The 144,179-nt window shown below is 37.6% G+C and overlaps 3 protein-coding genes across 5 annotated transcripts; 1 reads left to right on the top strand and 2 right to left on the bottom strand.

Moving 5' to 3' along the window:
• Positions 1-25,670: 25,670 nt before the first annotated feature.
• On the bottom strand, positions 25,671-52,749 carry Layn (layilin). Of its 3 annotated transcripts, none has more exons than XM_078046972.1 (8): positions 48,123-52,749; positions 47,501-47,524; positions 44,748-45,045; positions 38,999-39,156; positions 34,634-34,666; positions 34,001-34,084; positions 31,310-31,412; positions 25,671-29,658 (listed from the first exon to the last, which is right to left on the bottom strand). In XM_078046972.1, exons 1-8 carry the CDS (start codon positions 48,205-48,207, stop codon positions 29,295-29,297), a joined length of 1,149 nt encoding a protein of 382 aa, XP_077903098.1. In that variant the 5' UTR covers positions 48,208-52,749; the 3' UTR covers positions 25,671-29,294. The 3 variants fall into 3 exon arrangements, with proteins under 3 accessions (XP_077903098.1, XP_077903097.1, XP_077903099.1); XM_078046971.1 differs by having other exon boundaries at positions 47,501-47,527; positions 48,123-52,743; XM_078046973.1 differs by lacking the exon at positions 47,501-47,524 and having other exon boundaries at positions 48,123-52,744.
• Positions 52,750-53,046: 297 nt separating this feature from the next.
• Hoatz (HOATZ cilia and flagella associated protein) lies at positions 53,047-86,506 on the bottom strand. Its single transcript, XM_040285180.2, has 7 exons — positions 86,176-86,506; positions 82,065-82,502; positions 81,509-81,547; positions 80,996-81,066; positions 56,665-56,724; positions 56,016-56,068; positions 53,047-53,242 (listed from the first exon to the last, which is right to left on the bottom strand). Exons 2-7 carry the CDS (start codon positions 82,288-82,290, stop codon positions 53,185-53,187), a joined length of 507 nt encoding a protein of 168 aa, XP_040141114.2. The 5' UTR covers positions 82,291-82,502; positions 86,176-86,506; the 3' UTR covers positions 53,047-53,184.
• Positions 86,507-97,949: 11,443 nt separating this feature from the next.
• On the top strand, positions 97,950-102,333 carry Btg4 (BTG anti-proliferation factor 4). The gene is made up of 4 exons (XM_005334251.3): positions 97,950-98,149; positions 98,890-99,024; positions 99,594-99,792; positions 101,501-102,333. Exons 1-4 carry the CDS (start codon positions 97,977-97,979, stop codon positions 101,684-101,686), a joined length of 693 nt encoding a protein of 230 aa, XP_005334308.3. The 5' UTR covers positions 97,950-97,976; the 3' UTR covers positions 101,687-102,333.
• The last annotated feature ends 41,846 nt before the right edge of the window (positions 102,334-144,179 follow it).

Here is a 144,179-nt window from a genome sequence, read left to right as displayed (position 1 = left end):
TGACACACTTCTGTAATCCAAGCAAGTTGGGGGAGCTGAGCAGGAGGATCTCAAGTTCAAAGTCAGCCTGAGCAACTTAGCAAGACCCTGTCTTAAATTAAAAAAGGATGTGGCTCAACCGGTAGCACACTCACCTGGCACCACATACAAACAAAGATGTTGTGTCCGCTGAAAACTAAAAAATAAACATTAAAAAATTATCTCTCTCTCTCTCTCTCTCTCTCACTCTCTCTTAAAAAAAAAAGGGAGTGAGGATGTGGCTCAGTGGTAGAGTGTCTTAGGTTCAATGACTAGTATACTCCCCACACATATACTCAAAGGACAATAAATTTTGAATGAAGAAATGATTTATTTTTTAATTAATTTTTTATGTTGGTGTTAGAGATTGAAGCCATAACTTTGTGCATGTGATGCAAGCACTCTACCAACTGAGGTATATTCCTAGCCCCTATTTTTATAAACTAATAATGTTTAATTAAATTTTAAAAATTAAAATTTCAGATTTAAATTTAATTTAATTTAATTAAAGTGTAATTTAAAATGTCTATATTTATTTTTATTTTTATTTTTAATATTAACAAATGATTTGAATGTTTTAGAAGAGATGTGAAGTGATAATATATGAAGAATAATTTCACATTTTTATTTTAATTTTTGCATTTAGTTACAATTTTGAAATATAAAATTATATACAGTTTGAGTTCATTTGTATTTTAATTTTAATCTTTTATATTATTAAAACACAAGTTATGTAAAAGTCTTGAGTATAACATCTTAGTGATTTTGCTAAAATGAAAATAAGAAAGATAATAGATGCTCCTCAATATTGGATGAGTAGAAAAAGTGCAATTTTTTTTAAAAAAATGGTTAAACATGGAGCTGTAGTTGTAACTCAGTGATAGAGCACTTGCCTGGCATGTGTGAAGCACCAGGTTTGATCCTCAGCACCACATAAAAATAAATAAATAAAATGAAGGTATAAAAAATATAATAACATTAAAAAAAAAGAACTGCCAAAAAGAATTGCTTGGGGTTGGGGTTGTGGCTCAGTGGTAGAGTGCTTGCTTAGCACATGCAAGGCCCTGGGTTCAATCCTCAGCACCATATAAAAATAAATAAAGATATTGTGTCCAACTAAAAAATAAATATTAAAAAAAAGAACTGCTTGTCTTATAAGAAATGGTTAAACATTATATCTTCTGCTAAATCGATTTCCTCTTTAAACTTTTGTTTCCTTAAGAAAAATAGTAGGTTGTAAGACTTGAACAAATATTTGAGAGATATAGGACTTTGGAAAAATTTTGCATTTCTTAAAACTTTTGCTTTGGGTCACTTCTCCAGATCTGGGCTTTTACACATGAACATGCTTCTCTCTCTCTCTCTCTCTCTCTCTGTGAGTGTTGTGTGCAGTTTACATTCTTTGAGTATTTCAGTGGAAAAGTTTAAGAAGCACTGGAAAACATAATTACTCTTTAGGACAAGAAGAGTTCAGATGAGAGTTTCTGGGGAGGGGCTGGAAGAAGATTCCAAGTTAAGTCTTTTGTTTGAAAAAGAGTGAGGCATTATACCATGTTGCCTGCCTTTATTGATTGGTTTTTTGTGTGTTACTAAGGAGAGCCGATCATTTATTCTGTTTCTATGTGGGATGGTTAACTGAACTCTTTTTTCCATTGCTGAGGTGATCCAACCTTGGCGGAGCTATTCATTAATGTGTTATGTTGGTCATTAGCAAAAGTGAGGGAGAGAATGTAGATGGTACAACACAATGTAATAATACTTTGGAAAAACAATGAAATGGACGTTTCTACTGACAGTGAGTAAGTAGTGCTTCCTTTATATAACTCTGTACTCAGTTTTCAGTTCCTCCAAGGCACTGTGAAATTGGGAGTGCTTCATCTTCCTTTCTGTTCCTCTGTTCTATTTTCTTCTTCTGTTACTAAGGAGAAGAGTCAGGGTGGTGAGGCAGGAAAAAAGAAACAAGAATATTGGGAGTTAGGTGGCCTGATCCTGGTCCTACATAAAGCACTAAGCACCTATGGATTTCGAGCATGTTCACTGATCTTTTCCAGGCCTCCTTTTTCTCAGGTGTAAAAAGTCAAAGTTTTCATCACTTAATGACTTCTAAGTTTCCTTATAATTCTAATATTATGGATTAATTTTGAACATTTTCCTTTACTTTTGAAACTCCATGGTATGCGAACTTAATGAGATTGAAGAAGAGTTTAACCAGGTGCTTCCAGGACACTCGTTTGGGCCAATGAGTTTCAAGCTTCTCTAAATATAACAATTTTGCCTGTAGTCCTGCTTTTGAATAGGAAATATTGGTATCAAAGATGTGATTAAAAAATTGGGGGTTGGAGTTGTGGCTCAGTGCTAGAGTGCTTGCCTAGCATGTGTGAGGCCCTGGGTTCGAGTCTCAACACCACCAATAAATAAATAAATAATTAAATAAATAACAACTAACAATATTTTAAAAAAATTTTTTTTCCCTATCTTTGTTCCTTGTAAAGCCTGAGAAATAAAAACTAAACCAGTGACAACCAGCAATCCTAGTACCAAGAATGAGGTCATTATGTGCTAGCTTTCTTTAAAAGCAATCAAGGCATATGATGGATGCTGTAGTGTGCCACTAAATACCTGTCCCAGAATGAGGCCCCAGTCCCCTGGTTGCTGGCTATTGACTCTTATTTAAGTCACTCAGTGGGTATTGCCCTAATCCAAAGTTTCTCAGCTTCATTACTATGGACATTTTGGACTAGATAATTCTTTTTTTAAAAAATTATTATTAGTTGTTCAAAACATTACAAAGCTCTTGACATATCATATTTCATACATTTGATTCAAGTGAATTATGAACTCCCATTTTTACTCCGTATACAGATTGCAGAATCACATCTGTTACACATCCACGTTTTTAGAAAATTCTTTGTGGTTGGGGACTGTTCTGTGAATTAGAAGATGTTCATCAGAATCCCTGGCTTCCACCTACTAGATACCAGTATAACCCTACTTCTGGTTGTGACTGAGAAACCAGCCTCTACCTCAGAGCAAAGTCTGTCCAAGGAAGGGGCGTGACCCTTGTCCTTGGAAAAACCCACAGAGCACTCCTAAGCACATACCCACCCTGCTGAGTTGTTTGTCTACAAATAACAGGAAAGATCTGTGGTGCCAGGTGTCCCTGACTCAGTTAGGCTAGGTGAGGACCCATAGCAACCCCCTAGCAACTACCAATCAGCATGAGACAGGGAAAATACCTGGGATGCCAGATGACCCCCCAGTAGTTTATGGTGGTTGATAACATGTTGGGAAACCATATAGTTTAGCCCATACACCCCTCGTGGCCTAAACCAATCAGTTCAAAGGAATCTCCCTCTTGTACTAACCAATCAACCCTACCCAACTTGTTCCCACCAGTGAATGTGCTAATCAATGTTAAGAGTTGTTGTTTGATTTTCCCGCGGTGTAGAATAATTTGCTGTGTGATGTTGTGACGCATAGAGTATCCCCCCAAAACCTATAAAAAAACTCACTGAACAAAGGACCAGGACTCACTCCCTGGGACCGCTGCATTGGGAACGGTTGTGAGTCCAGGCCGGAGCTTGCAATAAAGACTCTTGTGTGCTTGCATTGGATTAGGCTCCTGGAGGTCTATTGGGGTCCCATGAATCTGGCATTACATGACAACCAAAAAATACCTGTAGATGTTGTAAAATATCTCTTTGGGGGAAAAATTTATGTGATTGAGAACCATTACCATAAAATGACCAAGGTCAAAGTTACACCCTCCCTTTCCCCAGGGGCAGCCTACATTCAATGACTGTTTAATGTGGGTTACAACATTCCAAGATGTCCTAGGCCACCTCTAGCTCTCTGTGGGATTGTTGATTGTGCTGTGGCTCAACTCCTTCCTCTACTGGGTTCTAGTTTTGTTTCTTCTACAGGTGTTGGCTCATGATGTAGTCCCCAATAAATTCTTGCATTTAAATATTCAATTCAGTTTGATTCCTGACAGAATTCAGTCTGAGACAGCACTTCTAAGGGAAATGACTGATTCCATGTTGGAGATAGGAAATTTGCCATATTAAGCCTGGAACATTTTATGATACCAGAAAGTAAGGAAGCTATCTCTGAGTACTGGGGCCATGTCAAAACAATTCAGGAGTCAGCTGGCACGGTAGCCCATGCATGTAGTCTCAGTGACTTAAGAGGCTGAGGCAGGAGGATCACATGTTCAAGGCCAGTAGCAGCAACTTAGTGAGGCCTTAAGCATCTTAGTGAGACCCCCCTATCTCAAAATAAAAAAAAGGAAATCAGTGGTAGAATCCCTCTGGGTTCAATCACCAGTACCAAAACCAAAAAATAAGCCAAACAACAACAACAAAATACTATTCAAGAGTCAATTTAGAAAAATTCTCAATGGCCAAATATGGTCAAAGATGAACAGCAAGAATGATAATTCAATGGATTGTTGCTTAAATTCATAACATGAAGAAAAAAAAAGTTGCTTAGAAGATACAAGAAACTACCTCTTAATTTTGAAAATTGATAAATAAAAGAATTAAGTATTTTTTCCTGTCTCTCTTTTATTTTTTTTAATTTTTATTTTTTTTTATTGTTGGTTGTTCAAAACATTACATAGTTCTTGATATATCATATTTCACATTTTGATTCAAGTGGGTTATGAACTCCCATTTTTTACCCCGTATACAGCTTGCAGAATCACATCAGTTACACTTCCATTGATTTACATATTGACATACTCTTGTCTGTTGTATTCTGCTGCCTTTCCTATCCTCTACTATCCCCCCTCCTCTCCCCTCCCCTCTTCTCTCTCTACCCCCTCTACTGTAATTCATTCCTCCCCCTTGTATTATTTTTTCCCTTTCCCCTCACTTCCTCTTGTATGTAATTTTGTATAACCCTGAGGGTCTCCTTCCATTTCCATGCAATTTCCCTTCTCTCTCCCTTTCCCTCCCACCTCTCATCCTTGTTTAATGTTGGTCTTCTTCTCGTGCTCTTCTTCCCTAGTCTGTTCTTAGTTTCTCTCTTTATATTAAAGAAGACATTTGGCATTTGTTTTTTAGGGCTTGGCTAGCTTCACTTAGCATAATCTGCTCTAATGCCATCAATTTCCCTCCAAATTCTATGATTTTGTCATTTTTTAATGCAGAGTAATACTCCATTGTGTATAAATGCCACATTTTTTTTTATCCATTCATCTATTGAAGGGCATCTAGGTTGGTTCCACAGTCTTGCTATTGTGAATTGTGCTGCTATGAATATCGATGTAGCAGTGTCCCTGTAGCATGCTCTTTTTAGGTCTTTAGGGAATAGACCGAGAAGGACAATAGCTGGGTCAAATGGTGGTTCCATTCCCAGCTTTCCAAGAAATCTCCATACTGCTTTCCAAATTGGCTGCACCAATTTGCAGTCCCACCAACAATGTATAAGTGTACCCTTTTCCCCACATCCTCGCCAGCACTTGTTGTTGTTTGACTTCATAATGGCTGCCAATCTTACTGGAGTGAGATGGTATCTTAGGGTGGTTTTGATTTGCATTTCTCTGACTGCTAGAGATGGTGAGCATTTTTCCATGTACTTGTTGATTGATTGTATATCCTCCTCTGAGAAGTGTCTGTTCAGGTCCTTGGCCCATTTGTTGATTGGGTTATTTGTTATCTTATTGTCTAATTTTTTGAGCTCTTTATATACTCTGGATATTAGGGCTCTATCTGGAGTGTGAGGAGTAAGGATTTGTTCCCATGATGTAGGCTCCCTATTTACCTCTCTTATTGTTTCTTTTGCTGCGAAAAACTTTTTAGTTTGAGTAAGTCCCATTTGTTGATTCTAGATGTTAACTCTTGTGCTATGAGTGTCCTATTGAGGAATTTGGAGCCCAACCCCACAGTATGTAGGTCGTAGCCAACTTTTTCTTCTATCAGATACCGTGTCTCTGATTTGATATCAAGCTCCTTGATCCATTTTGAGTTAACTTTTGTGCATGGCGAGAGAAAGGGATTCAGTTTCATTTTGTTGCATATGGATTTCCAGTTTTCCCAGCACCATTTATTGAAGATGCTATCCTTCCTCCATTGCATGTTTTTAGCCCCTTTATTGAATATAAGATAGTTGTAATTTTGTGGATGGGTTTCTATGTCCTCTATTCTGTACCATTGGTCCACTCACCTGTTTTGGTACCAGTACCATGCTGTTTTTGTTACTATTGCTCTGTAGTATAGTTTGAAATCTGGTATCGCTATACCGCCTGATTCACACTTCCTGTTTAGCATTGTTTTTGTTATTCTGGGTCTTTTATTCTTCCATTTGAATTTCATGATTGCTTTCTCTATTTCTACAAGAAATGCCGTTGGGATTTTGATTGGCATTGCATTAAACCTATAGAGAACTTTTGGTAATATCGCCATTTTGATGATGCTAGTTCTGCCTATCCATGAACAGGGTATATTTTTCCATCTTCTAAGATCTTCTTCAATTTCTCTCTTTAGGGTTCTGTAGTTTTCATTGTATAAGTCTTTCACGTCTTTTGTTAGGTTGATACCCAAGTATTTTATTATTTTTGAGGATATTGTGAACGGAGTGGTTGTCCTCATTTCCATTTCAGAGGATTTGTCGCTGATATACAGGAATGCCTTTGATTTATGCATGTTGATTTTATATCCTGCCACTTTGCTGAATTCATTTATTAGCTCTAATAGTTTCTTTGTAGACCCTTTTGGGTCTGCTAGGTATAGAATCATGTCATCTGCAAATAGTGATAATTTAAGTTCTTCTTTTCCTATTTTTATGCCTTTAATTTCTTTCGTTTGTCTAATTGCTCTTGCCAATGTTTCGAGAACTATGTTGAACAGAAGTGGTGAGAGAGGGCACCCCTGTCTTGTTCCGGATTTTAGAGGGAATGCCTTCAATTTTTCTCCATTCAGAATGATGCTAGCCTGAGGCTTAGCATAGATTGCTTTTACAATGTTGAGGTATGTTCCTGTTATCCCTAGTTTTTCAAGAGTTTTGAACATAAAGGGATGCTGTACTTTGTCGAATGCTTTTTCCGCATCTATCGAGATGATAATATGGTTCTTATTTTTAAGTCTATTGATGTGGTGAATAATATTTATTGATTTCCGTATATTGAACCAGCCTTGCATCTCAGGGATGAATCCTACTTGATCATGGTGCACAATTTTTTTGATATGTTTTTGTATCCAATTCGCCAGAATTTTATTGAGGATTTTTGCATCTAGGTTCATTAGAGATATTGGTCTGTAGTTTTCTTTCTTTGAAGTGTCTTTGTCTGGTTTCGGAATCAGAGTGATGTTGGCCTCGTAGAATGAATTTGGAAGTTCTCCCTCTTTTTCTATTTCCTGAAATAGCTTGAAAAGTATTGGTATTAGTTCCTCTTTAAAGGTTTTATAGAACTCTGCTGTATACCCATCCGGTCCTGGGCTTTTCTTAGATGGTAATCTTTTGATGGTTTCTTCTATTTCCTCAATTGATATTGGTCTGTTTAGGTTGTCTATATCCTCCTGACTCAATCTGGGCAGATTATATGACTGAAGAAATTTATCGATGCCTTCACTATCTTCTATTTTATTGGAGTATAAGGATTCAAAATAATTTCTGATTATCTTCTGTATTTCTGAAGTGTCTGTTGTGATATTGCCTTTTTCATCCCGTATGCTAGTAATTTGAGTTCTCTCTCTTCTTCTCTTCGCTAGCATGGCTAAGGGTCTGTCGATTTTATTTATTTTTTCAAAGAATCAACTTTTAGTTTTGTCAATTTTTTCAATTGTTTCTTTTGTTTCGATTTCATTAATTTCAGCTCTGATTTTAATTATTTCTTGCCTTCTACTTCTTTTGCTGTTGTTTTGCTCTTCTTTTTCTAGGATTTTGAGATGAAGTATGAGATCATTTATTTGTTGGTTTTTTCTTTTTTTAAGGAATGAACTCCAAGCAATGAATTTTCCTCTTAGAACTGCTTTCAATGTGTCCCATAGATTCTGATATGTTGTGTCTGTGTTTTCATTTAACTCTAAGAATTTTTTAATTTCCTCCTTGATGTCTTCTAAAACCCATTGATCATTCAGTAACCTATTGTTCATTCTCCAAGTGATCCATGATTTTTCCTTCCTTCTTTTATCGATGATTTTTAGTTTCATTCCATTATGATCAGATAAGATGCATGGTATTATCTCTACTCCTTTATATTGTCTAAGAGTTGCCCTGTGACATGATATATGATCTATTTTTGAGAAGGATCCATGTGCTGCTGAGAAAAAAGTGTAACTGCTTGATGTTGGGTGGTATATTCTATATATGTCAATTAAGTCTAGGTTGTTAATTGTGTTATTGAGTTCTATAGTTTCCTTATTCAACTTTTGTTTGGAAGATCTGTCCAGTGGTGAGAGAGGTGTGTTGAAGTCTCCCATGATTATTGTCTGGTGGTCTATTAGACTCTTGAACTTGAGAAGAGTTTGCTTGATGAACATAGCAGCACCGTTGTTTGGGGCATATATATTTATGATTGTTATGTCTTGTTGGTGTATGATTCTCTTGAGCAGTATGTAGTGTCCCTCTTTATCCCTTTTGATTAACTTTGGCTTGAAATCTATTTTATTTGATATGAGTATGGACACTCCTGCTTGTTTCCGCAGTCCATATGAGTGATATGATATTTCCCAACCTTTCACCTTCAGTCTATGTATATCTTTTCCTATCAAATGCGTCTCCTGTAGGCAGCATATTGTTGGGTCTTGTTTTGTGATCCATTCAACTAGCCTGTGTCTCTTAATTGGTGAGTTTAAGCCATTAACATTTAGGGTTATTATTGAGATATGGTTTGTTCTTCCAGCCATATTTGTTTATTAATGCTACTAAACCTGACTTGTTTTCCTCTTTGATTATTTTCCCCCCCTTTACTGTCCTACCTCCCACTGTTGGTTTTCATTGTTGTTTTCCATTTCCTCTTCCTGTAATGTTTTGCCAAGGATTTTTTGAAGAAATGGTTTTCTAGCTGCAAATTCTTTTAACTTTTGCTTATCGTGGAAGGTTTTAATTTCATCTTCCATCCTGAAGCTTAATTTTGCCGGATACATGATTCTTGGTTGGAACCCATTTTCTTTTAGTGTTTGAAATATGTTATTCCAGGATCTTCTAGCTTTCAGAGTCTGTGTTGAGAGATCACCAGTTATCCTGATTGGTTTACCCCTAAATGTAATCTGCTTCCTTTCTATTGTAGCTTTTAAAATTCTCTCCTTATTCTGTATGTTGGACATCTTCATTATAATGTGTCTAGGTTTGGATCTCTTATGATTTTGCACATTCAGCGTCCTGTAGGCTTCTAGGATTTGGGATTCTGACTCATTCTTCAAGTCCGGGAAGTTTTCTTGTATTATTTCACTGAATAGATTGTTTATTCCTTTGGTTTGGAGCTCTGTGCCTTCCTGTATCCCAATGACTCTTAAGTTTGGTCTTTTAATATTATCCCATAATTCTTGGATGTTCTGCTCATGGTTTCTTAGCAGACTTGCTGAGCTGTCTATGTTCTTTTCAAGTTGAAATACTTTGTCTTCATTGTCTGATGTTCTATCTTCTAAGTGATCTACTCTGCTGGTAGTATTCTCAATTGAGTTTTTAAGTTGGTTTATTGCTTCCTGCATTTCTAGGATTTCTATTTGTTTGTTTTTTATTACCTCTATCTCCCTGTGAAATTGATCTTTTACTTCCTGGATTTGTTTATGTAGTTCCTTGTCAATGTGATCTTTCATTGTCTGATTTTGCTGTCTCATGTCTTCCTTGAGACTCCAGATCATCTGAAGCATGTATATTCTGAACTCTTTATCTGACATTCCTTCTGTTGCAGCTATTACCTCTTCTAAAGTTGAGTTGACCTGCATTGCTTGTGGTCCTTTCTTTCCTTGTCTTTTCATACTGCTCTCGTTTCTTTCTGCTTGGTGAAACTCTTGTGTTTTTGAAATTTTCCCTCTATTTATTTATATTGCTCTTGTATAGTTGAAAAATCTCCCTTGCAGGGCAGGTAGTGGCTGTGATCCTCCTCCAATTGGGGTGATCTGTCTACCACGCTGGCGGGCCGCTAGGTCTGCTCTGCCAGTCGGTCGAAGGTCTGCCTACCCAGCAGGCGGGTGGGGCAGCTTTGTCACTCCACAGGTTGCTGGGCCTGACCTGCCCATGGGCCGCAGGTCCGCCTACCTTGCAGGTGCGGGGGGAGGGGGTGGCTCTGCCCCTCAGCAGGCTGCTGGGCCTGATCTGCCGGTGGTCACAGTCCCGCCTACCTTCTGCTGTTGGTCACAGTCCCGCCTACCTTGCAGGCACTGGGGGAGGGGGGTGGGCCTGCCCCTCAGCAGGCCGCTGGACCTGTCCTGCTGGTGTGTCTCAGGTCCCCCTACCCTGCAGGCCCGTGGGGCAGCTCTGTCACTCAGCAGGTTGCTGGGCCTGACCTTCCCGTGGGCCGCAGGTCCGCCTACCTTGCAGGTGCGGGGGGGGGGGGGGGGAGGGTGCGGCTCCGCCCCTCAGCAGGCTGCTGGGCCTGATCTGCCGGTGGTCACAGTCCCGCCTACCTTCTGCCTTCTCTTTTATATTACATCAAATAATCAAACAGTTGATGAGAGGCAAAAACTCAAGTTAATAAAGAAGAAATGATAGAAACAGAAAATCACCATTTTGTAGTCCCTGAAGAGTTAATAATCTTAAGCAATGATCATCAGTAGCTGATAACAACTAAAAAGGAAATAGCCAGATGACCATGTACCACCTGATGGACACTATCATGCTATAGAGATCTTGTGGGAAGTTTAGGGGGCAATTAAAAAAAAGTAGCCAAGAAAAAAAGTACATAGGGCAGAATCCAGAAGAGTTTCAAACGTGGATGTTGAGTTGGCCTCTCACTGCGGAGTTGTAGATATTATTACTTTTCTGGTATTTGATGTGTGACAATATGTATAGATTATTGACAAGCAAGGAAACTCACCTGAGCTTTCCTGTCCAGAGATTTTATTTGGCTGACTGCCCACATGACTTCTCAGTCTCCAGCCATATAGAAGTTGGGATTATGTGTGACACAAAGCTTCCACACTGTATCATGTTGTCGTACAATTCAGCTTGACCCATGGCCAGTAAACACACAACACCACTCCTGTTAAGCATGAGATAGATCCAAGAGTTTAGAGGTTATCTCTCAGAATGGAGATCAAAGACCAGACCTCTTTCTTGGTAAAAGAAATGTACAAAAAAATCTGAATCTTTATTCCTTTAGATCCTAACTGATGATTTACAGGAAACAGGGATAGAGAATCTATCCTAGGGTCTTTTTTTTTTTTTGGTATTGGGGATTGAACTTGACCACTGAGCCACATCCCCAGCCCTACTTTGTATTTTATTTAGAGACAGGGTCTCACTGAGTTGCTTAGTGCCTCGCTTTTGCTGAAGCTGGCTTTCAACTTGCAATCCTCCTGTCTCAGCCTCCAGAGCCGCTGGGATTACAGGTGTGTGCCACAGTGCCCAGCCTATCCTAGTGTCATTTAATGACACTACAGCAAGTATTGCTTATGGGTAACAGGTAACACCAGGCTGATCAACTTGATACTTTTAATAAAAAATAACTGCAAGGGAAAAATGAGATTTAAAAGAAAACTATAAATTAAGCTCCAAAAGACATATTGCTTAGTTGCAACATATCTTATTTGGATCCCAATGCAAATAAACCTGAAAATGTTCACAAGAGAATTGGGGAAATGTGAATGCTAGATATTTGATGATGTTAAGGAATTATTGTCAATTATATTATGGTGATGTTTAAAGAGCACAGTTAAAGAGCATAGTAAATAGTCTTTATCTTTTAGAGAGACCTGTCAAAATATTTACAAATGAAATGACATAATGTCTGGAATTTGCTTCAAAATAAACTGGGGGGTGGAGTTGTAGTGGATAGAGTTTTGGATGAAATAAAACTGACCATATGTTGCAAGAAAGCAAAAAATATTAGGTTGCATATTAATTCATGTATTCAGGGTTGCAACTTCAAAAAATGTAAAATAGACAGCTTGTGGGGTACATGTGAACTTCAGTGGACCTTGTTTTCCTGCTAAAGTTTTTCTGTATCATTCTCAGTTACCTCCCAGTTTTCTCTAGGCCTTTGAAAGAGCAGATGTTGGCTACTTTGGTTGAAAGTTGGAACTAATATGCTTAGTAGTTGAGGATATACAGGTGTTGCACAGAGATAAATGTGTGTAGGTGAGGTAATAGAAGTTTTTTGTCTTTATTTTTCATGAGATATGTTAGAGTTTTACTAAGATGTTAAATTTAATGTGGATAAATATTACCCTGTAATATTCTGATAAAATTAATGTTTTGAAATTTAAATAAAAGAATCACATTTGCCATTTGAGCACATATCTAAATATATGTATATAATGGAATATTAAATTTATTAAGCAAAGGGAGTTTATTAGTGTTGAAGAGGAGAAAGGTAAAGATTTCAGAAAGACATTAAGCTTTGCAGACAACCTACTCTTTTTTTTTTTTTTTTTTAACAGTCTAACATTTATTTTCAAAAGAGATTTCATTTTTTAAATAGTACAAAAATAAACTGTCGTTTGTCTCAAGACATGTTTTACATAAGTTAATTTAAATATACATTTGTCTAAGGCACTGAAACATTCACACACAACCCTAATTTTCAGGTATAGTCAGCAGGTTGATGTTTGTAACAGTCAAGTTGGTTTGTCCCTCTCCCCCAAAAAACCCACCGAAAAAATCCCAGAAGTTAGCAGTTTATAAGCTTTTCGAAGATGACTATCTTCAAAATGTTTTAGGCATAAAAAAATCCCAAAGAAAAATTTTCCTGAGTTATTCCTTTAATAACATTTCTTTCCTAAGAGACACATTTTTTTTCAGTTATTTACACAAATATTGATGCTGTCTGTAATTGGTGCTTGATTTCAAAATACTAAAACCAATGTTCTTTGCACAGAACATTTTCAATAAATAATTGTTGAATGATTGAATGCAGCCACAGGTCCTTCAAAATATATAAGACCCATCTCTATGGCATATCCCAGTCAATGAGGCAATGTGCATATGAAAATTTCCAAAAGTCGAAATTCTAATCTTCTAAATATCTTAATCTCAGAATTAGGTTCCTGAAAATTTATTCACAATTCTACTTAATCCAAATCATTTACATATTTCAGAGAGGTAATCACAAAATACAACCTACTCTTAATAAGAAATAAAAGTTATTCTGTGCCTAGCTTGCAGAGATTACAGATGTTACTAAAATATACTTTTTTTGAAGTCTGATAACATTTATTTTGTGAATTTTTTTGGTCATACACTGCTGTAGTTTGGATTTCTTTTCTTATTTTTTCTTCTTATTTTTTTTTTTACTTTACTGAGGCTGTGCACATGCTAGGCAGGCACTCTACCTCTGAGCTGTGGCCCCAGATCTTGCAATCCTCTTGCCTCAGCCTCCTGAGTAGTTGGGATTACAGACGTGCATGACCACACCTGATTTTATAATTTGAATCTTGAATGTCTGCCAAAGGTTTGTGTGTTAAAGGCTTGGTTCCTAACTCATGACATTGTTAGGTGGTAGAGGAACCTTTAGGAGGTAGGGCCTAATGAAAGGAAGTTAGATCATTGGCAGTGTGCTCTTGACAGGGATATAGGGACCCTGGCCCCTTCCTGTTCTCTTCACTCTCCAGATGCTGCAATGTGAATAGCGTCCTCTGCTATGCAGTCCCACCATAACAAACAGCTCAACACAGACCCAAAAGGAACAGGGTCAATAGATCATGAACTGGGGCCTTCAAAACTGAGCCAAAATAGACTTTTCCTCCTAATAAGTTGATTTCCACATGTATTTTGTCACAGTAATGCAAAACAAATAATTTTTAAACAGAAGTCTACTTCTGAAAAGGATACAGTTCCTAATTGTTATTTGCTAGTGTATATTTTCACCATAAACAGGATTGTAATAATTTCTTATAGCTAGTCACTTATGACTTATGTTCCCATCTTGAGTCCTCTGACAGATTTTTATAATGGCTTTTCCAAATTCAGGACCCAAGTTCTTTTATATATATATTTGTATTTGTTTTTATTTTTTTAATTTTTATTTGTTTTTATTTTTATTTGGTGCCAGGGATCGAACCTAGTGCCTCATGCATGCTAGGCAAGTGTTCTACCACTGAGCACAGCCTTGGCCCAGGACCCAGGTACTTAATAATAAAACTACTAAGAAGGATGATGGAAATCATTTGGTGCACTTGTATTCTCTGTATTGTGAGAACTGTTTGTCATTGCCCTTATTGTTTGTATTATTTTACAAATTCTCTTATGCATTGTCTTACTTTTATTCTCATAGATACAATTAGTTATTATAGTAAATTAACCCAGCCATTAAGTCTTATCATCAACAGGCAGTTTCTTCTTTTTCTTTACAATTGCTTAAACAATTAGGCAAATAGTTCAGGGATGCAGTCAGGAATGCCAGCTTTACTTATGATCAGCAACAATGCCACTTCCTGATAGAGCAGGCACATTGACAGACTTAGAAGGAATCTTAGAAGGAAGACAAGTCCAAGTTACTGAGGAAAAGCTTAGTAGAGGAAAACTGGATGCCTCATTTCCCTGTCTTGGAAGAGAAAGCTAGTTGATAACAGCTGTTCAAATGCATCTATGACACCAATGTGACCAAAGCATGATTAGGGACTATATGAAGCTTCTAGACAGAAGTTAAGCTGCCAAGCCCTGGTATTACATGGCTTTAATTTGTTAAACCATGCATTTAGGAAATCTTCCAAGTATTAATCAACACATCTTGTGTAAATGAGATTGGCCAAATAGAAAAAAAACTACCAAGTTAATGATATGAATCAGAAATTTCTGAACAAACCTGTGTTGGGTTAAATCCAAACTTAATGGGCAGGAACTGGCCAGAAGAAGGGACTAAGAAAGCAGGAATGATTCCTATCTCTGAATGATTTAGCACACTGTGTACTACAGTGACCCACACAAAACAAAATTTAAAAATTTAAAAAAAGCCCTGAAAACTCCACAAATACATGGCAGTCTTAAAACACTAAAAAAAGTAGAAATATCCTGCCTAATACTAGTCTCTAAGTAAAGACCCACACCCTTCTTTTAAGCTGCTTATAGCCTAAGAAAATTTTACTCTTAATTTTTATTTTGATGTCTATAGATATGTGATCCTCTTCACAAATATGACAATCATATGAGGAACAAAGTGGCTGTACTCTTGGTAACTTCTCATGTTTTTCTCTAAATACCTGTTGTGTTCTCATTTGTAGAACTCAGTTGTTCTGATGTGTTGTCTGCCTTGCAAAACAGCAAAAGTCAAAATTCTTCCCTTAATACTTTTGTGCCTGAGTTCTCCTTTCATACTTGATAATTGTCAAAGCTGGGAGAAAGGTATGTCAAGACCATTTACTCGTCTCTAATTTTGTGTATGTCTTTAAGTTTTCCATAGTAGAAATGAAAATAATATGTAGGGGCTACAAAAAAGTATCAAAGAGATGCTGCCGGTGCTTTCCTACACAGGAGTTAGTCTATTTTTAACTAGTTTCCAGACTTAAAGACTACTTTGAAGCTGTCTTCTGTTTTAAAGCACATGCAGCTAGTAGAAATAATGAACTCCAAAGATGGTTCTGCCTAGGATCAAGGAAAGTTATCTCTTGCTGTTGTGAAGCTGGTGTTTTCTGATCTCCCTAGTGAGGTCAGAATCCTCATTGTTGAATGGCAATGAATGGAGCTAGAATTTTCATATTATTTGCTGCATTTAGTATACATGTCAAAAAATAAATTTGAAAGCTATGGTAACTGAAAAATATTTGTTTAAATCAGTGTCTGGGAAACATATTGGCATTTGGCTTCAGGACCAACATCTTCAGCACTGATGTTGACAGATCCAGTTCATAATAACATCTTATGGCACTTATGGTTTTCAAAGTTCCATAAGTACTTATTCTGTACACCTCTTAGCACACTTTCATATTTTTGTTTCCTGAGAGGTTCCTTGGATTTATTTGACTTTGATGTGATTGTTTATTATCTATTCCTTGAAAAGAAGAAAGGACACACATTACCTTTTGTCATTTATATGCTTAGCAAATTTTTTTCTTCTTGTATGTGCAAGGCATTGTTTTAGGCATACTGGAAAAATATAAAAATGAATCAGTCATATAATGTGATCTCAATTTCAACCCAATAAGGGAGACAAGTTGTGGGCCAGGCATTGAGCTAAGAGCTGGGAATGCAGAAGAAGGTATACTTTTGCTGGGCACAGTGGTGCATGCCTGTAATCCCAGAGATTGGAGGCTGAGGCAGGAGGATCAGAAATTTGAGATCAGCCTCAGCAATTTAGCCAGCCCCTGTCTCAAAAATAAAAAAAAAAGGGAATGGAAGTATAGCTCAGTGGCAGAGTGCTTCTGCATTCAATTCCCAGTACAAAATGCAAAGCAAAACAAACAAAACAAACAAACAAAAAGGTATACTTTAAGGAGAAGGAACAGCAGATACACACAGAGGTCCTGGAATGGAAAAAAAAACTCGTGTCCCTTTTTTTTTGTGGAGGGGTACCAAGGATTGAACTCAGGGGTACTCAACCCATGAGACACATCCCCAGCCCTATTTATTTTATTTTATTTAGAGACAGGGTCTCAATGAGCTGCTTAGACCTTGCTTTTGCTGAGGCTGGCTTTGAACTTGTGATCCTCCTGCCTCAGCCTTTCGAGCTGCCAGGATTACAGGCTTGCACCACCACGCCTGCCCCCACCACAACCACTCCTTTTTTTTTTTTTTTTTTCCAGATCTAGAAATCTTCCAGGCTCTCAGAGTAGACTGGAGCCTGGAGATCACCAGGGGTTTTATGTGAAACAGAATAGCAATTTGTTGATCTGTAATGAAGTATTGTTCCAAAGATTAGAGAATGTGTTGACTGTATTTCTTTCCCCATTGTTAGACCCATGTGAGAAGCTTATGATTGTTTATAAGGTTGCTTTGTAATCCTGGCATCAGAATTGAGGGTTAGTAGCATGATTCAGAGGTTCCCAGTCTGTGATTGCTAATGTGTGCATCTCTGCAATGTGGAGCAATGGGAATAGGTTGACTAATTTGAAGGCTTTGTCCCTTAAGTAGGATTGGAAGTGCACATTGATCATTATATTTTTTTTTCTGTGATTCCCTCTTTTCTCTCCCGTGTGTGGGCCATCTGGTTCTGATTGCTACTTTTAATTTTTTATGTGTCCAATCAATTGCCAAGTCTTATTAATTCTGCTTCCTTAATGTCTCTTGAATCTATTATATATTTTCAGTTGTAGATAGACACAATACCTTTATTTTATTTTTATGTGGTGCTCAGGATTGAACCCGGTGCCTCACACATACTAGGCACGCGCTCAACCACTGAGCCACAACCCCAGCCCCATATATCTAATTTTTAAAATTTCCATTATCCCCATAATTGCTTGTCAATTCATATTACTACTGAAATAACCTCCTAAGTGGTTATATTATCCCTGTTTTTTCCTCTTTCAATCTACAACTTGGGCATAATAAGCTTTCTTTTTATTTATTTTTTAGTGCCTTTTAATAATACAGAATAATGGGTTTCATTGTGGCATATTTATACATGCATATAACACACTCTGATCATACCCATCTCCCTATTACCCTCTCTCACTTTCCTCCCCGCAACTGGCTCCTCTTCCTATTCTCTAATAGTCTCCTTTCTACTTTCATGTCATCTTCTTCTTTTCCTCCTGAATTCCACATATGGGGGAAATACATGATACTTATCTGAGTCTGGCCTATTCACTTAACATTATGATCTCCAGTTTCAGTATGATGAGCTCTTTCTTTCTTTTCTTTTACTGATAAGAGGATAGAACCCAGAGGTGCTCTACTACTGAACTACATCCCCAATTTTTTTGTTTTTTAAATTTGAGACAGAGTCTTGCTAATTGCCCAGGATGACTTGCAACTTGCTATCTTCCTGCCTCAGTCTACGAAGTAGCTGAGATTATAGGTTTGCACCACTGTGCCTGCTTCAGCGTGATGATCTTTCTGAACTACAAATCTGAACATGTGATGTCTCCCTTAAAACCCTTCACGTCTCCCCATTGTCTTTAGGATTGTATGAGTTAGGATCATGACATGAAACAGAATTGTCTCATATATTTCAAAGGAAGAGACCTTAATGAAATTATTGTGTGCACATACATAGAGTTAAGGAAGCAGACTCTGAATGGGAAGGTACCTATAGCACCCTAGTATCAAGGGGACAAGGAGAACAAATAGAGTTACTGGATTACCACTGCTGGAGGAAGAGCCAACTCGTGGAGCCTTTGTTGCAGAGGATGCAAGTACTGCTGTTGTTATTAAGGGAGTGGGGAAAATATACCATGACCCTTACTTCCCTCCTGACCACAGATGACCTGCTGCAGCTTCCCATTACTACCCATATTCTACGGCAAGTCAAATAGAACAATGGAGTTAAGTGAAGAAGTCTGCAAGAGTACACAGGAAGGTAAAAAATGAATCTGAGTGGGGATTTGGTGAGATATGACAAAAGACAATCAGCAGAGGGTCAAAGTCCAAATTCCTTATTCAGGCTTATGAATCCATTCGTGATCTAACTCCTTCTTATCTCAGTCTTGTCTTTCCATCCCTACCCAGTATCCTGAGTTCAATCATTCTGACCTGTTTGAAATCCTCCATAGGTGCCATGTTCTCACCTCCTCTAGAATTCACTGCATTTTGGGCTCACCCATTGTCTTATTATATATTGCATTATCAAAATGTATTTCATTGACTCAATCTGGCATTTTATTAGACTTACATTTTATAGCTTTCACAAGGGTAGAAACTTGATCTCATTCACCATTTCCACATCTCTTGTATTAAGCACAGTACCTGTTATATAGCAGGTGCTTAATATGTATTTGTTGATTCACTGAATGAATATATTGATATCATTTGTTCTGAGCAACTACAGACCTATAGTCAGACTTCACTTGAAAGTCACTCTCAAATATCTTGGAGACACTTTTTCAGTCACAAGTCATTGTCCAGGTACAGATTGTTTTCCATAGTTAGATGCTCAAGTGGCACCTTTATTTCTAGGTCCCAGGCAGTACTCTGCTGCTGGTCCACACAACGCTTATGGGCAACAAGTACTGAGAACCAGGAGAATGACAGATGTAGTTAAGGGCTAAAGGACTTTAAGGAAGAAATGCTCTTAACTGAGTCTTGGCAGATGATTAGGACTTGTCACATAAAGATGTAGAGAAAGGACGTTCCAGATTGAGGAAAGAGGACAAACAAAGAAAAGCAATGGGAAAATATGTGCTGGGTTTGTGCAAAAGTCTTGATTAGAATTAGGGGAGTGGTAGTGAGTAAGGTCAGGGAGTTGGAAAGATCAGGAGGCCACTGGATGCTGGGATAAGAAGCTCAAACTGGATTCTGTGCAGTGTGCATCTAAATAACAAAAAGGGAGAGACTTTCTAAAGCAAAATGGTTTTATTTGGGAATGAGCAGGGAATTTGCAAATCTGGGGGATGTGTGCTATGCTGAATCATAGAGATATCTGGGGAAGTAAAGGAAAACATAGGTTTTTAAAGGTAGCTGAGGAAGGCTACATAAATTATTTTTGCAATAATTTGGTTATAAGGATCAATTACAATTACAAGGTGGGGTATCAGTTTACATTTCAACAGAGAGTTGTTGAGTGTACATTCTCACAGAAATGGGATTTTTTTTTGTTGTTTGCTTTTTTTTTTTTTGTGAAAGACTGCAGTAACCTTCGTGCAAGCTTGTAGTTTTCAGGGAGATCTTATAATAGTTTTTATAATAAACATGTGTGCTTGGGAGCTTTCCCTTTAAGGTCTTGTGATTCTATTTTATTAGGTTTCAACTTAAGTGATTCCAGTTTGATTCTGATGACTTTCCCATTGATTTGTTGATGATTTTAGATCAGAGGGAAAATCCTGGGAAATCTATCCATTTAGGAAAAGTATTGTAGCCTTACAACTGCCTATATTGAACCTATTACTAAAGTGATTGGCCTATAAATCCACAGTGTAGGCTGAGCTGACGTCTTGTATCATCCTCTTTCTTCCTCTTGGTTTCCCTGTTCATAACCTTGGCAACTCCTAACTGATGATATCTCTCCCTTTCCAGGAACAGAACCTTAGAACTCAGGAGATGATGAACATTTCATGAGCATATCCAACAGAGGAGACATTTACCATTATATTAGTAAAAAAGCAGAAAAATATGAAGTTATCTTGGGCAGGATGGAGAAGAAGGACAGATTGATAGGAAAAAAGAGCTGATCCCAAGATGCTAAGAGCATTTTTGTTGTTAAATGGCTCAATGATCTTGAACGAGCTATTTTGAGCAAGTTCCTTTCAAGAAATAAAGGAGGAGGAAAAAGTGATCTCTTGCAAAATGAAAGAGGCCAGTTTCTTTCATGAACAAAACAAAACAAAGAAAATCAGTCTTTCAAAAACATAAGCTGGCTAGTTGTTTTCTAGAGCACAGCAGCTTCCGAGAATGTAACTATTTATATTGGATCTTGGACTTTGTGAACGAAGTATTATTTCATAGAAGCTGATTTGATCTTTGCATTTTTATTTATATCTGATTATTTTGTAGATATTGAGATTTTTGTTAAATTTCCATGCTGAATATTTCTAGAAGCAAAATAAGTAAAATTGAAAGGGCAGTTGGGATAGTATAAAATTAATCCTGGCTGTGCTTGTCTGGAAATGTTTTTCATTTCATGTAACACATTGATGGCTAGATAAGTGCAAGGGACTGCTCTAAGAGTTGGGAGCCTGAGGGTGAATAGGTGAATTGGTTCCTGTCTTTGGATGGCCCATGGGACAGCCATGAATTCTAAGGTGAGTCAGACTATGAAGGATGCTATAATAAGGTGTATGTTGAGGGCTGTAGGAGAAAACAGGTTAGTATTTTATAGGAGCTTGGGAAACTTCTATGGGTAGGTGGGACTTTTGGAAGTCTCTTGGCCAGGTGAAGGGGAGGAGGTAGGATAGATAAGATTCTTCTTTCTATATGCAATAGCTACCTCTTTGCTGTATGTTGATGGTGACATGTAATATAAGGTGACATTTATTTCCAGGTGTCCCCTCCCAGCTGGATTGCGAGCAGCGTTAGGGCAGGGTGGTATTTATCATTTTGTCTACAGTTTTTGAGACTCAGAAGGCACTTAAGAAACATGTGTCAATGAGAAAATGGTATGTGCATAATATGGAGAAGTCTTATTTGTGGAATGATTTTTGGAATATGAAACAAAAACAAAAAAATTCTCTACTGGTTGGGTAATCTTGACCCTTCCATAAAAATAATATCCACTTTGCTGAGCAATATTATTATGAGGATTTAAAAAGGAGGTGTTTGCAAAAGTACTGATTCTCTGTGAATTAATATCCTGTCTAGCTCATCATACCCCAGTCCTTGACAGGGAGTTGATGTTTGATAAACTAGTTTTAGTGTTCTTTCCATGTCATATTATTATTATTATTTTGGTACCAGAAATTGAACCCAGGGGTGCTTAATCACTGATCCACATCCCCAGCCTGTTTTTTATTTTTTATTTTGAGACAGGGTCTCACTAAGTTGCTTAGGCCTTCACAAAGTTGCTGACGCTGGCTTTGGACTTGTGATCCTCCTGTCTCAGCCTCCCAAGCTGCTGGGATTTCAGGTGTGTGCCACTGCACCTGGCATATTATTATTTATGTTAGAAACTCACCAGAGTTTCTGAGCCTTTGTCCCTCACCCTCAACAGACCTTCCCTCCTCAATAGGAGGGAAGACCTACAATTCTTTTCTTCTTTCCTATTCTTTTTATTTTTAAAAATTTCTAATAGAAATATATGTAAAAGCAAGGAGAATAATACAGTGGACGTTCATGTCTCACTTATTTGAGGATATTATCAAGTTTGTTAATCTTCTTTCATTATCCTCTTACTGTTTTTTCTTGTTGGCATATTTTAAAAGAAATCTCTGAATCATGTTATTGTACATGTTGTTAGCCAATAAGACATATTTTTAACAAAACCACTCCACCTTTATCATCACCTCAATAGAAAAAAGACAAATCTTCTATTTTATACTCAGTCCATGTTCAACTTTTTCCAATTGTCTAGAGATATCTTTTTTTTGATAGGTTTGTTCAAATAAAGATCTAAACAAGGACGTGTGTTTATAATTCCTTTTAGTTAAAATTCCAATCCAGGAATTTTAGTTTAATTTTTGTCACACAGCATACATGTTCTTGACCCGGGTTCAATCACCACTACACACACACACACACACACACACACACACACACACACACATACTAACTCCCAGTCCAACCTGGGGATGGTGTCTATTGTGGAGGAAACTTGTGGCATTATCTTAAGGGGGCCGTTTGAGGCCATCCTGGCAGGTAATAGCCTGTCCTCTTTTTTCTATAGTATTCACAGAAGAGCCAATTCCAAATCTACCTAACTGTTGGCAGCACCTCAGCCTACCCAACAGGGTTCAATCTATTTTTGAGCCTACAGAAAGGAAGATTTGTGGTGAATGGCTGGCTGGGTATGTTCACTTGCTATATCACCCATTTCATCTCAATTTATTAACCTCTCTTATTTATTGCCTTGGGGATTAGGGCTAAGGTGTAATAGTAAGGAGGTGTGTGGGTTTAGGGAAAGTTCCTCAGCCTTAATCCTACATAGCTGATTTTTAATAAAACTAGTTAAAAATTCTAGATACTAACAAAGAAAAAGAAACACACCAATATCCATTTTCTCTGCTGCCTTCCTGTTCCCAGCTTCTGAATGTTCAAATAAAAGTGACTGAATTATATGCACTGAGATGAAAAGGAGGTTTTTCATAAGTTGTTATACCCAATTTTCCAACCAGCAAATAGAAATAGAGCCCTCTGATAATAGGAACTAAAGCCCTCTGATAATAGGAACTAACACACCTATATTAGTTCCTTACAACATGTGGCCGAGGGACTCAAATTCACATCTGGGCCTCCAAACCCTACCCCTGACCTCGTGATCATGTGGTCTCTCCATGAGCATCCCAAGGAGTGGAGACCTTATAGGGTTCATTGTTTGCAGGTATCCTGTGTTTCGTGGAAAAACCTGTTCCCTAAACTTTCCAGTCACAGTTCAAGTTTCACACTCAGTCCCTTCACAGAATGTCACAATTTGGGGGGAGAGACAGGAGATATAAATCCATGATAGTTTAAAAATGACCTTTAATTTGAAGTAAAAGCAATCTTGTCTTAGTACAGTTAGATTAAAAGTGTACAGAGCTAATAATACCAGCTAATATTTAATGAACATTTACCATGCATAGTATTAGTTTGTTAGAGAATTCATTTTGCCACAGAAAAGTAGTACAACTGGGTAGGTTAAACAAAAGAAATCTATTTCCTAACAATTCCGGAAGCTAGAGGTCCAAGATCGAGGTGTTGACAGGATTGGTTCCTTTTGAGGGCTGAGAGAGAGTCTCTTTCATATCTCTCCTGTTTTTGGTGGTTTGCTGGCAGTCTTTGGTATTCCTTGCCTTACAGAAGCATCACTTTGATTTCTGCCTTCATTCCCACATGGTGTTTTAATGACTTTATCTGCAATGACTTTGTTTCTATAAAGGACTTTCATACATAAATTTGGCGGATTTGCACGGTTCAACCCATAACATGTACCAAGTGCATGGCACATATTTTGTAATTTTTATTCTCATGGCCTTCCAGATAGGTACTATGACTTTCTTTAGAGATAAAGAAACTGAGGCTTAAATAATGAACTAGTTGGTTCAAGATTACACAGCCAGTAAGTGACAGAAGTAGACCTTAGGACCTAGATGCCCTGATTCCAGAATCCAGAATTTTAACTACTTCATTATAGTGTCTTATCTTTCCTTATGTCCTTCCTCCACTTCTCTTTTTGGTTGCAGGGAGTTACATGCCAAAATCTGAACGTTAAAATTAGGTAAAATTTCTATGGCATCCTGACATTGCCACCTGGTGGTGTAAGCAATTAAAGCAGCCTCCAGCTTCCTGGCAGAGTTGCATCACAGGAATTGATCACAGACCTTTCCCTCTAACACAACTACACTATCAAGCAGTTATAAAATCTACTTGATCTTGTTTTAAACCAAACCAGGGCCTATAAAATAGAACAACACAAACTTTAAGACCCTGATATAAAGTTTGCTGATTAAATGTGATCATAGAAATTTTGAAGTATTTCTTCAGTAGGGTAATAAAATGTAATAGATTCATATTTTTTTGAAACCTCAAACCTGACCTTATTCTATTTCAGAAAGCTTACTCTGATGAATCATTCTTGAAATTATTTCTGCTGTCCAAATTCTGGATTAAAAAATAAGATTACTTAACAATTCACTGTTCAAAGAAAGAAAGAAAGAAGGGGCTGTGCATTGTTGCTTCTTCATCTCTGGGTATGCGGTTTCCTAGGTCTTCATCTGGTACCTCTATCTCCACCATTATGTATGTCTTAGAACAAGTTCAGAAGTCATATGAGCATGACATGCTTTATAATACTTTGTGAAAAAGTCATATTGAAATAATTTAAGTTCTGGAAGACACTATGAAGTTTTTTTGTTTGTTTGCTTTCCTAGTCTAGCTCACACAATGGGAAAAATGGGAAATCTTGGAGGAAGGAATCTTGGAATTTGCTTTGGCAGGGGGATCATCGTAGTTCCTTGTAGACTGCCAGGACTTGGCAAAAGGAAGGTTTGAGAAATATGCCTGAGCCTGGAGATAGGGTGCTGGTTGATAGCTTTATTAATGATTCATGTTTGTTTTGCATCAGAGGCTCTCAGGTGCCCTCAGTCACAACATCATAACAAACTGGTGTGTTGAACTTAGATGCAAGGAGTATTGTAACCAATATATTACCAGTGATTATAGTACCAATGCTTGCAAATGCTCTTCCTTAAAGTATTTCTAAGAGGAAAAAGTTGCAATTATAGTACAATGAACACTCCCTCAAATCATCTGAGAGTACGTTGCCAACCTGATATCCCCTCATCCCTTAATACTCTAATGTGTGTTTCCTATAGACAAGGACATTCTCTTAGATAACTGCAATACAACCATCAAAATAAAAAATTCTTATGCTATATCACTACCATTTAATCCTCAGGCTCCATTCAAGTTTTGTCATGTGTTATTTCACAGAAAATGGATCTGGTTCAGAATCAGGTAGTGCCTTTTGTTGTCATCTGTCTTTACTCTCCTTTAATCACAGCAGTTTCCCAGTCTTTCTTTGACATTTATCATTTTGAGACTTAAAGTCCACAAGCCATTTATTTTGTAGAATGTCTGTTAATTTGTTTTTGTATGATGCTTCCTTGTCAATAGGTTGTGTACTTCAGCAGAAATACCACAGATGTGATGCTGTGTTCCTTTCACATTAGATGCTATGGTTTCAATTTGCCCCATTATTGATGATCTCCACATGGATCATTTGATTAAGGTGGTGTCTACCTGCTGTGTTGCTTTGGTAATTAATGAGCATTTTGTGGGGGAGACACTTTAAACTGTAAATATCTCATTCTTCATCAAAGTTTCGATTTGCTCATTTATTATTTTATATCAAGGTGGGCTCATGATTTTCATTTTATCTGATAGGTTATATCCTATCATTATAATTATTGATTTTGATGCTGAATTATCCCAGTTAACCAGAGTGGGCCACTATAAGCAGACTTCTGTGATCTACTGATATATTCCCCTCTTTCTTAAATACTTCCTTGTTTTCTGCCAGCAGAAAAGTTCCCAAACCATTTTTTTCCACATTTTTAAACATTTAAACAATTTTTGATTAACATATAACAGCTGTACATATTTATGGGATACAGTGGGATGTTTCAATGCATGTATAAAGTATGTACTGATAAAGTAAAGGGAAATTAATATTTTCCATCTTCTTACCATTACTTTGTGTTTGAAGACTTCCAGCTCCTCTGTTGCAGTTATTCATAAAATATACAATAGGTTATTGTGAACTTTAGGCCCCTCATTATTCTGTAGAACACCAGAACTTATTACTTCTATCTAATTGTAGCTACTACCCAAGGCAAATCTTGTATTTTTCCTGGTTCCATCCTGCAATCAGCCATTTTTTCAAGAAGTTCTGGTTTCTTTTAGTGGAGAATGTACATACATAGATACATATGTGTATCTATACTTGATATAGAAAGCGAAGAGTTGAAACCCATGTTTGTAATTTTATCTAACATCATGGGGTCTAATTCTAGTCTTCTCTCTATCCCCAAGATACAGATGTCTAACTTTCTCTCATGTTGGCTTTAGGTTGTAACTATTCAGGAACAGAAAAGAAGGGAAGGGAAAGAAAAGGGCAAATAGAAAGAGCTGAAAATAATTAAAAAAAAACAAATTATAGCAAATTCTCTTTCACTCGTGTCTGATATATTTCTTTTCCCCTCTAAAATATAAGCCCTATAAATTGGAGTCAATCCATATTACTTATTGCTATATGTCTAATACCTAGCATGTCTCCCCACAAAAGTAGACATGTTTAAATTTTTTCAAATAAATGAATGAGTGAATATAGTATAAGAGAAAAAAAGAGCCTCACAGCTACCACATTTGGCAATGCATATAACATATAACTAGATTCTACAAACCTCAGCCATAAATCCAGCTGTGGGCCACATTCTAGTACAAGGCACATGGTGGGTATTCAGGAAATACTTGTGGAGTAGACAGACCACAGGGGTTATCTCAAACATACAATTCATCTGACATGTTTGTCACAATGGAGGAAAAAGGTCAGGAACTGCTATTTTGTTTTACTTATTTATTTATTTTTGTGGTGTTGGGGATCAAGTTCAGGATCTTGTGCATGCTAGGCAAGCACTCTACCTCAGCCCTAGGGGAATTACCATTTTAAATGATAATACAGGCTTACTAAATTTTTAAATAATCCTGGCCTAATGAATAAGCTGTTGTTCAATTTGAACACAGCGAACACTTAAGAGTTAGAAGATGTTTATTACATAAGTGAAGTGCAATTATTAGAGGTAGAAATGGAGTTGGATAAATATAAACTTGTACATGTGAAGAAGAAAAAAGGAAGTGAATAATTAAAATATAGGCTAAGACTTACTGTGTGTAAACAGGTAGAAGAGATCTGTGAGTCCTGACAGAGATAACACACTAATGATAAAGGGAAGATGCTAAAGAGCAAAGGGCCTGCTCTGCTCATAACTTGATTGCCTTTATAGGTTGAGAATGGCTCTTCACGAAGCCCTAAATAACTCAGCAAGACCCTGTCTCTAAATAAAATACAAAAAGGGCTGGGGATGTGGCTCAGTGGTTGAACACCTCTGATTCAATCCCTAGTACCACTGGTATTAAAAACAAAAGGCTCTACATTTCAAGTTTTGTGACATAATTAAAATAAGTTGTTAACATAATTCAGTAGCTTCTAGTTCCTAGTGGCTATGCTTCCTCCTTCCTAGGTAGCAGGAGGCCTTTTCAAACTAAAATTGTTCATTTACCTCCTCCACCTAGGAGGCATGTAAAAAACAGGTCCTACAAATTTTTCATCTGAAATATTTAGACAATTTCACATCAGTCTGAAAGAATCATTGTGCATCTATCTATTCAACAAACATTGGTTGCATACTCTGAAAGGTGCTGTCATAGGTTGCAACAAGTAGAATGCAGAGGGGCAGGTAGAGTTGCTATCCTCATGGAGTTTGCAGCCTTGTAGCAGGGGATAGTGGGGACACAGTAGAGGATAAAGAGACAGGTTTTATAGTAACCTGTATGAGGCAAAGTGGGAATTTGGACATTTTAGAGCAATGAATTAGTCCTTCAGACGGCATGCTGCTCACTGCTTTTGCTTCAAATGTTGTAACTCCACAAAACACACTTTCAGAACAGACAGAAATAATATTTTTGTTATCCACCCTGTTCTCTGACTCACTAGGGCAGATAGTTGGACAGCGGTTACAATTCACTGCATTTGATACTGCTGATCCAGACTAGTTAATTGTCTAGTTTGGGGCTCCATATATGAGACATAATTGCTAGACTATTAAAAATAATTCCTAAGAGGGAAATGGTTAAAATGATAAGATTATTAAGTTGATAGAGAGAGGTTGCTGGTGATTTAAATAATGGCTTTCAGATTTTTGAAGTGTATATGACTTACTAAATTACATGACTGATATCAGGCCTTTGGTCTCAAATCCAGAAACTTTTCTCTGGATTTGAGACCAAAAGTATTTGAAGTAGTCATATAGTCATGTCCCCCCAACCACCAAAAAAAGTAGGATTTTTATCAATCTTAGTAATATGTTGATGCTATAGTAAAATGAATGTGCAAATAAAACAACGTGTATTATCAGGGCTGGGATCACAAATAAGTTTAGAAGCATAGACACAAATTTCATTTTTAGTTTTTAAAGTATTTCCAAGTTGAACATTTCTAAGTTTAGATGTCAGGAGAAAAAAAAAAAAAGGTCCCCTGAGGCCACATGCAGAGGAAGGGCTGTAGACACAGACTGACTAACATTCTGTTTCCTGCTTTTTATTTGATTTTATTTTTTGAGTAAAAAAAAAGATATGAAAATTGCTGATGGGCAGGCCAGCCTGGGGCTACTATACTTGGACTTTGAAAAGATGCTGTAGTCTGTCTCTTTGTGATTATGTGTGCTGCTATATAGAGCAAGAAAAACAGAACCTAGAGGTGGGCTCCCCATGTTCTACAGCTACAACCTCCATTTTTGTCAAAGTACTGTTTCTTTAACTGACAGTTGACTGACATTTATTGGGACACCACTATGTGCCAAGGTGCTTTTTAAAAAATATTTTTATTAGTTATTGATGGACCTTTATTATTTTACTTAATTGTTTATATGTGGTGCTGAGAATCAAACCCAGTGCCTCACACATGCTAGGCAAGCGCTCCACCTCTGAGCCACAATCCCAGCCCCCAAGGTGCTTTTTCATAAGGTCCAGCTGGGTGAGAAAGAGACTGGGACAAGGGATAAAGCCAGAACTTGGGAACCCAACAGGGGTTAGTGGGGATCACATGCTCACCCCCAGGACCTGATCTGAGCATTTTCATAGACATTCTGAGTACTTCCCTTTATAGAAAATAGGAGAATTTTCTTCTTATATATTTTCCATTCTTATCAGTTCAAGTTTTTTTTTCATGTGTCCTAGTAACCATATATTTCATTTTCTACCCATCTGCATTCCTTGCTCCTCCCCATTTGGTCAGGGGAGAACTCATAAATGTCATTGGTCACAAATCCACTTTCCACACTTGCCATAGTCACAAACCCGCTTTCTGAAGGGTTCACAGCTATGTTGTCATAGTCACAAGACATGTTGTCAGGAGTGGCTTCTCCTGAACACACCCGGAATGAAATGTTCTTCAGGTCTGGCCGGGGCTCAGCTAAATCGGCTTCACTTTGTTTTCTTATGACGTTGTAAACCTCTAGGTCTGGGCTGTGTTCTTGGTGAGGAGAGGGCCAGATGTTGTGTTTTCCTTTTATGCTAGGGTCTGCCTGTTCCCTTGTCCTGGGAGGGGGAGAAACAGGGTTGAGTATTTGAAACCAGACAATTGAGGTGCTCCCCTGAGAACATCTCTGAGCTTCCTGAAAGCAGGAGGAAGTATACCCTGGTGGTTCCTCAAAGTGTACTTCTTACTTACCAAAGCCTACAGGCCAGGGCTTTGGGGAGAGAGGAGGACAAACCAGGAAAGTGTTAAGTTCAAAGCAATTATGTATATGTCATTCACTGAGGCCAGAGAGTGGGACACAGGTTTCTATCCTGGGCACCCAGAGTCCTGGGAGGGTCCAGGGATAGAATTTGATGGGCAAAAAATGTCACTCTTTTCAAAACTCATCTATAAGTGAAACATAGCATGGCCTTCCATGATGAATATAGTTAATAAACCAGAGTAGAATTAAATATATCTTTGACTTGATCAACAACAGGAATCATAACTATTTTCATATCATATCACAGTTATCATAGTTGCTTCATCTCAACTTCAAAATTATAATAATTATACCCATCACTAAATAAAGAGCAATTAATAAAAAGCACATGAAAATGCTGTGTCATGTATTCATTTTTGGAAATATTTTTGCTAAACAATATAAAAGTCTAATTGTTTCCTTTGCAACCCAATGTAAATTTTATGCATTTAAAAATTTTGTTCTGGGAAAAGGACCACAGGCTTCACCAGACTGCTACAGGGGTCTATGGCACAAAGAAAGGTTAAAAACCCTTGGAGAGATAGACTCAAGCATGAGTTACTATTCCCAAATCCTGGCGAGGTGCTAAATAGATAAAGAAGGGAAATGAAGAATCAACTGCAGAGTAAGCAGTTGAAAAACATATTTGTAATTTTTGAACTGAATTCTACTTTTAGATAAAAACGATCAGAATAATGGCTGACATTTTTGAGTACTTATCAGATGCCCACTCTGCATGTATTCATTGCTTTGATGCTTGTAATAAGCCCTTAAGGAAGTTGAAAAGTTGTTCATCAGAATCTTACTAATTAGTTTCAAATTGGTCATCAAAGGGAGCCAAAACTTAAATTGAACCTTTTTCTATCGTAAATGGGAATACTAGCCTTCTATGAATCTGGGAAATGATCCTGGGAAATGAAAAGGTAACTGAGAACAATTCTGTGTGCCTAAAAATAGGGACACTGATCCTGCCTGCAAACAGAGGTTGTCTATACTATCTAGTGTTTTGAACCAATTTACTTATATGCAATCAATTTTTTAAAAGTCATTTAAAAGGAATTTGGCTCTTTCATTCTGAACGAAGTGGCTCAGTTTCAGAGGCTTACCAGAATGCTTGGGAACAGTCATTCTTCACATGGCCTACCAGTCATTCCTTACTCAACACACTTTTGGAACCAGGACCTATATTTGTGAGAGCACTTTTGCTGGGTAATATGTGGGTACACAGAAAGTGAATAACATAGTTTCACTTTTCAAATTGTTTAAAATCTTCCACATACTCCAAAATAAAGAATGTAATATCACTCTCTTAATCTCTGAATACTCTGAGCTGCCAGATAATTTACTCTCCAATCTACAGTGTCCATTCTCTTGGGGCTTCTGTGACTTTTAATGAAGTAAACAGGGCAATATCCAAATATTCACAATGACAGAGACACAAAGGTTTACATAAAGAAGGTTTTACTTGCCTCCTTCTGTAGATCCAAACCCAACATATGACTGTGGTGACCACAAGGAGGAGGAGAAGAGGAATGCTGGGGATTAGGATGTAGGCAAGATTCAAGGAAGCTTCTGAAAAGAAAAATAGCACACTATCAGCATTGGTGATTTTTTTTTTTTTTTTGGCATGTGTGTGTGCTTCAAACCTGACTTCAAAAGGTATCATCAAGGGGCTGGGGTTGTGGCTCAGTGGTAGAGTGCTTGCCTAGCATGTATGAGGCACCAGGTTCGATCCTCAGCACCACATAAAAATAAATAAAAGAAAGGTATTGTATCTATTTACAACTAAAAATATATTTAAAAAAAATTTTAAAAAGGCATAACCAAATACAGGGTATAACCAAATATAGGGTATTCCAGAGAGCACATTCCTAGGAGGTACATGTAGAATTACCCAGTTAGTAAAGCATCTTCTAGTTTCATTAAATATTTCCTTTTTTTTTGAGAGAGAGAGAGAGAGAGAGAGAGAGAGAGAGAGAATTTTTTTAATATTTATTTTTTAGTTTTCGGTGGGCACACATCTTTCTTTGTATGTGGTGATGAGGATTGAACCCGGGCCGCAAGCATACCAGGCGAGCGTACTACCGCTTGAGCCACATCCCCAGCCCCTCATTAAATATTTTCTACCTGTCCTTTTTACCCTAAGTAATAATCATGAAAATAATTTTAATTTTTTGAATCTTGCAAATACTAAAAGGGTACTTTTTATAATTCAAAGTGATTATTTTTTGGAGAAAAGATATTCTTTCTTCCCTTGTCCTTCGTAGCAAAGCAGAGACTATTGGTGCAGTATTGATGCCTTGGCCTCTGAGAGCAGCCATGGTAGTTCCCAGTGTAGGGGTTGGGGAGAGGAAACAAAGAAGAATCCAGTCAAAAGTCCTGGGGTCATTATTGCAAAACAGAAGTTCACAGAGCACACAAATTAGACTTAAATGCTTCCCAACATTTCTAACTAAGACCAACTGGCTTCAGTTGGGTTCATGAGCAGCAACTATGAAATTCTCTTAGAGGTCTTCTTTTCTGTACCTTTTAGTCCTTTAAGACTTAGAACCAACAATAAGGTTTTGTGAGGAAGCAAGAATTTTAGACTAACTTCCTTCCTGTTCCCACTGATCTAAGATTCCAGCCATCCAGTGGCTATTACTGTTTTTTTTTTCCCCCTGTGAAGCTGCAAACCTGACAACCATCAAAAACCAAAACCAAAATACTCCAAAATCCTCTTTAAGTATCACTATAATATCAAAGAGCAATAAAAATGCCATACACCTTTGCATAGCATTTTATTTTTTTTTCTATCACATATGACGTTTGTTGTATCATAAAAAAAATGCCCCTGGTTCCTGGGAGGGAGGGTCTAAATACTTGAATTTCCCAAGTAATAGAATTGACTTTGTTATTCATGAGCATCTTGGATGGTACTAGAGTTTATTGTAAGGACCTGTCCAAGACAGTGGTGGCAGGTATCTGTGGGGGGCTGGCCACACAAGAAAACTGGACAAGTGATTTTTGGGTGGGGGCTCTGAGCCTGATGACATCAGCCTGACCTCCTTTGGAGACTGAGTTACACCACATGACTGGTGATAAGATCTACCCCACCTAAGTAATCAATGAAACTCCTGTAAACACCCCCACACACACACCAAAGATCAGTGGAGCTTCCTGTATACATCAGTATGCCAGGAGAAGGATGATACATTCTGATTCCACTGGGAGAGAACATGGAAGGGCCCAATTAGAACTCCTTTAGACCTCACCCCCATGTTCTTTTCTTTGGCTGTATCCTAAGTAATAAAATGCCTAAGTATGTACAGTGTTTTCCTGAGTTCTGTGAGTTGTCTTAATGAATTTTTGAACTTGAGAGAGGGTTGTAGGCACCCCTGGAATTGTAGCCAATTGGTCAGAAGAGATGTGACCTGAGGATCCCTAAACTTGTGGGTAATGTTTGAAGTGAGGGCAGTTATGGACTGTGCCTTTAAGCTGTGGGGGGTGGGGGGAGTCTGTGCCAACTCAGATGGTTAGTGTCAGAACTGCAACATTCTATTTCATTTTATGGACACAGTAATGTTCCCAGGTAGCTAAGAAAAATATTATTACTTCTATTATGCAAATGATTACACTGAAGCACAGAGAACTTAAGTGTTTTTTTAAAGTTGCCCAGTAACAAAAACCCAGATTTCCTTCTTGAAACTCAGTGTGAGGGTGAGGTTGAAAGTCCATTAGCACTCCAATTTATCACTCCATTTTCTTTTACCTTTTATGATCTTTTTAAATGTTTTGGTCCATTTCCTCTATTTCAAAGATGGCTATTAATCACAGGTGTTATGTATTGTGGTGCAGGTCTTTCCGCTCTTCTGTCTCTGTATCCATTCTCTCAGTCCCAGCCCTATCCCACCTCTAGCCTAAGACCAAGGGGCTTTGTCTTCCTGCAGGTCTTTTACTTCCTGACTAGTCTGATCTCCTCAATTGTCTTATGATAGCTCTATTTGCATATTTCACTGATGAAACCTAACCTTAAATACAGTTTTGGCAAAGTCACAGATAACCGTCTAATTCCATTTTTAAGGAGCTGTGGGAAAGAACAAAATAGGGAATATAACCATATCGTAAAGCAATTAAGAGAGTCTCATTGTCTGTTCTCCCCAAGTGAACTCTGTACATACCTTTACTTTCTTTAAATGTTTCTTTGGCATCTTCTTTCTGCGTTTCCTCTGGAATTGTGGGTGTTGCTGGCTCTGTTCTTTCACCTGGAGAGAGACACATGGACTTGAGAACTTGGAAAAAGGAACTTTAATGCAGATATTCTCTGAGGTCCTACCATGTGTAAAGTGAGATGTTAAATAGCAGTAGCAACCTGGCCATCGACACTTATATACATAGGAAAGTAAAGATATGAGTTTTACTGTCGTTAGGTGAGGGTCAGGCAGTAAAACAAGTGACAGGCAGCTGGCTTAATAGCCACATGGAGGAGTGAGGTGCCGAGAGGAAGGGCCAGTGACTCTCTGCTAGGACCATTCTGTTTGGCTCATTTCTTTTCTCATTAAATTAAATAATTCCCTTCCTATTGTCAATAATAATAAATAATATCTCAAACTGAATTTGCTACTGTTGTTCTTCAGGTTTGAAAGAGACAATACCAAAGAGTGAGAATAATGGACTCATCATAGCTGGATGTGGTGCATCCAAATTGTCTGGGTTAACACCAGCATCTTCTGTTGAATAATCTGGTCTAAAGAACTGATTCTAACTCAATGAAGAGGGGCTGAGTTAACTCAAATCTCAAATGACAGCCTTACCTCCAGGTCTTGTAGAAGGAGCAGTTGGTTTCTCTGCAGAAATAAAAATGAAAATAATAACAAAACTTTCTTGCCATCTGAATAAAATCAGCTAGAGTATAGCAACCATTTCCAATAAACTTTATTGTAATCAGATTATTTTCTGTTATCAGATACCAGGACTAGGTTCATTAAATCAAAAGAATTGCTTCTGCATAAAGACTAGCCTTCCCCCAGCTTTACTTAGGTGTTTTTTCTTAAAAAAGAAAACTATTCAAAAACTTTAAATATGAGAATTTCTAAATATACACCAAAGTAGAAAGTCTGTATAATGAATCCCTGTGTGCTGTGATGTAGCTTTTGCTTCTATCAATGTATAGCTCATCTGATTTCAACAGAAAGCCCTACTTCCATACTTACACTCCTGAATTATTTTACAGCAATACAAGACATTTTAGCAACTCATATTGCAGATGTTTCAGAGAGCAACAAGCACTGATTTCCAAGCAATAAAAGTGGTCGAGGGACTGGCTAGCCCCAAATCAAAAACTGGTGATTGGCCTTGAATTATTTTAAATAGTTCCAAGAGCTTGGGGAAAGTGAGGTTGCACAGACAACCTATGTCAAATGTTTTGGCTTCTGACTGAACTGTTGTATTGACAATGAGTCACTTATGCTATTTAGATGCCCTGGAGTTCATAGTGACAGGGTTCTTAGGGGCAAAACTTTAGAATTCACATTCCTAAGGCTCAGATGGCAAGCTTATTCTGAAGTTTCATTCAGAAAGGACAGAAGTTTTTAATCATCTTCCTATAAGTATGTGTACATAGAGGTGAAGCAAATATATTTATTTTAAAACTCACTTATATAATGCCTACAAATGATAGAAACTATTCTAAATGTTTTATAAGAATAAGCTCAATCTCGATAATGACCTGACAAGGGAGTCAGGTTTTTGGTTTTTCTACATGAGGAAACCAAAAGTCAGGGAGATTAAATAACTTGCCCAAATTTCATAACCAATAAGTTGCTAAACTGGAATTTCAACCAATTCAAATAAAAATTAATAAATTCAAATAAAAGTTAAAATAGTAAGGAGATATAACTGCCATGCAACAGCAAATGAGAAATAATCCTGGCCCTCTAAGGAGCTTATATTTGACAAGATGGCCATAAAATATGGACATATAGGAGAATATTAATTCATGTTAATTTCATGATATTACATGGAAATACATAGTATATTCAGTGACATTTAATGATCTATTCGTATTGTTGTTCCTCCATAATTCAGTCTACTGTGCAAAATTGCAGTAAACATGGCACCTCGATGCCATGCATCTGCCATACTTCTGAGTAGTGCATCTGCTATACCTTGAATGGTTTCTCTCTAGTTTTCCCTGAATATCCCTGTGCCTTTACTGTATTCCTGGAATAATCAAATATTCAGGTCTGGCTTGCATGCCATATGGCCACATTCTCAACCCTAGTTTTAGAGATGATAACTGACCCAGTCTCTTGCTACTGGGGCATGATAGGACAGAATGTCATCTTTTGGGAACCACAGAAGTGATCTTCCCCTAGTTCATCAGTTGGCTAGACAACTATATTTCCAGACTTCTTGTAAGCATATAGTGAAAGGGACAAACCTGGAAACGGGAAGTGAAAGTACTGTGGTGCTCTGGTTCTCACAGGAGGATCACCTAACCTTGAGGGGTCCTGGAAAGCTTCTCCAAGGAAATTATTTTGAAATAATTTCAGATTTATGTAAATTTATAAGAATAGTACAAAGAATTCTCATATATCCTTCACCTTATTATTTTATTATATTTCATTTGCTTAATTATTATCTGTATCAATCATCTACCTATCTCTATATGCTTATATCTATATATATATACATAGATGCTGAATTTATAATATACATATATTTATATATATACACATATGTAACTTTTTTCCAAAAAGAAAGTTTCAGACATGGTATCCCTCTACTCTTTTTTTTAAGAGAATTTTTAATATTTATTTTTTAGTTTTCGGCGGACACAACATCTTTGTTGGTATGTGGTGCTGAGGATCGAACCCGGGCTGCACGCATGCCAGGCGAGCGCGCTACCGCTTGAGCCACATCCCCAGCCCCAAGTATCCCTCTACTCTTAACAACTTCAATTTATATTTAAAGGGGAGAGAGGCATTCTTTTATACTATATCACAATCCATTGATCAAAACCAAGAAATCAACATTGATATAATACTGTTATCTAATCATATGCACATTCTGCCAATTGTCCTAATATTATCATTTATAGAAAATTGTCATCATCACCGTCACCAACATCATCATTATCATCATGGTCTGTAACCCAATCCAGTATCATTTGTTTTACTTTGTTGTTATGACTTGTGTTACTTAGTTGTTTAGTAAGTTCTAAATAGTCTGAGCGTCTGGGTTCTTGCCCTGATGCTCAGACTATTTAGCCAGACACTGCTGCTTAACCTGAACATGAAAGGTGAAAACAAATTCAAAGGGAGAGGGAAAATGTGTTCTACACACAGGAAACAACAGTTAAGTCTCTTGGGGAACTAAACTAGCAGAAAGGCATTAGGATAGGATGGGGAGAGGTGTTAGGATGGTGAGAACTGAGACTGATCTTGTCCACCCTTTTTTCAGCATACTCAATAATATGAACTTATGCTGAGGATGGGAGGCCACATAAAGGCAATGTGTTAGTTCTTTGCCATGTGCCTATCTCCCACTATTGGATTCATTCTGATCTGGGCTGATCTCTATGGACTGTTTCACTGGGAATCCTTTGCTTTCTTATTAGACATGACCAGTGGGAGGCAAAGCAGGAGATCAGAAGGTAGGAGAGAGCGGTCACAGTATTTATTCTTCATGGTCCCTTGCTTATCAGCATAATTTTACAATAATTGTATTTTGTGGTTACCATTTCTGTTGAGTGGATTCTTTTTTTATGACCTCAAGCCTTTTCTGGATTCTGTTAAAAGATTCTCACCCTTTGCCCTTTTAGGCCTAGGGGTGGTAAGAGCTTCCCATTGTAGTTAGTCTCTGGGTACTTTACCATCTCCTGCTCTTTGCCTACCACTTCTGCAAATATCCTTTTTACTTTACTCTCCTAGTAAAATCTTTGTGTATGCCATATTTTTCTGGACAGAACTCAGTCTAATTAATATGAGCAATAGCAAAAGTAATGATGAATATGATTTTTTTAGAAAGGAACCAAGCTAAAAAATAAAAGAATATTAAAGCAAATTTCAAAATCTCACGTTTCAAAAAATGTTTAAAAAGTAAAAATGTTTAGCCATGGAGTTATTATAATAGAATTAATAGGAATAATGGAAAGCCAGTTTGTAAGAAGTGTTTTCCTTTCACTGATCTTTGAAGGTGACCTTGATAAGCCAGTCTAGTTCTTTAAAACCTCCCAGCCTGAGACAACTCAGTATGGTAGGGAGAATCTTGGTATGGTCACTGTATAAAAGAATTTGTCTAAGAGATGAAGAAGGAAAAATATCTTTTTGCAGCAAAAGTTACCCCTGGAGCAAGTCCAATTTAAAAAATTTTAAATGACAGGATTCTTAGTCCCAAACTAGATATAACTAACAAGTCACTCTACTCCTGTCAGGAAAGAATGCAGAACTGGGGCCAAGAATTTGGCTTCAGGGAGGTGAGAAACTTCAGGGATAGATCAAGAATCAGTTCAAGTTTAGATCTATGTCAGTTTTAATAAAGGAGTCTGGGAAACCTCAGCAGGGTGAGACTGGATTTATAGCCAATTTGAAACTCTTAAAGATCTAGAAGCAAAAGCAAGTTGAGTTTGCAAGACATATAGACAGTGGCTAGCCTGGGGAGTTTAAACTTGATCATCAGTGTGCCTGCTATTTTTTCCTGGTGCCAGTAAAATTGGTGTATTTTATCTTCTGCCTCCTCTGGTTATTACTGTGTTTCTTTAAATTATGAGAAAATAATATCACATAGCTGTTAGGAGACTTGTAGGAGCAATGGTCAGCTTATTCCAAGCTCCTACAGCCAACTGTGCATGTAGAATGAGTAAGAATTTTTGTTTGTCCAGAGAGAGAACTTTTTTCTTTCTGGATGTTCTCATAAATCTTGCTTTATCACACATGAAATATATTCTTTCTTCTTTTCATCCATTCTCTTAGCATCTGATAACCTTTCCTTTCCTAGAATTATTACTCAGTGAGGAAGTATCATTACATATCTCTTTACAAGAATTCCTGAAGTTTATCATTGCTGGCATTTGTGATAAGCATTCTTAGTGACCACATACCAAATTCTTGGTACAAGCAGCTGCTTATGAAATAAGAGAGGAGGTTGAGAATTCCACTTGGGAGAGCATTCATTACCATCAAAATATTTGCAAATAAAGTTGTTCTTCATGTTGCATCGGTCATCATTCCACTGGAACTTGTAGGGGCCCCCAATGCCAGCAGGTGCTGAAGGCTGATGGTACATGACTACACAGACTTCACTACCACAGGAAGGCTCATCCACATACCAGTTCCTGTAGGAAAAGAATAAACAATAGAGGCAAGTGGATAAACATACCCCAAGACTTCCAAGCCTTTGTTTTCCCATCAGGTTCCACTGGGACACTAACATGATACTTGGCTTCAGAACATAATACACAGAGAGGAGGGATTGAAACACTGCCAATAAACAGAGCCACATACTTTCTAATATGGACATCACAATCAATCATCTGACATTTGCCACAACCTCTTTGCATGGAGGAATCTATTACCATATGATGTCTGCAAAGGAATTATGAGAAAAGGCAGCTAGCAGGGCTGCTCATTTCTTTTTTGCTTTTTGTTTTGTTTCCCTTTTTTAAGAGATCATACGCATTGAGAAGAGGCATAATATGTCTCATCCAAAACTTGCTCTGTTTCCATCTTTTTTTGCTTTTCATTAGCCATCACTGTATGACCCTCCAAAATATAGAGGCTGTTAAGTAAGGTAAGGGGTAGAGACATGGGAAGAAGGACCATTTGGTCTTTTTCAGTTTTTACATTTCCATGTGATAAGGCTTGTAAGCTTTTCAGCCTCCACTACCAGATGTTTTCTCTTTGCCTTCCGAGACCCCTGAAGGGGTGCATTAGCAGTTATCCAATAAAACCTGGAATTAAATGGTGCTGCCACCCAGTTGGATATGTGGGTGCCAGGTTAAAGACCAAGATCCCATTGAGAGTCTAAATCTGAAGCACCCATCTCAGGTATTAACTCAGGGCTGAGCTTTGTAGTCTGCCTGATCACACCTGAGCTGCTTCCCTTCAGGGCTGGGTTCTTGTCCTAGTGCTCAGACTATTTAGCCAGACACTGCTGCTCTGCCTGGCTCTTGTCACAGTCCCTCCTGAGTAAAGAGACAGCTAAGAGAAGGAAGGAAGAAGGAAGGAAGGAAGGAAGGAAGAAAGGAAGGAAGGAAGGAAGGAAGGAAGGAAGGAAGGAAGGAAAGAAGGAAGGAAGGTCCTTTTGCTCTACTTGAATTTCCTGAACAATAGATAAGCTTGCAGTAAGCACTCCTTAGACATTATGCTGGACAGCTGGGGCCCCTGTCAGGAGCTAGGCTTTGCGCCTCTTTAGTTACCTCCATCCTCTTTTCCAAACCCTTTGATACTCCCTACTAGCCTTTACATTATTTCATTTCAGGGAGACATGGAACATTATACCTGAATGTAATTTTTGGATTTGAGTCAGTTTTCAAACTCATAACTAACTGATAGAGGGAAAGGCCAGGTTCCCAGGAAGAAGGACTCTGAAGTACCATGGCAGGCACATGTGATAATAATTTCCCCTGTTCTTTCCCCAAAGGAACCTCTGGCCATTTACTTAAGTAACCATACGCTGGGAGAGAGGAGTATATCCAAATATTACAAAGAACTGTTTGACACAAGGTATAAGTTGACACTGGTATTCAGACTTGAAGTGCTATTACCCATTTGGAGTGGGAACATATTGGGACCAGGTAGTAATAGAGGTCAGCTCACAGAAGGACCCAGCCCATAGTCATTGTCCCGGTCTCCTCATATATGAATTGAATAGACATATTGGTAGTTGGTATGGTTCCATGTTGGTTCCTTAGGCTATCATAGTGGAGCAGATGAAGTAGAAGCCTTTGAAACTGCACTCCTTCCCACCCCTCCCCCCTGAGTTACTAAATCAACAACCATATCTTTAATCCAGGGAAGATGGCAGAAAATGGTGCCCTCCTTAAAGACCTGGAGAATGCAGTGTGATGTGCCTCATCATATCCGTATTTAATTTACTAGTCTGACTCATGCAAAAATCAGGAAGATCTCTAAAACTGTAAGCCAAATAAACTTTTCCTCCTCTAAGTTGTTCTTGTCAGTATTTTGGTCATAGCAATGAAAAGCTGACTAGCACAATGATAGCACAAACTCAATCAAGGTGAAACCCTGATTTTAGCTGCTGTGCCATATGTGACATCTTTGCTAGAGCAGGCTGATATGCCGTTCAGTACTTCATATGCAGATCTGGTGAACACATTCTTTTCCATCTGGATCAGAAAGAATCTGGAATGGTTTGTGCTTATTGGCAATGGACAATAGTATACTTGTATGGTCTTGACTGAGGCTGCATTGATTTTTCCTACCCTCTGTTGTAATATGGTATGAAGAGGCCTGACTTCCTAGAAATCTTACAGAAAATCACACTGGTTCACTTTATTGCTGACATTATGCTAGTTGGATCAGATAAGTAAGAAGTAGGTACCACACTAGAGGTATTATTAAGACTCATGTTCTCCAGAGGGTTAGAGATAAACCCTGTGAATGAATATTCAGGAACTTGCCACTTCATTAAAATGTGTAGGGATCTAGTGATCTAGACAATGCCAGAGCATACTTTCAAATAAAAGAACAAACTATTAATAATTTTAGGAAGTAAATTTTATACTTAGCAGGCCTCTTTGGGTTCCAGAGGCAGCATATTTTACACCTAGGAGTACTGCTTTGTGGAGTACTGGAATTTGAGGTGTACTGAAATACCAGTGGTGGGAAACATATTCCCATATAGAATTCATGACAACCCTAATGACAGAATCACATTGCAGATTCCTTGGGTTATATAGCAAAGTCATATCATCTGTAGCCGAGAACTAGTCACCTTTTGAAAAGCAACTGCTACTTTTTTTTTTTTTTTACTAAGCAAGGACCACCAAACAAGAGACCATGCAGTCTGATCTGCCCATTATGAGCTAGGTATTATCAGACACATCTTATCACAACTCAGGTAGGTTAGAATCAATCCGTTTTAAGGTGGAAGAGGTATATCTATGACCAAAGGGGTGCTATATGAATAGTTAGAGCAGACTGCCATGATATCTACCACTGTTGTTCCAAAGCCTCTGCCTCAGCTCACACTTATGGTGCATGAGAAGTTCCTTATGGCTAGCTGATACAGGCAGCCTGAGCTTGGTTCATGAAGGTCAGTTAAGTATGAGTGAAGAAGCCAGAATGGACAGCAGCTGAACTGCAGCTCCACTTGGAGGTGGCCTTGAAAGTCAGTGTGCTAGGGGGACACTCTCTCATTGGACATTGCTTTAGTTCATGCACCTAGTTAACCTCTTTGTACGGAAATATAAGTTATGGAAGATTAGAATACATAAAGACTCAGGGGAAAAGCAAACAGCATGGTCAGCTGATAAGAATCTAAAGGGAAAAAGACTGGAAGACTGGGGACAAGGACTTCCTGAATAGAATGATCCATATCACTGGGCATAAAATATGATATTTTTCTATCACACGTGAAAGCATACCAGGGAGCATCTATCATATAAGAGGCACTGAACAGCCAAGGAGACAAATGACTCATTCAGGTAATGCCAGCCAGCTGGTTGTCAGTCACCCTAGTACTAGCACACTAGATATGCAAATATAGTAACAATGGAGGCAGAATGGAGGCTATGCACGGATTCTACAGATTGGATCCCACTAATCAAGACTGATCTGGCTACTACTACTGCCAAATGTCCAGCCTTCCAGCAACAGAGGACAATGCTGTGTCTTTGTCATAGCATCAGTACTTGAGGTGATCAACATGTCACCTGGTGGCAAGTTTACTACACTGGATCCCTGAAAGGGACAATGATTCATTTTGGTAGGAACAGACACACAATCTAGGCATGAGTTTGCCTTTTCTGCCCAAGAACCTTAGTCAGCACCACTATTCAAAAGTGTACATAATGTTTAATCTATCAAAACAGGATCCCAAATAACATCTCATCAGACAAAGGCTCCTACTTTATAGCAAAGAAGGTGTGGAAGTAAGTACCTGGCTATGGGAGTCACTTGTCAGATCACATATTGCACCATCTTGAAGGTGCTAGCTTGATAGAGTGATGGAGAATAGCTTGTTGAAAACTTAGCTGAAGTACCAGCTTAGAGGCAATACTTTGGGGGCAGGGCATCATCCAAAAAGAAGTACATTTTAAATCAATGATTTATAAACTTCTGTGCCTCCACTAGTAGAATACATGGGTCTGGGAACCAAGGGAAGAAAGTGGGAGTCCCATCATTGATAATGGCTCACTGAGGGAATTTGTACTTCTTGTCTCTGCAATGCTGGGCTTTGGGAGTTTAGAGATCCTTAGTTTCCAGAGGGGAATAGTTCTTCTAGAAGACAGAGTAAGTCTCATTGAGCTATGAGTCACTGGTTGCCTCTTGGACATTTGGGGTCCTTGTGTCCAGGAACAAATAGACAAGAAGTGATGTCATTCTCTTGGCAGGAGGTAGTTGACTCTAATCATCAGGAGGAGGTAGGTTTGCTATTATATATTATGGACAGGGTGAAGACTCTTAGGTTATCTACTTGGGTATCTTTTTGTACTTACTTGCCCAATTTTGATGGCCAATGGAAAAGTCTGTTAACTTCACCCTGAGAAGTGCATGGTAACTAGGGCCTAACACTATTCAGAGATGAGGATTTGGGTCATGCCACAATGTCAGTTATTGACAGCAGCAGAGGGTGGGGGAATCTGGACTGGATAGCAGAGGAGGGAGATTGATAAGTCAGTCATGACCTTGGGACCAGCTACAGTGATGTGAAGAGTAATAACCTTCTACTCTTCCTACTAACCATCATCTTTTAAGTGCTTTTTCTTTCAGGAAGAGAAGTCCATAATGCTATTGGAGGAGCTACTCTCAGAACTTATATGAAGTTCAGGAACATGACTAGCATAAAGAGTTGTGATGGATGCTACCTACATACTGTTTTAAATGTAACAGGTAATTTTAAAAATCTTTACTTTCAATTAATAATGACTTTAAACTTTTTTCTTATATGATTGTACACCAATTAGATTTTCTATTTTGTGAACTATCTGCTCAGGTCTTTTGCTTCTCTATCCTTTTGGGCCTTAGTGTTTACTACTTATATAAACTATCATGAAAATATATTAATTCTGTTAGAAATTTTACAGTCCTATGTCTGTCTCTGAATTTTGATGTTTTTAAAATTTTTAACAATGTCACTGCATTTATAGGGAGGGATGATGGCAATGTCATAGTGTCTTGGTGGGGTGTATGAGAGCATCAGTGTCTCGATGCTGAGGGTTTAGGAGGGTCCTACAAACTGTAGTCTTCCCAAAGATCCACTCTTCGCCAATCTGTAGAGTTATGTCTTGGTTCTGATTTTCTGACCATTATCATAGTTCTGTGTAGTCCACAGTCCTATTCTGGATTTCAACTCTATGGACCTTCAGTCTCTTAATGGGAGTTCTAGCTATAGCCAGATATCTAGCCAAAAGGACAGACTGACTTTAAGGGATAGTTGACTCTAATCATCAGGAGAAGGGTAGGTTTGCTGTAACATATTAAGGACAGGCGTTATGTGTTCTTTGACATAATGCTGATGGGCTTGCCCACCTGAGTAGAACTCTTTGAACATCCATGGGGACCAAGTCAAGGCTAAATTCACCACTTTCACCACACTGTCCTGGTCAATGGCTCTTCAGGTGTTACTACCCCCAGGCCTCTGTCTGGCTGGGTCTCCTCTACTTCCTCAAGGATCTGGCACTGTGAATCCAGCCTGTCTCTTTCCTGAGTTATGTCAAAGAAGTCAGCTCCACATACTTACCTAAATTTTGACATGCTGCCATCAGTCCAAGCATAAAGGTCTTGGCAGGCTGTGCTGTTGCTTCTCTTCTCTTCATGCCTTCTGAGTCCAATCCAGAAATCACCATCAGATGCTGAGAGGTTTTCAATAAACTTTTCTATCAATCTCTGCTCATCTCCAGATTCGATGCTGACTAGGTGGCCCCCATCCCTCCTGCAGGCTTCTTTGGCTTCCTCAAAGTTCAGTCTTCGAGAAGCATCATGGAGATAAATGACTTTATAACAAGGCCTCTGTGTCCCTCCCCGGCAAACCAGCTGCCCTAGGGATAAAAGAAGGCAACCTGTTTCAGTGTACCAAAAATGTATACAAGAAGAGCAAGGAGCCTCAGAGGCATCAGAATGGAGCTACTTCTGGACAGAATTATGATTACTTATCATCAGAAGGTTATGTCAGAGTTCTTAGAGAAAATTAATACTCCTTCCAACATGGAGTTGGGGTGATTTAAACTCTGATGCTCAGATTATGCAAGGACACATGTTTTGTTTGCTCAGTTATAGATTCTTGAAAAGCAGACATTTTTATCTTTTAAGGGAAGTTGATAAAGATTTATGGCTTAAGAATTATAAATAACAATTTTATGCTTTTAGGAAATCTCAGGGGAGAGTGTATAAGATAAGTATCTCTGTTGAGTGATTCCTTCAGGTAAGAGAGTTGTTCTGAAGTCAGACATGGACTCCTCTACCCTGAAACCTTCTGCCTATGTGCAGCAGAACTAATTTGCTCGGTCTCTGATGTGGGCTGAAGCTAAGTACATGATATCTGTGGGGTTTTCTATTACTGACAGTTCCCTGACCTAAAGACAATAGCTAAGATTTACTGAACTTTTCCTGTGTGCTATCAACTGTGGTAAGGGCTTTACATTTATATATAGACTTTATCTCATTTAACCCTCATAACAGTACCCTGATGTAGATGTTGTTAATGTGCCATTTTACAAATGAGAAAATTGAGTCTCAGAGAAATTGAGTAATCTGACTAAGGTCACATAGCTTATCATCAGTATTGTCCAAGTCAGGACCCAGATCTGATTACAAAGTCAAGCCAGTACCTCTCAATTAGACTGCTCATTCCTCACTCCACCCGGGGCTTGGGTTGCTTTGGGAGTCTACTAGTGCATCTCATATAACTGACACCTGAAGGGCTAAAGACTCCGTCAGACAAATGGATGGAATTCTACTGAGAAGCAAGTAGCAAATTATTCCTCAGCACACATTGCCCTTCCTTGTGTCTGGGTGATTGAAGCCTTGCTGCAACAAAACCTCAGCTTCATTACTCATTTGTTTGTTTTAAAATTTTTTGTCTTTTTTTTCTTTAATTCATCCTCCTTTGTTCAACCAACATGTATTGAGTGTACCTTTCGATTAGCACTGTTCTAGGTGCTGGAAATACAGAAAAAAATGCCAATTCCTAGCTCAGGAGAGAACATGGCTTAAGTCTCTGGATCTAAATTATACAAAATGAAAACCACATTTCAACAAAGAGAGTAGTCCCTGCAATGACAGAGCCAAATTGTGGGCTGTGGGTATAATGAATTGCTACCACAGAGTAGGGGTAAAGGATTTTATTTGGGGACCTCTTCCCAGACCTTCTGGAATGCTCTTGTTTCCCCAACTTGTTTTGCAGTGCTGCAGAGAGCCAGATAGCTTTCATTATTCCTAATACTGTCCAGAATGCAGGGCAAAGGCTGCAGACAGTTAACTACATTATTAGTGCTAAATGGAAAAGAGCACATAAAGATGATTCAGAAAGCGGCAGTGAATTTTTATTTTCTATTTCTCTTCTCATTGCTTTTATAAAGAAATTCTCAAAAAGCAACAAGTTAGAAGAGTCTGGCACTTTCCCCCTTTTCCTTCCTTCCTTTTTTCCTTCCTTCCTTCCTTCCTCCTCTTCTTCCTCCTCCTCCTCCTTCTTCTCCTTCTTCTTTTTTTTTTTTTTTTGGTTATTGCTGCTAAATAGAGAAGCTCTCACTGGACGGGTCCACCAGCAAATTAAAAGGGCTCTTTTGACATTGATGTTTTCACCAAGCAGGTGTTTCAGAGAGGCTGTGACAGCAGCCAGACTGCCTGGAAAGAAGACTGGGCCAGCCAAGCCTCTATGATTCCTTAAAGGGGGCTCCAAATCAGGCAGCAAACGGAAGGCAAATGAGCCACTAGGAACACCCCAACCTTGCCACCAGCATAACTGTAAATTGGAGTTGAATTTACTGGCAGCCCTCATTTTTCCATGCTAGATTGTCAAGAGAAAATGTAACACCTTAATCAAATTTCCTGTATGGTCCAGCTTGGCCACACATCCCAACCCTGCAGTGAGTGCCAGAGAGGGCCAGAGCTGGAAAGAGGCGGAGGGCCCATCTGGTTCCCCTGCCTTCAGGAAGTGTCTTTCTTTTCTCATTTGCAGGAAGGGGAAGAGTAGGCGGGTCTTCTACCCACCCCTATCAACTACTGAGCTCCTGCAGTCCTAACCCAAGCAGCTCAACTCAGTTACTCTCCCCATTTACTGCCCCGCACTACACCCCATCTTGAAGTCAACCCTAGACGGCTAAATCAGTTCCACAAACTGGGATACCCCCGAGGAAGAGGTTGCCATTCTTCCTCCTCCCTCCCGTTGGCCAAGCCGTCGACGCCCAGCACAGGAAAAAAGGGCACCAGTATTCGCCCTCTCCCCTCCCGCCACACGCAGAACAACTGGAAGAGGCAAAAAGCAGAGCACTGTACCTCCTCTGGGGTCCGAATCCGAGGCTGCTGTGGACACGACACAAGGAAGGAAGCAGACAGAGAGTCATTCCCCAGAGGCAGACGGGGCTGGTCCCACGCTAACTAAGCAGCTTTCCCGATCTCTAAGCGCTCCTATTCCAGCTGCTGGAGCCTGCCATCCTCCCCACAGAGAAGACCGGGAATAACTGGCAAGGTTCCCACAGCACCGCGGATCCAGGATCTCCACCCCGCCGTCTGCGTGGCGGCCTTCTCGAGTGGGAGGTAAAGGGGGTTGGTGAGCTTGCTCCGTGTGGGGTTTTAGGAACTATAGAGCCGTGCTCTACGGAGCTGGCTGAGCTGGAGGGGCACCCGCTGAGCGGGTAGTCCACTGCCCCACCCAACCTAGTTCTCAGACCCACTAGGGTAACCCTCGGCGGGGAATAGACTTCCAGCATTCCAGGACACTGAATGGCCCCAGGAACCGGTCCCGATCCCAGCTGCGGAGCGATTGCTCTCTGGAAGCAGGAGGTTCTGAAGGCTGGGCCGGGGAGTGCAGCGGGGAACGCCTCCCTCCCCAATCCTTGCAGACTGCTGGGGTGCGGACTGTCCCGGCAAGAGCTCTCGCCCCAGCGCATGCACTCACCGCTCAGAAGGCGACTTTTCACGCCCCGTGGCCCCGCCAACAGCACCGCCAGCAGCACAGCCTGCAGAGCCGCTCCTGGCTGCATGTTTCCACTCTGGGTGATGCGTCTTGGGACCCCGGGCGCAACAGTGGTAGAGCAGTCTGACTGGCGAAGGCGTGCGCGACAATTGCAATCGTGGTAGTAGCATTTCCCGAGGACCGACGGACCTGGCTCTGAGAGAGGAAAGGAGGGCTCAGAGTCAGTTGATCACCCCTCCGCCCCCCGGGGACGTCACTGCGGGAGGGCAGCCCCACCAGTTGTCCCGCCCCCGACCTCCTCTTCCAGAGTAGTAGGCGCCAGAAATACTGCCCGCCAGGGGGTAGCTAGCCACTGAGAGGGCCAGATCACCACCTCTCTAAGCTTCCCAGGGAGATCCTGAGTTTGCCTAGGACGCAGGGTGCAGGAGTGAGTGGCTTTTCTGAAATAGGATGAAAGGTGCAGTGTGGCTAAAAATCGTACCATATGTAGTCCTTACTCTCTAGGGCCAGAGCCAGCTTCTCTTAGCTCTGTGGAGTGGGCCAAAGGCAGAGGCAGGGCTCATTATACCTGAGGCTCAGTAGGCCAATCCCAGCCCTCAGGGATACACCCTGGAAAGGAAGGGTGGCTGTGGTGAATGGATGCTCAAGCAGGCAATGTGTCCACTGGTCAGAAAAGTTAGGGGACCTACCATGGATTACCTCCACAGAAGGTGGCAGAGCTGATCTGGCTGAGAGGAGAGTAGTTTCCATCAGAAGCCAAAGAGTGTCCCAGATCTCAGCAGGAAAATGATTCTGCTTCACATTGGGAGGTGGGGATGGTGGATATGGAATCCGGCCTTGGGCTGGTAGCAGGAGATTCCCCACTTTAAGAAAGAATGACCCTACTCCCTCTGGAAGAGTTTCCCTAAAAACTTTGTCTTCCATGTGTATTTGAGCTTCTAAACTCCCCCAATAGTTGTGTTTTACAGTGGCTTCTTATAGTAAAAAAAGATGTTTAACAATGTCAAAGTAAGCCTCCTACCCAAAACTAAGGCACTAAATAGCAGATAGTGGGTCTAGGTTCTTTGCAGTTTGCTCACAACATGCTGTTTTGAAGCACAGAAGAAGCCTTACCTGGGCCATGAACTTCTGGATTTTGGTCCCAGTTTGCTTCTATTTCCCTACTCATCCTGATTTTCAGAACAGCAGTCAAAGAAAGCAATAATGCTTTTCAGGCTTTGAGCCACTACAATTCTAAACAATTCTGGATCAAGCTTGGAGTATTTCAGCATCAGTAGAGAACATGGGAAAGTTGTGTAATTGTGGAAAACAGCATCATTAGCAGGATAACACTGACCCTTATGGCAAGTTCATTTATAGCCCTTCTCTATGTCCTGATTAGAACATTTCAGATCCAACACACATCCTTACTAGAAACTCTTGGTTATCTAATCAATCAAAGAAAGAAATGTTATGGTGGAAAGAAGCACTAGAAGTGGCATCTGATGCTCTGTTTTGAATCTTGCTTCTCTTTAATATCTCTGTGGCCTTTGGGAAGTTCTTTTGCCTAAGTTTCATTGAATTCTTGGTAATATTAGTTACGGTTTAAAAGTTTTGTGAGGATTTGGCAAGGCAAATATGCATGTGAATGTGCAGATAGATGGAAACTTAATGTCACTTGGGAAGGATTTATTTCCAATATTACAGCATTTTTTTTTTACAACTTAAAGAAACTATCATTTTGCTCCAAATAATTGTGTCCTGAGTCTTCCCTTTGATAACCTCACTGTTTTAGTCAGCTTTTTCACTGCTGTGGTTAAAACACCTAACAAGAACAATTTTAGAGGAGGAAAAGTTTATTTGGGGGTTCATTGTTTCAGAGATCTCAGTCCATAGACAGCTAGCTCCATACCTCAGGGCTTCAGGTGAGGTAGAACATCATGGTGGAAGAGTGTGGCAAAGGGAAGGGGCTCATATGATGATCAGGAAGGGGGGGAGAGAGAAGGGGGACTCCACTCAGCAGATATAAAATATATACCCTAAAGGCATGCCCCCAATGCCCACCCTACCTGTCTTCAGTTACCACTCAATTAATCCTTATCAGGGGTTTAACTCACTTATTGGGTTAAGGTTCTCATAAATCAATCATTTCACTTCTAAGCCTTCTTGCATTGTCTCATCACACATAAACTTTTGGAGGACACCTTATATACAAACCGTAACACTGACTTTGGTCCAAATTGAACATTGTTATGGTTTACAGTCAACCAAGTGTGGTATATTATAATAATGACTTTAGTTTTTCACATTTCCCACTACACATACCCTTTACCCTGACATTATAGTTTCCCTTACTAAAGAGGCAGAGGATTCCCTTGATTTTGCGTGTAACCATGTATTTGACTTCTTTGGCCAAAAGAACCAGCCAGAACTTTCTGAGTGTAGGCCAGTAAAAGCTTCACATATTTTTATTTGTTCTCTTTCTTCTCTACACTTTGTTGTAGGCACATACCTCAGATATCCTACTGGTCTACAAACATGGAGCAGAGCTGCCTCAGTCAGTTGATAGATTTGTAGTGTGACAAAACTGCTCTAGGTGCTGTAACCTGAAGTAGGGCTGTCTGACTAAGCCCAGACCAGCCAGATCCCAGCTGACCTGCAAGTATGGAATTGTTTTAGATCTCTTTGTTATGTAGTATTGTCGTAGCAATAGCTAACCATCACAATCTGGCCATATAGGAAGGAAGGCTGGCCATATGGAAAGGAATGCTCACAAAGTGGAATTTTTCTTGATAAAGTTATCTTGGCCCAGAGATCAATCCTTACTCCAACTAGCTCAAACATAATTTAAGATACTATAGGTTGAGTATCCCTTATCCAAAACTGCTTGAGACCAGAAGTGTTTTGAATTTCAGATTTTTTTCATACTTTGGGATATTTGCACATATATAATGATATATATTTGGGTCAGGACCAAGCCAAAACACATGGTCTCAAGGTAGTTTTATACAATATTTTTAGTGTACCTCCACCTCAACAGCAAACCCCTTATAAGGTCAATTGCAGAATTTTCCACTTGTGGCATCATGTCAGTACTCAAAAACATGTGGATTTTGGAGGATTCCTACTTTCAGATTGTTGGATTAGGGATGCTGAACTTGTACTATAATTACACACTGAGAAATGTAACTGTCAGGTAAACTGATGTTTATGTTGACCTGTTGAGCATATGTTCTTCCATTGGATAGAAAAGATGTCTCAGTGAACATGGAATCAGAACAAAGGGACTTATAATTAAAAAGTTTAGGCTTTGGGGCTAGGATTGTGGCTCAGTGATAGAGTGCCTGCCTTGCATGTGTGAGGCACTGGGTTCTATCCTCAACACCACATAAAAATAAATAAATAAAATAAAGGTATTTGTGTCCATCTACAACTAAAAATACATTTTTAAAAATTTAGGCATTGATGGTTTGCTCTGTTTATCTTCACAGTAGAGATCTGACATCTGACATGGTACCTTTTATTCTTGATGGTGCTGGTATGGGATTGTCAATTTATAATTTTTAAAATTTCTCCTGTCTAAGCCCAATTTTTAAAAATTTTTGTTCTACACATTTTTCTCTGGTATAGTTTGGATCTGGAATGTCCCCCAGAGTCTCAGATGTAGAAGGCTTGGTTCCCAAGTCAGCAATGTTCAGAGGTGGGGCTTTTGGGAAGCTATTGGATCATGAGGACTCTGACCTCATCAGTGGATTAGTCCACTGATAGCAGAATGGACTACTATGAGGTGGGAACTAATGGAGAAGTAGGTCACTGGGGGTATGTCCTAAAACTTATTTCTGGTGCCCAGCCTTCCCCAGCCTCTGTGCTTTCTTTCTGCCATGAGCTGAGCAGCTGCCTTCTTCTGCTACAACCTTCTGCCATGATGTTCTGCCTCACCTCAAGCCCAAGGCAATGGAACCAACTGACCATGAACTGAAACCTCTGAAACAATAAACCAAAGTTATTTATGTAAGGTGTTTTAGTCATAGTAACAAAAAGGTGACTAATACATTGTTCAAATAGTGATGTGCCAGAAAATTGCTGTTATTCTCCTCTACTTTTTTTTTGCTTTTTAGCCATAGAGTCCTTGAATTTTAAGTAGGCAGATACTCCTCCCCTCATCTAAAGATTTATTTCCAGCCTCCTTTGCAACTTGGTGTTTTGTGGATAATGGCTGCATCTTAGAGAGGTTATGCCCAGGACTCTGAAGTGAATGATGGTTCTAAATAGAACTTCAAACATGGGCGGTGGGGGCAGAGGTAGAATGTACAACCCTGAGTTGGACTGCCATTTGCACAATGCAGAAGAGACAAAATCTTAACTGTTTCTTTTCTAGTATACACCAAAGTGAATAACTTTTGGTGAGTAGGTTGGCAATGGGGTTATATGCCTGTGTGTAAAACACAGGCAAGCTGAGCTGGTTACAGAACTAGAAGCAGTTCATTTCTGATTTCAAACATGTTCTAAAAATGGAATAAATCACATTTTGAAAAAGAGACTATTCTTTAAAACAAAAAGACTTTTAAGTTTTCAAGACTGCCCTTTCTCATCCTTTTTTTCTTTTCTTTCTTTGTTTTCCTTTTACTAATAGTCTACCAGTTGGAGCCATAAAGCCTCTGATTCTTGTTTATGTGATATCTACAATATAGATCAAATACAGAAATTCTGAAAATACTCTTCAAATAAAAATAGTAAATGGGACTTTGAGAATATGTAAGATGAGAAAGGTAATTATGATGTGATGTCAAACACAGTAGTATACAATAAAAAAATAGATACAAATACTCAATGACGTAAAATTTATGGAAGTCTACTTACTTAACTTTTATTTGTCCATTTTAACCCAAGTATTCAGTAACTGGTAAAATTTATGGAATTACACACATTTAACTCTTATTTCTTTATCTTTATTTCCTTTGACAAAGTTAGAAACTTTTTTAGTGATCCCAATGATCCTATGTAAGTGTAGGTTGTTTCAATGTGAAGATATGAGTGAGCCATCTTTTACTCTGTACCAAGCAGATCAGCTCAAGGCTTTGACTTTTTCTTGGTCTTCTTTATCTGTTTCTGATACCTCTTCCCTGTTGGTAATAATATGGATCAATTTCTATACACAGAACTCTATCATTGTGAACATGATATAGCATGAAAACAACTTTGAAAATTTCCCCAATAAAAATTCACTGTCGTGGATTCTGAATATGCTTTAGGCTTTGCAACCAAGTGTAAAGTTATATCAGGAGAAATGGTTATTGTAAATGTGAAGTGTGATTTGAAGAGCATTGGAGAAGAACTACCCTAAATATATTTTGTTCACTCAAGAGCCAAATTCTTGAGATTTCATCATTGATAAGTGATTTCTTTGTATTAAACGTTGTTTCTTATACTTAGCCTTCTTAAAAGGAAATATTCCTGAGGTGGATAATAAACATATTGTTATTAAAACCTTTCTAGAAACACACTTTCCAGTTCTTTCCTTCTAATAGAAGGGCACCCAGATTACCCTAAAAAGATTTCTTAAAGGAGGGATGTTAAGGCTCTATCTTTGTAGGTAAGGGAGTTATGGGCAGAGAGGCAAGAATGGAGGGAGGAAAAAAGGGCAAAGTTAAAGTATTTTACAATTGTGTCTAAGATATTTACAAGATTTAAAAAGTGTGTATGAATCAGTGAATAATATAAAATATTGATTTCTAAATTAGCTAATACTGAACTGAATGACATGATATTTTTGTACTATTATTTTTTTTTTGTACCAGGAATTGAACCCAGGGGTGCTTAACCACTGAGCCACATCTCCAGTCCTTTTTATGTTTTATTTTGAGACAGGGTCTTGCTAAGTTGCTGCAGCTGACTTTGAACTTGCAATCCTCCTGCCTCGGCCTCCCAGGCTGCTGGGATTACAGGTATGTGTCATCATGCTCTGCTTGAAATAAACAGTTTTTACAAATATTTTCTGAATTTCAACATGTATATTTTGTGCTAGGCACTTTTACCCAATGTTTCATAGAGCTTATAATTGTAGAAAAATATGTGAAATGTTAAGTTATTTAAGAGATCGTTGTCAGAAGAATGTATAGACAGTAACTCTTGGAAGTTCAGAGGAAGAAGATATCACTGTGAATGGAATGAAATTTAGCTTTAGGATGGAGAAGAGAATCAGTATACTCTAAAAGTAATTAAATAAACATTTAAAATTTTCAAATAAATATCTATCTAAAACTTTGAAATAATGTTTTACTTTTAAGTGGGTCAACATGGGTAGTAGTAGGAAGTTCTGTAAAAATATGTGCAGAAACCCCATTATTATGTATAACTAGAATGTGTTAATAAAACAAAAAAAGAGAGAAAAAATAATACATGCAGAAATGGCATCCAACATGTCTGTTTGATGCAAAGTAGCAGTTTTCATCCATTATTTCAATCAGTTAAGTGTTTGATTGGGTTAGTTTTTCTTTACGCTTACAAGATAAGTCAAATCATCTGGCTAAATAGTAAGAAATTAAGTTGCTGAGTATCATGTAGACAATATAGCCAGATGATGATGATGATGATGATGATGATGATGATGATGATGATGATGATTTGTACTAGGGATTGAACTCAGGGGTGCTTAACCACTGAGCTACATTCCCCAGTCCTTTTTAGTTTTTGAGATAGGGTCTTGCTAAATTTCTTGGGCTTTGATAAATTGTTAAGGCTGGCTTTGAATTTGTGATCCTCCTGCCTCAGCCTACTGAACTGCAGGGATTAGAGGCATATACCACTTTGCCAGGCTCAGCCGGGTGATTAAAAGATTTTTTAAAAATGTATAGACATATTTATTCTTCTTCAAGGCTATTATGTTGATAACAGTAAAGGGAGTCAGCCTCAAGATCAGTGAGGTAAGAATTACAACTTTTTCTTTTTTTCTTTACTTTGAAAACTATTTATCTGTATTGTTTAACACCAATAACTATATGGTGGGATTCAAAGGTGTAAACCTAACATTATGTACTTTACACTAAACTTAGGAGCTGATGAAAAATTTTCTTCAGTCTTATTACTATTTCAGTCATAAACTATTTTTCTATACTATGGCTACATTACAACACCTTTCATATAAGAGTGGTAGTCAGGTCCCAGTAAATCAAATCCCTCTCTAGTCTTGACAAGATTCTGCCTTCCCATAGGCAAAAGAGAAAAAAGATTAAGCCAGCTTTTCTCCCCTGAATATAATATGAAAAATAAATATTTCTTTTAACGTTGAGTTAGCCACATTGGTTTTCAGTCCTAATACAAATATGGAGAGTTAAAAAAATTAGGGGTGCTATAATGATTAACTGATAGCTGATTTCCTTCAAACTCCTCTAGAACATGTTCCCGATCCATTCTAACATTTCTTCAGGGATAAAGTTATTAACCATCACTGAGAAGTTAAAGTCTTTTCTATATGAACTTAGTTTTAGCAACTTAAACAGGAGACTGGTGGGATTAGAGCTGGCTATCTAAAATCGGCTGGTACACTAAAGATGGCAGGGTGAGTGGGGTAGGGGCAGGTGGAGTTGGGAGAGCATGGTGGTAGGTGAACTCAACAGTCCAGGATGAGAAGGAAAGGACAGAGAGTGTGTGCAGAGAATGCAATCTGCTTTCCAGTTAGCACAAACTTATCCTTCCATGTTCCACAACTATACAAGCGGGCACAAAGGCTTTAATATCTACAAGGAGAAGAAAGTTTATTCAGGGAAAGAAAACCCTAACATAGTGTGGATGGGTTTTTAGAAGATGTTAAGGTATGGGACAAAGTAAGAAAAAAGAAGTGCTTCTCTAGACCATAAGTAAAAAGATGAGAATATTTTTTGCCAGAAGTAAACTTACTTTGCTTTGTGTTCTTTGGGCTTGGGTTTATAAGGAAGGGAAATGAGTTCTTTCTAAAACAAAACAAAAATCAGATAGAAAAATTTTATTTTTTGCACTGACCAAAATATACTCAACTTGAAAAGAACCTAAGGTAAAAATAATCACAGAGTTCATAAAGACAAGCTTCTAAAATCTGGAAAATATCAGGTCAGAAATGTTCCATATACAGGAATTTGAGGTTGATTAAGTAGTGTGTGTTTGTGCCTCTGTAAGTTTATAGTGTATCATTATTACTTTTATAAAGATTATTATCATTTAGCATTTATTTTTTATGATCTAGGAAAGATCAATTATTGTAAACAAATATTAGCACTGCCATAGCCTATGTCAATATTGTATAGCATCATAATATGTGAACAAAAGATTCTACTGATAATAACATCTCATTTCTTATGCCAGGGGAGTTGCAAACTCTGGAGATAACTTTGGTTTATTAAGGATTGCCAGATTATTTAATTTCTATCTCTATATCCTGCTTCTCTTCAATATACAGAAGGCTCTAGACCACAGGCATCTAGATTCAAGGGATCCATTACAAGTCCTCTGAAAACTTGATGCAGCTCATCCTACAGATAGATTTATTTGAATGCTTCACTCTCAGTCTTACCGTGATCCTTTCTTCTCTTTGTTTTCTTAAGAGTTGGAGAATCTCATCTCTTTTTTTAGCCTATTTAAAAGGGGGGAAACATGGTAAGTCTTTCAATAAAGCCTTGTGCCTGAGGACAGTGGAATTCTTCCCCCTTTTTTTCCCCTGGTATTGGCAAAACTTTAAAATGCTTTTTCCCATAATAGATTTCTATTTTTTTTTCATTTGTAGCGCAATCCAGTTTTTATTCCAGAGGATTTTGCTTTGTGAAATAACTTGGGTTTGTTCTTAAATGGAGGCTTTTTTCTACACATGTTAACTAACTTTTATTAATACCTTGCTATACAAACTACACTAAGAACTTTATAGACATATCATTATTTTCTTCTAACAATTCAGAAATTTGATACTACTGTTACTCCAATTTACAGGTGAGGAAAGTAAACTGAAGGAAGGTTAAACAACTTAACCCAGCTATTAAATGGCAGACTGGATTTGATTGCAGCCCATCTGACAATGTCTAAGCTATTGACCACCAGGCTAAATTGCCACTAAATGGCAGCAAGATAATGGGATTGACAAACTCAAAACAGTATACCATGACCTAAGTCTACAGTAAAGATGGGGAATAAAATCTTCCAAATTATGCTATGTCCAAGTACAAATGTACCACAATGAATCCCCTCATATATATCTAGATACAACACACTAATTAAAATAATAATAATATTAATAATAATGATAGTGATAATAATAATAATAGAAAATCAGCAGAACAAGCAGATTGAAGGGGAGGGAGGACGGAAGAGAAAGGGAAGATGCTGGGGAATGAGTTTGATCAATTATGTCATATGCATGGATGAATATGGCATAATGAATCCATGGATATGTATAACTGTAATGTATTAATTAAAAAAAAAACTCCTGCCAACCTGTTTAGATAAAAGAAAAACAGGTTCTTAGTTGCTTGTATCTGGGAACAAAGCCTTATTCTACGATCTCTCCTTTTCCTGTGTTAGTTGTCAAGAAGTGCACATCTGCCAGTAAGTTTTTCTAAGTGTAAAAGTCAAAGTTAGTGCAGGTATGAAGATTTGTTAACATATAAACTATAAAACAGGCAAATATAGGTAAAATGAAATACAGTTCAGATCAAGGCTAGAAGAAATAAGAATAAGGTACAGATTTGTAATAGGCAGGGAAAAATTTTAAGTCATATATTCATCCAAATTTATTGAGTGCTGGGCTGTTTTCCTATGACTGCTTTAGCAAAGTAACAGAGTGGCTTAAACAACAGTTGTTGGGCTGGAGCTGGGGCTCAGCGGTAGAGAGCTTGCCTTGCACATGAGAGACCCTGGGTTTGATCCTCAGCACCACATAAAAATAAATAAGTGAAATAAAGGTATTATGTCCAACTACAACTAAAAAATAAATATTAAAAAAAATCGTTGTCTCACAGTACTGGAGGATGTGCAGAGCAATGTTCTCTCTGAAACCTAGGGGGTTTATTTTATTTTATTTTTTTGTAGTTGCTGGCAGTTGCGGGCCACCTGTGATATTCCTTGGTTTGCATAATTCCAAGTGTGCCTTCTTCTTTGTGTCTCTTTCTTCACATGGCCATCTTCTTATGAGGACTCCAGTCATACAGAGTAGGAGCTCACCCTATTCCAGGGAAAGCCATGTGGCCCCCTACACCAACATCATCTCATCTTAACTAATTTAATCTGCAACAACTCTACTTCCAAATTAGGTCACAATTCTGAGGTACTGAAGGTTAGAAATTCAATATATCTTTTTGGGGAGGATATATTTCCACCCATGATAAGCACCTCTGATGTGACATTTCCATGCTGTGGGCAAATGAAACAATTCCTGTCTGTAAAGTGTCTTCAGACTTGTGGAGAAAAAGACAATGATTTCAAATGCTCCATGATGAGGTTAGTTTAGGGTGCAATTAAAGAAATGATAATCAGGAACCTTTCATTCAGACTAGATTGTGTAAGGATTGGGAGTAGAGACAAGGAAAAGATGCTCCAGAGGTGATGTCCATTCTTCAACATGAATATAGTAACTGCCAGATGTTGTTGGAAAGATAGGGAAGAAACAAACCTCTTCAGACAGAGGAAAGCATGTGTACACACACACACACACACACACACACACACACAAAGCCTGACAAGCTGCTGCATTGCTAATTCCTCAATGTGATTCCCCTAGTGCTGAAGGCTAAACTAAAAAGAAGCTAGAAACATCAGGAGAGATCCACTGAGAGACAGGAGAGGAAGGGCATAGGGCTTTGCCTCATTCTGTTCAAGTTGTATGGATCTTACCTTTTATGAGCCTACCAAATTTTAATTTTATTTATTTTGGGAGACAATTTCTACCATCTACTTAAATTCTAGGCATCATATATCACAGTTACTGAAGGAAAAAATTAAGAGTACTTTTTGAAAACTAAGTTTCACAATACTTGTTGAGACTGAATAATGTCTACCAATAAAGATATTTTCATTGTAGGTATTTAATATTAGTTTCTTTTCTAATTTTTCCATTACAAGTGTACTCAATTGGAATTAATTGCTTCCATACTATGATTACATGGCACTCTGGCTCTTGGTTATGGTATCCATCTTACTCTTCTTGCTTTATTTCTTAGTTGCTACATGTTTCTTTCAGAATCTTACTCATCTTTTTATCTTTCCTTAGAGCTCAGCAATGCCTAGTCTATGATGTGTAATGAATTTTTTTTGAATTGAATTGAGTCATGAAGTATGAATGGAACATTGTACTAATACATAATTATTAGTCAAGTAAAGAAAAGTTTTAGAAAATGAAATTAAATAGTTAGGTAAGTTTAGTTCTTAAAGTCTTCCATGAACACAACATGGTTATTGTCTGTGTAACTACTGGGAAGAATAGGCAAATTATATTTTCTGTATATTTATATAAGTGTGTTTATATATAAAATATACTATATATAAGTATATATACAAAGTATGTATATATATATAGTTCTAATATAAAGGAAAAATATTTAGTCTCAAGATTCAAAAATAAAAGTAGAATAAAAAATATATTCATTCATTTTCCTCTTTGACTTCAGGCCCTTTTTTATTACAATCCATTTTTCTAGAATATAATGCTAGAACAAAGGTTTCAAATATGATTGATTTCTGCTTCCTGGACATGTTTCCTGGGAATGAATAACAAAACTACAGTAAACAATTGTGTTACCTGAACAAAGATGTGGATTAGTCTAAGAAATCTCTATCAGAAAAGCCAAATACCAGTCAATGTTAAGAGAAAATTCTTACAATTTACATTGTTAGTAGGGGCAAATAATTTACCTGTTAATTTCATCATAACAAAAGAATTATCATTTCTAATCATGGTTGTTTTGATTGATTTCATTAATGGAAATTTCTATTTATAAGACATTTTGATCATTTAATCCTTAAAATAATAATCTAAAGGAATCATAATGTGTATTTATTAATATTTGATATTTACTTATATTCATACATTTTATTTATATTATCTGTATTTATACTATTTCTGAAAAAATAAATTATGGAATAGAATTGATCCCAGAAAATTAGAATAATATATACATTTAATGTCTTATAGATGGTTAATGAATTTTTGTGTCACTTCAAGAGTTAGATTACTTAATTCTCTCTTTTTAGGTTTTCAGAGTCAAATAATATAAGTGGCCACATGAATTAGTGAGGTCAAATACATTTGGGTTTGGATTCCAATTCTGTTGTGTGATTAATGATAAATACTATCTTAACTATACCTCCTGGCTCCTCCTTTTCTCTCTCTAACTGTAATCACTAATTTCTAGGTTGGAGGTTTATGATCTTGGGTAAATCAGAGAACCACTTTTCTGAGTCTTGTATTTATCCTTTATGAGGAATGTTGTGAATATTGGAAATAGTACAAACTTGCTTAATATGATGCATGGTAGCTATTTTAACTTTATTATAACAAGAGAAAATTTTTCTTTAATTCTCTCAAAATTTTGAAATGAGAGAAAAAAAAGACTATGGATTATCCACCATCTGTGTACAGGCATGGAGGAATTCTGATCTGTGGTTAGTTGGTAAATATAGTTAAAGAGAGGAAAGGAAAACCAAGGAGGGATATCTAAGGTACTATTTGCTGTTAAAAATGCAATGCAAATTTCTCTGTCTGAAATTTCTTCAATGTATTGTAAGCTTTCTCTCCAATTAATCTTCAGTTATTAAAAAAATAAACTTTGAATAAACACCAGACTTAAAAGCAAGGTCCTTTCTTCTTAAGTCTTGTTTCTCATATGAAAATTACATTTCTTCCTTGGGTTATGATTGAAATTTTGTGACTGAAACATTCATCAAAAATAACATGAGACACTGTTTATTTCTGTAATTACATACCTATTTTTTTTTTTTAGAAATACACATGAGAGTTTGTCAGAGTTGACAAATAAAGGCCATCTCTCCATAGACAGAGAGAGGCCCCTATCTGTATTACAAAATAAGTCTTCTATTGTCCACCATAGTATGAAAACTGAATTATTGAATTTAATTTTAAGGATGTCTAAAAGGAGTATTGAGTTGATTCCCACACTGGCTTTTACTTAGTTGCCTGGCAGTCATCCCAACACACAGAGAATCAAGAAGCTCTTGAAACCAGTATGATATAGCAGTATGGCACTTTGGCTATGCATCAGATAGACCCAGGCTCAAACTTTGTCTGTGGTATTTTAGCTGTGTGACCTGGAATAGGCCACTTACATGTTTCACTTTTAGATTCCTCATCTGTTAAATGAGAGTAATCAGTAACTTCAAAGGTTGATATGGAGATTAACAAAGAATATAAGCAAAGTACTTATAATGTACACAATATAAAATCAGTTCTCAAAACATTATTATTATATGATAAGCAGAACATGTTCTTGAGAGGGGAAAAGAAGAAGAAAATAGACTAAAAAGTATTGGAGGAAATACTTCAATCCAAATAGGAATATTGAAAATCTAAAAGTCTTTCCATTGAATATAAATGCAATATATGTTAATGGTACAAACATTAGACAATGTGGGGAAAAGTACATAAAGGAACTAATATCTACACAAATCTATTTCTAAATTTAAAATCTTAACATTAGCTTTAAATGAAAAGCATGTAAAAATTTCAGAATTATATTTTTAATCTGCATATTTTTATTGGTACATTATATATGTATCTAATGATAGAATTTGTTTATATATTTGTTCATGCACACAATATAACAATATAATTTGGCCAATATCATTCCCTAGTACTCCCCTTTCTCTCCCCTTATCTATCCCCACTGGTCCCTTTCTTTTCCTGATCTCCCTTCAGTTTTCATGAGATCTCCACACCTTTCTTTTCCTTTACCTCTCTAGCTTCCACATATGAAAGAAAACCCTTGACCTTCTGAGTTTGCCTTATTTGTTTAACGTAATGTTCTCAAGTTTCATCTATTTTTCTGCGAATGACATAATTTCATTTTTCTTTGCGACTGACTATAATTCCATTGTATATATATACACAATTGTGAACTATAACTCCACATTTTCCTTATCCATTCATCTGCTGATGGACATCCAGGCTGGTTCTAAAGTTTGACTGTTATGAAATGTACTCCTATAAACATGGGTATGCATGTATTGCTGTAGTATTATGACTTTAGTTTTTTAGGATAAATACTTAGCAGTGATATAGCTGGGTCATATGGTTGTTCTAGTCTTTTGAGGAACCTCCATACTGATTTCCATAGTGTTTGTACTAATTTACAATTCCACCAACAGTGTAAAAGTGTTCCTTTTCCTCCACATCCTCTCTAGCATTTATTATTGTGTTCTTGCTGACTGCCATTCTGACCAGTGTGAGATACAATCTCTGTGTAGTTTTGATTTGCATTTTCCTAATTGTAAATGATATTGAACATTTTTTCATATATTTGTTAGCCATTTGTATTTCTTCTTTTGAGAAGTGTCTAATTTGTTTGCCCATTTATTAATAGGGTTATTTGGGTTTATTGGTGTTAGGTTTTGAGTTCTTTTTATAGTGTAGATATTAATACTTCATCAGAAAAATAGCTAGTAAATATTTTTTCCCATTCTGTAGATTCTCTCTTTACCTTATTGTTTTCTTTGCTGTGTAGAAGCTTTTTATTTTGATGCCATCCCATTTATTAACTCTTGGCATTATTTCCTGAGCTTTAGGGGTACTTTTGAGAAAGTAATTGCCTGTGCCTATATGCTGTAGTGTTGACCCTATGTTTTCTTCTAGGGACTGCATAGTATCTGAGTATCTGGTCCAATTCCTAAATCTTTGATTTATTTTGAGTTGGTATTTTTGTGCAGGGTGAGAGATAAGGGTCTAGTCTCATTCTTTCACATATGGATAACCAGTTTTCCCAGCTCCATTTTTTAAAAAGGTTGTCTTTTCTCCAGTGTATGTTTTTGGCAGGTTTGTCAAGGATCAAATAACTGGAAATGTGTGGGTTTGTCTCTGAGTTTTCTATTCTGTTTTTATGCCAGTACCATGCACTTTTTGTTACCATTGCTCTGTAGTGTAATTTGAAGTTAGGTATTGTTATGCCTCCAGTATTGCTTTTTTTGGTTTAGAATTGCTTTGGCTATTATGGGTCTTTTATTCTTCAAAATGAATTTTAGGACTGTTTTTCTAGTTCTGTGAAGAATGTTATTGGTATTTTGATGGGAACTGCATTGAATCTTTATATTGCTTTTGGTAGTATGGCCATTTTAACAATATTAATTCTGCCTATTCATGAACATGGGAGGTCTTTCTATTTTCTAAGAACTTCTTCAATTTCTTTTAGCATTCTATGGTTTTAATTGTAGAGGTCTGTCACCTCCTTGGTTATAAGGAGTTCTAAGAAGAAAGTTTATAGCTATAAGTGCCTACATTGGGATTTAGAAAGATCCCAAATAAATAGCTCAAAGATACATCTGAAGGTTCTTAAAAAAGAAGAACAAACCAATTCCAAAACCAGTAGAAGGAAAAAAACAATATCAGAGCCCAAATTAATAAAATTGATTTGAGGTTTTTTTTTTTTTTTTTTTTTTTTTTTTTTTTTTTGCTAGGAAGCTGTTACATTTTTTTTCAGTACTGGAGATTGAACTCAGGGGCATTCAACCACTAAGCCAACTCACAGCCCTATTTTGTATTTTATTTAGAGACAGGATCTCACTGAATTGCCTAGTGCCTTGCCATTGCTGAGGCTGGCTTTGAACTCATGATTCTTCTACCTCAGCCTCCCAAGATGCTGGGATTACAGACATGCCCAGCTAAAATATTGATTTTTGTATATTGTTTTTTAACTTCCTGCTATATTTATTAGCTCTAGAAGTCTTATGGTGCAACTTTTTAGATTGCGTAAGTATGGGATTATATTGTTTGCAAACAGTGATAATTTGACTTCTTTTCCTATTTTTATCCCTTTTATTTCTTTCTCTTGCCTAATTGCTTTGGCTAGAATTTCCAGTGCTGTATTAAACAGGAGTGGTAAGAGTGGACATCCTTGTCTTGTTCCAGATTTTAAAGGAAATGCTTTCAGTTTTTCTCCATTCATTATGAGGCTGGCTTTGGGGTTTTTATAGACAGCTTTTATAATGTTGAGGTAGATCCCTTCTATCTCTAGTTCCTTCAGTATTTTTATCACAAATGGATGATGAATTTTGTCAAAGGCTTTCCTGCATCTATTGAGATGGCTAAGTGATTTTTGTCCTTAATTCTAGTTATGAATTACATTTATTGATTTGTGTATGGTAAACCATCCTTGCTTCTCTATGGATAAAACCAACTTGGACATGATGTATAATCTTCTTTATATGTTGTTAAATATGATTTGCTAATATTTTACCAAGGATTTTTGCATCTAAGTTCATCAGGAATATCAGTCTATAGTTTTCTTTTCTTGATATGTTCTTATCTTGTTTTGGTATGAATGTGATACTGGCTTCATAGAATGAATTTGAAAGTGTTCTATCCTGTTCTATTTCATGAGATAATTTGAGGGGCATTGGTATTAGTTCTTCTTTAAAGGTCTGATAGAATTCAGCTGAGATTCCATTTAGGCTTTTATTTGTAGGAAAGCTTTTTATTATTGCTTCCATATCATTACTAGTTATTGATCTGTTTAGGTTTTCTATGTCTTCTTGATTTAATTTTGGCAGGTCATATGCATCCAGAATGTGTCCATTTCTTCTATGTGTTCCAATTTATTGGAGTGTAAGTTTTCAAAATAGTCCCTAAAGATCCTCTGGATTTCTGTGATGTCTGTTGTGATTTCTACTTTTTTTATCTCTAATTTTATTAATTTGGATCTTCTTTTTCTTTTGGTTAGTTTGGTTAAAGGCCTATCTTGTTTATCTTTTCAAAGAACCAACTCTTTGCCAATGTTGTTTTTTATTCTCAATTTTATTAATTTGGGCTCTGATATTGTTTCCTTCCTTCTACTGGTTTTGGAATTGTTTGTTCTTCTTTTTCAAGAACCTTCAGATGTATCTTTAGGTTATTTATTGGGGATCTTTCTGTAAATCCCAATTAGGCACTTATTGCTGTAAACTATCTTCTTAGAATTGCCTTCATAGTGTCCCAGAGGTTTTGGTATGTTGAATCATTATTCTCATTTGATTCTAAGAATTTTTAAATTTCTCCTGATTTCTTCTATTACTGATTCATTATTTAAAAATGTATTGTTCAATCTCCATAATTCTTAATTCATTCAGTTGTCTTTCTGTTTTTTCTTGGAATTCATTAATAATTTTTATAATCTTTCTTTTGAATTCTTTATATTTCATCCACTTCAATATCTTTGGGGTTAGTTGCTGGTGAATTGTGAACTTTAGGAGGTGTTGTGTTACCTTGCTTTTTTAGATTTCTTGTATTCCTGTATTGGGTTTTGTGCATCAGTTGGGGTTGATTACTTTTCCATTCTTACGTGTAGGCCTAGGTGTCCTAGAGTGATCCACTCCCTCATAGGACTGTTATCCACAGCCTTTGTGTTAATTCTTTGTGTTTTTGATTTAGCAGTGGAGGCCTGTGAGTGGAACCTAAGGACTCACTCCTAGCATTCCTACTTGGTTCCTGGTCATTAGTTTGGATTTTTATCTCCTCTATTCTTTCTACTAAAGTATATCTAAAATTTGAGTGTTGTTAATTTGTGTGTGGAGCAAGATGCACTGTCTTCTGGTTGAGTTTCATTCAGTATAAGAGACTCTACCCTGTGAACTTGTAGTGTCCCTGTATATTCCTAGCACTTCATAGAGAAACAGTAACAACAACCAATGAAAATAATATACAGCATTAAAATAAATACTTGTTTTCTACTATGATATCTACAGTGTTAATCACCACACACACACACACACACACACACACACACACACACACCCAAACTAGAAATAGTGGTGTTAGCAATTGTCAACAGCAAAAACAATAAGTAAACCATGAACTAGATCTGGCACTGAAGCAAATAGCTGGTGTCAACTATATCATCCACAGCAGTAATAATTAAAACAACATGAATGGTGGGGGCAGGAGTTATATAAACTAATTAGTTTTAAAAGATGGTAAAAATACAGTTAATTAAGAGAAAAGAATGGAAGGTAGGAGGAAGTTACAATGTTCAAAATGTGGACAGAGAGAATGCAGAAGAGATGTATCAGGTGATACTTATGAGAAAAGAGGAGAAAATGGGGAAAACAAAGTAAAGTGAGAGAGAAAGACAGAACAAGAGAATTGGGCTATTAGTAGGAGAAGAAAGGAGAGTAAGAGATCCAAGAGAAACAAACAAAACAAAATGAAAAGCAAACCAAAACCTCTAACCCTCAAAAGATAAGGCAAAAAAAAAAAAAATAACTAAAAAGAATCTTAAGGGGATGGCAAAACAAATTTCTAAGAATTTAAAAATAATACACCTGGGAAAAAGTGAACATGAGAAACAGTGGGCTACACACAAGGTATCTTAATGGCGAAAAGAAGACAGTCAGTTAAAAATAAAGGAATAAACTTGAAAGAAATAGGAATAAACTTGATAGTGGTGATTACCCTGGCTTGATTGGAACAAGATATGTGTCTTGGGTGGGGACCTGAGCAGAGTGGGTAGGATATGTGAATGGGATCAAACTGAAGACTTTAACCTAAAGATACCTCTGTTTAAACTATACTTAGTAGATGACAGAAACTATGATTCTTTCTCAATATAATGAAGTTAGAAATAAACAACAGTTAATTTTAAAAAGACTTCATACTTTGGAAATTAAAAAACATGCTTCCAAATAATTCAAGGGACACATTTGAAATCAGAATAGAAATTTTAAAAAAACTAAAAAATTGAATAATAATGAAAATACAACACAGTTTATGAGATGTAGCTACATTAGAATTTCAAGGGATAGCTATATCTTTAAATACATATACCAGAAAAGAGAAAAGGGAAAATTAATAAATGAAGGGAAAAAGGGAAGGAAATTTGTAGGAAAATATGACTAAATTTGAAGGAAGAAGTAATAAATAATCAGTTATGAATAATAGAAAAAATATGATAGAGAATAAGAAAGTCAAATGTTGTTTTTTTTAAAAAGACCATTAAAATACATAACACTTTAACTTAACTAATTTAAAAAATACATAAATAATTAGAAATTAAAAGGGTAACAACTTAAGCTATGGCAGTGATTAAAAAGATGATTAAATTGGATTATTTATTTTCTTGGTGCTTAGCTTGTTGAGTTCTTTATATACCCTAGATATTAGTGCTCTATTTGTTGTGTGAGGGTAAAAATTTGCTCCCAGGTTGTAGGCTCTCTGTTCACCTCACAGATTATTTCTTTTGCCGAGAAAAAACTTTTTAGTTTGAATTCATCCCATTTTTTGATTCTTGGTTTTAATTCTTGTGCTATAGGCGTCTTATTAAAGAAGTTGGGGCCTAGCCCCACGTGATGAAGAATAGAGCCTACTTTTTCTTCAATTAGATACAGAGTCTCTGGTTTAATTCCTAGATCCTTGATCCATTTTGAGTTAACTTTTGTGCATGGTGAGAGATAGGGATTCAATTTCATTTTGTTGCACATGGATTTCCAGTTTTCCCAGCACCATTTGTTGAAGATGCTATCATTTCTCCAGTGCATACTTTTGGCACCTTTGTCTAATATAAGATAGCTGTAAATTTGTGGGTTAGTCTCTGTGTCCTCTTTCTGTACCATTGGTTCACCTGCCTATTTTGGTGCCAGTACCATGCTGTTTTTGTTACTACTGCTCTGTAGTATAGTTTAAGGTCTGGTATATCCATACCATCTGTTTCACTCTTCCTGCTTAGAATTGCTTTAGCTATTCTGGGTCTCTTATTTTTCCAGATGAATTTCATGATTGTTTTCAGCACTAAAAAAGAACAAAATCATGGCATTTGCAGGTAAATGGATGGCGTTAGAGAAGATTATGCTAAGTGAAGTTAGCCAATCCCCAAAGAACAAATGCTGAATGTTTTCTCTAATATAAGGGGGGTGTCTTAAAGTGGGATAGGGAGGGAGAGCATGGGAAGAAGATTATTTCTAGATAGGGAAGAGGGGTGGGAGGGAAAGGCAGGGGGAAGGGGAATAGGAAGGATGGTGGAATGTGATGGTCATCATTATACAAAATATATGTATGAAGATTTGAATTTGGTGTCAACATACCTTATATACAAACAGAAAATGAAAAATTGTGGTATATATGTGTGTTAAGAATTATAATGCAAAAAAAGAGTACATGTATAATGGCATAATTTGGCACGAACATACTTTGTATACATAGTTACGAAAAATTCTGCTGTAAGTGGGTAATAATTAGTGTAATGCATTTCACTATTGTCATGTATGTAAAAAATTTAAAAAAGATAATTTAAAATATTATGAATCCTTTACACCAAAAAATTTGAAAGTGTATAGGAAACAGAAAATTTTTTAGAAAACAATAATTTACCAAACTGGTTCAAATCTACCCAAACACAGAAACAAAATAAATAAGCAAATCAAGTCAAGCTTATAGTGCTTGTACAGAGTAGGGCCATCTCAACTAATTTAATTCACTGTTTAGCTAGTAATTGGGTTTGCCTTATCTAATTGCTATACTAGTCATAATTTCTAATAGTGCTTTGGTTTCAGTAATTTAGCTTCCATAAGAAAGCCTTCTTCAAGGTTTCCAAGAACTATTGCAGAGTTGTGTGGATAGTTGAAGATATTCCTTTCCTAGTTGGTTTTAGAAAGAGTTCTGTTTGAAAACCACTGATTCAGATTCTCAGAATCACCATGGCATATACCTCTTCATCTATACTTGTAGAGAGAGACATTATGGTAAACCGAATTACCTTTTATTTACCTGCAAAGGGTTAATTAACTTTGCTCACATATTTTTGTTCCATATTTTGTTGAAATTACAAAATAGACCTTCAGTGGTAATTTTTCTTTTCACAGGTGGTAACTGAAGATATGATTAAGGGAAAATATTATGAGACATTTTAATAGTTGAAACAAGCCAAATTTGATTATATATTATAATCAGGATGTAGACACCTGGGTGAGCATGGCTTTAGTAACTCATCACACTTTGAGATTTACCCCTTTAATGAAAGCATTTCCATTTAATATTAAAGCTTATTTTCCTATTTTTTAAAATTTTATTTTTCAGTCATGAGATAAAAAAGATAAGAAATGAGAGATAGTGGAGAAGATTGAAAAAAAAAAACTAAAAAGCAGGCCTTGTGTAAGTTCCTTACAGGTCATCTCATCTAATGGTCACAACACAGTGAGTTTGATATTATTATTGTTTTAAAATATATTTATTTTTTAGCTGTAGTTGGACACAACACTTTTATTTGTTTTTATGTGGTGCTGAGGATCGAACCCAGGGCCTCGCGCTTGCTAGAGGAGCACGCTACCACTGAACCACAATGCCAGCCCAAGGTTGATATTATTATTATTATTACCTCTTTACATGTAAAAATGAACATTTTCCTTTTCCTCAGGATCACTTAATCACTAACTGGAAGAGCCAAGAATTCAGACTCATTTCTGGTTCTCTTTGACTCTATATTCTATGCATCCTTTGCTACATTTCTTCAAACACATACTAGATATTTGGGGACACATACATGCATGCATACACATCCTTCCCCCCACTGGTTTCTTCAGTCTTTATTCCAAAAAATTAAGAATTAATTAGTATTAACTGTTGTGAAGAAGACAAATACAATACTCTCACAGAATTCTAGCAGAAAATATGTGCTAGGTACCTAGACAGCAGGGGAAGCTAATCCAGTTTAAGGTCAGCCTTCATGAAAATTATTTTACTTATTTGATAGTATCACATAGCACTTTGCAAAAAAAAAATTAAAAGATACAAAAATAGTTGAATTATAGTGGTATTTTAAAGATCTTATTTAATGTGGACTATATATTTGTTATGGTATTTTTGTTTAGATTAAATATATATAAAATGGGAATTATACTCATAATTTTGAATATAACCTAGGCAGAACTAAAGTTGTATACCTTAATGGAGATTGAGAATATTTCATGATTTTTCACTTTCTTTAGGTTTCAGAATTTAATTTTTAATTCTATGCTAATGATTGAGAGTTAACTGTTCCCAGAGCCACTAGGAAATTTTAGTTCTTATTTATCTACTATATTTATATCTACTATAGTAATAAGACACAGAGCTATTGGATCTCAAATGATCTACTATTCATTTTAAAAGATAGGCTGAATAATCAGTGAAAAGGGTTTTTTTCAGTGCTGAGAGAGTTAACTGTCCCCAGAGCCACTAGGAAATTTCAGTTCTTATTTATCTACTATATTTATATCTACTATAGTAATAAGATACAGAACTCTTGGATCTCAAATGATCTACTATGCATTTTAAAAGACAGGCTGAATAATCAGTGAAATGGCTTTTTTCAGTGCTGATCTGATTTTAGAAAGTAGACCTAACTGCAGTAATCTATGGAGTGGATGGAAGATGATAGAGGATTATTAATCAGAGGGAGGGAGAATGCTGACTTGCAGGAAAAAGATGCAGATGAAAGCACCTTCTTGTACCTCCTGGAAATTGCTTGATCCTGGCTCTCTTCCCAGCTCTGACATACATATAATTTTCATTTGAAAAATAACAACTTATTAAAATGAGAAAAACATATTAGTTACTACATGAAAGGCAATCAATACAAATTTTCTTAAATATAGATTTCAAAAAAGTATGAATTTTTCTGTTATTGGTTCTGTTAGATAAATATTCTTAGTTTTATGTATTTTAATAGAAACCCAGAAATAATTGCCTGAAAAATATAGTTCTTGTTTTAAAACATTCACACACACACACACAAATTTATGCATGGCAAATACACAAGTGATTACAAAAAACTTTTCAAAGGTATATTTTTATAAGAAGAGCAATGAGATTTGAATTTTAATTTTAAGAAAAATATGAGCTGGGCACAGTGGCATACACCTGTAATCCCAGCTACCAAGGAGGCTGAGGTGCAGGATTACAAGTTTGAGGCAACTTAGTGAGATCCTGTCTTAAAAAATACAAAAGGCTGGGGATGGAGCTCAGTGGCAGAGTGCCCCTGGGTTCAATATGCCTAGAACCACACACACATACACACACACACACACACATACACACACACACACACACACATAAAAGCATGAAGTGAACATTATATTTTTAAATTTGATAAAGCACACATATATTAAGGATACCTTTCACTACATGACTGTTTTATATGCTATTGACCATTTAGTCTGCAATAATTATCAAAGCTTGTCCTTAGCAAAGAAAACTGCTGAAACTAAGATATTCATCATTTTGGTAGTTACACAGACACGATGAGTGGGTAAATGGACTGACCTCATCTTTCAGATATGCCTTTCCTGTCCTTCCCACAGGGACTTGAGGAGAACTGGGTAGAGGATTCCCTGCACAAATATCCCTCAAACTTCCTCTTTGGCCCATATATCCCTGATTTTCTAGCTCAGATATTCCTAGGCCTATTTGATAGCTCCACTTGCTAATCCCCAAAGCACCTCAAATTCTGTAAATCTAAACTAAACTTTTAATTCCTCTCCCCATCAAAACCAATGCACTTGACCTTTGTCAAATGCTCCTTGTTTCAGACAGTGGGCACCAAACATCCTCTATTGCAAGCCAGAAAACTATGAGTTACTTTTGATACTTTGTTATGCCTCATCTTCCATATACATTAATTAATCCAAATCCTTACTATATTACTTCCTAAATATCTCTCAAATCTACTTTTTCCAACCCCATGGTCACCATCCTAATTCAAGCGATGATCACCTTCCAAGTGGATAACTGTAATGGCCTCTGGTCCAACTTCCTCACTTCTGTTCTGGCCACTTTAGTATGTTCTTCATGTAAAAGTCTTTGATCTTTTCCAAGTGAATGTGGTACTATCATTCATGCTATAAAAATCTTTTAGTGGCATCTTATCATTCTTACTATAGCTTAACCTTCCTCTTGAATTTCCATATTGACCATTCCAGCTTCTGAGGTTTTCCATGCCTTTCCTAGCACAGATGTTCTGCACTTACGCTGCCTGGAACACCCTCTCAACATTCCCTCCATCTCTTCCTTTTGTCCCAGTTTATATCTACTTTTCCTTCAAATTTCAGCTAGTTAAGCTTTGTGAAAATCTCCCGATTCAATGGAATATATCAATACCACTTTATTAAATGTTCTGTTAACATCATGCGTAACTCTTTTGTAAGTATTTCTCTCCATAATTAGACTTTGTTTCATAGAAGGGCAAATTCTCTCTCTCTCACGGAAATGCTGCAAATCTAACCCAAGGCCTTGTGATTGCAAGGCAAGGGCTTGATTACTGGGCTGCATATACATATACCTCAGCCCTAAAGTTTGTATCTTTAAAATGTGCTTTTTGTTGTTGTTCATTACCGTATTTCAGTGCCTAGAACAATGCTAGCCACATAGAAGTGCTCTGGAAATATCTGTTGAATGAATCTTACACAATTATTCTTAATCAGATTCTCTTAACTTTGGTCCCATGAGTCACCTTACTGTGTATGACTTTGCTTGGCTTTTCTTGCTTGAGGTTGAAATTGTATGCTTGGTTTTGATCTCTAACTTGCTTATATCTTGTTAAACCTACAATTTTTAGTTGGTTCTGGCCAACATCCTATAAGGTTCAGCTTGGCCCTGCATGTCACTGAAGGGTCACCAAATATCTGGAGTAAAACCTAGACAATGTCCAATTCAACATATGCAGACTAATGTTTATACTCACACCAACACTTATTTGCTGAGAACTTTTATGATCAGAAACTCACAGATTCAAAGATAATATATAAAACATTATAGCTACAGTTAAGAACTATTTTTGTTCTTTGTGTTTTTGGTTCAAAATTCATCCTTTATAATAAAATGTTCAAGGTTTTGACTAAGTAATTTCAAAGTTTTTTTTCTAATAAATTGTTGAATAACCATGAAAATATGCACCTTTCCTCAAAGTTACTAAATAGAGTTTATGTCAACAATAGAGTCAATTTGAATTTATTTTTGAAAACATATTTTCTAGCTTGGCCAAAAAAAAAACAGTCAATTTTTGTTTTAAATCTCATAAACTACTTTTTTTGTGTATGGCAGTAAGGAATGACACAGATGTTCAGCAATGTGCTTGGAGTTTAGAAGAAGGGCATGTGCTTCTAGGACTTTGCTTTCTTTCTTTCTGATTATGCTTCTTCTTCATATCAATAATCCAGAATATAGAATATTGTCTTGATTCCATGTCCAATTCCTGTTTAGAATTCCATATATTCTTGGACAAAGGTCCTGTCTTATTTTCTATTCCTGACTCCATATTTCAGTTCTCATGGTAAGATTTCTCTTCATGCTATTAAATCTTGGCAGCATGCCCTTAAACTTCTGTTACCTTTCTCTGTGATCTCTTTCTTCTTTGAGCTCATACAGTGTCATCTATGGTGGCTTTTTTTTTCTGTACCCTACAGACTACAGTATATTTCCACTCTTGTCTATTGCTCCAATATTCTTTTTGCACAACTGATCACACGTATGTTGAGTACCTGTGTCCTCTGGGTTTTGGTCAGTCCTGTTCTGCTTTGTTTGCCTATTGAATGAATACCTCATATGATCTGAAGCTCAGAGAATGGGCTATCATGCAGAATCCTGGTCCAGAAAAGTTACAGCCATTTGTTCCTGAAAATTTCTTTGGTGAGTTAGGAGATCACCTACAATTTGTCAGGTCCTGTAATTATAAAGTTAAAAAAGCCATGGTCCTTCTCCATAAGGAATGTAGAACCTGCAAGAAAAATTCATTGACTACCCGACTCTAGTATATTTCAGGGATGATGACAGGAGATGCACAAGGTCCTAGGGAAACAAAGAGAAGGGTATTTATATCACAGTAGGGAATATGTGAAGGCTTTAATGAGACCATTGAACTGTTTTGCAGTACAAGTAAGTAATATCTAATGGAAGAAATGGGAGAAAGGCATTTCTAGGTAGAAGAAAGTGTAGTTTTGATATCACAGAGTTATGAAACACCTTGGTGGGTTCTTGGAACTACACATAGTTCAAATTGGCCATAGTAAAAATTGCAAATATAGAGGAATTGTGGTAGATGAGGCTGGGGAGGTATGGCAGGAGACAGATGTTGAAAGCCTCTGCATAGTAAATTGTTGTTTGACCAATTTTAGGACAGTTGATTTTTGTTATTTGCAATAGTTATAGAAAGTCTCCACAAACATTGAATTAGTGAATACTAAACCACTGCTTTAGATTCCTGTCAGCCAGTAGTCACATTTCAACATTGAAATAGCACATACCCCTGTTTTATGTGTGTTTCTGTTTTAAAATATACTGTTGACTTATCAACATTGAACTCATGACCAACATCACTATAACTCATGCCTGAACAAAGCTTGTCTGATGCATACATTTTCTCCATTAAGGCACATCACGACGATCCTTCTTTCACTTAGGAACACTAAGTAGCACTTCAGCACTTGGAGGCCATTTTGAACACCAAGACAAGCCTCCACCAAGGGACTAGTTACAAAAAAAGACACTTGTTTACAGTATGAGTTGAAACATGAAGGCAGAGTATAGCATTGTTTGAGTCAGCTAGGGACATGTGTTAGGCAGCTCAAAACTTTTCAACCACTTAGTACATGTCCACAAATGAGCACAAAAACAGCATTCATACCTAGTAGGCAAATTTGTAAATATGGGATCTATGAACAATGAGGTTGTATAATGTTATCAACATGGTGACTTGGGAACTATAAAATCTCAAGAGATAATACATAAATGCCTGTATCACTTCAGCTTCTGAGGGTGTTTCTGACCATATTTCATGTGACTAAAATACATGACCACAGAAAATGAAAAAGTGATGAAGTAAGTATGATACATAAGTCATCTCTGCCTATAATACAACTTGTCCAAGGATCTTTTTTTCTTGCTTTCATTATAGGCAAAGGATAAAGGTAGATTATGGTTTTAATTTCAGATGTATCATATTAATTTGAGTCTCCTGGTCCAAAGAATAATTCTACTTCTTCAATAAATTCTATTTGATTTGTCCTATTGCTGATAAGTGTTTACTAATTTGAAGAACAAGGCTTCTTATAACTGGAATCAAATCGATAGTTTTGAATTTATTTAAAAAATACATAGTCCCTTTTTAGTTTCATTTTTATATCAATAGTTTCATTTGGTTATATTTTATAAGCAGATAATTAATGTGGGTCCTTTTTCAATATTACTTTAGGGTTTGAACTATTTTTATTTTGTTTTTAAGATGAAGTCTTTGGAAGACAAAGTATACAAATCTTTGGGAAAAAAAAAAAAGGGAAGAGATATATTTGGGGAATGGCCCTAAATAAGTGTGGGACTGGGTCTGTTTAGGGCAAATAAATTCAGTTTTTTGATCCCAAATCTCATTCTTACCCCAACTATGTTTTCATGGATTGTAAATGTTACTAAAGAAAAGTAGGGAGAAATGTTATCTGTAACCTGAAAATATCCCCCAAGTTTGAATAGTTTAAAAAAATGAAGTATTATAGATGATGTAAAAGAGCAAAACACATTTATGTAATATTTTATTATTTCCTTGATACATAAATGCACAGTATCTTTTTATGATTCTTGCAGTCAAATGCCTTAATGAAATAGGAACACCAAGAATTTAGGTGACCAAATTGTATCTTTTTTTTTTTTTTTGCTGAAGGAGGAATTTGGCACTTTATGTTGGTATTCTCTTTATGGGGGAAAAGGAATTTTGTAAATACAATGTTAGGGCAGCATAGCAAAAATGTCAGGTAATGCTGTTACAGGGGAAATTTAGATTTGTCTAGGAAGCTAATTATTTTGATCTATTATTTTGATGCATAGGAGGATTTTCTTCCCGTCTTGGCAATGACATTAAGAAATTCCATAAATTTTTTGCTTTGGCTCTCAGAAGCTGACATAATGATAATGAATAATAATGTTAAAAAGTTTTCCAGCTGGGTTTAGTGACACAAACCTGTAGTCCCAGTTACTCCAGGGGCTAAGGTAGGAGGATTGCAAGTTCGAGGCCAGCCTCAGCAACATAGACAGACCCTGCCTCAAAATAAAAAATAAAAAAGGGCTAGGGATATGGCTCAGTGATACGGTGTCCCTGGGTTCAGTCTCCAGTCGTATTTAAAAAAAGTTTTCTACTTTCATGCCTCAGTATCTAAAAATATACATTTACGAAACTTCTAAGAATGTCAACATGACATGACTTGTTTCTGGTTCAAGAAGTTTCATACAGCAAACTTTGAGGAAGGCTTATTATATGGTCAATATTGGTTGTATAGGATGTATAATGGAATAGACTAAAAACCCATTCCCAATAAAGAGCCTATCTGAGATGCTATTCTGCAGTAGCTTTCGAGGTTGAGACAGGAGAATCATGAGTTCAAAGCCAGCCTCAGCAAACACAAGTTGCTGAGCAACTCAGTGAGACCCGATCTCTAAATAAAATACAAAATAGGGCTAGGGATGTGACTCAGTGGTTGAGTGCTTCTGAGTTCAATCCTTGGTACCTGCCCCCTCCCCTAAAAAAAAAAACCCTTTGTTTTCTCTTCACTCAAGTAAAAATTTTGATTCGACGTGGACATTTCCAAATATTACATATACAATATTTAATGTGCCTTAAAAACTCTCTGACCTCTTTTTCCTTCTCCCAGAAAATGAATTATTTATAATTCTTTTCATAAAGAGATAATCAGCTAAAGAGCTTTCTTAAAGGTGGCAAAACTGAAAAGCAAATTAGTTTTATGATTCCAAAGAATTAGCTGACTATTCATTTATTGTAATGTTTTCAGACTACTTTAGAACTCTCAAAGGAAGAATAATGGTCTAGTATAGTGCTTTAAGGTTTCCTTTATGGACAGAGTAAGGCATTTAATCTTGACAGACTCAATTGTTTTTGATTTCTTGCCATGTATATCCATCATAGAAATAGTAGTTGTGATTAATAGCATTTTGTTCACTAACCAAAGGCATTTATAATGTATACATGGATAATATTCTAAAATGGAGAATAACATTAAAGTTAAAAAACTTTAACAACTAAAAAATTAATATCTGTTGGGGAAAGAGGGCTATAAATGTACTTTCAGGAGAGATGGAAAATAATTTATAGATTTTCATGAATTTTAAGGAGAAAGTGGATGAATACATATTTAAGAGAGAAGATTCTCTTAAATAGATCATTGTAAATGGTTCATTAGTTAAAAAGATACCTTCCTAGTCCCCCTATTTTTATATCATCAGGCTAAAAACTATAAGATGGTGGTGGCACCAATGTAGAGAGACTATACAACTTAGAAAAATAGTGGCACCAAAAACTAGACTGTTTGAATTATTAAGGGAATCACATTTCCTCCCATCATATTCAGGTCCACAAGTTAAAAGCAAAATTGAGAAGAGGGGAGATGTGCTAATACATTAGATTTTGGTAGCATTCCTAGATAACATAGGAAAACTTGTTAGATAAATCTATGTTGAAAAGGCTAAACAAAATTGAAATAAAACAGGACCTCGTTGTAGCTCAGTGGTATAGAGTATGTGCCTCAAGTGCATGAGTGCATGAGGCTCTGGGTTCAATCTCTCTCTCTCTCTCTCTCATACACACACACACACACACACACACACACACACAGAGAGAGAGAGAGAGAGAGAGAGAGAGAGAGAGAGAGAGAGAGAGAGCATATAGAACATTAATTAGTTGAAATTATGAATTCACTTATTTAATCAACAATTATTCTTTTGAGTTCCAATAATCAGAAAGGCACTGGATTTAGCAAATAAGACATGATCTCTGTTTTCGTAGAGGGCATTTGTTGAGGACAAACTATGGCCAGGTGTTTTATATATCTTACATTAACTCTACGAAGTGGATATTTCTTATCATTTCTCCTTTTATATTTGAGGAAGCTGAGCATCATAAGGGGGATAGATTGCTCAAAGTCATGCAAATAGTAAATGGCAGAGTTAGACCTTAAAACCACCTTGTTATCTCTAAAGTTCACTACATTATGGTGCCTGTATCTACGAGGAAACAGAAACACACACAATTATCTAGGATACAGATCAGAAACTGTAAAAAGTACTAAGAGAGGATCTGTGACCTGCCATGGGAGCACAGAGAAGGGAGCGGTTCAGTTGGTCTTTGGGTAACCTCTGGGAAGGCCTTTCAGAAGCTGGCACTAGAGCTAAGCCTTAGAGGTAAGTGGGGAAAAGCATTTTAGGCAGAGACACAGAGGTGCAACTCACCTGAAGGTTGAAGAAACAGTTTACAGTCCCACATGCTAGAGTGGTGTTTCTCACACTTGGTGTATTTATATCATAGTTTTGATTTTAGAATTTTTGGCAACATACCTGAATAATGCCATGGTTAACAATCATTACAAAACAGTGAGTCTATTTCAAAGGCTTTAAAGTTAGGATCCTGGGCTTTGAATCCAGGCTCTGCCATTTTCTAGTTATAGGAATTCTGGAAAACCACTCAAGCTTTGTTTGGTCAAATGGTAATAATCATGAGGGGCAATTTTAATAAGCATATGAAGTGATACACATAAACTGCTTAGCTTAGTGTTTAGCACAAAATATACACACAACAAGTTGGGTTTTATTAATATCACATCACATATCTATAAAAACATTTGGTTATTGCAGGATTCCTTTTGCATCATGGTGTTTGCAATAATTTTGATCTGGAATATGCCCTTAGGAATCATGGGCTAAAGGCTTGGTCCCTAGCCCATGGTACTGTTGGAATGTGGTGGAAACTGTTTTTGGGGGGGCACCAGGGATTGAACCCAAGGGTGTTTAACCACTGAGTCACATCTCCCAGCCCTTTTTATTTTTTATTTTGAGACAGGTTTTTGCTAAATTGTTCAGGGCCTTGCTAAGATGCGGAGGCTGGCTTTGAACTTGTGATCCTTCTGCCTCAGCCTCCTAAGCCACTGGGAGTACAGGTGTGCACCACCATGCCTGGCACATGGTGGAAACTTTGAGAGGTGGGACCTCGTATGAGGTTTTAGGTCATTTGGGACATGTCCTTGAAGGGGACTGTGGGAGCCCAGTCTCTTCTTCTCTGTTTTTCACTCAGCTAAGAGGTAATCAGCTTCCTCCTCTAAGCACTCCTGCTTAGGGGAGGAAGGATATACTGCCTTGCCACAGGCCAAAAGCAATGGAGCCAACCAACCATGAACTGAAACCTCCCAAACTGTGAGCCAGAATAAATATTTCCTCTTTTGAACTTGACTATCTCAGGAATTTGGTTATAGTAATGGAACACTGATTAATACAGCATACTGAACCATATTGTATCCTAAACTAGCATATTCTGCCATATTATATATTATTACTTTTTCTATATACTTAGAAAATATACAGTTTAGTTATAAGCTTTCTTTCCTGCTGTCTTAATGTTTTGTTAGACCCATTATCTTCTACTTTCAGCAAATAGAATAATTTTCTATGTTGCATTGCAGGACCCCTTAGCTTAATGTATAATTTGGCATATACTGCACATATTGAAGCATAGCAAAAATATATTTTACTTACTGATCATTTCAGCAGCATATGGGTGGGCCAAACAGCATGCTTTGGACTAAATAGTTGAGAACAAACTATATGGAGTGTGTTTAGGGGGCATATGGGAAGAGGGAAAGAGACAGAAGTACATGATGGTCAGGTTGGAAAGGGACTAGAACATACTGAGCTAATGGAAAGCCATATAGGGGAGGTGCAGAAATGTATCTAGAAAAGTAGCACACTCACGTTTGGATTTTAAGAAGATAATTAGTGCATCCTTGAGGATTGCAGTATAAATCTATTGACAAACTCTACATCCTTCAAAACTAAGTGACTTTGGGAAGGGTTCTTGATCCCTTATCTTTGCATTCCAGCATCTAGTATAGTATTTGAAGAAGAGAAGAAAATGCTGACTAATTATTGGTGATCACGTAATTTGTTTGAAAGAATTACCAGGAGTCCACAGAGTGAATTGTGATCAGCAAACCGAAATGCATTGTTTTGTAATTTATGTAGAATTCCCGATACAGCCTTCAGAGTTTGCCAATATATCCAGTGATTAAAGACATTAGGCCAAAACAAATCTTCCATCTTTGCTTTCATAGTTCAGGAACTATTACAGGAATAGAGTTTACCCATGAACCAAACAAAAATGTTGCTATAAATCACTGCATTAGTTGCTGGGTTAAAGGCTCTGCCCGTATCATGAAAAGCAAAGAAGAAATGTTGCCAAAAAGAGACATGCTCAGTTGATTTGACTACACCAATGTGTTTAATTCCAGGCTTTAGTCAAAACAGGTCTAGGTGACAGACTCATTCCTATGATCATTTGATTGTGACCTATTAAAAGAGTTAATTGTTTGATTTTTCCTGTTCTTAACAGTATTTCTATACTTAGAACATTGTATATGGTTTGCGGCTTTATTGAAAACTGTGAATCTATCTTTCTTCATTTTTCTCTGATTCTGTTATTCCTGTATATCCTTGGGCTTTTGCAGAGACTCATAATAGCCAAAATTTAATAGAATTCTTAATTTTCAATTAAAATTCTAATAAAGCTTTTCTAAACTGACACACCAGAAGTAGCAAATTTTATATTCATGTTTAAAAAGAATATCACCAGCACCAAAAAATAAGTAAAAATGATAAAATAATCAGGAGTACTTAGAAATTTAAAGGAATCAGATGACATGAAATACTGGCTTACCTTTTGTAGATACTTCATTTTCTCCTCAGATTCCTGAATTCTTAGGGTGTTAGCAATAAAATCTGTATCCTCTAGAGGAAATAAAGTCAAATTCAATCTGAAAAATTTTATCATGATTTTATAATAACAAATTGATATAAAACTGGATAAAGGTTAAAAGAGTAGAAAACTACACACAGATATATGTGTTAATACTGTATGACCAGATTCATAAGTAACTGGAGACTGGATTAATTAGCTATTGCTGCAGGGAACCTCTAATCTGTTTAGATGATGAGTAAGCCTGAGTCAGGGCAAGAAAGAGTCTGTAGAAGATATTCAGGTTCTACATTTCTATTCAACCTGTTATAGAAATTTAGGTATTAGAAATAGTATGGTCTCTGATGCAGGGTCTTAGGTATGCAATTCAGAAAGTTATGCTAATATGTAAAATTGTACCTTTGTACTTATTACCCATTTTTCTGAAGAACCTAGGCATTCCAGATGTTGAAAGGCATTAAAGTTGGTACTTACTCTTATTCTCAAAGGGAATATGTTGGAGGTGACTTTTCTCTAAAAAATATAAAAAGTAAAGAAATCATTGGAAAAAACCACAACGTAAAAGGTGTCTGAATTTTCTATCCCCTTAAAAACTGCATAATAACAATTTTCACATCCTAGGCCTCATGTAAGGCTTACTGGTTAGTGAACTTGATACTAAAGTTGACTTTGCTTTCACCTTAAACTAGTATCCTTAAAATCCTTTTAGCCAACATATACTATTTCCTCAGATTGTTCCATATTGCTTGTCAAACAGATGCCATAATTTAAGGGGCATTTAACATGTATTTTTAGATGTAATAATGATACCAGCGATCCTTTTAGGGTGGAAGGATCTCTGGCAAAGTTCACGAACTACTTATACGTGTGTTATATGTATATGCCTTTTACTCGTTTTGTACCTTTCAGACTGAAATGATTTTTATTTTAGCATTAGGTTGGGAAGTTTCTCCTGGAAGGGGATCTAGTGTCTTCTAGGTAAGTTGTGGTACTGGAGGAATTACCTCTGAGGGGCGGCTACTTTACTCACCAGCCACAGAATTCTTAGTGGGCCGCGCCACCGGCAGACGCTGACTGCTGCCTCTGCTCAGCACCAGCTGAGATTCGTTAGTGGGATACATGGACGCCCCGAGCCAAAACTGTTTAGCTAAATTGGCATCCTGTTCCGAGCAGCCAGCGAACACCAGTAATCCCGGAGAACAAATTTCGTGAGACTCCTTCCCGTTACTAGAGTTGCTGCAGGGCCCTGTTTCCATGGCAACGCAGGACGCTTCTCCAAGCTCCCTCACCCCTCCCTCCGGACTCGGCAAGTTGGTACCAGCCGCCGGCGGAAGCTCTGTTTCTTCCCTAGGTGTTGGGGTCCAGCGCGAGCTCCTGGCCCATTTGAAGCCCAATTCTATGGTGATCACAGGCTTTGGGACCGCCGAGCCTTGGAGTCTAGATGCGAGTCACAACTTTTGGATGCGTCCTGTCAGAGTCAGTGGGGGAGCACTTTAGCCTTTTATATATAGCTTCGGGCAGCCTTCCACCCTTCTCCCCCTCCCTACCAAAAGATATCTTTATAAACTTTAAATTATTTGATTCCATCTCCCCAATCTCCCCTCCCAGACCAGACTGCAGAGGTTTAGCACCTGCTACTGCAGAAGTTCTGAGACCTGCGTTGGAAAATTCAATAGGATAGCTAGTAGCTAGTATTTTAGCTAGAGGCCTGGACTGGACAGATAGGTAAATGATTACTTAAAAAAGGGATATATCTAATGAGTGGGCCTAGTTCTTTCATGAAATATAATGAATTTTTTTGTTAATATATCCTTATGAAAGTATCAACAACTGCGAATAACTTTCCCGGGGAATTTTTGTTAATCTAGGAACAATTTAACCATTTCAGCAGTAAAAAAATTGTGATTATTATGGCAGGAACTGAGATGGACATCATAAAGCCAACTGAGGAAAGGAAATGGACAAATGATTATTATCCACAATTTATATCTTTAAGGCACTTTATTTTTTCAAAATATTGCTAACAATATAGTCTCATAGGTCAAAGATCGATAGCCACAAGTCAATAACAGATCAACCAGTTAAAGAAAAAGAAAAACATGTAAAATAATTTTGGTTAAGAGCCTGAAGGAATATTAAGAAATACACATACATACATTATTACATATATTGTATATTTAGCAACTAAATGCTATTTTTCTTGGTTGAGCAACCGGTAAGTAGGCAATGGATAACATCAGCCATTCCAACAGACCTCTCCTCCAAACACATTGATGATGCACAGGCAGCTCATTTGGATGAATCCCAATCTTTTTACCTGGCCGTGTGGTTAGTGATTGGTACTATTAGCAATCAGCTAACTACACTGCCTAGTAACTAGACTCACAGAGAAATAACTTCAGTCTTAAGTTGGTGCCTCCATTTGTTGTGATAGGCAAATCATTGGTTACATTGGAGTTCACTTAGTTGCTGGCTTGCTGAATACGTTACTAATGGAAAATAGTAATGAACCCTAGCATACAGCCGTAACTGTTACATGGGGGAGGGGTTCTCCAAACAGTTTAAATGTCTTTTCTGAAAGCCTTTAAACTCCGCGCATTTCTTCCTTGCACGAGACCGTACCATCCTGGTTGGACTCCCTAGAGATAGCTAACGATTTAACTATCTGGAGAGCAGCCAGCCGGTTCTGTGGGTTTACTCGCACTTTGGCAACTTGCTCCCGGACAAACGCTGACGCATCGCACTTCCAAGCGCTGCTGACTCCTCTCCAGACTCCGCGGGGCAGCGGGTGATGCTGTGCCTTGTTTTGATGGCAGTGGAGTTAGTGATTGTAAGCACCATAGTACAATCAGCTAATTACACTGCCTACAAACCGAGCACCGGGCGCCCGCCGCTGCAGCTCCCGGATGGTCCGCAGTGCCGATGTGGAGTTCCCGAGCCGGCTGGCCGCCCGCGGGGACCGGGCCCCCGCCACCCCCCACTGCACCTGAGCCGACACCTGACAGGGACTGGGCGCGAGGCCCTGAGCCGGGGTCCTCCGCCGACGCCTCCAGGGTTGACCGGCCCGCACCAATGCGGTGGCCCCAGCGCCCACCGCGGGTCGTAAGGCCTGCGAACAGCCCGGCCCACGGGTCCTGCATCCCCAGGGCCGCGCCCCCGACCCCAGGTGACCCGCGGGAACGCCAGGTTCCCCCTCCCCGCGGTCTCCCGCACCTCCCAGGGCCTTCCTGCTCAGCTTCCCTTCCCCTTGGCTTCTCCGGGCCGGTCTCCCACTTCTCTCACGCCGGGTCTAGCCCGCATCAGAAAACTTCTCTTCAGTTCCCAGCCCAGACCCTAGAGCCGGCTCCTAGCCCCGTGCGCCCCGCAGCGCCGAGCCGCCAAGTGACCGCGGCGGTGGCTGTGGCGGGCCAACCGCCCTTGGAATCCCGCGGGCCGAGGGGGCGGGGCGGGCGCGAGGTGTGGGGAGGCGTGGGGGAGGGGAGGAGGCTGAGAGTTGGGGCTGTGGGCGGCCCCTCTGGGGGCCTGAGGAGATGGAGGAGGTGGGAGCACAAATTCTTGATGAGTTTCCCTTCCTGGTGTAGCTGTAAGGGCAAAGAGCTCCTTCTCCTTTCCCCGTTCCCCCCAAAGTTCCACAAAGCCCACCCAGTTTTCATGCCCATTATGATCTGAGAAAACAGCTTCCCAGGTACCTCAGAGGGTAGGCTTGAGTTTTCCAAGCGGAGGTAGGCCTCGGTGTCCCCTGACACGCAGGAGAATTATGTTTGAGGTGGCCATTGCACCCTTGCTTAACTCTGGGGATTTGGGCTGTGTTCTTAGAGGGCCATACAGTGAAGTGAGGGCTCCATTTTCTAGTCAATAGCTACCCAGCCAGCTCCTTAGATCAAAGTGTGGTCCTTTTGGGATCAAAGCCTAAGCTTTGTACTCCTCAAGGTCAACCTCAGGCAGAACTACTAGCACATACTTGTTTAAATACTTGTTACATGTTCAGCATTTGTTTTACCCTCCACCTTAGGCTAGGTGGTGACACAAAGTGATCACACATTATTTGCCATTCAAGACAGTGTACAATAAATTACTAAACTGGATAGACGTTACTAATAGAAATAGAAAGGGAGGCACCAAGAGAACTGTAATGAGAATGTTCATGGAGGAGGTCAGATTTGAGTAGGTCCTGGGAGCAAGAGTAAATTTGGGTATTCAGGGAGAAGTCTGCAGAGGCCAGAGAAACTGTCTAGTGACAGTTTTGTTTTCCTGTTCTTGCAGTTTCACATCTAATGGTGTGGATGTGTTTGAGCGTGGGATAGGTCAGGAAAGGGGACAGTTAAGAGGATTTCTGGGTAGTATCTACTAATAATTTTTTCCTTTTGATGTTTTCCCCCTTTTTTTCCTTTAATGAGTGAGTAGGGAGAGGAAAAAAAAATATTGTGATTAGACACATGGTAGAACTCGATTGGAAGTAGTCCCACTAGAATGTGGTTGTCATGCACGCAGTATAGAGCAATCATTGTTGACCCTGAAGGCTTAATTCTTAATTATTTTCCACAAAGGAAATTTCTAGCCAGCTGTAGATCGATTCCTAAAACCAGCAAATGGGCTCATAGATGCCACTAGTAACACGAATAGGGACAGGCAATCTAGACTATTAGACACAAATTCCAAACTAAAAGTATTAAAACAAGAACTTCCCAAGGATGAGTTTGAGAAGGTTATAACATTATCTTTGACTATTAAAGATGCCTTTTTTTTTTTGCCAAAAGCATACTTTGTTTTGTGAAGAGTAAGAAATCAAAGTGAAGTAGAAAATGTTAATTGTAAAAATTAACTTATAAAATTAAATTGTAAAAGATCACTTGCAGATGACTTTTGTATTCATTCATCCCATATTTGGGAGATGCAGAATGTTGTAGCACACATTAAACAAATCACTTCATACTTATTTAAAATATACACATAAATGAAAGTAGGAATGAAACAGCCCTCATTCCATTAACAATATGCATACCTAAAACTTTCATGAGAATAGTCATAGAAACAGTTCTGTTTCTTCAAATTATTAGTTGTTTTTACATAATACTATATGTAATGTTTCTTTCTGATTTATTTTTAGTTTAAATTATTAGTTGCATTTTAAGTAATCTTACCTGAGCTGGATTGTCGTCATCCAAGGTGATGGTTGTGTTAGATGCCTTGAAAATTAGAAACTTTTCTTCAAAGATAATCAATAAAGAAAATTTATGTAAAAGTCATCAAGATCCATTGTGTACTAAATTTTTAAAAATGTACTTATTTTGTGTGTAGTATAATTAAAAAAGTGAAGTACATCAAAAAATGTGTGTGGCCTAGGTTTGTTTGAAGAAAAGAATGCTTGTTCATAGGGTTGCTGTTGATTTGGCCTGCAGTTACTAAAGAAACTCCAAGGATCTTGTCGCCTTTATGGTTCATGTCTAGGCATGCCTGGAGACCAGGGAGACCCATGATTTAATCTAAGTAAGAATGCTTGTGGTGTTTAAAATGCCCAAACAGAAGATTGCATTTGTTTTAGACAGCACCAGGAAGGCACCTTTCAGGGGAGTTGTTTACTGTTTTAATTTCTATGCTTTTGGTGATCAAGGAGATGGGGAAGGAACTCTAAGGAGTGGAGGTGGAGTTGGTGATTAAGAAGAAACTAAGAAGAATATTGAAAACAAACACCTTCTACGTTAGCTTTGGCAAGTTTATATTGGTTTTTATTTACCACTCCTAGATAAAAGACCAGAGTGATAGGAATTGGGAGTTACGAAAGGTGGAGACAGCCTAGCCCTCCCTTCAACAAATGCAAACACACAATCTGAACATTTTGCTGTCTTCCAAAGCTTTTGAAGGATGTTGTTAAGGAAGAAAGAAATGAAGAATGAGACTGATTAGAAATTATTGGATTTTAGCAGTTTCCTTTTAAACCTGTGTTTAAATTCATGTTTTTTCTTAGGAAATATAAAACCATGTTTTGGTTTTTATAAAGATTATCAATGTCAAATTACCTTATTAACATTGATGATATACTTAGGAACTGAGTTGAGATTTTGAAACAAGACCAAATTGAAGGCAATTTGGTGCCTTTGAAGAACTGAAAATCAATGAATCTGTTTCATTCAAGCTAAAATAAACTGCCGGCAGTTTTTGTAATTCCATATTTTTGATTCTATTTCCTTATACTCTCAGTTGTAAGAGTACACTAGATTCTTAATTAGCTTCTTATTTATATTTATTGATTAAATGCTTTTGTTTTCAGTATGAGAGTGCTAATTTAGCTTTTAGGTAAGTAAATCAGAAGCAATCTAACAGAATGGGCTTCATAATTTAAGTTGCTGGAGCAAACATCTTGTGTATTTACTATCTTTATAGAACATAGTTTCCAGGGATTTATGGTCTAGTTGGAGAGATGTACAATTTGTATATATAGATAATTAAGATGGTTAAATTATGTTAATCATATTAACACAACATATGATATTAATATATAAATTAATATTCACATAATTTGTACCATTAATATAATGTTTATTTATATGCTATAGTTATGTCACATATAAATATATTATATATCAAGATGGTCAGATGAATAAGTGCTTCAGGAATACTGAATACTAATGTAAGCTTTATTATTGCCAGTATTTAGGAAAAAGAATATGCAAACTTGTAAAGGTTGGAACAGAGAGAAGGCTTCATGGAAAGGTGGGACTGAACTGAGATTAGAAGGGAAAGTAGACATAGGTGAAGAGGGAAAGTTCTTGGCAGCAGGAGCAGTTTGTGAAGGAAAAACACAAGCAAATTCATGGAGATGGTAATGCATATGGGCAGTGCGGCAGCAATGAATGGGTCTCCATTGGGAAATGAGATAGAGAGGCAGGTGAGTAGATCATAGAGGACTCTATTAGTATAGTGAGTTTCACTTTCTTTCTTCTGACCCAAGAGCCCCTGATGTGTATTGTGTGTTCCTTCCTCATCTGGAGATTAAAAGAGAATTGATTAGAAGAGGGAGAGACAGAGAAGATGGAAAGTCCATTTAGTAAATTATTTTAATAAATCTAGGTATGAAGTGATGTAGGAAATATGGATAAGTGGAAGACACTTTATGAAGGAAAATTTATAGGATTTGGTGACTGGTTTAAAGTGAAGAAAGAACGAGATTAACTTCCAGCTTTTGAGAACAAGTAGAGGGGGTCAAGAGGAGAAAATATAGTGAGAGGATAACTGTGATGAGTTTCAGTCTAGGCATGTCTGGCATTAGGTACTGGAAGAACTTTGTGGTGAAATCAGATATATGAAACTGAAATTCTGGAAAGACACAAGAACTGAAAAGAGAGATTTAGCAGTTTTCTGAAGCTGTGATAGTTAGCCATGAGGATGAAGGTACCAAGGAAGGTTCGTTGACTTTCTTCATTGACCCTCCATCATCTGCTGTGGTTCACCTACAATGGACAGAGTAGATGATTGATAATCATGCATTATTCTCAATTGGTGGAAAGAAGAGGGCTCAGGAGCAACTTCAAGAGGGTCCTTCTACTCAGGGGCTGGCAGGAGGAAGTATATTTTGAGAAGAGTTAGACCAAAGAGAGAAGCAAAAGAATAGAGTCTCATAAAAGCCACACTGTTTTAGACAAGGTCAGATATGCATATGAAGTCTAGGGAAATGGCTGCTTGGGTACCATCACATCATGAGGTTTGGTCAATGGAACTAGCCACAGGCAGCAGATGATTAGATTTGCTCTATAAGAATGTTTGTTTACAGCTTGATTCATTGAGTCTGTGAAGGATCAATGATCTCTAGGCTATAAATAGATTAACTTCCCTGGTAACTGTTTGGCCTCTGTCACCTCTCCAAAAAACTCGGGTGGATTTTCCAGCTTTGTAAAAGTAATTTCAGTGCAGCTCGTTAGTAGTCTTACGCAATGGTTTGAAGAAAGTTTTTTCTTCGTAAGAGCTCTAGAGTGTTTTCTTGAACTCTATGAAGCCCAAAGAAGGAATCTAACTATCTTGTGAAATTTATTTATTTATAATAGTGATAATACTTTATGCCCTTCTCTTTAACATCCCTCCCTATGTCCCCCTAATTCTTGTTTTTATTTCTACTATCCTTCTTTGGCACCTATGCTTTCTTTTCTAATGGAACTTCCCTATAGTATTTTTAAATTACATAACCCATAACTCATTCATTATCATCATTTTCCTTACACCCATGGAATATTATCTCAAAGATTTAATCATGCCTACATTTAGTAGAGTTCATATTGTCCTTTCCCTTCTTAGTTCATCTGTTACCTGTTTATCTACCTCTTGGATAGAAAACTTCCAGAAAACTTTAGCTCATGCTCATCCTCTTCTTTAATCACTTTTGAACTTAGTATGTTCACTCTACAATTTTAGCTGCCACTAGTAAAAATATTCTCTTATATTCTAATTGTATTTTGAATGCATCACTTAAATATAAGTATGGAGTGCTGATATATAGATACAAATATTTACTTTATTTGTGAGTGTGGTGTATATAGGTATTTTTCTTACACTCTGAATTATTTGTAGTGAGTTATCTTGGTTTCTAACTTGAAAATTTGTTTGAATAGCTATTCTAACTTCCTTTAAACATAGCTTGAACATAATGGGACTAAATTTATGTGGGGGTTATAGAATCAATTCATTTATTGTATAAAATGGTGCTACTTATTGCTATTTTTTTTTTAAAAAAACACACTTTCCCTGACAGAAGTAGAGTGTTGCCAAAACATCTTCAGACCCCTACCCCCACCCTTAGCAATGACATGCATTTGCAAATGGATAAGTCATCCTAGAAATATAACTTGTAGTTTATGGAAGGCATGCTGAAGAAATCAAATAGGCTAAGAATAAGACTGGCTATTAAGTCCAGAAAATATGGTCAATTTAGATTATAGCTCAAATTAATTTGCCTGTTTTAAACTGTTATAACCATACATATTTTCATCTTACAGATGAAGCTGAAGCTTAGCTAAAAACCAAGAAGATAGTAGAACAAGATTTTCACATTTTACTTTTTTTTAATTGATTAACCTTAGCCATTAGGTTTTTATTACTCCATTTAAAAAAAAAAGAAATGCAGTTATGGAACCTGTTACTTTTACAAGGTAATTTTCATGCTTTGTACCATTTGATTTTGTTACAGGTATAATAAGAAGTTAAAATACATCTTCGACGTTTTCCTTCTTTCCATTCATCCTCATTTAAAGTGGTTAGAGGCCTCATTTTCCCTGTTTTCTGTGGTGCCTTAGCCAGCTTAATCAGTGTCTTCATGTGAACCTCTACAGGCAGAACACAATCCTTTTGTTCTACTACGGTTAACTCATCTGACAGTTTCAAAAAGAAATCTTTGGCCAAGCATGGTAGTGTACACTGTATCAGCTACTCAGGAGGCTGAGGCAGGAGTATGGCAAGTTGGAGGTCAGCTTAGGCAACTTAGCAAAATCCTGTCTCAAAATTTAAAAAAAGAGCTGGGGATATAGCTCAGTGAGTGGTAGAATGTCCTGGGTTTACTTCCCAGTACTGGAAAAAAAAATCCTGGAATGATACTGTTTTAAGCAAAGGAATAAATGTCATATAATGGAAAATTTAGACATTACACAGGAACAGTGAAAGTTTTTTTTATTTTTTATTTTTGGTCATTCAAATTTTGATATTGGCTTAGACTGACCCAAGTTGAGTCTTTTGCTAAATTCTAATATCCTTTCAATGGACATTACTACCTGGGTGTTTAATTGCCATCGAAAATTCAGGGTTCTTCAATCTTAAATAATTGTCACTCATTTTATATTGGCTCTTCCACTAAACTCATCAATTATTTCAAACTTAAGATTATTCTCTTGGTTACTAATGCTTGAAGTAATTTTTGAGTATGTGTGTGTGTGTCAATCTGCATTTCATTGCTGTAACCAAAATACCTGACACAAACAACTTAAAGAAGGAAAGCTTTTTGGGCTGGGGCTATAGCTCAGTGGCAGAGTACCTTCCTTGAACATATGAGGTACTGGGTTTGATCCTTAGCACCACATAAAAATAAATAAATAAAGATGTTGTGTCCACCTGCAACTAATATATATATATATATATATATATATATATATGTTAAAAAAAAGAAAAAGGAAAGTTTTGGCTCACAATTTCAGAGCTTTCAATCCATGGCTGGCAAGTCTTCATTACTTTTGGCTTAAGATGAGGCAGATCAACATGTAAGAAGGGTATGGCAGAGTAAAGCTGTTCACCTCCTGGCAGTCAGGAAGTACAGAGTGAGAGAGGGGCTGGGGAAGATATAGTTCCCAAGGACTCTCTCCTTTCAATTAGGCTCTACCTCCTACAGTTTCCTCCACCTCTCAATAGTCTATTTGCATTATTAATCCATCAAATGGATTCATTCACTGATGAAGTCAGAGCCCTCTTGATAACAATCATTTCTTCAAATTCCCCATCTGAACATTGCTGCATTGGGGACCAAACTTTCAATGTATGAGCCCCTGGGGAGACATTTCAGATCAAAACCAAACACTATCTCATTTCTCAAACTCTGCATTTGAGATATATATATATATATATATATATATATATATATATATATATATATATATATCTGATTTCCTTCTCTAAATTATAAGCCTCTTGAAAGGAAAAGTTGAGTTTTATTTTTGTTTTTCTCCCCAACACACAGCAGTGTGTACTGTGTAGTAGGTGGTCAATAAACAGTCACTGAATAAATATTAATTAAAACAGAAGGGGTTGTTGTCATTAATGTAGAGGAAGTGATTTAAATCAGGCAATTGAAGTCATCATAAACCAGTAACTGAAGAAAGTATTGCATTATGTTTAGTTTCTATTTGATTGTTCTTTCCTGAAATCTAAGTACATTGTTATTCTACTGTTCTATTCATGACTTCCAAGGCCTGCTTGGGCCTGTTGCAGAATATAATGTTGAAAGAGGGTTCAAAACCTCATCAACTAATGTGCTTCACTAACTCAAAGTGCTTTGGAACAGTATGTCAGCTGGGAGGTGAAGTAATGAAAGAATTTTTAAATACCTGGCCCATTTTAATAATGTGAATACAAACACAACCATTTCAAAAGGAACATTTTGTGTATTTGCTATTATATATGCTGCCTTTAGTTCAGAAGCAGATTTTATTTCAGTAATGTGCAGGGAGTTGTCTTGATTTTTAGTTATGTCACTTTTAACAAAAATTTCAAGTATTTTGCAAAATTTACCCTAGTAAATGGCTAGAAAAGTTGAGAATACATGATATAAATTTGTCATAATAATCTCTGCTAAGTTTAAGGCATTATTAAGTAATCAAATGTGTAAAATAAATTAAAAATCCTTTACAGCTGGAAGATATCTGTCAATGATTTTTTAACCTTTGCTGCACATTATAAGCTATTGGACACCTCTTTAAAACACTTGAAGTCCCAGTTGCACTCCATACCATTCAATCCAAATGTCAAGGAATAAGAAGCAGGTTTCAGAATTTTTAAAAGATCTTCGGGTGATTCCAAAGTGTAGTAGTTTGTCATTCCCTGACATTGAGTAGGGAAATGAGAAGTATATCATGAACAGCTGGAATTAATAAGATACTGGGGGTAGAGGTGGGGCAGAAGATCATTAAGGTCCCAGGCTTACTTTCATTTTCATATGTTGTGTGTACATAGCAGACATTTAAATACTTACTGAATGAATTGAATTAAATTTTATTAAATCTTAAATTGTCATTCTTAGGTATTAAGGTGCTCAGCTAGCCATCTCAATAGTCCTTTTACTTACAATTTGTAACTCTTAAGTATCAAAGATATGACAATTGCCAGGGCAGGTTCTAACATCCATATTCTGTTTCAGTCCACACTGTTGGAAGTTTTAGCAATCATACTACTCGGTATGTTAGGATATATTATGGTCCATATTCTACCATTACTGGTCATGAGGTGTTTATTTCAGTCAGCAAGTGAGTAATCTAGCTCTAGAACCTGATTTTAGAGTATGCTCTCTTAAAACACTCTTGGTACCAATTGTCTTAGGCTGGGTTCCTTAAAACAGACTTGGAGATGCGAGTTGCATGTGGAAGGTATATTCCTTGGGAGAGTGAGGAAGTGGGAAGATAGGACTGGGCAGAATGAGAGGCCATCACTGACTAAGTTGCATTGGAAACCTTGGCCTATCTTGTGGGAAGCTGTCAAGATGGGATAGCCCATCACTGACTAAGTTGCATTGGAGGCCCTGGCCTATCTTGTGGGAAGCTGTCAAGATGGGATAGCCCTTCAGAGATATTGCAAATTAAGCCAAGGGAAGGTTTTTATATCCCAAAGTGGCCTGCCAATGACTGTAGATGTCTTGAAGGTAGGGATAACTTTAGGTGAGGCAGTTCCTGAGGCCAGCAGTTCCTGAATGCAACTATGAACTGTCAGCACTTGATCTTTCTAATAGTTGGGGGATGATTGCATTGTTCCTGAAGGAGGACCATGACACCAGCTATGGTGTTCACATTGACTTACTTTGGCTATTGGGAGCTCTTCAAGTTGGCTGTTGTGTCTTTTGACATGACTCATTTTTTTTTTTTTTATATCTACCAAAAAGACATTCCAGATTCCTCTCATATATCACCTGAACTAGAATTGGATTTGGGCATTTCTCAAAAAAAAAAAAAAATTTTTTTTTTTTTTTTAAAGTGGGGAATGTTATGTAGAGACCACAAAATGAAGTTTGCTTATTGCTCAATTCTAGGTCTGTTCAGTGGACAGACTAAAATAACTATTTTTTGAAAGCAAAATCACAAGTTCAAATTAATATTGCCATTTCAAATTTAACACTATAGGGTTTTACTTAATTTCTTTGATTTTGTACTATTATCTCTTTTTCTTATATAATAATCTTATTTCATTAAGATCATTAAATATTTGATTTACTCTATCCTACTTGTTTCTATATATTCATATGATCACTTTAATAGTACTACTAATATTAACATCAATAATTAGTCTACTAAAAGACTTTAAAAATAAATCCTTGAAGCTCTGTCTTTAGAATATATTCCAAAGTATTCTAGAGTAACTTGAAAAAAAAATTTTTTTTGTGTGTGTGTAGGTTGTCAACAGATATGTTTTTCATCTTGTTAGATTATAAGCATAGTAGATCCTAAAGATCAGCACATTTGATTTTCCATTTACTTTGAATTTCTAAGTAAACTTTATTTTACCACTGTTTTTCATGTTATATATTGCAGTAGACATCTTATTCTGCCCTTTTTTTCTGAAGAGCTCAAAGCAAAATTGAGACAGTAGATTTAGATAAAACAAAGATATAGTAAAATTAATTAATTTGTCCATGACCATAGGAGAAGGGAAGATGTAACTATAACTTAGGCTTTTAAACTTCATTTTATTGAAACTAGTTTATAAACAGATAAGTTTCAGGGTTCAGACCACAAATATTACCTGAGTCTGAAATTTATGAACTCCATGAGTGCTATCTTTATGTATGTCATTGTGGTTTATACTATACTAGTACAAGAATTTTGAATTATAATAATTTTATGAAACCAAAGAAGCTCAAATTTTTACTCTTGGATGTTAGGATCTGAAGCTTATTGATGATAAATTTTAGATTCATATATTATTATTATAAATATCAGGTTCATATACTATAAATTTTGACCTGTTTGTGGTTAAGAACTACATATGTTTTTCAAGTTTACTATTTTTAAAAACATTTAATTTGTTTTAGTAACTTTTTAAAAATAAGGCATGGTTGAATTTGGTATTACTTGGAATAACAGTTCCCAAAGAACAAGGCATGTCAGGTTAAAGTGCCTTTTCCTTTTATGATAAGGTTACTCTCCTGATAGATTAAAAGAATACTGCATGCAGATTTCCAATTGACTACTTTTCCATTGAGTGGAAAGAACACCAATCTAAAGTGCGATTTCCTAGAATTTTGTCAAAACGCTTGATCTTTAATCCTATTCAACTTCCTTATTCATTGCTTGTTGGAGGTCTCAAGTGGTCTTTTTATCAAATGTACAGATGACAGGAAGCCAGAAAAATAATTTACTGGATGATGAAATCAGGGTCACAAATAATCTGGACTCACTGTAGCAAGAATTTAAATTTAACACAATGGGCTGGAATGTATCTCAGTGGCAGTGTACTCTGGCCCTGGGATTGATCCCCAGTGCCATAACAATAGATAAATAAGCACAAAGAATTATGATAGGTATAATTGTATATGTAGTTGTTTTATACTCCATTTATACCACATAGCATTAAAAGTATCCTAATAAAATAAGTCTAAAATCCTTTACTTATGTGTGTTAATAAGAAGGGCTACCATATCTTGAGCACTTGCTTTATACCAGGCACTCTGTTAAGTGCTTTATGTAAATTTTATAATTTAATCTTGACAAGAATCCTGTAAAACAATAGTAGTAGTGGTACTAGCAATATTTTTTTAAAAGAGATGTGATCAACTTAACTTTTTTCTTAGTGCATTATATATATACATAATAGTGGAATTCATTGTTACATATTTGTACATGCACATAATATAGCATTATAATTTGGCCAATTTCATTCCACAGAAGGAACAGTAATAATATTTAACATTTACAGAGTACTTACTGAGTACCCAGTACTCTTCTAGACATTTCACATGATTCTTATAACAATCCTATAAAGTAAGTACTGTTATAGACTTTATATACATGAAGAAATTGAGAGACAGAGAGGTTAAATAATTTGCTAAGGTAACACATTAAATGGAGCCAGGATCCAAAGTCAGCAGTGTAGTTCCAAATTCTTCCTAGGCACATTTCTTCTCCATTTTTCCAGATGTAGATTTTGTAGATTAGAGAGGTTGAGAAACTTACTTTAAGTTTCTAGTAAGCTGGAGGACTAGGATTTGATCCACAATGTTGATTTTATAACTACCCTGCTGTATTCTCTCTTTTCCTGCAGCTTTAAGACCAGATGCTTTTATTGTTGATTGTAATCTTGATAACAAGCTTATGAGGTTGCTGTGGTACCTCCTGTTCGCAGACAGGAAACTGAAAGTTACAGATTCAGCAAGATGCCCCCAAATCACACAGCTAGTGAGTTGTAAAGTTGCAGTTCGCATCCAGGTCTGTCTGACTCCAAAGGCCATGTTCTTAAATATCATACTGAGCAGGAAGGGAAAGATGTGACAAAACGACAGCATGAGAAATACGACTTGCAAGTTCAGTGGGAGGTCGTGGGTGAGGCCACTGCCAACAAGGGGAACGCCACCTGAGGCTGCCTCCTAGAAGACAGCATTCAGAGCAAGCGAGGCCACAGTCCCACGCTAGACTTTACTGGTGGAACACACCTGGAGCTTTGTACACAAGTCTGGGACCCACACTTTAAAAAGAGCATTACTGACACACCTGAAGCTCCTCTGGATGTGAGTCTTCAGCACAGTGAGTGGTGTAATATGTCTACAGAAGAACAATTAACAAGATGGGAATTTAGTGTCTAAATATAACATAAAAGAGAAGACCCAGGGGGTTGAGTAGCTAATTTTTGAAACATCATCTTGTGTTGGAGAATTAGGTACAGTCTTTCTAGTGTCAGAGGGAAAAACTAGGCTGCACATGTAGAAAATCAAAGAGGTGAATTTGGTTCCACATAGGAAGGAAGGCTTTTGTGAGACAGTGAATTAATTTTCTCTAGTAAAGAAACTGAATGATCATTTATTGTGGGTGATAAATATCTACGATATTAGGTGTGATGATTCTTAAATTTTAGTGGGTATAAGTATCATCTGGGAGAACTTGCCAACTACTGATTAGCATGCCTTACCTTTAGAAGATTGCTTCAGCAGATCTGGGTTAAGGTACAAGAGCTTGCATTTTTAGCATGCAATCCAGAAGGTACAATCAGGTGGTCACTGACTTTCCCTTTGAAAACTAGTGAAATTAAACTCAGATCTCTTCCACTTATTCTATAAATAAACATTTTAATTAAAAAGTATGTAGTCAGTATAACAACTATTCAAAGAAAGTTTAAGTTTTGTTAAAGATCCAAGATGAAATTTACTATGTTGACAGAATTAGAGATGAAATTACTGAACTGTAGGATATTAGGATATGGAAGAAGAAGGTGTCATTCTTGCTCATTGTCATATGTTAGTAGCAAGATAAATAGAAGATAGAAATCCTGCTTGAAAATTTTTAAACACCTTAATTGAAGAATCCACTCTTTATCTGCCAAAGAGCAATCTACTGGAGTCCTGAAAAAAAGCTATGTGCTTATCCTAAGGTACAGCACCTGTGTAAGGACACTCACCAATCAGCCTTTAAGGCCCAGGCTTATATAAACTGCAGCCCAGCACTCACAAAACAGGTGTGAGTGAGAGCTGGCAGCAAAAAGTATATAGCATAGTTGGTCTTTAAACTCTGGTCTAATTTTGTGGGGACTAAAGATATTTTTCTGGCAAGTATATGATTGATAATCTTAAAGTGTGCAACTTTGTAAGCCATGTTTTCAGCCTACTATCTGCTAAAATGTTTTGCCCTTTGTAAATGTGTTTTTAAAAAGTGGTGCTTGATGTAAGTTACTGTCCCATATTAGGGTCTTTTTTACTTAAGTTGCAAAATTACATTTTGTAAGTATTTTAAGCTCTTAAAGTTCTTTCCTTTGAAAACTTTAAAAATGAGCAAGTTGAGGAGTTGGTATTCGTGGTTATTTTGTTGATTGATAGTGTTGATGTGCTTATTTAGTTCACTAAGGATTTCTTTCTAGCAAATGATTTCTGTTTTACTATATTTAAACTATATAATATTCCCAAATGGCAATTATATATCAATAATTAAGTCCTCATTTCTATGTAATTTCTTCTTGCTTCCTTTTAGTGGTTTCAGGTCTCCTCATAGATTGTTTTTAAATCATGAGAGATGAAATTGCAGTAGCAGTTTTCTTTGTCACAAGATTGGTGAAGGAACATGAAAAACTGAGTAAACAGCAAATAGAAAAATTTGCAGAAAAGCTGATGATAATCTTGTTTGAAACATACAGAGGTCACTGGCACCCTGGTTGCCCTTCTAAAGGGCAAGCCTTCAGGTGAGAGAACTCGTATGTGGCATGGCAAAGGCAAGTAATGGGCAACATAGACCATCTCTAGGAAAAAGCAGGAATTTTGTTGTTTGTCTAACACATTCAAAAGTGTTATGGGGGTGCTGGGTTTGTGGCTCAGTGGTGGAGCACTTGCCTAGCATGTGTGAGGCACTGGGTTTGATTCTCAGCACCACATATAAATAAATAAAATAAAAGTCCATTGACAACTAAAAATAAAGTGTTATGGGCTCAAATTCAATTGTTTGAATGTGGGTTTGAAAGCCATAGGAACATGACAGTGGAATTGAAAACTACAGACCTACATGTGTGGTGGATTGGACAATTAGTTTTTGTTTTTGTTTTTGTTTCAATTTTGTTTTTGAGACCAGGTCTCACTGTGTTTCCCTAGGCTGGTGTGGAACTCCTAGGCTCAAGCTATCCTTCCACCTCAACCTCTTGAGTAGCTGGGACCAAGGGTGCATGATGCCTGGTTTTTAACTTGTTTTTCTCATGAAAGATACACAGCAAGTGTTTGGTGACCTAATCACATGATTTAGCGATACAACACACATTCTGAATCATTGCATCAAAAGTTGATGTTTTATTCCTACTTGTAAGAATGGCGGGTGGAGGGGAGTGGGGTGAGTGGAGCTGTGTGTGCTGGAGGATGCCCACAACATAATTTTGCTGCTGAAGTACCTGTCATCGCGTCCTCACTTCCTTTCCCTTTCCTTTTGACCCCTAAGGTGTATCAGGATAAACAATCAGAATAAAGACCCCATTCTAGAAAGGGCTTGTGCTGAGAGTAATGTGAATTTTTCTCACCTGGGACTTCCAAAGGAGCTGACCCTATGGGTAGATCCCTTTGAAGTGTGCTGTAGGTGAGTAATCTGAGTTTGTGTGCTGTGACCACTGGAAGCCTTAGGTTATTTGGTCAGCTCTGTACACCCTTGTGAAAGACAGTGCTCCAGAGCCTCAGCCAGGACATTGTTTGGCTATGATTATAGATGCAAACTTCTGATAGATGGCACAGATTTTCACTAGGAGTGGACAGAGAAGGTTGGCCAGAAATTTTGCAAAATACTTGCAATGTGACGTCAATGGCTGCACCCTATTGCAAACTATAGATTTAACTTCTAAGTATTATATACAATATCGGGAAGAAAGGGGAATTATCTACCACTGGAGGCAATTTAGTCCATTAGTTGAACTAAAAGAAATTGGTCTTAGTCTTTTCCTAAGCAATTAACCAAATAGCTCTTACGGGATGTCCTCACTAATTACTACAGTGTGGTAGCTGAAGGTCATAATGTCCTTTGATTTGTATTTTTAGACCCATCCCCTTTTAAAATAACCCTTTCAAAATGTTAACATGTTGTCTTCAAACAGGATTAGAGATAAAATTTGTGGGAAGTTGAATCCTTAATGAATAATTTATTTTCCTGTTTAGGTATGGTGAGAAAAACCATCCATTTATAATTGCTTCTTTTAAGGGCAGATGGGAGGAATGGGAACTGTCCCAACAAATCAGTTATGCTGTTAATAAAGCCACATTAGACTACTCCTCTGGCACTTCTTCTGATGAAGAAAGTTGTAGCAAGGAACCCCGGATCATTCCTAAAGTCAGCAATCCGAAGAGTATCTATCAGGTCAAGTTCTTCTGTGTACTTTTTTCTATTCTATTTCTAGAGAGGCTGTGTTCACTTTCAAAAAGAAACAAAATGTGGAAAGAATGAAACTATACAGTTAAAAACAAAACAAAACAAAAACCCTAAAATGTTAATAATATGGCAACATTTTTCTGGTCCCACGCCTCTATATATAACCTCTACTTGATTGAATTCTTAGGATCTGTGATCTTGTCCTCCTGTCTCTTCATATATTATTTAAAGACACACAGGTTTCCTTCCACTTAAATTCCCTCAGTAAATATTAAGGACTTGTTTTTGGAGGGATCAATAAAAAATAATCTCATTTATAGAAAGTTTGGAATATTCAGTAAAGAGTAAATTCTTGCCACTAGGGAAGGAAGGGATGGGAATTAGAAGCAGTTTAAAATAATTTTTTTTCTCTAAACCACAATTCATGGAAAGATATACATATTCATATAAGAAATAAGTTTCATGAAACAATACTTATTTTTTCTAGCAGCTCTGCCCCATATGTGAACTTAACTGATTTCAAGCACCTAATTTAATTTCATGACCCAGTTTGAAAAAGACTCATCTAGACTTTCTAACACTTTGTATTTTATGTTTGTATCTTAATTATGTTTCAAAATATTAAATGGATTTAATACTTTAACATTCAATTATTCAATTGTAATTTGCTATTATCAGCAAACATTCTAGATTATTTCCACATTGCTGCTTTATAAAACTGCTAACTTGTATGGTGATGTCTAAATTTTATTTCATGAGATTTGATTCCCAAATATCAAATTATGAGGTCACTGGGTGTAGACGTTTTACAGGTTTGTAAAATGCACAAAAGCCCTTCTAGAAAGTTGTATTTCTGTAGTCTCACTAGCTCCATGTGAAAGCATCTGCTTTACCAATTTTTCCCCCTAAAATTTCCTATTCTCACTTAAAAGATACTTTGATTAAAAAATGGTATCTATAATAGTACTTGTGAAGTTAAATATTTGGAAAATCTCCATAAACCCAAATGTTTCAGGTACTTACTGTCTTCTGAATTTTCCCCTCGCCTAATGTAGCATTATAGACCCTTTATGGCCAGTCAGAAGTATTTTATATTATTAGCAAATATTTTTCCCCTAGTCTTCTAAACTTTATATGTATAGTTTACATATAGTTCTCTCTATATAACAATTTAAAGCTAAATTATAAAATATTTACCCTTGATTTTATTTTTAGGCTTAGAAAAATTTCTTCCATCTAAGGATCAGATCTGTAGTCAGTCGATTCTTTTCTTTTATAGATATTTTCAAAGCATGTTCTGAAAAATATCCGTGTAAGTCATCTGAAATATTTACAAGGGGTCCTCCTGAGTCTTGGCCCCAGAGATCATGATCAGGCAGTTTTGGGTCGGAATGGCAGGGGTCAAGTTAGAATGGGGTGAGGGAGAATCCAAGAATATTGAAGATTTGAATAATGTGTTTAATCCAACTGAAAAAAAATTAAAGAATTAGTTTTCATAAAAAGTATAAGGTGATACTTAAATTTAATGTATGTGAAATGCTGCCAAATTTTCTATAGATGATTATCTAATTTTATTTCAATTCATTTGTAATCTTTTTGCTTTTGAGATATTTCACTTCTGAGTTGTGGGTTCATGTTTAGTCCTCAGAGCTACCTATTAGTTTAGCAATCTTTGTATTTTCTTTCTTTTTTCCAGGTCGAAAACTTAAGACAGCCCTTTCAATCTTGGTTCCACATCCCCCGCAAAAAGAATGTGATGGATGGGCGCATAGGCCTCCCAGGGAATGTTCATCATGTCTTGCATAAGAATTTTAAGTGTTATAGGCAGCCTGCTGCTTTGCACCGGGTGGACAGGTACCACTGGATCAACACAAAACATTAACATGGTGGCCAGACTTGTGTTGGGAGAGAGATCAGAGGAGAGGCTTCATTTTCTCTAAAAAGAAAGCAAGTTGAAGGGTGAGAGGCCCATGCAATAGAAAAAAAACCAACCACATTAGGGACTGGATTGTGTGATGGTGAATTCTCACACACAGATCCCAACTCTGTTCTTAGCTGTGATTTTTAAAAAAATACATTGGACTTTATTAAAATTAAATACTTCTGTTCTGCAAAAGGCAATGAAAAAAACAAGCCATGGACTAAGAGAAAATATTTGCAAATCACATTTTGACCAAGATTTATATCCAGAAAAAATTTAAAAAATTCTCAAGATTCAATGAGAAAATAACCAAATAACAAAATGGCCCCAAATTCTGAACCCTTCACCTAAGAGATATAAAAATGGTAATAAAGGAGATGAAAATTAGGCAGATAAAAATTAAAACTACACTGAGAATTGTAACATGTACCATACTGTTTCAGGATATTGATATGTGTGTATATAAGGGCAGGAAGTGTATGGAAAATTTCTGTATTTTCTCTTAGTTATACTTTTAATTCTTAGTTTTATATGAAGTTTTATGTAAAACCAGTAAATATATTTAATATGGTGTGAAATGAAGCTATTGACCTGGATAAGAGTCAACGAATTATGACAATTGACAGTTTAAATAAATGTACTGTTTTTAATACCTTCCTAAAATTTGCTTTGTTGTGAGGAAGTTTTAAAAGTTTGTGTTTCTTCCCTAGCTGTTTTAAAAATTCCATTTTTAGTCTTTGATTTTAGGGAGAGTGATCCTGATAATACAGTATTCTGTCTTCAAGTTTATTGCGTGTAGTATCAGTTTTACTTCATAAGTCCAGTAACAGCTTGTTTGAAAATTATTCTTTAAGTTGCAACATTTCCGTGTGTGTGTGTGTGTGTGTGTGTGTGTGTGTGTGTGTGTGTGTGTGTGTATGTAAGAATTTGGCTCATTTCTAAGACTTGTTTGAGACTTAATCATGACTTATTCTAAAGTGATACATACTCAATATAAAGAAATCAACCTAAGCAGGAAAACATACCATTGTGAGAATAAAAATCTACCATTGAACTAGAAATGCTCATTCTTAAGTATTTGTGACCATCTTTCCAGTTTTCCTCTGTATATACACAGATGTAAGAATAGATACAAATATTTCAATAGGAGAATGATACTAGAGGAGCTAATGTTTCTTGCTTTTATCATTCTATGAAGTAGGAAAGTGTATTAGAGACTGAATGATACTCTTAGCACAGAGAAATAATGGTAAAAATCTGAAGCTGTTTGTTCTTCTCATACAATGTGGATGGTGAAATGAAGGGTTAACTATAGAAGAGTTACTATATATAAATTATAGTATGTACTTGGTTATGACAGAGAAGGGATTATTTTTCAGTACTGGGGAATGAACCCAGGACTGCACGCATGCTAGGCCAAGGCTCTGCCATTAAGCTTTGTCCCTAGTCCAGAATGAATGACACTTCTTTCCTGTAATTTTTTATTTGTTCTAAATAGTTCTATGTGACAGTAGAATGCATTTTGACACATTCATAAATGGAGTGTAACTTTTCATTCTTCTGGTTGTACATGATGTAGTTACACAAGTCGTGTAATCATATATGCACATAGGGTAATAATGTCTGATTCATTCTACCCTCCTTCCTACCCCCATACCCCTCTCCTTTCTCTTCACTTTCCTCTGTCTTATCAAAGTACCTTTATTCTTCTTTAGCCCCTCACCCCCATTGTGAATTAGCATCCACATATCAGAAAATATTTGGCATTTGTTTTTTTGGGATTGGCTAATTTCATTTAGCATTATCTTCTCTAATGCCATCCATCCAAAATGCCACGATTTTATTCTCTTTTATTGCTGAGTAATATTCCATTGTATATATATACCACATTTTCTTTACCCATTCATCTGTTGAAGGGCACCTAGGTTGGTTCCATAGTTTAGCTATTGTGAATTGAGCTTCTATAAACATTGATGTGGCTGTGTCACTGTAGTATGCTGATTTTAAGTCCTTTGGGTACAAACCAAGGAGTGGGATATCTGTGTCAAATGGTGGTTCCATTCCAAGTTTTCTGAGGAATCTCTATACAGCTTCGAATAATGGTTGCATCAATTTGTAGGCCTACCAGCAATGTATGAGTGTACCTTCCCCCCACATTCTTGCCAGTATTTATTGTTGCTTATATTCTTGATAATTGCCGTTCTGACTGGTGTGAGATAAAAGCTCAGTGTAGTTTTGATTTGCAGAATGAATGATACTTTTTGAGAATTTTTATACAGAATGTTTTATTTAACAAAGTGTCTCCTGACATTTGCAAGATTGGTTTTTAAAGACTTATTGAGTTAAGAGGACAAGTATGGGGCCAAGTAATATAATTCCTGTACCCTGTGCCTGTGATGGACATTGCTAATGAATTATAATATCTTTATTTGGACATGGAGATTGCTGCAAAATTCTTACAGTACAGTACTAGAAATGGCCAATATAACTGTCAAAGATGGTACTCAAGAAGGAGTACATTCTATCACTGCTCTAAGATTTTTGCTCAAAGGGAGCTGCCCATGAACTTTGGACCCCCTGTGTAATTTCTTCAGACTCCCAGGAGGCTTTGAAACAAATATATAGGGGGAAAACATAATATATAGATATTTCTGCTGTGGTTAAAAGTAGTCAATATACATGAAAAGTCCACAAATGAATAAATGCTACACCTATTAGTGTATCAGTATAATAACCAAACTAGATCTTCCAAGTATATTTTGAAATTTTCAATAATCAATGGGTTTCACTTTTAAAATTTTTGAGATAATTGGAGATTATATGCAGTCATAGGAAATAATGTAGAGATCCTATGTACTCCTTTACCCTGTTTCCCCTAGTGATAATAGTTTGTGAAACTATAGTACAGTATGACAACAGATACTAACACTGATTCAGTCAAGATGTGTGATATTTTCTTCACCAGAGGATCCCGCTTGTTGCTCTTTTATAGTTACACTCACTTCGTTTCCACTCTTTATCCCTTTCTTAACCCACTGGCAACCACTAATCTTTCCTCCATTTGGAGATTTTTTGTAATCTTAAGAGTGTTGTCAGAGGGATCACACTGTAGGTAACTTGGAACAAGGGACAGAAGGGAGATTCTATTCATTGCAAGGAAATCCTCACATATCAGTGAGCCACAAATGCTTAGAACCCAGGAAACTTCAACTGATCACCCTTAGCCAGTCCAGTCTCCATCAGGAACTGGCATATGTTTTTGTTCTGGCCACCCTTACCTTATCCATACTCTTGGATGCTCAAGCACAATACCATTGCAGGCAAATTTCTTAAACACCTTCACGAGTTTTTAATCACTAATCATAAGCAATCCCTTGGACAGTAGTATGGGTCATCTTGTTTCTCTGTGGAATTTTTTAAAAAAAATATTTTAATTATACATGGACACAATATCTTTATTTTTATGTGGTGCTGAGGATCAAACCCAGTGCCTCACATGTACGAGGCAAGTGCTCTGCCACCGAGTCACAACCCCAGCCCTCTGTTGAGTTCTTATATGGCTATGATCCTCAGTGCCAGAAGGAAGCAGTTCATCATTCTCACTTGTATCCTCAAAGGGGTCAAAAGAGTGGAGGTTCTGGATAGTAGACATAAGGATAAGATTTCTTTTCCTTGGTGCAAACAGCCTGCAGAAAGGGGGCTGTGGGAGCCGGCTGTGAGGTAGGAGACCAAGGGTTTTGGAGGGGGAGGCTGCTGAGTCCTTGGGGGCAGCTCAAGTGACTGTGTCTTTAAATTGGGGCATTTGATCCATTTACTATCAAAGTCATTACTGATAAGTAAAAGAATACTTCTGCTGTTCTGTTTTAATTCTTCTGGTTGTTTTACAGATCCTTTGTTTACTTCCTCTCCTTTTGTTCATCTCTTGAGGGGATAGTTTTCTGTGTTGATAATATTCCATTCTCTCTCTCTTGGGTATCTGCTCTACTGTTGGGTTTTATAGTTCCCTGTGTTTTCATGATGGTAGGTGCCACCCTTTGTCTTTTAATTTAGGACTCTCAAACATTTCTTGTGGACCCTCTGGAGGCTATACATTTGCACTAGTTTTGGCTTTTGCTTGTCACTGACCTTTATTTATTTCTGAAAGATAGCTTTGTTAGGTGTACTTGGCTGGCATTCCTCCCACCCCCTGCCCCAGGACTTTGAATGGCCCATTCCATTCTCTCCCAGCCTCTTTGCTTTCTGCCAAGAAGTTTAATGGGGACTACCTTACAAATGGCTTGATAATTTTCTCTTCAGCATTTTCTCTTGTACTATTGACAGTTTGATTATAATATGCTCAGAGTGAATCTTTTTTGATTGAATCTATTAGGGGTCCTTTCGGCTTCCTGGACCTGGGTGCTTATGTTTTCCCCTAGATTTGGAAAGTTTTCAGTGATTTTCTCATAGGTTTTTTTTTTTATATACCTTTTCCTTTCTCTTCTGGAATACCCATAATGTAAATGCTGTCTTGTTTAATGGTGTCTCATAAGCCTTGAAGACTTTCTTCATAAAAATTAAAAACAATCATCTGATGGGGTTATTTCAAAAGACTTCTCTTTAAGCTCAGAGTTTTTTTTTTCTGCCTGATTGATTGTGCTAGTGAGGCTCTCGACTATGTTTTAAATTTCATTTATTGCATTTAACTCTGGATTCTCTGTTATGAACTCTGTTTCTTTGTAGAATGTCTTGTTCATATCATGAATTGCCTTCCTAATTCTGTTAAATTGTATTCTCTTGTATATCATTGTTTCCTTAAAATGATGTTTTTGAATTATTTGCTAGGCATTAGTTGATTTCTTTTATTAAATTCTAATTAGTTATACATGACAGTAGAATGCATTTTGACACATCATGCATAAGTGAAGTATAACTTCTCATTCTTCTGATTGTACATGATGTAGAATCACACCTGTCTTGTAATCATATATGTACATAGGATAATGATGTCCAATTCATTCTATTATCCTTCCTAGTACCTCTATTCTATTCCGTAGCCTTCTCCGTTTATTGTGAATTAGCACCCATATGACAGAGAAAGCATTTGACTTTTGGTTCTTTGGGATTGGCTTATTTCACTTAGCATAATATTCTCTAGCCCCATCCATTTACCTGCAAATGCTATAATTTCATTCTTCTTTAGGGCCGAGTAATATTCCATTGTGTGTATATACAACATTTTCTTATCAATTCATCTGTTGAAAGGCACCTAGGTTGGTTCTATAGCTTAGCTATTGTGAATTGGGCTGCTTTAAACACTGATGTGGCTGTGTCACTGTAGTATACTGATTTTAAGTCCTTTGGGTATAAACCAAGGAGTGGGATAGCTGGGTCAAATGGTGGTTCCATTCTAAGTTTTCTGAGGAATCTCTCTACTGCTTTCGATAATGGTTGCACCAATTTGAATTCTCACCAACAATGTATGAGTGTTAGTTGATTTTCTTTGTGCCTTATTACTAGAGAGTTGTTGTGTTCCTTTGGAGCTGTCACATTACATTTTATTTTTTTTACCCTCCTTCCCTCCCTCCCTCCCTCCTTCCCTTCCTCCCTTTCTTCCTTCCTTTCTTGAAATTGAACCCAGGGGTGCTCAACCACTGAGCCACATCCTCGGCCCTTTTTACTTTTTGTTTTGAGACAGGGTTTTGCTAAGTTGCTTAGGGCTTTGCTAAGTTGCTGAGGCTGACTTTGAACTTGTGATCCTCCTGCATCAGCCTCCCAAGTTTCTAGGATTACAGGACTGTGCCACCCACCACCCTGGCTCATGTTTCTTGTGTTGTTGTTTTTTGTTTTTTTTTTTTGTGAACCAGGTGGGCCACTTACTTCTACCAACTTCACAGGGTGGCTTTAATAGTAAGACTTTCTGCTGGTGATGTGTGCTAGGGTGTAGGTTGGCTATTCTGCAGTGACTTTGGTTCCATGTGGGTTTTTTGGTGTACTATTCATGCAGCTGCATCAACTGTTATAAATATTGGCAATATCTATGGTGTCTAAGTGGCCAAGGTGCAGGGGTTGTGGGATTGCACCACTACCTGGAATACAGGGCATGTTTACCAGCAGCTCTGGGCATGGCACACTCCTGGCTGTAATTGTGGGTGCCTGTTAGTTCCTAGGAGTCAAGTGAGGGTAAGGTCACCATGTGGGCCCAGGTGGGTGTGGAGTGTCTAAAAGCTGGTAACACAAGGTTTATTATCCTTAAATTTACATAGCCTATCTTGTTGTTCTTCAGAACTGAGGACATCAAAATAAGAGTAAGGTATTTTCACAGATATTCAGCTGCTGACTTTTACAACAGCCTGTTCCAGATCCCCTGAAGTGGCACCTAAAAATCTCCAGCTATTTCCCTAAACCTGCAGTCACCTTGGATTCCAGGAACAGCAGTGCCTGGCTGATCATCCCCCGCAACTTAAGTGGAAGCAATTTCCCTACAACAAGAGCTGAGGTTATCCCCTTAAACAGGAACAATCATCTCAGGGAAACTGAATTGTCCCCTTAAGTGATAGTGATGTCTTTGAAGCCACCTGGCAAAACCAGAAATGAGATAATGATCAATCAGAACTTAGCCCACCTCAGCAACCTGACTAAAGGCTTGTCTCTTTTTCCCTTTGGGGAGCAGCCTGTTTTCTGTGCAGTCTCAGCTGGCCTTGAAGTAAAACCTCACAATTAAAGCATTGCCTGTGTGTTTGTACTCTGCTCTGGTTTCATTTCTATTGCCACTGGGTCATTAGTCCTGTTCTCACTTTCCTGTTCCATTCCGCAGTGAGTGGAATCTTTCTCTAAGCTGCATTGCCTGATGTTGGGGGTGGGTTGGTGGAGGCAGCCTACTAGTTGCCTAGAAAATGCAGCTCCAAAGGCTCAGTTTTCTGGTACTGATCTGGGGGCGATGGCTACAGAACTGTGGAAGGCCAGAGTTTCCAAGTCCAAAGCCTGGACTTCATTCCCTCTACCTCCCCAAAGTAGGAGAGGGGTTTCTCCATACTGCTTGGAGTTGGGGAAGGGTGATTCAGACAGCTCTTTCCTGCCTTCTTCAAGCATTATTATGGTCTCTCATCTGGTTTCCCCAGCTCTGGTAAAGGAAGATTGGAATACAAATAATTATTCAAATGGGAGACAACTGATGGAGGATCATACACAGCCACCATGATGCTCTGCTTTGTGATATCTCATTGTGGCTTTAAATTGCATGTCCCTGATGGCTATTGATGTTAAACATCCTTTCATGTGCTTATTTGCCATCTGTATATCCTCTTTCATGAAATAGCTCTGCATCTTTTCTGGTCATTTTATAATTGGATTGTTTTTCCATCGAGTTTTCCAAGTTTTTCTAGATAGTTGGTCTTTTGTTGGATGCATGACTTCAAAATATTGTATTTTGTAGCTTTTCTTTTTTATTGTCTTAATACAGTCTTTACAGATCAGAAGTTTTAATTTTGGTGAAATCTCAGTTTTCCTTTTATGTGATTTGGTGTTAGGTTTAAGATCTCTTTACCTAAGGCCTAGATTCTGGGGACTTTGTTTTCCCCTAAGGTTTTATGTTTTAAATTTAAGTCTATGATCCACTGTGAGTTAATTTTTATTTTTATTTTTGTATAAGGTATGGAATTAGGTTGAAGTTTTGAAGTATCTTTTTTTTTTTTTTTGTCTGTGAATACTTTCTTGCTCCAGGACCATATGTTGCAAAGACCATCTTTCCTCCATTGAATGGTTTTTCAAAATTTAGCTGGGCATATATGTGTGGGTCTATTTCTGTGTTCTCAATTCCATCAATATGTATCTCTATTCTTTTGCAATACCAGTCTTGATTACTGTAAATATATATAAACTTAAAAATTGAACAGATTGATTCATCCTACTTTGTTCTTGGTGGAGAAAAATTATTTTTATCTAATCTAGTTTCTTTGGCTTTCCATATAAATTTTGGATGATCTTGTCTGTACATATGCAAAACCCTTGCTGTAAGTTTGAAAGGAATTGTATTGAACCTATATATCAATTTGGGAGAATTGACATTTCTGTTTTGTTGAGTCTTGTAATCCATGAACAAAATGTCTCTCCAATTTTTTTAGGTCTTGAATTTCTTTCATCAGTGTTTTGTATATGATTTTTAAAAACATACATGTCCTAAATACATCATTTATATATACTCCTAAGAACTTCATTTTTTGAATCAATTAAAAATGGTATTTTAAAATCTACATGTTCACTGGTAATATATGAAAGTTCAATTGATTTTTTTTGTGTGTGGGGTGCGGGGGTGGGGACCAGGAATTGAACTCAGGGGCACACAACCATTGAGCCACATCCCCAGTCCTATTTTGTATTTTAGTAGAGAGAGGGTCTTACTGAGTTGCTTAGTGCTTCACTTTTGCTGAGGCTGGCTTTGAACTTGTGATCTTCCTGCCTCTGCCTTCTGAGCCACTGGGATTATAGGTGTGCATCACTGTGCCTGGCTACAATTGATTTTTGTATGTTTTTGTCCTGCAACTTTGTTGAATTCCCTTTTACATAATTAAGAACATTTTTTTTGTGTAGATTCCCTGGCATTTTCTAGTAGATCATTACATCATCTGCATTTGGGAACAGTTTTAAATTTTTTTCCTTTTCAATATGGATTTTTATTTCCTCATCTTCCTTCTTGAACTGGCTGGAACTTCCATCTCTGTGTAAACAGTGCTGAGAACAGGCGTTCTTGCTTTGTTCCTTATCTCAGGGAAAGCAGTCAGTCTTTCACCATGTAGTAGATATCATTTTTATAGATGTTCTTTTATCAAGTTGAAAGAACTCTATTCCTTTTTTATAAAAGTTTGAGGGTTTTAATCATGAATGGGTGTTGAATTTTGGCAAATGCTTCTTCTGTAGACATTGATATGATCATGTGATTATTTTTTTTTCTTATGATACATTGATCTTGGAACATTGAGCCAGCTTTGCATCCATGAAATAAACCCCATTGATCATGGTGTATAATTCTTTTTAAAAAATTTGTTTTAATTAGTTATACATGACAGCAGAATGAATTTTGATTCATTGTATACAAATGGAGTGCAACTTTTCATTTTTCTGGTTGTACATCATGTAGAGTCACACATGCAATTATACATGTAGCTAGGGTAATCATGTCTGTCTCATTCCACCATCTTCCCTATCCCCATACCCACCCCTCCTGCTCCCGCGGGACCATTATGGATCAGCATCCACTTATTGGAGAAAACATTTGGTTTTTGGTTTGGGGGGATTGGCTTACTTTGCTTAGCATGGTATTTTCTAGCTCCATCCATTTACCTGCAAATGTCATGATTTTATTCTCTTTTAATGCTGAGTAACATTCCATTGTATCTATATATCACAGTTTCTTTATCCATTCATCTTTTAAGGGGCATCTAGGTTGGTTCCACAGTTTAGCTATTGAGCTGCCATAAAAATTGATGTGGCTGTGTCACTAGAGATGCTGATTTTAACCCCTATCTCTCACCATGCACAAAACTCAAAGTGGATCAAGGACCTAGGAATTAAAAACAGAGATCCTGTACCTAATAGAAAAAAAAGTAGGCCCAAATCTTCATCATGTCGGATTAGGTCCTTCCTTAACAAGACTCCTAACATTCAAGAAATAGAATCAAGAATCAATAAATGGGATGAATTCAAACTAAAAAGCTTCTTCTCAGCAAAGGAAACAATCAATAATACGCAGAGAGAGCCTACAGAGTGGGAGAAAATCTTTACCATGTGCACATCATATAGAGCACTAATTTCCAGGATATATAAAGAACTCAAACTTAACACCAAAACAAACAAAACCCCAAATAACCCAAACAATAAGGAACTGAATAGACACTCCTCAGAATAAGATTTACAATCAATCAATAAACATGAAAAAATGCTCAATATCTAGTAATTAAAGAAATGCAAATTAAAACTAAGATTTTTATCTCACTCCATTCATAATGGCAGTAAGAAAACAAGTGTTGGCAGGGTGTGGAGAAAAAGGCACACTTATACATTACTGGTGGGACTGTAAATTGGTGGGACCACTCTTGAAAGCAGTATGGAGATTTCTTAGAAAATCTTGATATGGAACCATCATTTGATGCAGCTATCCTACTCCTCAATTTATACTCAAAGGACTTAAAATCATTCTTTTTAAAAAAACTTTTGTCCTGTGGACTGTGGCACTCTACCTCTGAGCTACATCCCCAACTCTCTTTAATTTTTATTTTGATACAGGGTCTTGTTAAGTTGTTAGACCTGGCCTTGAACTTGTAATCCTCCTGCTTCAGCCTCCCCAGTTGCTGGGGTTATAGATGTGGGCCACCAATTCCACTATAATTATTTTTATATATTTCTGAATTCTATTTGGTGGTATATTAAGAATTTTTGTGTCTGTTTTTGAGGGTAGTTTTCATTTTTGTACTGTTTTGGCATCAGGGTACTTCTGTAAAAGTAAATACTGTAATATAATTTGTAATGTACTTATGCCTGTGTACACTTTAAGTGCCTTATAATTGGAAAGTAATCTTGTGTATTTTCTAGAAGAAATTATATAGAATTGGTGTTAGTCCTACTTTAAAAATGTTTGGTAGAATTACACGATGAAGGTATTTGTGCCTGGAAATTTCATCTTTGTAACTTTAAAAATCATGAATTCAATTCTTTTATAGTTACAGGTTTTTTTTTCTAATGATGTATTTCATATTGGGTAGTTTTGTGTTTTTGACAAGTTGGTCCATTTAATCTCTCAAATTGATGTGCATAGTTTTTTTGTAACGTCTCACTATCTTTTTGATGTCTGTAGGGTCTGTAGTAATAATAGTCTTGCATTCATTCCTGGTAATTTACTTCTGCTTGCTTCTTTCTTGGGTGTCTGAGATGGGAGCTTAGATTGACTTTAGACTTTTCCTTTTATACTCAGTGCTATACTTTCCCTCTCACCACTGCTTTAACTGGGTCCCACAAGTTTTGATATGCTGTATTTTCATTGTGGTTCAATTCAATGTGTTTTTTTAAAAATATTTATTTATGTTTTTGAGTACCAGGGATTGAACTCATGGGCACTCAACCACTGAACCTCATCCCCAGCCCTTTTTGTATTTTATTTAGAGACAGGGTCACACTGAGTTGCTTAACAACCCCCCATTGCTGAGGCTGGTTTTGAACTCACGATCCTCCTGCGTCTGCCTCCTGAGCCACTGGGATTACAGGTGTGAGCCACCGCACCTGGCTCAATGTATTTTAAAACTTGCCTTGAGACTTTTTGACATTGGATTATTCAGAGATATGTTGCTTAGTTTCCAAATGTTTGGATATTTACCTGTTATTTTTCTTTTCTTTCCTTCCTCTCCTTTTCCTTCTCCTTCCTGTAGATGGAACCCAGGGGAATTCTACCACTGAACTACATCCTCAACCCCTTTTATTTTTTGTCCTGCAACAGGGTCTAAGTTGGCCAGGCTGGCCTCAAATTTATAATCCTCCTGCCTCGGTCTCCTGAGTTTCTGGGATTATAGGCATATATCATCATGCCTAGCCTATTTTTCTGTTTTTAATATCTAGTTTTGTTTCATTTTGGTTGGAAAAGATACTGCTATAATTTCAAATTTTAAAAATTTTTTGAAGTTTTTTAAAATATCCAAGATATGATTTATTTTGTTGCATGTTCTGTGGGCACTTTATAAGGATAATTATCCTGGTTTTGTTAGCAGGAACATTCCATAAATGTTAATTCTTTTGGTGGTGGTGGTCTTCTGTATCCATGCTGATTTTCTATCTACTTGTTCTCTAAATTATTGAGAGAAATTGTTGAAGTCTCTAATTATAATTGTGATTTGTCTATTTCTTTTTGGTTCTATTAGTTTGTGTTCCACATGTTACAACTGTTTTGTGTATAAATATTTGGACTGCCATATCTTCTTGGTAAATTGACCCTTTCATCATTATGTAACGCCTCTCTCTTCATCTTTAATAATTTGCTCTGATGTTTGCTTTATTTGATAGTAACATAGCCACTCGCGCTTTCTTTTTTTTTAATGCTTTCTTCTAATTGATGTTTGCATAATGCATGTTTTATTTTCAACCCACTTATCATTATGTTTGAAGTAAATTTCTTTTAGATAGCATGCAGTTAAGTCCTATTTTGAGTTCATTTTGCCAATTTTTTAACTGGTATATTTAGAGTACTTGTATTTATTGTAAATACAGATATTTTAGGTCTAAAGTTGCCATTTAATTTTTGTTTTCTATTCTTTTATTTTTCTACTTTTTTTACCCCTTGCCTTCCTATGGCAAGGAATTCCATTTGGCTTAACTGTAGTGTTTTTGAACATATCTCTTGTATAGCACTTTCAGTGGCTCCTGTAGGTTTTGCATTATATAAACATAAGTTGTCTATTATTGGTGTCATTTTATCAATTCCAGTGATGTACAGAAATCTTACTTCCCTTATGTCTTATTGTTTTCTCCCATTTATAACATAATTAAATGTACATTTAGAACAACATGTTATAATTTTTATATCAACTGTCAAACATAATTTAGGAAACAATTTAGGAAGACAAGGACAGTCCATATTTTTGCTTATTGTGTTCTTTCTTTATGTTCCCAGATTCCTTCTTTTGTTTTCTATTTTGAGAACTTCATTTAGTCCTTCTTTAGGGTGGGTCTTTTTGAAATATATTCTTAGCTTTTTTTTTTTTTTTTTGATGAATGCATTGTGTTTTCTCTTAATTCCTGAAGACTTTTTCCACTGGTTTTAGAATTCTGGATTGACAGTTCTTTTCTTTCAGTACTAGAAAAACGTGTTGTTACTACTTCCTGACTTTTATGGTTTCTGATAAGAGATTTGCTCTTACTTAATTGTTTTTTCCTCTACATGTAATGTGGAATTTTTCTCTAGTTGCTTTGAAGATTCTTTTTTTTTTTTTTTTTGGTTTTAGGTTCTTAGAAGTTTAATTATGTTGTAAATGGTGTTGATTTCTTTCGGATTATTCTATTTGAGGTTCACTAGGCTTCTTGAATATGCAGGCTTATGAATCTCTTCAAATTTGGGGAATTTTCAGCATTTATTCTTTCATTCATTCATGCAGTAGGGGTTGAACATAGAGCCCTTTACTACTGAGCTACATCCCAGCTCTTTTTGGTTTTTAGTTTTAGTCAGGGTCTAGCAAAATTGCTCAGTTTGACTTTGAACTTGGAATCATCCTGCTTCAGCCTTCCAAGTTGCTGGGATTACGGGTGTGCAGCATGGCTCAGCTGTTATGTCTCTAGGGATTTTTCCAGCCTGATGTCTTTTTCTTTTCCTTCTAAGGCTTTGACACCTTGAATGCTAGATCTTTTGTTATTGTACCATAGGTCCCTAGGGCTCAATTTATTCATTTGTTCAGTCTTTTTCTTCTCTGTTGTTCAGATGGGATAATTTCTATTGTTTTATTTAACAATCCACTCTGTGTGTGTGTGTGTGTGTGTGTGTGTGTGTGTGTGTGTGTTTCCTCTGTCCGTTTTATTGTTGGGGCCAACTACTGAAGCTTTTATTTTGGTTTTTGTATTTTTCGGTTCTAAGATTTCCATTTGGTTCTTCTTTGTCTTCTGTCTCCTTAATTTAACATTATAGTTCCTTGCTGAGACTTTTAATTTTATTATTTCAGCATACTCATAATTGCTTGTTGAAGTATTTTTATGATTTTCCTTTAAAATATTTGTCATATAAATCTTTTTTGTTATCTCAATATTAACATCTATTGTCTTTTTTCACTCAATTTGATATTGTTCTGGTTCTTGGTATGATAAGTGTCTTTTTTTTTTGATAAAACCTGGACATTTTAAATATGAGACTTGGGCTTTTATAGCTTAGATTTGGAACATCCCCCAAAGGCTCATGTGTTGAATGAAGGCTTGGTCCCAGTGCAGCAATGCTCTGAGGTAGGACTTTGGGAAGTGATTGGATCATGAGGGCTCTGACCTCATCAGTGGATCGATTGGCATTTTGGGAGATGGTGGAAACTGTAGGAGATAGGACCTAGTTGAAGGGGCAGAGTCTTTGGGTACACACCTGTGGAGACTATCATGTCCCCAGCCCCTCTTGCTCTTCACTTCCTGGCTTCCATGAGGTGAACAGCTTTCCTCTGCTATGCCTTTCTGCCATGTTGTTCTGCCTCACCTCAGGCCCAAAGCAATGGAGCCAGCTGACCAAGAACAGAAACCTCTGAAACCATGAACCGAAATAAATCTTTCCTCCTCTAAGTAGTTTTTTCTCAGGTATGTGCTACAGCAATGAAAAACTGACTAATTTGTTTAAGTTTGCTCACGTTTAATACTATTCTAGTGTGGGTGTTGTGAGAATGATAGGATCAATCTTCCTGATGGGAGTGCAAGTCCAGTCTCCATTTGACCTCTGTTAATACCCAAGAAGTGCCAGGAAGGTGTGCAATTCCCAACTTCCACACAGTCTTCACTGACATACTCATGAGGGTGTTCTCATTACCTTCTCATTACCACTGGACAATAAAAGTCCTAATTCTCCGTTTGGTCTTCTCTGATGCCATTGCAGCAGAGATGTGGTAGTGGCAAGGGAAGGTAGGGTCATTATTTCCACGTGTTGATGGGTATCCAGACTCCCCACAAGGTCTCCACTGACCTTGATTCTGCTCTGTGTTGATAAAAATTTTGTGTTCTCTTATATACCCCCCCAGCAGGATAGGGTAGAAGTCTAGACTCCCCACTTAACTTTTTCTAGTAGGGGGGTGGTAGTTTTTTTTTGTGTGTGGTATTTTGTTGGAGTAAAACAGCTGCTATTTAAAAGTTTCCTGTCTTAGTAAGCTGTTTCTTTTATCATTCTAAGGCCAAGGAGAGCAGGCTTTTGGGTATCTTTTATTGGTATTTGTCCAGTGGGGTTCATTGATAGTTGGCTTTTTCATTTCTAAGCCTGGTACATACAGGGGAAAAGGAAAATTTATGGACTTCACCACCATTTTCTTCCTTGGGTTTTGAGGTGCTTAGTACACCTTCTCTATACCTTGGAGAGTTGTCTTATATTTTATGTCTTAATACCCAGGGATTTTAGTTGTACTGCATGGGAGGAGTAGGGAAGAATATGTCTATTCCATCTTCCTATAAGTGGAGTCCATGTCCCTATCACTTTTGAAATAAAAAGTGATTATTAAAACAAGTATTGGGAAATGATCCTTTTTGCTAAAATGGTAAAATCATTTCTGTATCTATTGAGATCTTATCCTTTTTCTGGTCTATGGACTATACATGTGTATATGTGTGTTTGTACACAAACTATTCCTTAAAGATAAGTAGCATCTCAAAATTTTAAAAGAAACTTCCTATTGATTTGATCAGCAATAAATGTGCATAATGCAGTGGGGAAGGAGAACATGATCCTTGCCTTGGATCTGTGGCATTTCCATTAAGAAGCATGTGCTTACTAAAATCCTGCAGCTATTAGTGTATTAATGGAAATTGGATGGAGGGCTCAAAGAGCTAGCCAAGAAATTAATAGGATTGTGTTCTGGTAGGTGTTTGTTCAACACCAAGATTAAGGAATATAGAAGAAAGATTCCTAATTATTCATAAAGATTCCTGCATTAATGTTTCTTTCACATCTTTCCCAGAGGACCAGGATTCTTGGCCCAACTATCCTAAATAGTCTTGTGTGTCTGGCTTAATTAATATTCACTTTGCTTTCTGGGAAATATATTTCATAATTTATGTGAGTAGCTAAATAAATTTCTTGAAGACACGTATCCTATATTAATCAAATCAAACTGAGACCCCTTTCTCAAAAGTACTAGAGAGTCTTCAATCTTGTGAACTTGTTATGCATTGGTTTGGGTGTGTGTTTAAGAATTCCTGGTTTATGGAAGAGATGGAAGATTGATAAAATTGATATTTGTGTGATTTAATTGAAATAATTATATAATTTTCTTTTTTGCACTGAAGATTGAACCCAGAGGTACTTTACCATTGAGCTGCACCCCGCCCCCACCTTTAAAAAAAAAAAAACACTTTGGGACAGAGTCTTGCTAAGTTGCTGAGGCTGGCCTTGAAATTGTCATCTTCCTACCTCAGCCTCCTGAAGAGCTGGGTAATGAGGCAATTTTAAGCCTGACAAATTCAGTACTTACTTTGATGACCAATCTAACTATTTAAACAGAACTAAGCTAAGTGACTAATCTCTAGCAACAAAGACACATAATTCAGTGTCAGTGTAAAGTGGGAAAAATGGAGGAGTTAAATATAGTGAGTTGATTCTGAGCAGATGGTCTTTATGGCTTGATTTGAAAGTTTAACTGTAAATCTTGTCACATTGTTTCAAGTGTTTTTATTTTAACTTATTTCCTCTGAAGTAATTTAACATTAGTATTTTGATTGGTTGGATTTAGAGCTAAATTCTTATCCATGTATGAATATCACTTTATTACTTTGCAGGGTTTTTTTGACATAATTAAAAATGTTAAATATGAGCTGGACACTGACTTAGTTACTAATCATGGGTCACAAATTTTGTTTTAAGATTTAATTCTTTGCCAGTCTTCCTTCCTTCCATTGCTTAGGAGTCTTAACAGTTGTTATAAAAAGAATCCTTTCTGATATTCAACTTGAAGCACAATGAGGAGAATTATCCACATGAGAAGAAACTTGCATTGCAGGTGTTGAGTCTATAATCTGTTCAGGCTCTTGCTTTGTATTTGAAATTTTTTTTCTTACATTAAATTAATGTAATGGTGGTGTCTATCTTGATGTGTTCTTTAGTCCGTCCTCAAAGCTTCAGTTTCAGATGACTTCTTATCTGTTCTAACCAGGGCCTCCAAAGAGAATTGTGTCTGTTATGTGGTCTGTATTTTAAGCACTCTCATTGTAGATTCTCAAACATTGCACCAATATATCCATCTACTTCATGTGATTCAGTAATAGTTTTAGACAGACTGATTAAGCGATAATATGTTCAAATTTTACATTTCTAGAAAGAGCTCAATATAAATATTTTAAAAGATATAAGGTCTAGTGATTTCTTACAGTAACGTTGAAAATATCAGCAGGTTTCTTCTGTGGCAAACATAAGCTCCTTTTAGGTTATGTATACACATAAATAATACATACTTATGTGATGTGTACATAAATACTGCAGCTATTTTCAAATCTCAGCTTCATCAGATGTATTGATATATTTAATGTTTAATCATGCAGTCTAAAATGAAGTAATTTTCTTTTCTAGATCTAGAAATAAAACAAAAAACATGTCATTAAAATGTCTACAAAATGAGAAAAACTAGTTGCAGAATAAATAATTTTTAGAAATCAATAAGAAAATAGACAATTCATTGGAAAATGAACAAAAGACTTGAACAGGCAATTTATAAGAGATACATAAGTGGTCTATAAATATGTGAAAGATACACAGTTTCACTGGTTATCAGGAAATGCAAATTAAAACTACATTGGTATACAATACTTCCAGAAAAATGAATAAAATATAAAAGTTTTAAAATAATAAGTTTTGATAAAGATGAGAAACTTTTCTATTAGTGTTAGCATATGGTTATACAATAATTTTGGAATTCTTGTTGGTAGTCGCTACTAAAGCTAAACCTATTCATACTCTTAAGACCTGGGATTTCTAATCATAAACATATACATAACTAGGAATAATCACATGTAATCATGAGAAGGTGTGCAAGATTAATTGTGATAATTTCAGACTTGAAAATACCCACATATACATCACATGAGATCAGTCATCACCTGTTCTCATTGGGAAAACTCTTTTTTTTAAAATTTTTTATTTTTTTTATTGGTTGTTCACAACATTACAAAGCTCTTGACATATCATATTTCATACATTAGATTGAAGTGGGTTATGAACTCCCAATTTTACCCCAAATGCAGATTGCAGAATCACGTCGGTTATACATCCACAATTTCTGATGATATAACTTATTCACACTACCATTATTTCCCAATCCTTTGTTCTGCTATTAATGTCAATTATAAATATGGCCCAAACATATACTAATAAATTTCAAGGTATATGGCAAAGTATAACCCCAAGGCTATTGATCATATAGGCATCTCACCTTATCTTTATCCCCAAATTGATTTTTTGGTATTCTTAGGATTTGTTTCTCTGCAGCAAGGATGCTTTTCAGGAAATGTTCCATATTGGTGAAGAGAAGAAGATCTTTGTTTTTCTTAATATACTGTAGAGAGTGTGGAAGACAGTTAGTATGCTTGCTCTCATTTTTTTTCTTTGTTTTTGGCTTTTGTTTGTTTGTTTCCTCCCTATGATCAACATATCTGACAAGTTAGAGGAGTTTATTTTGACTCTTGCTGTCCGAGGTCTCAGTCTATGCTCAGCTGACCCCATTGCTCTCTCTGGGCCTGAGGTGAGGCAGAGCATCATGGGGGGAGAGTGTGGTGGAGGAAGCTGCTCACCTCAGGCAGCCAGAAAGGAGGAAATATAAAGTCCAAAGGCAGATCCCTAGCAACCTACTTCCTCCAGCCACATCCAGCCTGTCTACAGTTATCCCCAAGTACAGTAGTCCCTCCAAACAATTAATCCATCAAATCAATTCACTGATTAGGTTACATGATATAATCTTGAGCTTTTTCTGTGGGGGGCATCTTACACGCAAAACCATAACATTCTTTAAATGCTCTTGGATCTATTTAGCTAAAATAAGACCAAGAGTTCTGTATACAACTCTGCTTTTAAAATGAGACCTCTTCATAGACAGGGCTTGGCAGAGAACTAACATTCCAGTTTCACGACTAAGTCTCAGACAAATTATTTTTAACATTTCTAAGCTTCAGTTTTCTCATCTGTAGTTTAGGAATTAAAGTACCTCCTACCTTATAAGGGCATAAGGAGGATTTAATGAGGTAACATGTAAATGTTTGATAAACATATAATGTATGCCATTATCTTATGGTTACCTCTGGTAGATTGGGATATTTCAGTATATAGTATCAGGGTCCATAAAATGCATTGCAAATTAAGGTAGGATAGAGTAGGCCTTGTTGAGAGGTGATTTTGAGAAAATAAAAGAAGGTAAGGGAGTCAGGCTTTAAACTCATTATGCTAGGGTTTCTCAACCTTGGCACTATTGACATCTTGGGATAATTCTTTGTTTTGGAGGCTGTCCTATGCATCATAGGTGCTTAGCAGCATCCAGGCTTCTACCCACTCATTGTCAGTACCACCCCCCGACCCCAGTCAATAGCAATCAAAATGTTTCCAGATATTGTCAAATGTTGTGTGTGGAGCAAAAGTGCTCCTGGGTGAGAATCACTGCCTTATTTTAAAAAATATGGCATATTACTATGTTGCCCAGCCTGGTCTCAAACCTGTGGGTTCAACCGATCCTCCTATCTTAGACTCTGACATGGCTCTGTGTGTGTTATCACATCTGAGAACCTATGCCTTAGAGGAAGTTACATGGCAGGTAGAGGGAACTTATACACACACACATTTTAGTTTTCCATGGATCCTGCTGAGAATTGAACCCAGTGTCTCACACATACTAGGCGAGCACTCTACCCCTGAGCCACAGCCCCAGCCATGAAGGGAATTCTTAAGAGGGGAGTGTACCCAGAGTATTTGAAGGAGAGCAAGGAGGAAAGTGGGGTTGGAGTTGAGTGAATGAGGGGGAAAGCAAGTAGTAGGTGAGAAAAAGCGAGGCCTGGCTTCTTTGGCTTTTACTCTGAGTAAAATGTGGAGGCATAGCAAGATTTTGGGCAGATCTGATATTCATTTTAAAAGAAGTTACTTTGATGCCTGTGTTGAGAATAGACTGAAGAGAGGGAAGAATGGACTTGGGAGACTAATTAGTATTATAGAGTTCTGCAAGAGGGATGATGGTGGCTTGCATCAGGGTGATGGCAGTGTAGTTGATAAGCAGTATGTGTGCTTTGAGGCAGAACAGCAGGATTTCCCAACAGATTGCTTGTGGGGAATATATAAAACAAAAGTTTCAAGGAAGCCTTTGGCCTGAAAAGCCTGAAGAACAGAGTTACCATTAATGGAAATGAGGAATTTTTTAGGTGAAGCAGATTTGAAGAGAAGGTCAGAAACTATTGGACTATTGCGTTTTGAGACACTTATTAGACAACCAAATGGAGATTCCAGCCTGAAATTGGATATATGAGTGTGGAGTTTGAGAACTGAGTTGAGGCTGTAGATAAAGATTTTGGGAGTCATTTACATACAGATGGGATTTAAAACTAGAAGACTGGCTGAGACTCCCAGGGGAGAAGTAGACAAGACTATATACTGACCCTTTAAGATCGAGAGATTAGGAAGACGGGATGAGCAAAGGAGACATAGAATGAGAGAGATGGAAAGGAAACCAGAGGAGGCCAGTGTCCTGGGAAGCAAATGAAAATGTATGGAGGAAGAAAAGGTGATTAGATATATGTCAAATGCTGCTGAGAGATGAGGACAGAAAATTGTCTGTTCTCCGTGGTTTATGGGAGTTGGGCTGTAACAGAAGTCAGTGGTCTAGATGATCAACACTACCATAAACATCGCCATCATAGGGTCAGTCTTTCAATCATTGGTGGAGATGTGATTATAGAGCAGTGCTTTTGGAATATTTACTTTGTAATCAGAAGATCTAGAATCTAGTCTCAGATTCACTGCCATAATTAGCTTCATGACTTTGGGCAAATTGCTTACTTGTTCCTTAAATATATAATGTGGCTAAAATACACGTGCTACATACTTTGCAGGATTGCGAAGTGCTTAAAGTGAGACAATATTTATACGGCTTTGAAACTTACAAAGTTTGATTAAAATAATAAAAAAACCCCTATGTTCTTGTTTATAGCTCAAGAATGGGTTGATATTTAACATAGGATGATCTTTTAAAGATTATAGGCTTAATCCTAAAATCTATTTTTCTTTAAACATTTTTATTTATTTATATTTTTGTATATCTTTCTCTTTTTTCTTTTTTTATTTTTGCAGTGGGGACTGAATCCAAGAGAGCTTTACCACTGAACCACATTCCCAGCCCTTTTTATTTTTTATTTTGAGACAGGGCTCCATTAAGTTGCTGAGGCTGGCTTCAAACCTGTGATCATCCTATTTCAGCTTTTGAGTCACTGGAATTACAGCCTACCACCCTTGACTTAAGGGAGTTCAGTGTGGTATTTCTCTACATTCATGTAGTGCACACTCATCAAATTTAACTTCCTTTTCCTTACCCTCCTCTTATCCCCTTCCCAGTCTCTAGTAATCACTATTCTACTTTCAGGTGGACTATTTTTAGCTTCCAAATATAAGAGAGAACATGTGGTACTTGTCTTTCTGTTTCTGATTTAGTTCATTTAGCATAATATCCTCCAGTTTCACCATTCTGTTGCAGATAACAAGATTTCACTTTTCTTTATAGCTGGATAATATTCCACTGTGTATATATGCCATGTTTTCTTTATGTATCCATCTGTTGATGAACACATAGTCTGATTCCATATCTTTGCTATTGTGAATATTATTGCAATAAACATGGACATGCAGGTATCTCTTTGGTATGTTAATTTCCTTTGCTTTGAATATTTACCCAGAAGTGGGATAGCTGGATCATATAGTTTATCTATTATTAGTTTTTAAAAATAATTTATTTATTTTTCTGTGGTGCTGAGGATCAAAACCAGTGCTTAACTACTTGTGCTAGCAAGTGCTCCACTACTGAGCTACAACCCCAGCTCCTATTATTAGTTTTTTGAGGAAGCTCCAGACTGTTTTCCATAATGTGGGGTGGTACTAATTTACATTCCCACCAACAATATATGAATTCCTTTTTCTCCAGATCCTCTCCACCATTTGTAATATATATTTATATTTATATTTTTGTAGTAGTCATTCTAACTTGGTCGAGATGATATCTCATTGTAGTTTTGATTTGCATTTCCCTGAGAATCCCTGATATTGAGCACGTTTTCATATATTTGTTGGCCATTTGTATTTCTTTTTTTGAGAAGTAGCTATTCATGTTATTTGCCCACATTTTTGGTCAGATTATGTTTTTCTGTTGTTAATTTTTTGAGTTTCTTATAATGTTGTGGATATTAACCTGTGACAGGTGAAGATTTTGAAAATATTTTCTCCCATTCTGTGGGTTCTTTCTTTATTCTGTTGTTTCCTTTGCTGTGTAGAAGCCTTTCAGTTTGATTTAATACCATTTGTTAATTTTGATTTCCTGTGCTTTTGGGGTCCTATCCAGAAAACCCTTGCCTGTCCCAATGTCTGATCCATGTTGAGTTGACTTTTGTACATGGGGTGGGTTGGGGGTCAAGTTTCAATCTTCTGCATGTTGGGTGTCCAACTTTCTCAGCACCAGTTATTGAAGACACTGTTGTTTCTCCAGTGAATGCTTTTGGCAACTTTGTTGATAATCAGTTGGCTGTAAATGTGTAGATTTATTTCTGGGTTCTCTATTCTGTTCTATTGGTCTATGTGTCTGTTTTTATACCGATATCATGCTGTTTTGGTTACTATGGCTCTGTAGGATATCTTGAAACCAGGAATCATGATGCCTCTACCTTTGTTCTTTTTGCTTAGGATTGCTTTGGCTATTCTGGATCAATGTCATTGATTTTCTGATGGGGATAGCATAGAATATGTAGATAGCTTTGGGTAGTGTGAACATTTTAACAATATTAATTTTTCTAATCCACGAACATGAGAGGTCTTTCCATTTTTGTGTCTTTAAAAATTTCTTTCATCAGTTTTGTAATATTCGTTAAAGAGGTCTTTTGCTTCCTTGGTTAAGTTTATTACTAGATATTTTAGTTTTTTGTAACTATTGTGAATGCCTTTATGATTTCTTCCTCAGCAGATCAGCAGATTCATTATTGGTGTATTAAAAAACTACTGATTTGGTACATTTCATTTTGTATCCTGCTCCTTGATTGAATTCATTTATCAGTTCTAATAGTTCTTTGGTGAAGTCTTTAGGTTTTTCTGTACATGGGATCATATCATCAACAGGTATAATTTGATGTCTTCTCTTCCTTTTTTTGCATACCATTTACTTCTTTCTCATGCTTAATTGTTCTAGTTAAAACTTCTAGTATTCTATTGAATGAGGAGTGGTGACAGTGGATTTTGATTTCCTGTGCTTTTGGGGTCCTATCCAGAAAACCCTTGCCTGTCCCAGTGTCTGGAAGGGTTCTCCTTTTTGCTTACAGTGGTTTCAGAGTTTCTTCTTGTCTTCTTCCTCTTTTTAAATGAACTTCTCTCAGTTTTCCCACATTCAGTATGCTGTTGGCTATGGATTTGTCACATAAGCCTTTATTATACTGAGGTGCGATCTTTTTTATTCAGGGATTTTATTGTGAAGGGATGTTGAATTTGAACAAATGCCTTTTCTGCATCTATTGAGATGATCATGATTTTTATTTTTCATTGTGGTGATGTGATTGATTTGTGTTATGTTGATCTATCCTTGTATCCTTGAGCTGAAACCAGCTTGATTGTGGTGAATGGTCTTGATCATGTGCTGTTGATTTTGATTTGCTTGTATTTTGTTGCAAATTTTTGCATCTGTCTTCATCAGGGATATTGGTCTACAGCTTTCCTTTTATTTTTGTTGTATCTTCGTCTGGTTTTGGTAATAGGATTATGCTGGCCTTATGTGAGTTTGGATGGGGTCCCTCCCTTTCAATGCTTTGGAGTAGTTTGAGAAGAACTGGCATTAGTTCTTCTTTAAAAGCTTGCTAAAATTCAGTAGTGAAGCCATCTGCTCCTAGGTCTTTCTTTGTTGGGAGTTTATTACATCTAATTTCATTACTCATTATTGGTCTTTCAGGTTTTTTATGTTCTCATTGTTTAATTTTGGTAGATCATATGTATCCAGAAATTGTCAACTTCTTTTAGGATTCCCAATTTATTAGCATAGCTTTTCCATAAAAGTCCTCAATAATCCTTTGTATTTTAGTGGTATCAGTTTTTTCCTTTTTCTTCTCTGATTTTTATCTGAGTCTTCTCTCTTTATTAGTATAATTAAGTGTTTGTCAATTCAAAAAACAAACTGTTTCTTTTTCATTGTTTTTATTTCTCTATTTCATTTACTTTTGCTCTGATATTTGCTATTTCTTTCCTTCTACTAATTTTATGTTTGTTTTGTTTTGCTTTTCTAAAACCCTTGAGATGTATTATGAGGTTGTTTGTTTGAAATCTTTTTTTTTTTTTTGATGGAGGCACTTGTTGCTGTATACTTCCTCTTAGTGCTTCGGCTGTGTCTCATAAGTTTTAGTATATTGTGTTTCCACTTTAATAGGCTTCAAGAAATTTTTAAATTTCCCCTTTGATTTCTTTGATCCATTGTTCATTTAAAAGTGTGTATTGGTATAATTTCTAAAATTTCTTTTGTTGGTCTAATATTTGGACTATTCTTGAAGAAATTTCATGTGCTGATGAAAAATATATTCTGCAGCTGTTTGTGTATTCTATAAACATCAAGTCTACTTGATTTATATAACTTTAATACTGGATGTTTCTTTTTACCTTTTTTTTTTGTCTGGATAATCTAACCATTGGTGAAAGTGGAACATTGTACTGGAGTCTACCTATTTCTTTAGGTCTAATAGTATTTGTTTTATAAAAGTTTGTGCTCCATGGACTGGGGTTGTGGCTCAGTGGTAGAGCACTCACCTAGCATGTGCGAGGCACTGGGTTCAATCCTCAGCACCACATAAAAATAAGTAAATAAAATTAAGGTATTGTGAAAAATAAGTAAATAAAATTAAGGTATTTGTGTCCAATTACAACTAAAAAAATAAGAAATTGTGTGCTCCAATATTAGGTGTGCATAGATTTATAATCATTTTATCTTCTTATTAGATTGATCCCTTCCTTGATCATCATATAGTTTCTTTTTCTCTTATTAAAGTTTTTGTCATAAAGTCAATTTTGTCAGATATAACAATAGTCATTCCTTGCTTTAGGTTTTTATTTGCTTGAAATATCATTTTCTGTCCTTTTACTTTAAATCTGTGTTTTGTTACTGGCAAAGTGAATTTCTTGTAGGCAGCAAATTGTTGACTTCTGTTTTTTAAACCATTAAGCCAGTCTGTATCTTTAGTTGGAGATTAAAGTCCCTTTATGTTCAAGGTTATTATTGGGGTAAAAGCTTACATCTTGTCATTTTGTTGATTTTTCTTCTAGTTTTCAATTTTCCTTGCTCTTCTTCTTTTCTTTTTTTGTGAATTGATGGCTTATGGTACTGATAATTCTAGATTGTTTTCTATTTCTATTTTGGTTATCTGCTCCTCTAGAGGAATTTATATTTTCACATACTTTCATAATGGTAGTTTTCCTTTACTTCTGCCTGTAAGACTCCTTTAAGTATTTATTGTAAATTGAATTCCCTCAGTTTTTCTTGTCTTGGAAGGAGTTTATTTCTTCTCCATGTCTGAAGGATAGCTTTTCTGGGTATAGGATTCTTGCTTGATAGTTATATTTTTTAAGAACTTGGAAGACATCATTCCATTTGATCCTAGCCTGTAGGGTTTCTGCTGAGAAATCTGAGTCTAATGGGGATACCCTTAAATATGGTTTGGCACTTTTCCCTGGCAGATTGTTTTATTCATCTTGTACTTTGACAGTTTGACTATAATATGACCATTTCTGGTTATGTCTAATTTGGATCCTATAAGCCTGTTATACATGGATGCCTGTATCTTTCCCAAGGACAGGGAAGTTTTCTGCTATTATTTTGTTAAATAGATTTTCCATGCCTTTAACTTTTTTCTCCTTCCCCTCAGGTATTCAGAAACAAACAGGCAAAAATACATGTATATTTGCTAACTTAATTGTATCACAAAGTCTTTTTTTTTTGTACAAGGAATTGAACCCAGGGGCACTTAACCACTGAGCCACATCCCTAGCCCTTTTTAAAAATATTTTATTTAGAGATGGGATCTTGCTAAATTGCTCAGGGCCTTGTTAAATTGAGGAGGCTGGCTTTGACTTCATGATCCTTCTGCCTCGGCTTCTGGAGCTGCTGGGATTATAGGAGTGCACCACCATGCCTGGCATCACAAAGGTCTTCAATACGCTCTTCATTCTTTCTTTGTGTGCTTTTTTTTTCTTTTTTGTCTGAATGGGATATTTCAAAAGACTTGTCTTCAAATTCAGATATTCCTTCTTTCACATATATTATAGTCTGTGGTTGAAGCTTTCAACTGTATTGTTTTGATTTTATTTGACAAGATTTCTGTTTGGTTCTTTTCCATAATCTCTTTTTGCTAAATTTCTCAATAATGTCATTCATTGTCTTCCTAATTTCATGTGACTGCTTATCTGTATCCTTTTGAATCTCATTGAATTTTTAATAATCATGCTTTATAAATTTTTTTTTTGTTTTAGGAAATGCAGGTTTAATTTCTATGTTAATTAGTGATGAGACTCTAGGCCTGTTCAATACAAATGTAGACAGCAGCCAAGTGTGGTTATTTAAATGAATTAAAATGAAAGGAAGCTAAAAGTTCAGTTCCTCAGTTTAACTGGTCACATTTCAAGCGTTCTGTGGCCATGACAAATATAGAATCTTTCTATCACCACAAAAAGTTCTATTTGACAGCACAGGTATAAGCTCTAAATCCACCAGAAGCACAGTCTGGTATCATAATCAGATGTGAGAGGCCATATGTAGATAATAATCTCATTTTAAAGTGGTAAACTGATACCAATATTTCAAGATTGCCTTTGTGTCTGTTAAATCTTGTTACAGTGGGGCTTATTTTCTACACAGTTTAGGGTTAAGTTTTATTTGATAGTATAGGCACTTTTTGCAAATAGTTGCAAACTATTTTCCAAACAATTATGAATGGGTGTCAGGGCAAAAGGAAATGGTAAAAGGAGATATTTTGAGGACCTTAAAGCATTAATCTCTATGGATGAGGCAGCCCTTGCAGCCTGTTTCTACCTATAAGTTCCCTGAGTTCCCTCTGAGCATTGAAGGTGAATCTGTGCCTGGGATTCCATATTGCTCACCCTAGCACCTTACCAGTGATATGATGATATCATGAATGGGGAGAAATGAGGCATGTAACAGAAGGAGCAGTGACTGGAGATGTAAGAACTGGAGTGTTGCCCATTTAAAGCAAATGTTTTTCTATTGGGTAGCAAAATTGGGGAAGAGCCCAGAGTAGAACATGGTTGCCACCCAGAGCCATAGGCAGCAAATAAAATCTGTATTTGGAATTCTGAACACCCAGCTGCATGAGAATGCACAGTAAATTACTCTGCAGAGTAAGTACAGCAGGTACTTAGCATACAACCAATCACAATGTCAACAGCATTTAAATGAGGAGATAGATGCATGGTTTGGGGTATAAGGAATGGGCATTTCATGATCATTGCATCAGATTTTAAAATGCAACTCTCTGGTAATAGCTGTTGTCTCAGTTTGGGTTTTTCTTTTTTAGTTTTTATTTGTTCTTTTTAGTTATACATGACGGTAGAATGTATTTTGACATATTATTATATTTTACAAACAATTATGAATGGGTGTCAGGGCAAAAGGAAATGGTAAAAGGAGATATGGGAGTATAACTCCCATTCTTGTGGTTGTACATGATATGGAGTTACACTGGTCGCTTTTTAAGTTCTTTATCAGGCATTCATTCATATTAATTTCTTTGGGTTCTTTTGCTAGAGAGGTTCTTTTTTAAAAAAAAATATTCTGGGGGCTGGGGATGTGGCTCAAGCGGTAGCATGCTCGCCTGGCATGCGTGCGGCCCGGGTTTGATCCTCAGCACCACATACCAACAAAGATGTTGTGTCTGCCGAGAACTGAAAAATAAATATTAAAAATTCTCTCTCTCTCTCTGTCCTCTCTCACTCTCTCTTTAAAAAAAATATTCTTATTTCATTTATTTATTTTTATGTGGTGCTGAGGATCGAACTCAGAGCCTCGCATGTGCTAGGCGAGAGCTCTACTGCTGAGCCACAATCCCAGCCCAAGAGAGTGAGGTTCTTTAGAGGCATCATGTTACCTTGCTTTTTTCATATTTTTATGTTCCTATATTGAGATTTTGATGGGATGGGTATTTATACCACTCTTATGGGACAGCCTTCTTAAGTGGCTGTCTCCAACAAGGTGTCTTCTATTGTGTGTGTGATGATGTGTCTTAAGGTATTAGTTTGTCATGCAATGTGGGCTTTGATTCTAGCTAGTTACCATAGTGTAGTCTCTCTATTGCTTCTTTGACTGTGATTAGTGACTTTGGGCACAGAACTAACTGTGGCAGAGTTGGAGAGAGACACTGACTCTCTGGGCCATGAAGGAATCGGGACACTAGTGGCTCAGTCAGGTGTGGTGCAGAGAGCAGCAGGTGTGGAATGCCTACTCTGTGGCCCTTCCCACAATGGGAAGAGTGGTGGCTTATAGCAAGGGATGGGAGTTTCCCTAGGCCCTATTGATGCCACTTCTATTGCTAGCAAGGACCTCTGGCACTGGCAGTTCCAGCAATGGTGAAGGGACTGACACACTTATTTTCGGACCAGTCACTGTTATGGATCCAGAAGGTGAAGGTCCCCTCTGTGGCACTCACACCAGTCCTGACAGTAGTGCATAGTCAGGTAAAGTACAGAGGTAGGGCAGCAGTGGGGGCTACATAGTTGTAGTGGCAGCAGAAACTACAGTGTTCCCTTTTTGCTGGTGGCAGTGCATGTCCAGGGGAGGAACTGTGGCCAGTCAACTTTCCTCATGGTTCTCTTTGGCCATGTGGACCTGCTGGCAGGGTGATGACACTTTTCTCCCCTGGATTCCTTTTGCTGTAGTAGATGCCTGGGGGCAGTGTGACTGTCAGAGCCACAGAGTTGTTTATGGTCCCCTTAGGACAACCCAGTGGGCAGGGCAGCAGTGAAAACCACAGGATTCCCTCCCTGCTTTGTTAGTAAAGGTTATCTGAGCATGGCACAGGATGGGTAGTGGGAACCGCATGGGCTCCTTCCTTCAGTCTTGGCACAGGACTGGCCCTGACTTTAACTTCAGAGGTCAAATATCCTAATCTGCTGTTGCTTCTGTTCCCCTCAATGTCAACAATATCTGCCCCCTGCATTGCAGGGCATCCAGAGGACTTAGGTTACAGTCACTCTGCTGGGTCAAATTGGGTTTGCAAGGCAGCTACCTGTTCTTTCCTGGCCCCTGCCAGCTAGTGCAGCAAAATATCTGTGGGGTCCCAGAGATAGGAATATGCAGAGGTTTCTTAACTCTAGAGCAGTTCAAACTCAGACAATTACTCACTTCTTAAGATGACTCCTAACTACAGCATCCTGGAGGTACACTGACAGGTCATGTGAGATCCGTTTCACAAGACTACTGGACAGATTTCAGGTTTCTTATCTTAGTGGGGATTGTGAGCCTGTGAGGATTGTGAAACTTTCCTGTAGCTTGCATTGCTAGCATCAACACTAATAGAGTTTTCTGGGGCTCTCTCTTTTACCCTGACCCTTGCAGAGGAAAACCCTCCCCGACTCCCACCCCAGCTGTGGAGCCATAGTGGCAGATGACAGGTTATCTCATTTGTCTTCTTATGCTGTCATTCCAAGTCTTTGACTCTTAGAAGGTTCTAGTTTCCCTTTTGCTGATTTCCATTGTTCTTCCACAATCGCCTAAAAATGCAGCTATACACTTATTGGTTGGTTCTTTTTTTGTGAAGGAAGAGATGAGTGCTGGGCATCTCTATTTAGTCAGATATTTTATTTTTAATGTGTAACATTCTTAGATTATTCTACTTTCATAAAGTGCTATAAATACTATATTATTAAGAAAAATACCATTGTCAAGCTTGCATAAAAATAGCACAATATAAGTTTGGGTAAGTATGCTCTCACTTGGGCATCTAAATTTAGTGTCTGAGTCACAGAAAGTTTTACAGATGGAATTCTGCTTACTCATTGATAATGTTAGTCAGACACTAAGTTAAATAACTACAGATTCAAATTTGCAATCCTTATGACTCAAAGATCCGTGTAACTACTGTCTGCCTTATAGAATACAGGATTTAAAAAATATTGTCATACGTAGTTGGAGAAGCAGGCTGAGTGTCAAGGCCATATGGCCACCTACAGAGGCCAGAAATATCGGAATAGGTCATACACTGAGGTATTTTCTTGGTGAGGAAGTCAGTGTTAACCAAGACCATGTGATATACAAGATAAAGTTAGTTACCTCTTCTGATGACGCTGGCTCTAGGAGAGATTCACGCTTCCTTTCAATGAGTTTTGAGAGAAGATTCCTTTCTCTTTCAGAAATGGGCTGCTCTTCCAGCAGAATAGCATGTACACTTTGGTTGAATTTAGTGTCCCAGGAAACTGCTGACATTTGCAGTGTAGTAGAGAATGCTTCCCTGAAATAGGCCTTCAGTCCCTGGTCAAAGAAGAAAAGGGATAGATTGGTATAACTTTAAGACAGTTGCTATTAAAACTTTAAAATAATAGTTGAAAGGAAACAGAGGTTCGTATCTATCACCCTCACTTGCCCTCTAACCATTTTGGTGAGGTTTATGCATTGACAATTAAATATTGGCAGAAAGCTGAGATGCTGTTCTCCATAGGAAGACACTTCTCTCAAGAAGTGGTGCCTACATTGTCATATGCATGCACCATGAGAGAGTGGTGGATATGTTTTTTTTTTTGTGTGTGTGTGTGTGTATGTGTGTGCGTTGCTACAGGAAATTTGATTAGGAAAATCCATTTCCTGGCCTGGAAGTAGAAAACAAAAACCACCAATGGGACTCAAATAGAATCAAAATGTTGCAAAACTTAAAGCATTTATTATGGGGTCTGAGTCATAAAGAGGAGAAAAAAAGCCCTGTGTATGTTTTTTTTTTATATTTAGTTTTTAGTTTTTTGGTGGACACAATATCTTTATTTTACCTTATGTGGTGCTGAGGATTGAACCCAGTGCCTCATGAATGCTAGACGAGCGCTCTACCACTGAGCTACAACCCCAGCCCCATCTGTGTATCTTTTTAATACCTCATAAAATGATCTCAGAAAGGTGGGGTTGGAGTCCTGATGGAAATCCCCAGCAATGATGTGGGCCAGGCAGTGGATCAACAGCAGAACAAAGCTTCCCACAGATGCCAAACACTCTCTCCCAACAAACAGTGTGTTTTCAGCACTCTGAATGGAGAAGATACCCAAACACAGAGATGTCAACCTCAAGGAACATTTCCACTGCCTCTTCCTTTTTCTGAGTTTATGTCGTCTAAAATAAGACTCCCTAGGCTTAATGGAAATGTACTGAAGGGAAGATTCAGAGGCAGGAAAAAGTATTGTTTAGTTTTATTGTATGAGTAAGTCATTTTGTTCATTGTCTCCCAGTTTTTCCTGCTACCCTCAACCTACAGAAAACAAGTTGAGAAATTCAGAGCAAAGTTACCTGTGTATCTATGTCTATTATTAATGTTCTCCAATCACTATTTCCTTAAGAGGTTATTTTTAAACTTTAGTGTGAATAAGAATCACCAGGGCGTGATTTTATTGTTGGAACCCATCTCAGAATTTCTGGTTCTGTGGGCCTTGGGCAGGGGCCCAGGCATTTTCATTTTTACCAAACTCCCAGGTAGGAGATCCTGCAGGGGTCCATGAACCAGAATTTGAGAATCACTGCTTTAGATGGTTGTCAGGCTTTTTTTTTTGTCTTTACACTTTTGTTGTAATCAAGTTTTCAAATCACCCATCTTGCAACTGATTTGAAATAACTTCCTCACTTATTCTCTTAGGAGGCACTAGATTGGCATGAGAAAGCCCCGGAACTAGCCTGAAATCTGTCCCTTGGATTAGCTATAGGGTAGAAGAATGAGTTTGGTGTCAAATATACTTGGACCCAAGTCTCAATTCTTGCTAATTCTGTGATCTTATGCCATTTACTATCTCTGGCCCCAGTTTATCAAGAAGTGGTGCTTACATTGTCGCATGCATGCACCATGACAGAGTTATGGATATGGAGATAATAAGACTATCTACCCCAGAGGGTTGCAAGAAGTTATAAATGAAATAATATGCATGTGAGGTACATGGTCAAGAGCATGACTGGCACACATCATTCAGTGATTCCTGAGTTTGCTTTGCCATTAGTAGAATGGGATTCAATTTTCTGTCCTTCATAGAGTTGCTCTGAGGGTCAAGTGAAATAATGCCTGGAAAGTACCATGTATGAGCATTGTTTTTTTTGGTTTTATTAAATCCCCCAGTGATCTACTAGGCAAATGTAAACCATTTTCTAGTCCTTTAACGTCGATTAGCAGTTTATCCTCAGAATCATTTACCAATGGACTGTTGTCAGTGTTTAAAGTCCATACACACCAGCTTAGAGTTATCTGCAAGGCACTTCCAATCTACATATCTGAGGAACCACTAGGACAGGAACAATTTAGATTTTTTTCTATAGAAAGATGCTGATTGCATAAGATTTCCTGAAACTAGAATCATGAGTCTTATGGGAAATACCACTGTGGAACCACCAGCTTTGAGAGTGACAGAGATCTATTAATGGCACAAGGCCATTATGCTTCCCTGGACACAAGCCAGGACATATTCACTTCACTGATTAGAGAAAGCTCTTACATGGTGACATTTATTATGCCTTAGCTAAATGACTTATTTCCAAGGGGAATAAAGTATGTCAGGATTTGAGAGAGAAAAATGCTTTTATTTCTTTTGCTTCTGCTTATCTTTAATAGACCCAAGAACTCAATATCCCTGGTCTGGGAATGAATGTGCAGTACCTGGTAGAAGAAGGAACCCTGGAACGAGTTATCTGAGGCTTCTGTGGAGGGAAGATGAGAAGCAATCTGCAGAGTGATTTCTGGAGCCTGAAGAGAATGACAAACAAAAACAAAACCCATGCTTTTACTAAAAAATTCTTATGCAGCTCAGCTTCATAGCATCAACCAAATTAATGAGAAGTAAATTCACTGGAACACCCATTTAAATTGTAACAGAGCAAGTAGATTCAGTATACAGTATGGGAAAATCGAGGGTATTTAACTATGTTTTTAATATTTATGCCAAGTGACCATTTACTACTTTTCAAAATTAACTTACTTACTTCTCATTAAAGGCTGGCAGTCAGGCATGAGAGTTCACAAGCCATATGGCCTGAATTCTAACCCTGGCTCTACTTTGCTAGCTGTGATCATGGGTAAGTTTACTCAATCACTCCGTATCTTTTTCCCTCAAATTTAAAATGTGAAAAATAATAGTATTGGTGTGATATTGGGTTTTGTGAAGATTAAGAGAACTAATTTACACAGATTATTACAATGTTTTCTGGTAGCTAGAAAGTACTTAATTCATTCTACCTATGATTAACATCGTCCAAAAATGTTCTACTTTAGATTGGTACTGTAATGTCCATCAGTCCCTTCAAGAGAAGTAGAAAGTTCACTGCTCCAGGCTTCATCTTAGGAGCATTCATTGTCACAGAGCTCCTTCCTGGCCAGGCTAACCTTCTCAGCTCTCCAGTGACTGCTCCACAAAGAGGCCAGACTTCTGACTTACATGAAGCTGGGGGACGAGGAGGTCCAGGATGGAGAGGCCATACTGGTAAACCACAAACTCCCTGGCAGAAAGGTCTGTGGATGGCACAGTTGTCAGCTCTTCTTTCTGCACTGTCTGGGTTTTTCGGAGATCCTGCAAAGAGCTTTTTGGGTCTATGGAAATCAAGAGAAAACAGTGATGATTTCATTGATTTATTTTTATTTTTTGGTATAGTAATGATAGATTACCAACAACTACAACAACACAACTCTGCAAAGGAAAAGGTTTATTTACAACCAGCTAATCCATCCATATATCCATCCATCCATCTTCCCATGCTATATGTGCATTGTGCCTCAAGATCTTCATGGAAAAGTGATTTATTTATTTTTCCCCCGTGATATTTTTAAAAATATTTAATTGATTTTTTAAAAATACATGACAGTGGAATGCATTACAATTCTTATTACAATATAGAGCACAATTTTTGATATCTCTGTTTGTATATAAAGTATGTTCACACCAATTCATGTCTTCATGCATGTACTTTGGATAATGATATCCATCACATTCCACCATCATTGCTAACCCCCTGCCTTCTCCCTTCCCCTCCCACTCCTCTGCCCTATCTAGAGTTTGTCTATTCCTCCCATGCTCCCCATGCCTACCCCATTATGGGTCAGTCACCTGATATCAGAGAAAACATTTGGCATTTGTTTTTTTGGGATTGGCTAACTTCACTTAGCATTATTTTTTCCAATGCCATCCATTTACCTGCAAATGCCATGATTTAATCCCCTTTATTGCAGAGTAATATTCCATTGTGTATATATGCCACATTTTTTTTATCCATTCATCTATTGAAGGGTATCTAGGTTGATTCCATATTTTAGCTGTTGTGAATTATGTTGCTATAAACATTGATGTGGCTGTGTCCCTGTAGTATGCTGTTTTTAAGTCCTTTGGGTATAGACCGAGGAGTGGGATAGCTGGATCAAATGGTGGTTCCATTCCCAGTGGAAAAGTGATTTAGAACAGAGGAGCCAGAAGGAGGGCCCAGAGAAGACAGCAGCAGGTTTTCCTCTGCTATTTCATAAAGTTGTTTGGATAATTAGATGTACTGCACTCAGAACAGTGTCTGGCACACAGTAAGCACTTAGTAAATGTTGGCTGCATTAAAAAGTCTTCCTTCTTACAAATTGTCTCTAATGGCCTTTAGACAATTTAAATGGGCATTTAGACATTTCTATTGTGTTTTTCTTGAGAGGACAATGAAAAATGGTTTGGGTAGCAAAGTATAGGAAAGAGTGTGGAACTAGTAGTCAGAAGACCTGTGTTCTGGCTCAGGTTCTGTGAGACCCTGAGGAAGTTGCTTAACTTCATTGGTTCTCTTTTATAAATAAAATAAAGAACAATAGTTCACTATCTTATAGAATTAGAGCTAGGTTTTCCAGGTGTAAATAAGTCAATGTACATAAAATTGCTTTCAGGATGATATAGTCAATAGAATCGTCAGCGGGTTGAAGTGGAGATGGGAACCGTTAGAAAAGCCCTCATCTCTTTGCCTGTCTTCTTCTTGGTTTCCATCAAAGGGAGGAAGAATTAATCATAAGGTTGGTCAAGTTCCAGAGTTAGTAATCTTTTCCTGTAAAGGGCCAGATAGTAAGTATTTTAGGCTTTTTTTCATCCAAAAGCTAAAATTAGGGTTCAATTGAGTGATTCCTATCTTTATGGTAGAGGTAGGGCCTCCTTTCTGGGCTTCTCCTTCTATCTTAGGAACTCACAAAAATGTGTTGCCTCCTCTCTTTTTTGGCATATCCCTTGTAATGGGGTAGTTTTCATACAGGGAAGCAGGTTAGAAGCGCAATTCTGGGGAAAGAACCCCTGGAGTTGAATTCCCACTGAACTACATATTGGCACAAAGATCTTTGACTGCTTACTTGACCTATCCGGAAGCTTCAGTTTCCTCATCTACGAAATGACCATAGTATCAACCTCAATAGGTTGTTGTAAAAATCAAATGAGTTGATATATGTAAAGATTTAGAACAGTACATAACACATTGTAAAACACCACATTGTAAAAATGTTATTCTTCCGTTCCAGTTACCCCTAATTGTTTAAAAATGGAAAGCCATTCTTAGCTTATGCACTATAGAAACACAGGTAGCGGACTGGAGTTGGCCTGTGGGCCATAGTTTGCTGATCCCTGCTCAAATACAGGGTTGTTTGTGAAACTGTGGCCTGCATCATGCATGGTCTATGGAAAGGCACACACTTATTTTCTGTTATTTCTACTTGGGAGGTGGGTGAGTTGAAACAGACCTGGCTCTTTAGTGCAGGCCAGTCAGATTCTCTTGACTTCTAATTCCAAGGGGTGGTATTGATACAGTGATCTCTATGCATCAAGGTCTTCTCTGTCTCCCCTGTTTTTCTCCCTATGTCTCATACTTTTCCACTAATTCCTTTTAACATGTTTCTGGCTGGTATGGGACAAAAATCCTAAGATTTAGATAAGTGTTTGGTGGGGAGGTAGAGGGCCTTTAGGAATTCCCTTTTGGGAATTGGCCAAGTATAATTACAGTGGTACTCTGATTCCTAATTGTTATTTATTAAAAAGAAAAATTCCTTGGCAATCTTAGGGTTGGGGGCAGAGAGAAAGGGATGATTGGCAAGACTGGATTCTGGCATTCCTAGTTCCTGGGGGTCACACCTTCACACACCTTCAGTGCCCCATGATAATTCCTAGGGATCACCAGGGAGAAGGAGGTTACCTGGTTTGTGATGCACTTGTGGTTTAGCTCCTTCCTTGTGGGCTTGGGACCATATGTCTATTTTCTTTAGGATGGAGAACAAAGGTGAGGTCTGAATGGTGTCAACTTTATCTGCATCTGAACAGAGGAGTATATAATAGTGGAGTAAGGATATAGGAGTGTGGCCAGAGCCAAAAAGAGCAAGATGTGGCATCAGGTGTGACAGGAATCCTTTAAAATGGATCCTCTAATCCCCTACAACATGTCAGTACCGTTGTGTAATCTCCTCCCCTTGAGTAAGGATTGGATTTGGCAATACATCTCAAGTGAATATAACATAGCAAAAGGAATGAGATGTCACTTCTGAGATTAAGACGCACAAAAAAAAAATCCGGCAAGTGTGTCTCTCTCCCCGCATCCCCCCACTGTCCCCTGTCTTTTGCTTGCTTTCTGTGAGGGAAGCCAGCTGTCAGGTTGAAAGCTGCCCTATGAAGTCCATATGACAAGGTACTGATGTTGTTGGCCAACAGCCAGCAAGGACTTGAGGTCTGCCAACAGCCATGGGTGGGCTTGGAAGTGAATTCTCTTCTCAGTCAAAGCTTGAAATGACTGCAGCCTATGTGAGACCCTGAGTCAGAGGCATCCAGGTAAACTACACCCAGGTTCTTGACCCACAGAAATTATGAGATAATGTTTATTATTTTAAGCCATTAAATTTTGAGTCAATTTGTTATGTAGCCACAGATAATCAACACATTGGGTTTCTCTGTCCTTCCTAAAGAACCATAGGCCTGCACCTATGGGGCTTGAGACCTAATAGTAGTATTAGATCTTATCAAAACATGACCAGGATTCGCAGAAAAAGGGAATGTTGGATGAGTAACCAGACTTACCTGCTCCTGGTTTCTGATCCTCAAGATCAAGGCCTTGATCTCCCACTAGTACTGCAGTGAGGCTCTTCAGAAATGGGATCAACAGTGGGCATGCAGCAGCCTGATCCCTGGTATAAGTAGTGACTCTTCCATAGAATCTGTCTCCAGGGTAATTCTCCAAACATATAGGGGATCCTGAGGCAATAATCTAGGATGAAATAGAACTGAAGTCCAAAATTGGTTCCCCTGTCCCACATGGCTACTTTGGGAGTTCTTCTCTAAAGCCCCCATGAAAAATGGAAATACGGATTTCATTGGTCAATTCCAGAGGTCATACCTGGCTGTGCAAGAACTGTAGGCGGCTCAGCTCCCGTTGGTACTGCAGTTGACCCAGGGCCTTATCCAAGAAGTTCTGTTTCTTCCTCACTCTCTCTTGAAACTCATCAGAGAGATGCTGTAATACCTGAAACACAGGAAACATAATGCCCGAATTAAAGTGGACCTTCTCTTTCTTTCCTCCTGCTCCCTCTTAGCCTATTCCTTGGGCTTGCTTTCCTCTGAATATTGTATGGGCCTGAAGAACCGTATGATGATATAGGAGGAGATGCTCATTCCTCAGTGTCCCCCTGTCAGCCTTGAGGCTTACCTTCCTGGGACGGTTCCAGACCTGTGGGCTCTGATTCCTCCTCTGCTGCAGCCACACCTCCTCCTCCTGGCCCTGCAGCCTTCCAGATGCTTGCCTGAGCTTTTCTGCTCTTTGCCTTAAACTCTGCAGGACCTCCTGCATGCCCAGTGCCACCTGCGCCTCCTCTTCCCACTCCTCTCTATCTGCTGCAAAGGGCAGAGTAAAGGGCCACATGGCAATGCCATGGAGGTTAAGCAGGAGAAAATACAGTGCTCTGTTGGAGCCAGGGGATCTGCCAGGTGGGAGCCTGACTGGGAGCCTGGGAGAGAGAAGCACATTCAGAGGGTAAGAGGGACTCTCCCTCCCCTGGGGAAGCTGTGGGTGGTAGTACCATTCCTAGCAGATTGTTCTGTGGGCATCTCTTTCCCACCTTGTGAGAGAAGGCCCCGCTCTGGGCTGCTGAGTGTGCTCAGAACTCTGGCTCTCCGTTCTGTCTCCTGAAGGCAGCAGGCCTCCAGGGCTGCACAGGCCTCCTCAGCAGTTCTCAGCTATATAGGACAGAAAGTGCAGAGAAATGAGCTGTAGAGGGAAAATAGCACCTCTGGGCTGTGGTGCCTTGTGTTGACCCCTGCTTAGGCACTTAGGAGTGACTGAAATCTAGGGCCTAGGCCTAGGGAGCCTTGGAAATGTGTCTGCTCTGAGATGGATCCCTTCCTGTGGCCAGGGAGGAGACAAGTATTTCAGATATTCAAAGAGAAACTTGTGAAGTCTTGGCAGATGGATTGGGACCATGAGGTAGCACCTCTGGGCCTCACCTGCAGCCTGGTGTCATTGTCTGGAGTGAAGCAGAGCTCCTGGCTCAGGCGCCCCAGGTGTTCCACTAGCCATTTCTCCTCCTGTTCCTGATGGTACCAGTACTGCTGTCGGGCTCTCAGCTCCCTTTTTAGAAGGTCCTGCTACAATGTCCAGCCTGTTTAGGCTTTTCCAAACAGAGCCGCCCCTCTCCCCAACCTGGCAGCAAAGTCTTCTAAAGTCACTCTTGGGCATCTTGGTGCATCAGGTGACTTGGTTGCAAATGGAAACACACACACACACACACACACACACACACACACACACACACACACTTTCTTCAAGTTCCCCAGTCCCTCCTGCCTTTCAATGCCTGGCCTTTCCAGTGTACCCTGTGCCTCTTGCCCCCAGTTTTCTCTTGGGGGAGGTCAGGGGAGATCAGGGGAGATGGGCACGTGGCAGTGGGGAGTAGCTGTCCCTCCTTAAGTAGCTCCTTCATACTGATCTGTGAAATGATATAGGGTTCAAATGCAAATTTCTTAGCTTCCAACAAAATCACATATTCATCTTTGTTTCTGAAACCATAACTAGACTTAGAATGTATGGTAAGACCCTAAATCATTTTTATTTTGATGGAGATCTGCCAAGGGCTGAATTACTGCAATAACCTCCTGATGGGGCTTCCTGCTCTGGTCTGGCTCTGTTCCCATCCATCCTTTGCAAGCCTGCCAGAGGGAACTTTCAAGAATGCTGATTATACATAAGCATAAAAATGTCTGGAAGGACATTTGCCAACCTGTTAACAGTCGCTACATTTAGAGGGAGAGACTAGGGGAGAGGCCAGTAGTGTCTAGGTGGAAGCAACATGGGGGTGTTGATGGTGGTGGGGGAAGGTTGAGAAGGGGGAATTTTGCTTCATTTATGTACTTTAAATAAATAGTAGGCTTATAAGTGGTTTTTAAAATTCCACACTTTCCAAATTTAAAAGTCTTAAAAAATTAATATCTGATCATATTACATGTGTACTCATGATTCTCTGGTAGCTCCGCTTGGCTTTCATGATCAAAGTCCTATTTCTTGGTTTCTAAGCACATATTGTTCATGATTTTTTTCCCTGCCTTCCCCATTGGCCTCGTTGCTCTCTTTGTCCCTCTGTCTTCCTCAATCTGTAGTCCCATTCCTGCATCCTTTGTGCTTACTGTCCTAAGCCAAGTGGCTTTCTCTGCCTCCATCTTCAAGTTTCTGCCCAAGTGTTACTTCCTGTGGGAAACCTTCCCTGAACTGTCCCCTGTGATTGAAATGCCCTCCCCTGAGGTCCTTTATTGCAGGGGTGATTGGGGATTGAACTCAGAGAAACTTTATCACTGAACCCCATCCCCAACCCTTATTTTTAATTTTGAGACAGGGTCTTGCTAAGTTTCTCAGGCCTCCCTAAGTTGCTGAGGCTGGTCTTAAACTTGGGATCCTCCTGCCTTAGCCTCATGATTTGCTGGGATTACAAGTGTGTGCCACCATGTTTGACTCCTCTAAGGTCCTTTAAGACTTTCATAAACTATAATCATAGCTGAAACCTATGGCTAGCCCATTCCTGGGGAAAGGAGTCCTGTCTAGTTATCTTTATATCTGAATCCCTCACCTATTGCCTGGAACCTAGAAGGCTGTCCATACGTGGTTGCTGAATGAATGAATGAACAAAATGAACTTCTACGTACCAGGCTAGGGTCCCTTATTCCCCGAGGCAAGGCCTCCAGCACCTGTACCACCGGCACCACCACTCTGGCAGAAGGATCCATCTGAGCGCCAATGACAGGACCACGCTCCCCAGTCAGGGGGTCTATGGCTTGAGCACCAATGGAGATTGGGACAAGACCTGTGAGATGCCAAGGCCACCACTGGCTTTAGTAACCATAGATGGGAGAAAAAAAGGAAGGGGTAGGTAGTCACAGGAAGGAGAAAACATGGCAGAAAGGGAGCTAAAGGAGACCCTCAGCCTCCTTTTACCCTTCATGGGCTCTGAGTTGGAGTAGGGGGCTTCCTAATGGCTGCAGGTCCAGGAGTTAGGGATGGGTGGTGAGTTTCTGCAGTTCTGTTCTTTGAAAGAACCTAATTTTCTCAGGGAGGATAAATGACCTGTGGCACCAATATTTAGGGAGCTCTGGGCATCTTTATTTTGGGTCTCAAGTATCAGAATAACCACGTCTTGGATAATGAGTGAATTAAGCAGGAGTACCCCTCCCAAGCTTACTGAGTTTTCTCCTATATTCCTGATTCCTTTGAGCTTTTAGAGGTTCCAAGCTCCCTCCTACCTTTGCCATCAGCATCTTCCATTGAGCCTGCCAAGGGTGTAGCATTACCAGAATTCCCATCTTGCTCCATGCCCAGAATGGGCACCATGAGCCCCGAGCCCTCAGGGTCTGGGATCTCCATCCCATACAGGGCTGAGACCCACAGCTCTGTCCCAGGATAGCACATCATTCCTGAAGAAGGGGGAGGAGAAATAGAGGTTAAGCCCTCTAAAGTCTTTCCAGGCTCAAAGTGCCTAATCCCTGCCCACTAGCCACTCTATAAAGACTGCATTTGTTTCCTTTGGACCCAATTTAGCATTTTGAATTCAGAAGAGAAGAAAGATTGATATCCTGATGGCCTGCTTTGGAAGGAGCAAGTGAGAATGGAGGGGCACTATTAACCTTTTGGGAAGCTGGGAACAATTTCCAGGCTACACTGAAAAGTGGGATGAGAAAGAGACTTATATTCTCAAGTATCTTCTATGATCAGAATTGGAGTTAAGAATTACATATAAGTCATACTTTATTTGTTCCTTTGACTAAATCTATGCAATAGTGCTATTTTTGTTCTCACTTTAAAGATGGTAAAACATGGCAGAAAGGTTAGTAGCTTGTCTAAGGTCAAAGAGTTCATAGATGGGGGTGGGCAGATCTTCAAACTCATGTCATTTCTAATTCAAACTCTGGTTCTTTTCTGTCACACCATGGGCAGAAGGAAGCGTCTAGAAAGAGTGAGATAAGCTCCAGGAAGATGCCACTCCTACCTCCTCTTCCTGCCTTTCCTTGTATTAGGGCTGTGCGGGGAGGTAAGGAGTTGGGTGGGCTCCTTTCCTGAGTTTATGAGTGGGAAGTAGAGGATAGTTGCCAGGAGAGAAGTTAGAAAGGAGTTGAGGACTTAGGAGATTCCAGCTTAGGCCTGTCTCTTGATTCCCTGAACTTCAGGTTCCCACTAAAAATGGGTCTCATAGTACCTGTAGAATAGTGTAGTATAGTGCTTGAGTGTGTGGTGATATAACATGAGAAGGTGCACTTCCAAGACGTGAAGTGTGAGACCCAATGGAGTTGACAAGAGATTGAAAGATAGGCATGCAGCTAAGCCCTCATGGTGTCAGGGGATGGAGTCATCCAGTCCCTTCTTTGCTTCCCCTGGTCACATACATGTATGGCCAGTGAAGCTGTGTCCCTGCCTCTGAACTTATGTGCTGAGGGTCACTGAGGTGCCAGGTCATTCTGAGAGGGAACTTCAGGGCTGGGTGATCCTCAGCCCCACTTAACAACACATACCTATCCTGCCACCGCTGGCTTCAATGCCATGTGCTGCCTCCAGTTGTCTGGCCAGTCTCCGAGCCTGCTGTAGGATGTGGTGCAGACTCAAAGCCAGTGCCTGTTTCATGTCCTTGATGGCAGCCTCCAGATGCTCCTGTGCTCTCCACCCTGGACTCTCCTGGCACTGTTGGAGCACTGCAATCACTTGCCTCTGGGCCACCAGCACATTGGCATCCAGCACGGCTTGTAACCCTCCCGCATGGAGTAATGTCTGGTCTTCCTGTTGTGAAACTCCCTGGAGCCAGACTGTCTTCCCACTCAATGGCTCCACAAAGC

The sequence above is a fragment of the Ictidomys tridecemlineatus genome, chromosome 4 (assembly GCF_052094955.1).
Source record: "Ictidomys tridecemlineatus isolate mIctTri1 chromosome 4, mIctTri1.hap1, whole genome shotgun sequence".
NCBI classification, from domain to species: Eukaryota; Metazoa; Chordata; class Mammalia; order Rodentia; family Sciuridae; genus Ictidomys; species Ictidomys tridecemlineatus.
Note: the sequence above shows the minus strand (reverse complement) of the source record. Positions and strands in the feature narration are given on the sequence as shown.

Bases quoted from the DNA above. Each gene is read 5' to 3' on its own strand.
- Layn (XM_078046971.1), bottom strand. From the start codon at position 48,207: ATGCAGCCAGGAGCGGCTCTGCAGGCTGTGCTGCTGGCGGTGCTGTTG. The intron at 39,157-44,747 runs GTAAGTATGTGG...CTTTTCCTACAG, and splicing joins GGCAGCATGTCAAAATTTAG to GAACTGGTATGTGGATGAGC. The intron at 34,667-38,998 runs GTAATGAATGCT...TTATTTCTGCAG, and splicing joins TATTTGCAAATATTTTGATG to AGAAACCAACTGCTCCTTCT.
- Hoatz (XM_040285180.2), bottom strand. From the start codon at position 82,290: ATGGAAACAGGGCCCTGCAGCAACTCTAGTAACGGGAAGGAGTCTCAC. The intron at 56,725-80,995 runs GTAAGCCAGTAT...CCTTTTAAATAG, and splicing joins AAATGAAGTATCTACAAAAG to GCTAAAAAAAGAGATGAGAT. The intron at 56,069-56,664 runs GTAAGACTGAGA...GTTTTGTTTTAG, and splicing joins AAAGAGAAGAAAGGATCACG to AAAGAACTCATTTCCCTTCC.
- Btg4 (XM_005334251.3), top strand. From the start codon at position 97,977: ATGAGAGATGAAATTGCAGTAGCAGTTTTCTTTGTCACAAGATTGGTG. The intron at 98,150-98,889 runs GTGAGAGAACTC...TTGACCCCTAAG, and splicing joins TCTAAAGGGCAAGCCTTCAG to GTGTATCAGGATAAACAATC. The intron at 99,025-99,593 runs GTGAGTAATCTG...TTTCCTGTTTAG, and splicing joins CCCTTTGAAGTGTGCTGTAG to GTATGGTGAGAAAAACCATC.